This window comes from Notamacropus eugenii, chromosome 2, assembly GCF_028372415.1.
Source record: "Notamacropus eugenii isolate mMacEug1 chromosome 2, mMacEug1.pri_v2, whole genome shotgun sequence".
Lineage (NCBI taxonomy): Eukaryota > Metazoa > Chordata > Mammalia > Diprotodontia > Macropodidae > Notamacropus > Notamacropus eugenii.
The window spans coordinates 311,716,166-311,860,344 of NC_092873.1; the positions used below are offsets into that span (position 1 = coordinate 311,716,166).

At 37.9% G+C, this 144,179-nt stretch overlaps 3 protein-coding genes and 1 pseudogene across 4 annotated transcripts; 2 read left to right on the plus strand and 2 right to left on the minus strand.

Moving 5' to 3' along the window:
* Positions 1 to 1,141: 1,141 nt before the first annotated feature.
* LOC140527795 (microtubule-associated protein 1 light chain 3 beta pseudogene) lies at positions 1,142 to 1,888 on the plus strand (annotated as a pseudogene).
* A 4,551-nt stretch (positions 1,889 to 6,439) lies between these two features.
* Positions 6,440 to 33,575, minus strand: ATAD5 (ATPase family AAA domain containing 5). Of its 2 annotated transcripts, none has more exons than XM_072644991.1 (23): positions 33,152 to 33,575; positions 29,758 to 31,673; positions 28,962 to 29,043; positions 25,722 to 25,886; positions 25,202 to 25,286; positions 24,787 to 24,868; positions 23,451 to 23,632; positions 22,797 to 22,954; positions 22,173 to 22,332; positions 20,258 to 20,599; positions 19,823 to 19,919; positions 19,539 to 19,618; positions 18,924 to 19,066; positions 18,683 to 18,833; positions 16,665 to 16,829; positions 16,278 to 16,408; positions 14,618 to 14,711; positions 13,178 to 13,242; positions 11,494 to 11,674; positions 9,009 to 9,187; positions 7,620 to 8,482; positions 6,715 to 6,876; positions 6,440 to 6,623 (listed from the first exon to the last, which is right to left on the minus strand). In XM_072644991.1, the coding sequence occupies exons 1-23, from the start codon at positions 33,218 to 33,220 to the stop codon at positions 6,545 to 6,547; spliced, it is 5,631 nt and encodes a 1,876-aa protein (XP_072501092.1). In that variant the 5' UTR covers positions 33,221 to 33,575; the 3' UTR covers positions 6,440 to 6,544. The 2 variants fall into 2 exon arrangements, with proteins under 2 accessions (XP_072501092.1, XP_072501091.1); XM_072644990.1 differs by having other exon boundaries at positions 25,202 to 25,325.
* An 8,059-nt stretch (positions 33,576 to 41,634) lies between these two features.
* On the plus strand, positions 41,635 to 77,759 carry CRLF3 (cytokine receptor like factor 3). The gene is made up of 8 exons (XM_072644993.1): positions 41,635 to 41,876; positions 52,651 to 52,858; positions 57,502 to 57,589; positions 58,358 to 58,535; positions 59,664 to 59,886; positions 60,483 to 60,615; positions 75,861 to 75,973; positions 76,927 to 77,759. Exons 1-8 carry the CDS (start codon positions 41,742 to 41,744, stop codon positions 77,181 to 77,183), a joined length of 1,335 nt encoding a protein of 444 aa, XP_072501094.1. The 5' UTR covers positions 41,635 to 41,741; the 3' UTR covers positions 77,184 to 77,759.
* Positions 77,760 to 83,543: 5,784 nt separating this feature from the next.
* Positions 83,544 to 124,461, minus strand: SUZ12 (SUZ12 polycomb repressive complex 2 subunit). The gene is made up of 16 exons (XM_072644992.1): positions 124,002 to 124,461; positions 121,550 to 121,596; positions 121,400 to 121,464; positions 116,041 to 116,109; positions 109,864 to 109,913; positions 103,746 to 103,831; positions 95,737 to 95,971; positions 95,102 to 95,204; positions 92,869 to 92,974; positions 91,276 to 91,453; positions 90,729 to 90,820; positions 90,384 to 90,527; positions 89,495 to 89,652; positions 88,296 to 88,494; positions 87,516 to 87,595; positions 83,544 to 85,874 (listed from the first exon to the last, which is right to left on the minus strand). The coding sequence occupies exons 1-16, from the start codon at positions 124,348 to 124,350 to the stop codon at positions 85,529 to 85,531; spliced, it is 2,307 nt and encodes a 768-aa protein (XP_072501093.1). The 5' UTR covers positions 124,351 to 124,461; the 3' UTR covers positions 83,544 to 85,528.
* Between the last annotated feature and the right edge of the window lie 19,718 nt (positions 124,462 to 144,179).

A 144,179-nucleotide genomic window follows, 5' to 3' on the forward strand; every position in this document is an offset into this window, starting at 1 on the left:
CTCCTCAGTCATCACAGTACTGAAGACCCAGAAAAGAATTCTCACCATCAAAGTCCTTGGCACTGCAAGGTGAAGTTTCAGCAATCCAAGTATTTTAAACTGCTTTCACAACATGACTAATGTGGAAATATTTAATATGATTGTACGTGTATAACATATCAGATTGCATCCTATCTTGGAGAGGGGGACAACATCAGAACTCAAAATCTTATAAAAGTGAATGTCGAAAACTAAAATTAAATAATTTAATAATATTTAAAAAAAAAAAAAAGCACTGGCCGGCGTTATTTCCCATTTATACATTCACCCAACTGGATTGCTTTCCAGTTCAGTGATTAGGCCCTACTCTGGCAGGCTCATCACCTTGTTGCTCATCTTCAGAACCACTGGTTTTTTAAAGCATTGAAATAAAAGCTTCCTATATGTTTTACTTCTCCCCATTGGACTATAAGAACCTTGAGAGCAGGAACCCACTCTCTTTTCTATCTGTATACCAAGCACTTAACACAGTGCTTCGAAGGGTGAGCCTTAATGTTTTTATTCATTCTTTCACTGCCAGGTGAAAGTATAGAGGAAGCATAGAGCATAGAGGAAGCAAAAACTTTTTAAAAAGTATCAAATAAAGACTCTGATAAATCTGGTGACTAATCATGATTTTGGAAGACAATGGTAAAGTATACCCCAACATCTCAGCACAGGTGTTGGTCAAGAGCTATGAAATGAGGTTTGACTATGCTTATTTGAGCTTCCATGTGGTGAGGGAGGAAGTAGGAATCATTGGGAAGTGACTAATAAAACATTTTTTAAAGATATCTAATAACATAAAAAGGTACAGTTTTTCTGAACCACAAAGAATGAAATAGCACCTTCACTGACAAACTTGCGATTCATGTAAGTATTGGTCATTGAAAATGTGACTCCAGAGTTACATAATCCCAAACACCTCGGCATTAACTGTATCTTCTATCACTGGCGGACCTTTTAGTGAAATAGTACGAATAGTACAATAATACAGGTTATGTTCAAGAAATCCACATAATAGGATGTATACTCTATTTCTTACTGATGTACTTGATCACAAAAGCGGAGACCACACAACTTGGAAGTCAAATCGATGTTCCTAGTCAGTTTGTTTCTTTGAACTTGTAACATAAAAGCCAAGATATAGAATGAGATACGTTTTGGGACACGGTCAGTTGCTTAACTATGTATTTATTACAAGTTTCTATTTTGTTTTTCTATGGGTGGGGAAGAGAAAATAAATGGTTAACTAAAAAGGGTTTTTTTGAGAAGGAAAGTAGTTGCGGCCAGAGGCGTACTTCAGAAGCCTCAGTCTCCGCCGTCGCCTCCTCGGTATCCGCCGCCCCCGGGGTCCGTGGGACGCGTCAAAGCCCGCTCTCCCTTCCCGTCCCTCCCCTGCCCCGCACGATGCCTTCGGAGAAGACCTTCAGGCATCGCTGGACCTTCGAACAAAGAGTAGATGTCGGACTTGTTCGAGAGCAGCATCCTACCAAAATACCGGTGATAATAGAAAGATACAAGGGCGAGAAACAACGTCCTATACTGGATAAAACCAAATTCCTTGTACCAGATCATGTCAACATGAGTGAGCTAATCAAAATAATTAGAAGGCGCCTACAGCTGAATGCTAATCAAGCTTTCTTCCTGTTGGTGAATGGACACAGCATCGTGAGCGGTTCAACACTTGTTTCCGAAGTATGTGAAAGCAAGAAGGATCAAGATGGATTCTTGTATATGGTATATGCCTCTCAGGAGACATTTGGAAAGAAATCTTCAGTGTAAGACCTAGTTACCAGCTTCTATACTAGAATTTTTTAAGCCCTCACCCAGGAAAAAAGGGATGTTACCAACTAAGATTGATCAGTTCGTCTAATCACAGTTCACCAAAATAGATGTATTACCACCTTAGGGGTTTTTAGTAAGTTGTCTCTTGTATTACACACATATGTAATAATGCATGTTCAATTACCAAAGTATATACAATACAAGCTTTGGGGAACTCCTATTTCACCTATTTAGGATATCTTGTTTCTAAGTTTCAGGTTTAGAAACATACCTTACATTCTAAGATGCCAATAAAATGGACATTTGAATTGCTGTAGTGACTTTTTTTAAAAACAGGAATTTCAATTCCAGTGGTAATCTTTAAGCATTTAGTGAAACAAGTCTTTGTTCATGGAAACTGCTAATTTTTATAGGAAGGTTTTTCTTTAACTGTATCTTTAAGTAGGCTTGTCAAATGTCATATCTATTTTTTTAAAGTTCATTTACCATCAATGGTTGCAGCAAAACAGGGTAAATGGGGGGCAAAAAAGTCTAGCTTATTCTGGAATCGATGCATAGATTCCAACTTAATAAACCACCAACCTTCCTGTTGTTACTTGTTTTCTATAGTCATACAGAGAAACACCATGGATTCTGTGGGCAAATCAAATGCTTTTTTTTAAATTCTTGGCTTCCAAAAAGTTCCTGAGAACAGAGGGGTGGCATTTCTTTAATTACAGATTTGCTTTGATTTAGACTCTCAAATCAATGACTATTTCATTAAACACTTGCACCAGAATAAGTCTTTGCCGATGCAGTTAGAAACTACATCCTGGAACTTTGGAGCATTAATTCATTTTGCACTCCCTTGCACCTTTTGGGTTAAGTCTGTAGTCTGATTTGTTATGTTTTACGTGAAAAAGTAACTGCTTTACTAAAATACTTTATTGAAATTTTAACTGTCAGCATACTTCAGCTATCACTGTTAATCATAAAAACCCCTCCAACCTATAGACAGAGGGCAAGAGTGAGTTGAATAGGAAGGGATGATATCTAAAAAAAATAAAATTAAGGGGTGAGAAACACATTGGGAGGAGAAAGAGAATAATAGAATGGGACAAACTCTCTCATAAAAAGGGCAAGAAAAAGCTTTTCAATGGAGGGGAAAAGGGTGAGAGGGAAAAAGTGAAGCTTACTCTCATCACATTTGGCTTAAGGAGGGAATAACATGCACACTCAATTTGATATGAAAATCTATCTTACACTACAGGAAAGTAGGGGAGAAGGGGAGAAGTGGAGTGGGGGGATGATAGAAGGGAGGGCAAATGGGAGGAAGGAGTAATTAGAAGTACACACTTTTGGGGAGGGACAAGGTCAAAAGAGAGAATAGAATTAATGGGGGGCAGGATAGGATGGAGGGTAATACAGTTAGTCTTACACAACATGACTATTATGGAAGTCTTTTGCAAAGCTATACATATGTAGCCTATACTGAATTGTTTGCCTTCTCAGTGGGGATGGGTGGGAAGGGAGGAAGGGAGAAAAGCTGAAACTCAAGGTTTTAGGAAGTAATGTTGAGAACTGTTGTGTACAACTGGGAAATAAGAAATACAGGTAATGGGGTACAGAAATCTATCTTGCCCTAGAAGAAAAGAGACAAGATGGGGATAAGGAAGGGAGGGGTGTGATAGAAGGGAGGGCGTATTGAGGGAACGGGTAATCAGAATGCATGGTGTTTTGGGGTGGGGGGAGAGATGGGGAGAAAATTTGGAACTCAAAATTTTGTGGAAATATTGAAAACTAAAAATAAATAAATAAACATTAAAAAAAACCTCCAACGAGTTTACGTGCATGTCATTTTGTAAAGGAGAATGTAGCAAAGGGGTAAAAGCTGCTTTCAACAATGTCAGTTTATTTAATATCTTGAACCAAGGACTATAAGTACTTCCTGCTACTTGCATGGGGTTGACAACTTATTGTCACAAAACGTTCACTGTTACGTCACTTGGACTAAAGTATGTATGTAGCAGATCAGCTAAAATTACCCTTGCACATTTAGATGCGTGTGAAAAATATCTACAACTGTCAGTGGAAGTTATTTACTATAATGGAGAAAAGCAATATTACTGCACCTTGGCATTATAGTTAATAAATGTATACAATTTAAAAAAAATTTTAAGAAGCCATGAATCACAGTTGATGCTTTTGGCATACTTTATGGGTCAAAGTTCACAAAGCCATACTGCTTTTCTCAAGCATATTAAAATCATCTAAGCCAGTTTAAATGTATCCTTTTTCCCTACTTGCTTTGTTATTTCATTGATATGACTATTCTCTCCATCAATGCAGCATGTACCTCCTCCGGATCTTAATAATCTTCCTGAGCTGCTATCCCCATTCCCCTACCCCACCCCCCAAAATTCTATCAACTTATTGGCTAAACTTGTGGATACGCTTCTTAGACATTGCTGTATAATGTGCTGCTAAAGCCATACTTTACGCTAACATTTTTTAATCGAACTGCCAGACCTTGTGCTCTCCTGGTGTGTTAGAACCGAAGCCCATTTCCACATCACAGTGAGGTATGTGACTATGGCTTGAATGGAGTGTTGGGAGCCAAGCTGTACATGTCTAAAACTGAGTCAATCACAGGATTCCTTTACAAGATGCAAAGGATACTTTCTTCCAGATGATATAAAATAACCAAAGATGTAATGGAACCTAAGAAGATTGTGTTAAAAAAAATTCTCCTATTAAATTCTATTATTTTCTCAGATCATTTTAATACCTTCTTTATCTAATTATTTTACTGGAATGAGTCATCATTTGTCTTCCTACATCCTTTTATTGTCTTGAGAAATATTAGGGGGAAAATACTGTTAACTACCAGTTAGAAGCAGAGTGGCAAAGTAGACACTGTCCCCAGAGCCAGGAAGTCCCATATCTGACCCATGCTCACTGTATGATCCTACCTACGTCCCATGACCCCCCACTGAGCTCTAAGCAACCTTCTACTGTAAGTTTTGAGGAAGGTGCTGACTTGCATTGTGGAGAAGTAGTGCCGTACACCAATAAAATCATAGTCAAGAGAAAGCTCATTTCTAGTCTCACAAGAAGCTATTTCAGCAAATGTCACTCACTGGTCCTAGTTTACTGTTTCAAAGTCAAAAGTGACTCATGCCTCCCAAAATTATTATATACCTGTAGTTCTTTTTCAAAATACCAACAAAGCTTTCCTTTGGTCATTTTTTAATTAAACCAATACACTAACTTGATACTTAACAAAAGGTTGAAAAATGTGTACAATGATCAAAGATTTCCAATACTACATTAAAATCTCTTATTCTTTTAATATCCAGATACCAAAAACTATAGCCATACAAACATTCAATTTGTTTCATTATCTGTTTTCCAGGATTACCAATGATTTTCCAATTACACAGAGACTGGCTTCTTTTTAGTAATTTTTTCAATTACAATACTGCAACCATGTATAATTTCTTTGGGTTCCATTTGTTGATAAAACTTTCCTAAGCATCTCTGAATTTCTCATATTTGTCATAACATAATAATATTCCATTTTATCAATCTAACACAGTGTCCCTGAATATTAATTTTGTAAATGTATAACCTTAAAGTTACCTGAGATGCCTAAGTCTGGGCTTTCACATAGTAAGTGATTAATAAAGGCTTTTTTATTTAAAGGGAAAAATTGGGAAGATATTTCTAATTTATCCATTTCAAAGTAGAGTTGCATAAACCATTTGCAAAGTTATTTAAAGTAAAACTTGGTCACGTTTGAAATCATTTAATTACATTTTCCTTATTTAATCAGCAAAATCTTAAAAGGAAATACCTTACCAGCCTATTTGGAAAAATACAGGAATTCAGTCACCTCAAGACTGATCAACAGTAATTCCATCCAAATATGACCAAATCCAATTAATCTTGAAACAGGTATATAAAATGTTCAGTCATATGAAACTTTGTTAAAATCTTTATGAAATAGAACACATCAAAGTAGAAAAAGGTAGAAAAATGTACAAAGCAATTGGTAGGTTAACAAAATAAAGTAACACATGAGATGATAGCAGAAAAATATTTATAAAACACCACTGTCTAGATAATCCAATACTACTAAATACCAAGACAATAGGGAAAACTTCCATTTTAAAATCAAAGTCAATTTCTTTCACTCTTGAAATTAAGTTTTCTTCAAAGTATGTCTATGGTACATGGTTCTAAAAGTCTCAAATTAGCAACACATGCATTTTCAACCACAAAGACAAATGACCTGGGGATGAATTCTGTAAAATCTATTTTGGAAGAAATTCTCCCACTACAGAAATTCTTAATTAAATTAAAAAGAAGCCCTGGTCCTGTCAGTGAAGCAGGGTGGCAGTGAAGGAGAAAATTTTTGAGAATATCTTGGAACACAAACATTTCTAGACATATCTGGGTTAATTCTACACTTGAGGAGAAATAACTCACTCATCCACAGAGAAACAAAGTTAAAAAAAAAGGTCAAATCACAAGAGAGGAGTACAAAAACACAAGTCTAAAAAAGAGCTATCACAACCAACTATACAGTTTGTAACCCAGGCTTTTTGTTATTTTAAATACTTGCACACAAATATAAAATATACAAAGTCTATTTTTACTGTACATCAAGAAGAAATTTAATGACACAGGAAAATCAATGAAATATCAAAATGTAGTAAGTATCTTTTACTGTACATGGCACCATTAGCACAGAAAACTAAGGGAAGTCAATTGCCAAACTGCTCACAGTGTCTTTGGGTATGTCAAGATGAATTCCTTCAAAATAGTGCAGAAATCTGTCAAAAGAGAAAGAACAAGGAATAGTTTGTTAACATTTCTTTTCATCTAATGAAAACAGACCACAGAAATGCGAGCCAGAGCTTTCACCTTCGCTTATTCTTTTCTTGTTCTTTTAGCTTCTCCATCCTACAGATGCTGCGCAGTATTGGTAAGTATTCAGTGAGGCCGGCCTGCCTGCCGCTCCCCATATTTAGAAGGGATTTACCAGAAAATACAGCTTTTGCAACTGCCAACCTCTTTTGTGCTTTGCTGCAAGTTCAAAAAGAAATAATTAACCTTTTTTACACATTCAAAAAACAGAACTGAATACTCACACAAACTGATTTCTCATTCATCTCACATGGCTACAAAAATCAACTTCTTCCAAGTAGTGCTGTCATCACATTATTCCTCTGTTCAAAAACCTTCAATGGCTCTAAATGCCTATTGCATTAACTGGGCACACGTTTGCCTGGCACTTGAGGCTCCTCTCTAAACTGTCCTTGGTCCTACCTGTCCAAGCCAGACTCTCATCATCTGCCTCAGCTCCAGGCAGCAAAAACATCAGCCTAAAGAAGAGCTATCACAACCAAATATACAGTTTATAATTCAGGGTTTTTGTTATTTTGAATACTTGTACACAAATATATAACATACCAATAGTCTATTTTTACTGTACATCAAGAAGAAATTTAATGACAGAAGAAAATCAATGAAATATCAAAATGTAATTCGTATCTTTTACTTTACATGGCACCATCAGCATGGAAAACTTTATCTTCTTCTGGGCAGTAATGAATTCACAGTATATGTCACAAGCATCTACAGTGTTAGAAAATTCACCGCAAGGGACCATTTTCTCCACGTACTTCTATCACACTCAAAAAGAAACTGGCTTCTTGTTATGGCTTTCCAGGTAGGACAGCAGGGAGTAATATACTGGGAAACACAGGCGATTTAAGGACAAACCATACTGACAAAAATTCATCTTAAAAAAAGGAACTCAGACTTACTCTACATCTGCGGCAGACTGACTAAAGTACACATTATTTCTTCGTTCCGAAACGTACAAAGCGAGGTTTCTGGTTGGATCTTTTCCTAACTTCTTGCAAGGGTTCAAAGAGGTTTCCAAAATCTTTGAAATGGTATTAGAGCACTTGGTAAAACTGAGAGCTTCCACAACCGCCTTTAGCTCTTCTGAGCCTCGGCAAGTCCGGCCATCACTAGGTTCTTGACTAAACTCATCACAAAGGCCATTTTTGACCTTGCCTTTTGTCCAGGTAAAGTCTTCATTTTTACCAAATTCTTTCTGTTCCCTTTGATTAGGTAGAAGGGAATCTAAGAAAGACATATTATCCATAAATTCAGTCAGTGAATTTAAACAATGAGAAGCAAGAGCAAGGCATTTTTGTTGTTCAAGAGTTTCAGGAGGAAGAGAAACAAACATGTTGGATTCCAAGTGTTTCTTCTTCTTCCCTTTTGTACTCGGTATGAGGGTAGAGCTACTCTCTTCAGAGTTCAATGGTAGACTGGCTGACGGCAAACTAATACCTTCATCAGAATAATTCAAACCAGTGTCAAACAAGTCACTATCATCCAATGTGATCATCTTCTTCTGACGTCTCGTCTTCTTGGCCTTTACCAGAGAACTGCCTTCTTCAGAGTGCTTGGCATTCAAGGGATTCTCATTCTTCCTTGATGGAGGGGCACATGAAGTTACAGACAAAACACAAAGGTCTTTTGATTCTGGGATGATGCGAACTGGCAATGGCAGAATGAATTCAAGATTACTGTACAAAAAATCAACATTCTGCTTTTGGAATTCGGTGAGGAGCTGAATGAGTTTATTCCATTCTTCCTGTGTTGTGATTTTATCCTGAAAAACAAGCATGTGTTAACAAATGTTTTCATAATAATGACATTAAAATTTTCAAATTTCTTACTAATATTAATAGCAGGTATGATACTAATGTGCCTTCATGATGCTTGACTGCTTCTTTCTACCATATATTCTTCTGCACACCAACAAAGAACTGTGCCTTGGCCTTTATTTTTGCCTGGTTCTTATCTAAATGGAGAATGAGCATTGCTCTACAGACTCCACAATTACAAGCTAATCTATGTTAAAGTGAGGTTTGTTTTCCTTGAAATAATTTTTCATCAGAAACATCACTGCAATTTTATCCTAAACACTCTAGCTCTGAGGTGCAACCTTGGAAGAAGAGTTGACTTGAGGAGAAGCTTTTAATATCATGGCAGTTGTAAAAGTCAGGTAAACTGTTACCAAGAGAAATGAAGACCCTAAAAATTCAGGACCATTTAAACTGTGAATACTAGGGGTAACTGGGGGGTAGGGGAGGGAAGAGAGTAAATTCAAGTTAACATAATGATTTTGAAAGTACCTTTATAAAGGAAAACAAATCTTCAGAGGGGAGGACTATGTTCTTCATGCCAAGCAGACTCTCCGCACAGCCAATGTCACACTTGGGAAGGTTGGTGGGATCCTTGTGGGTGTGGGGATGGTTTTTAGGATGAGCAGCATCTTGAGACCAAATGAGCTCAGCATTGCCATCCCTCTTTCCTATAAGGCCATAGTTTAGGAGAATCTGTTAGTGTTGTTTCCCCTGAAGAACCGTATGAGAGCAAAGCATCACTAACCAAGAGTGAGGCCACATTTGGTCACTCTACTAACCCACCCTTCTACACACACACACACACACACACACACACACACACACACACACACACACACACACACACACACACACACACACACACACACACACACACACACTTTAATTTTATAAGAAAATTTTATAATTTTAAAAGTTAAAAAACTAAGACAATAATTCAAGGTTAGTTGTAATTGAAAAGCTCTAACGTTATTGCAACTATCCTGGAAAAATGAAGCGGGGAAGAAGAGGTCCATTAAAGTGATCTGGTGCATGGGTATAAATTGTTCACCAAATCCCAAAAGGCAACCACGTGTAAAGGAGAGGCTCTTACCCTGAGGTTAAGATCGCTGCTTTTCAATATAATTAGTTTCCTTTGTGATCCTATGCATTTTATTTTGTGCATTTAATGTTATTCTGAGATAGTGTCCATAGGTTTCCCCCAACACTGGCAGCAGGGTCCAGAATACAACAAAAGTTCAGAATTCCCAGGTGAGGGAGGAGCACTAGATTTTGAATCAGGAGACCTGGGTTTCAACCCTGACTTGATACTTAATGTGATTTAAGGTCTATAAGCCTTGGTTTCTTCATCTGTAAAATGGGGATCATAAAATGCACACTATATACCTCACAAAATTGGGTGGAAAAGTGCTTCAGAAATCTTGATGCCTTATGATAATGAGTTACTATGGGGATTCTAAGACTATTTCTTGAAGCCTGATAAAAGCAGTTTTAAAGCCAAATAAAATCAAATACTATCTTACACAGGGGTGAACTTATGGAACTTATTACCAAAAGAAACTGAACAATCTGAAAATATAAACAGACTCAGTAAGTCTTTTAAAACCATTTCTGGACATCTGATAAGTAATTGTAATTCTAGTGTTGGTTTTACAATTATGTTTTTTCTATAGAATGTCCTCTGATGCACCATAATAACGAACTGGATAAATTGTTGGTTTGATGCAGTATGGATTACATTCCTACCCATAGTTTTTATCATCCATCTTGCTCTACTTTAACATAATATAAAATATAAACCACATCATGATCTCTTCTTGGGTAAGCCACTTCCATCATTTGTTGGAAACCTGTTCAAGACTGCACTTCCTAGTGAGAAGCCTTTCTTATTGCACCCTACCTCTGTCCAAGGTTTCTGCACACGGACTATATGGAATCACTTCTGTTTTAAAGTTTATTCCATCAGTCTCACATATAAAAAGCCTGACTTCCCAATGCAGCTGTTAGAAGTCTTCAAGGGAAGGGACCAGTTCTTACTTATTTTATAATTCCAATCATGCCTACGAGGCAGGCAATATTTGATTATTAACTAATTAATTTTACTGTGAGCTTTCCCCATAAGTTCTATCCTGTTTACCTATGAAGTGAATACTTAATAAGCTCAACGTAATCTAAAACATACATGTCTTAAGGAAGGCCTTTTAAGAAAAAAGTCTGAATTTATTAAAGATGAATTAAGAGGTGATGTTAACATTTCAAGACTTTCACTTTAATGACGAAGAGTAGGCCAAAAGAAGAGATATGAGAAGGTACATCACTCATTCTGCTTCTTTACAAAGGTAGAGCGGCTAGGTGTGGTACAATGCATACATTAGACATTTTTGATAACTTGGTCAGTTTTTACTGAACTGTCTTTTTTTTTGTCTTTCTAAAATTCTTCGTTATAAGACATGACTTTCTGGGTGGGGGAAGAAGTACAATGAGAAATATAAGTGATATATATATATCTAAAGGATATCATTTAAAAAACTTTTTAAATACTTCAAATGGGATACCTTAAAACAGCATATTTTAAGTATATTTATATGTTATACAGGGGATTCATTTATTTAAAGAGAGGCTGGAAACTTTAAATTTAAAGCTGAGTATTATCAATCAATGTCATCCACATATCAGTGAGAAATGCAAATAGCATCATTGTAACAATATTAACAGTAGCAAGTGAGAGGAAGGAGAAACAAAAAACATTTCTAAAAATCAACCTAAATGTAACTTTTCAGTAACATATCTGTTATATCAGTGGATACGTCTAGCCTGGTACTTTGCACATAGGAGGTACTTAATAAATGATTCCTGATTCAATTTGTCTCGGATGATAAAAGCTGATAAATGATGGCTGAAGTGGATTATATTATCAATTGCTTATAATGTCCATACTTACAGTTGGACACATCTTTTAAACAGATCAACCCACCATGAAGTGATAATGGTTTTTCTTTTAAGAATCCACCTCCACTTCTAACCCAGAATTGTAAGTAGAGAATGCTTCTTCTGATATCACAATTATTAACAGTCAGCAAGGTGACAAAGTCTTTTATGTCCGTTCTTAAATTTTCAGCCAAACAGAGTGTCTGTAGATAGCTGGCAACATTGAGCTATAAAATGTAAAAGAAATATATAGAAAAGTATTTTTAACTAAATTGTTTCTTTAAAAAGAATTGCAGCAACATTACAAATGCTGGCTATCTCACAAGAGCAAAATGAAATTTATGGGTTTTCCTAAAACTCAAAATATCCCCAAAGTTCTTTCAAGTAAAGAAACTGCTTTAGAAGTAAATATTCAAGAATGTATTTTTATAATTAAAAGCACGTGACACCCAAAGAAGAGACAGATATGAGAAGGCAGCTCCCTGAGAAGAGAAGCAAGGCCAAAAGGAATCACACACAAGCACAACAGCCTTGAAACTTACAAGCTGGATTTGTTATATACTTAGAAAGGAAAGCCAGCTCTACATAAAAGAGATTCCCAGTTTCAAGTACAATGTTCTCGTGTTCCACACAGCATATGGAAATGCTCATTTTATCGGGTGTTTATAGGAAATTTGAAGAAGCATGCCCTTTCCTCCCCACACCCCTTTACAGAGGTGAAAAATCAAGGGTATGGAACAATGCAAATATTGTTAGACTTTTTTGATATCTTGGTTAGTTTTACTAAGCTGTTTTTTCCACCACATTTTAGTATTTTGTTATAAAATATATAAATATATTAATATTTTGTTAGAGATGACTCTATGGGAAGGAAAGGGTAGTAGATATTAAGAAATACAGATAATATAAGACAAAGCAAATATGGTTATATATTGTTGAAGCAAGGAAATTTTCATCCTCTTTTGTAGGAGACTGTCAACACGAATCTGACCCCCACTCACAAATCTAAAAAAAAACCTCCTAAATGTATACATTGTTTCAATTTATATATATTTAAAACTATGCAAAACTACTTAAGAGAATCCTTTTAACCCTGATTAAAGCTTCACAGTAAAATAAATGAATTTGCATTTCACAAATTTTAAAAGACTTGGTTAATACATCTTATTTACTAAGAGTTCTAAGCAAGATAATTATGGTCAATCTCTTCTAAAAACTTGAATTTTGATGAATTGAATGTTTTTGTTTGTGGACAGGAAGTTCAGAATTTTTTAAAAATCTAATTTCTATCTCTGGCCATAGATCATTTTGTACAACATATGGATCATTCTTTTGAATCTATTTTAAAAACATTACCATATTAAAAGAACAGTTTATAAGTCGAGTATCTGGATGGGATAAGAGTTTCTCCCTCCCCCTGTGTCACCTAAAGCTTTCAGGTCAATACTCGGATCAAGTAGAAAGCCTCTACACAAATAATAAACAAAATTTCCTTTAACCCATGAGCAGACAGAAGGCAAAACTACTACTGGAAAGAAATATCCTGAATTTTATGGAAATGCTGGTGTCTTTTTAAATTCATGCAACTAAAAAGATCTTTTGCTTTTTGTTGGACCAGACAATTGCCAGCATCACTTCCAGTTATGACATTTTCTGATATCATATTATACATAATACGCCATGTTTACACTATCATGTAATCCTTATGATTTAAAAAATACAACACATACCAAAGAGGGAGTTTTAAAGTTGATTTCCTCAAAGCATCCATCAAATGTTAAACTAAATGTTGGATCTGCAAAAAGAAAGTTCTTAAATTAAGAGTTATCAATAAATTGGATATAGGTATAGATAAGTGAGCTTATCAAATATGTAGAGAATATAGAGCTGGGTGACATGGCAATAAGCTGGAATCCAAACCAAAAGAAAGGACTGTCAGGCTAGAATATTAGGCTGAAACTGTTAAGTTTGCATTTATCCTTACTAAGTTTCAGGTCTTATATCTGGGTTCAAAAATTCAACTTCACAAGTACAATATGGGGAGACATGAATAGATAGTTCATCTAAAAAAGACCTGGAAATTTTGTCAATTAAAAATGTGCTTAGGCAACCCAAAGTAAAGATTCCTGAAGAGTCTCATGTCCAAGACGAGAGAGCAGACAGTCTCACAGCCTTGCTTGCTAGTACTCCAGACCCTCTCTGGAATGCAGAGTTCACTTCTGGGTGCTCCATTTTTAGGAAGGCAGCTGATAAGCTAGAAGTGACCAGTGTGGTAAATAAAAGGACCTGAGGTCTTGCCATGTGAAAGTCAGCTGAAGGAAGGGGACAGCTTTACCCGAGAGCAAGGGCTTTACCCAAGGGTCAGGGTGAGAGGTGAAGCACAAGAGGGATTAGCTTTGTTCTGCTTGGCCTCCGAGGGCAGAACAAGGGCAAAGGGTGGAAACTGCTTAGTGAGCAATCTTTGTCCACATGTAGGTTGGATGAAGGACATTCCAATTCTGAGACTCTTTTGAGTTCTAAAACAGTAGCACATGCACTGGTCCTTTTAGGATGTCCTTTCATCATTAAAATACAATCTTTTCAGGAACTGAAATAGTCTTTACTACTTCACTAGTTAAATCACTGGCAACTAATAATTAACAACACTGGTTGCCTATATATTACTTTAAAGTTTACAAAAAGCTTCCCATACATTATCTCACTGGATCCTCTCAACAGGTAAGTCAGGCAGGGCTAGGGATATGTATGTATGTATGTGTGTGTGTGTGTGTGTGTGTGTGTGTGTGTATAGTGTGTATATATACACACACACACACATACATACGTACATGTATATATATGTATGTGTATATATGTATATGCATATATAGATATGAAAAATGATTTACTCAAACATCCTCCTAATAACAAGCAGACCAAGGTCTCATTGGTCCCAATCATAGGATCTTTCCAATTTTACCCCAATGACTGCACTACTCCCTGTATGACATTTCACCACTAGGAATGTAGTAGGAAGACCACTAGATACAGATCTATAAATATATTAAAAGGGAAAAAAAAATCCCACTATGCAATTAACTTCCAGATAGATTTCCTAACTGAAAAGAAGTGCGTTGCCAGAATATTTTAAAACAATATAAACAAGTTTTGCGCAAGTCAGTTTTACCTACCACTTGTAGTAAGAATCACAGGTCTCTTGGCTGTTGCCATGAATGTCTTGATTGCATTTAGAAATCCAGCATCTTCATCAAATATCACATCAACCTAGGAAACATGCGCTGCTGTGTGAATGCCAAGTCCAGGGACAAGGGGATGACAGTTATTTTGTAAACAGTCATGTACCTGACTTGAACTAGATAATGTCTACCAGCCTATACTGTAAAAGGCCTTCTAAGTTATACAATAAAAGTATAAACAAATTGTTCTATATTAAACTAAGAAAATGCAAAGCCTTCTAAATAAAAAGTTTAGACTTATTCAAAATAATTTCTAGCATTAGGGGCCACTAGGTGGCATGGTGGATAGGACTCCATCCAGGCCTGGATTCAGGAGACCCGAGTTCAAATTCAGTCTTACACATTTACTAGCTATGTGGCTTCAGGCAAGTCACCTAATCCCAACTGCCTCCAAAAGAAAAAAAAAAAAGAAAGAAAAAAAGAATACTTTCGAACATTACTGAACTAGAGTACAGATGGATATTACAATTCCACAAACATTCATTAAGTGCCAGACACTATGTTTGGTGCTGGGAAAACAAAAGTAAAAATGACAACAGTCCTCACCCTCAAGTAAACAATGTGTAACCAGATAAAGATACAGGAGTATTAAGAGCTGGGTTCTGCAAAGGCAAAGGGCAAAAAATGGCAAGCTGTGCAGAAGCAACAGCAAATGGGGAGACTTAGCTGGAACAAGGCTATGAAGGGCTTTAGATGACAGAGGCATTTGTATTTTATCAGAGAGGCAATAGGGAGCCAGAGGCTTACTAATTTTTACAGGAGGGTGATAGGGTCAAACCTGAGTGTGAGGACTAGTAAGGTGGCAGCTGTGTGGGAGGTGGAACGGAGCAAGGGCTCATCAGAGGCAAGAAGACCAATGAACAAAAGGAACAGCCCAAAAAACGCAAAGAAGGGACTGTATCAGAGGAACAGTGGAGGCAGAGCCAACAAGACGTGGCCCCTGATTGGATGTGGGAGGCCACTGGATAAGGCTAAGAGGGAGAGGCACAGAAGGGCTTTGAGGTCATTAACCTTAGCCAGTGCTCAGACAGACAGATGACAGCTAAGAGGAAAATGAGAGGAGAAGAGGGTCTCTAAAATCCAAAGGTGAGGGATCACAGGAAAACAGGGTCAAATGGTGCAGAGGTGGTGAAGGAGGTGGAAGAGGAGGAAGATGGAGAAAAGGCCACCGGAATTAGCGACTTAACAATTAAGATGGATGGTAACTTTAGAGAGAGCAGTTTCAGGTGAGTGGTGGTCCCAGAAGCCAGAGAGTAAGGAACTGAGAAATGGAAAAAGTGAGTACAGATAGTGGGTTGTTTGTTTTTTTTTTCCAGGAGTTTGGCTGTGAAAGGCAGGAGATACTTTCATTTTAGTGTCCTACTTCTTTAAAATAATTAATTTCCTTAGGATTTAATATTTCCATTTGCTTTAAAAAACACCATTTCTGTTTGTGTTTGATATATTAGAAATATGTATCATTTTTTATATTTAGATACAATTTGTAATGTAAAATGTAATCTTTAAATTTGTTATGTTTAAGTATTCAGCCATAAAACAAAAGCATCAATATTTCTTTTTGTAGTATTCGTAATTTGTAAATCTACACCCTTACCTCCTCAAAAAGAATGAGAGATGTTGCATTTTTCCGGTTGGATTCCTCTGCTCCTAATTCCTTGACATTTGAGCTGGAAATGTTTGTCGATTTTGCTTGCGTGTCTTGTTTCTCTTCAGAAGAAATAATTTCTACATAGATATGATATAAACATATCAAGTAAATTCACTAAGATTAACAGGGAACTGTTTTAATAGAACTAATTTGTTCTCACTGAATAAATTAATAAAAATAGAAATAAGTTAGCAAAATGCCTAGAAATAAATCTACAGAATATCTAGAGTTTAATAACTAACTCCTAGGAACTCAAAGAATGTTTCATAATCTCTTTCTAATGTGTTAATGATACATCCTTTTAACTTGTATTTTGCTGTTATGAACTCTTACCTTTATTATTCTTCTGGGCTTTCATCACTTCATTAGTACTTTGTTTGGAAGACACCTTAAAATAATTTGCCAGAGTTTTTGGGGGGAGTCCTCGCTTTGTGACTCTTGGTGAAGGTGGAGGTTTCCTTGGCGAATTAAGAACTTTCTTAGGCGAGCTTAATTTTTCTACCAAAAACAAATATTATTTTAATCTTATTTAAAATTAATACTTTATGAGTTAAACTGTAGGTTAGAGTTCTCTACATCCTATTCCAACCTCATATCAGATGAAATTATTACAATCTCAGTCTATCTTAACTATCACTTAAAGTAAAAAGTGGAGGTATGGAGGGTGGGGGGGGGTGTCACAGCAGAACAAAGAATATCATTTAAGCACAGTTTATGAATGCACTTTATTTTCAAGGTCAAAGAAAACCATATAGGCCACAGGCAGTTCTTCTGTGTTAAGATCATGCAAGATGTTACAGTGGAGGCTCAAAGGTAAACAGCAACACCCACAGCAGGGGTGGGGAACCACATGTGATCCTCGAAGTCCTCAAGTTTGGCCACATGTGAGCTCAAAGCTGAAGGTTCCCCACCCCTGGCCTAAATGATGCCCTTTTCAAACCTCACCTAGAAAAAGCCAATGATTTGTCCAGCCTCTCTTCAAAATGTTGAATTCTCTTTTGTTTTTACATACTCACTTTTCCTATACTATTGTGCTGTATTTATTGTCTATGTATGAGAAGAACTCAGTCATTTTAAAAATATATTCTTTTACAAAGGTTAGTTTTGTCCTTTGAAACAAAAAACAACAGCCTGAACCTGCTGCTTTACCTGAATCCTTCCAAAACCATTGCAGAATCACACTGTCTAGCTGCCTCCTGGCCCCGCTCTATGTTCATCTCTCATGAACTTCTAGCATATATAAGGCCATAGAAATTCTACAGGCAGCTTCCTACTGTCTCTTCTCAAGCTTCACCTTCTGCACATCCTTTGATTTCACATGACCATTAGAAAAATCTAGTGAGAGGTCCTTCTCACGTCCCCCTCTTCACTTGAACCTGTCGCTGTCCATCATCCATCCTCTCCTTCCTCTCCAGGAAGACACTCCTCAGAAGCCTGGTCTGGAAAGCTAACTCACCCACCTGTGCTCTGAATCCTCAAGTCTGTCTTCCCTTTCCTTTACCCCTTCATTGTCACAATTACTCCTTCCCTTTCTAACAACTTCCACCTTCCCCTCTCTACAGGCTCATTTCCTTTAACCTTCCAAAGTGCTTAGATCTTCTCTACCTTAAAAGAAATCCTTTCTATTGGCTACGACCTCAGGAGACTGGTCAATATGGCTTCCTGGAAGAAAAAAAGTTGGCCCATTACAAGCCCATAGAACCTACGCTCCTGGAGGGTAGGAATTAATTTTTGAATCTGCAATGTCTATCACATTGCTTTAAAGGGGTCAGTGCCTGCTGCCAAACTTCTCAATCTATGGTTTTCCACTGCTCCTTTCTATCCAGCCTCTCCCTTAGGCTCAGCAATCAGACTTTTATGAGATCCACTCTCACAGAAATTCTTCTCCAACCCAATAACTCCACCTGAGGCTTCTCCCACCCAGAGTTCTAAAACATTCTCCTCTCCAGTAGTTTCTGGCATCCAAGAATTCCCTGGCTCTCCCCCACCTTGAATATCTTCTCCTTCTCCTTTGTTGGCTCTTCCTCCTCTGCCTCTACTTTTAATTCTCTGACTTCTCTCTTTATATTCACTCCCAAGCTGAGCTCGTCCATTCTCACTGTTTCAGCCTCACATCTGTGCTAAGGATTTTCAAACCTACATTTCCAATATGGACTTTAAAAAAAAAATCGATTTTATTTATGTTTCCAAATTCTCTCCCTCCTTCCCTTCCTTCTCCCACAAAGGCAAGAAAAGCAAAATCTGTTACAAATATGTACAGTTGTGCAAAGCAACTTTCCACACTGACCATATCCATGGGCATGATTTTTAAAAGGCTACATATAGTGCTTGAAAATAGGCCATTTACTTACTTGGTGATCTGCCTACACTGTAGTTGTTAAAGAAACAAGGTTTATGTGAATTTACACCTTGCTTGTCGACTTGATGAGACTGAGTAGCTTCTTTAAGTTGAGAGAGAATTTGTCTACCACTGCGTTGGGAAGAAGCATTAACTTCAAATATCTGTAAAAAACATGAAATTTTAAAAAGGAATTGAGAATTTGAAATCTAAGATAACTCTTAAACTGAGATTTTCCAATATCTGAAATGAACCTTAAAGCCAAGTTCTTGAGCACAAGCATATACTGCAGCAGTCTTCCCCACTCCTGGTGGCCCCGTGATAAGAACAGTATTACAAAGAGAATTCTCTTCCTCATCATCGGAAATGTCCTTAAAATCCATGCTGAATGAGAGATCTGGAAATATGAACAAATGACTATAGATAATATTATGGGTAAATGATCGATCTTCACTAGACAGGACAGTCAAATTTATATTTATTATATGTAGGCAGGGACTTTCAACTAACAAAAAATTAAAATACCCTGAAATGCTAATTACAAATCTAAATAAATTAACTGCTAAACTAAAGGGCTGCTAATTGGATAGAGTGCAAAGCCTGAAGTCAGCAAGACACCTATTCCTAAGTTCAAATCTGGCCCCAGACACTTACTAGCTGTGTGACTCTGGACAAGCCTCTTAATCCTGTTTGCCTCAGCTTTCCTAATATGTAAAATGAGCTTAAGAATAAAATGACAAACCACATCAGTTTCCTCGCCCCCAAAAGGAGTCATGAATTTGGACATGACTGAAAATGACTAAACACAAGAGTAAAACTCACAGCTTCATGAAAGTAGAATAAAGCAACTGTAGGAAAAACATTCATACCCTGCTCTTTATCATCACTTCTGACTTTCCAATTTCCTTTTTCTTCCAATTCAGCTCTTCTCTTCCAATCTTTCAACCAACTACAATAAAAAAATATGAATTATTTAAAATAATGCACAGGCTTAAATATCAGAATATAATATGAAAGGTGGATTATTTTAAGTCTTCAGGAACACTCAAAATGTTTGTGAAAATCATGGCAAAACATTTTAAAATCACTACTATCAATAACTTTCAATATTACAATCTGTATCAAATGATCTCTTAAAGAAAATTTAACCAACCTGTGTAACTTCTGAATTGCTATTTCATTGTCTATGAGTTCACTGGAGTCCTGAGGTTGATATTTTTCTGTCCAGAGCATGTCCTCAGTTCCAGAATCTAAAAGCAAAACATTTTGCATTTACTGGGTAAAACATTTCTGTTTGCAAATGAGAGGCAAACTGAAAACTTCAAATACTGACATTACTATGAATACATTTTAAAATCAAGCAACAACAAATACACCTGCAAAAAACAACAAAAACCCTAATTCCTTAAAGCTGAAAAAGTTATAGCTTAATGACATCCTAAAACTTGAGGGAAAGTTTAGGTACAAACCATAAGGTAGAAGCAAATGGCTCAAAGAACTTTTAAATAGAAGCAGGGAAAAGTATATGAGTGAGGGGATACTATTGAGAAGAAAGATCAAAACGTTCCAAATCATTAGGGAAAATTACCAGAGTTGGATGTTCCCTCTGATGGAAATTTCTCATCTTCATCTATTATCACAACATCAGAATCCTGGGCTGTGTTCTTTTCTTCCTTACATGTCACATCTCCCAAAGCCACCTGCTTTGTCTTGGAGGCCCTGGCACACTGTCCTTGGCCAGATTCCCTCTTGCCCTCAGATGAGCCAGTGCCCTGCCTTCTGCTGGGAGAGGGCCCCTCAGGTAAGTCCTTCCACATTAGCTCCTGATCCCATTCATGTGGTTTTCTTCTCTTTGATTTGTGGTTTTCATTCTCTCCTCTTTTCCTCTTGGTTTCCCCTTGACTGTCAACGGACTTTATTTGTGGATGTCCTACATGAAAAATAACTTGCATCTTAAATGAGTGACAGAAACAAAACTTTTTACTATCTTAAAAACATTCGATAAAAAAACCTATTCTAACGGCAAGCACAGGTGAGCCTTTAGATGTCACGCCCTTCAATCTGCCTACACAACTTCATTCTTTTTTGGTACAAATGACCAGTGAGATCCTACCAGATGAGTATGCCTGACAGGTGCTCAGTAGCACCCCCAAGGCCCTTTCTATGTGCTTGTTGGCCCACTGACTGGTGGCCTCAAGTACAATCTCTGCTTCTGACAGATTAGATTTTGTTCAAAGATAATTCTTTTTAAATTATGGTTCCCAGGACAGCCCTTTGAAAAAATGCAATTTCATGCAAAACATAATTTTGATTACACTGAACTGAAAAGTTTCTTCACAAACAAAGCAAATGCAACCAAGATTAGGAGGGAAGCAGAAAACTGGGAAAGAATTTTTATAAGTATTTTCTGTGATAAAGGCCTCATTTCTAAACTATATAGAGAACTGAATCAAATTTATAAGAATACAAGTCACTCCCCAATTGATAAATGGTCAAAGGATATGAACAGGAAATTTTCAGAAGAAATTAAAGCTATCTACAGTCATATGAAAAAATGTTCTAAAGTACTACTGATTAGAGAGATGCAAATCAAAACAACTGTGAGGTACCACATCACACCTATCAGATTGGCTAACATGACAAAACAGGAAAATGATAAATGTTGGAGAAGATGTGGAAGAGTTGAAACACTGATTCATTGATGGTGGAGCTGTGAGCTGATCCAACCATTCTGGATAGCAATTTGGAACTATGCCCACAGAGCTATAAAAATGTGCATGCCCTTTGGCCCAGCAATATTACTTTTAGGTCTCCATCCCAAAGAGATCATAAAAATGGGAAAGGGACCCACACGTACAAAAATATTTATAGTAGCTCTTTTTGTGGTGGCCAAGAACTGGAAGTTGAGGGAATGCCCATCAACTGGGGAAGAGCTGAACAAGATGTGGTACATGAATGTAATGGACTACTACTGTGCTATAAGAAATGACAAACAGGTAGACTTCAGAAAAATCTGGAAAGACTTATATGAACTGATGCTGAAAGAAGTGAGCAGAACCAGAAGAACATTATATACAATAACAGTTAGCGTGCAAGGACTGTTTTTGGTAGACTTAGCCCTTCACACAATGCAAGGACCTAAAACATTTCCAAAGGTCCCATGATGCGAAATGCCATCCACATCCAGAGAAAGAACTATGAAGTTGGAATGCAGAATGACAGAGACTATTTTTTTTTTGTTATGTATGTTTTTGTTTAGTTTTTCTCATGCTTTCTCCCTCTGAAGTTTTAATTCTTCTATGCAACATGATTAATGTGAAAATGTGTTTAATAGGAATGTATGTGTAGAGTCTATATGAGATTGCATGCTGTGTTGGGGAGGGAGGAGAAAATTTAAAACTTATGGAAATGATTGTTGAAAATTGAAAACAAATAAATTTGAAAAAAAATACAAAAAAATGCCATTTCAATATAAATCATAAAAATTATTAGAAGTCACTAACCTTGCTTATTTTGACATCCAAAAAGTGCCTGGTGCTCAATTCGCTTTTTTAAAAATTGTGTAAAAAATCTTTTTAAAGGAAATTGAGGATTAGACCACCTAATTTCCTCCAGCAAAATTTTCCTTACTTCTTCTGTAAAATCTTTTCTTGCTCCCAACAACTGCAATATAATGTAAAATATTTAATGAAAACTCCATTTTAATAATTTTTATTATACATTAATATTAACATAGCCCTAGAAACCAAATCCTCCCCTTGAGAGAAGCTGATAATGATGTATGACCTTTTCTGGTGAATTTGTATCAAGCTTTAGTTGAGCTTTTATGTTCATATTATTGCTGTTTTGCCTTCTAATCTGATGGCAATTTCCCAAGAGATTACTGAAGGTATATAAATTCCAGTAAAAGTACTACATTTGAAAAGAAATTCAAATCATTAAGTATTCACTACTCAACTACTGGCAGACATGTGGCAGGCACTGGAAATCTAAAAATAAAACTAGTTCCTTCCTTCAAGAAGCTTATAATCTACTAGAAAGTAGAAGCAAAAGAAAAATAATCATCTACTTAACCCTTTGACAATGGAAACCATTTCCTAATAGTAGCAATGTCCTATAACACTAACCGCAACTGTAGGTTTATTGGTGCTTGGTCTGGAATTCAGAGCTGAAAATTCACCAAGGGCAAGCATGTGTTTGGTGATACTAGTGATGCTGGGATTCGGATCTTTAAGATCAGTTAAGAGAGCACAGGAAGGGGGTGTCAAGTTCCACAAACGGTTCCCTAAAGGAAAAGCAGAAACAAGAGGCTTTTACTTTCACTTAGTACTAGCCAAATAAATGTGTTAAGTAATTATTGTAGGCACATGAAAAGATTTGAGAACAATTATACAGTACCATGCAAATGCCAATGGGGGTTGAATGAGTCGGCTAAAAGAGCCACTCAGTAGTTGTGTCAAAAGAATGCATGACTTTCTAACTAATATTCTATTCTCCTACCATGCTGCCTGCATTTATTAATGTATTCAAAACTTCCTGTGAAATTGCTACAGGTAGTTATAATGAAACCATAGCTCATCTTCTGATTTGTAAAGCAAATAAAAGAGGTAAATAAATGAATAAAATAAACTTTTAAAATGATATAATATTATAATATATAAACATATTATAATACATAATAAAAATAAAATAAAAAATAAGAAGACATGCAAATCCATACTGCTTAAAATTACATACTTATGCAGATTAGCAAGATTCACCCCAACAACAGACAGACTTACAGTTGTCTCGCTGCTGTATATGAACGACTGCCTGGAAACAGGAACTTATCACAGAGTAGGCTTCTAAGGCAGCTGCTTTCTTTGCAATGTGGCGTTTCAATGAATCTGGCAAGCCACTCATGAGAAATTCACGCTTTGCTTTAAATTGCTCATCATCCTGAGAGTTTTCAGATACATCTTGACTTTGAACAAAATAAAGATAAATAAGTAATAACTAAAACTTTATGACAAAGTAAATAAATAATGAAAAATAAAAATAAAGAAAAAATACTCCTCGGAGAATGGTTATCTAAAAGTAAAACAAGATGTACCAAAGGCCCTATTTTTCTTGTTAATTTCAACCAAATGCAAAAGAGATCCTTTGAAAAGTCAGACACCACCAAGCACTTTTCTATTTCTAAGATTAAACCGCCACCTTTAAAAATGAACAGAACACTGTTAAGGACCGTGCACCCAAATAGGTCAGTCAGTAGGCTTTCTCTCCCTAGTTGCTGGAATTTGTGCAGCTGTGACAGTGTATGTTCCCTCTGTTTGCCTGCTTAGCTATAAAATCCCTTATTCCTGGGTAGACAAGATATGAGAAGAGAGACTGAAAGAATGACCAGCTTCTGCTTTCCTCCCTCGTTCAGCAGAAGTTCAAGTCTTCTGTAGAAGAAACATTTAAAGTGAAGAGGAAGACAGAGAGCAACTGCCTAAGACTGCTGATTTTCCAATGGGATGCAGATCATGTCACATATAGGCAACTATGGGTTAAAAAAAGTTTCACAATAAATAAGGAAATGCTTAGGAATTTAAATTAAAATTAAGGTAATTCTGAGAAAGATGTACTGACATTTCAGAATTTTCTATGTATTCTTTAAAGCACTATGTGAAAAAAAAAAACTGCTGGATTGACCAATTTACTAACCTCCCCGCCAAAACAGGAAACCGTAAGCAAGAAGGAACATAAGGATATAAAACCACAGAACTTTATTGTGCCATAGCCCTGGACTGCTGACAATTAAGAGGTTACAAGAAAATGGCCACCATATATAAAGAATGTTGTCACTCTTTTCTTTTTCAGACCCTTGGATCTCTTTTGAGTCAGGGAAAACAGCAGAATCAAAAATTAATGGCAAATTCTTTAAATAGCAGCTGTTGCTGCAAACCTGAAAACAACCTATATGTGCACCATGGAAAGACCTGCTAAAAGAGAATAAAAAAATTTCACACTTTACCATTAGTTAAAGCATACATAGAACACTACATACTGCATATGCTTGAATCCCAAACACCATAAATATTTTAAAATACTTTGCACAAATTTTTCTAAATTTTCAACCTGCGTGACACTAACCTGTTGTCCTCAAAAATCACAATAGGTTCAGTTGTTTTCTGAGGTTTTTTGGGCAGGAACAGAGGAGCCACTTTTATTTTTCCTTGAAAGAAAAAATGCACAGATTAGCATTCATGCTTTCTAGCCTTACTTATTCCCAAATGCTTTCAAAATTAGCCACTTGCTCTCTTTCCTTTACTAGGAATAAACTGTTGTAACACACTAAGTGATATCAGGTGGAAGATATGTGAATATCTGGTAAATTAGAATGCTTCTACTTTTAAAGGTCAGCAATAAACAACTTATCTTAAAATTATAATAAGTATGATTTAAATGTTAAGCTCCCCAAGGGAGGAAAAAGTGTCCATTTATAAAAGGCATTACCAACAAAAAACCAAAAACTTTTAACATAAATGTTCTCATGAAAGCAATATACCAGGTAAATCCTTAGTAGTCTTGTTAACTTTTCTCCCCAGCACATCATTCAAACATTGAACTTCCTTCTGCTTGTTCTCTGCACTCTGTGAAGAAAGACTTGAATCTATGATTAACACTGAACCCTAAAATAAAATAAAGAGATTAAAGATTTTTTAACCTATTACATGTAATGATTTGCATCAAATTTACATGTAGAATTTAAAAGTTGAATGAAATAATTAAAAAAAAAATCCCTCAATCAGACAAATTCTTTTCTCTCCCCCTCCCTCACAGAATAGGCCTGAATGGAAAGGAGGTATTTGAACAGACTTGTGACTGGGAGAACAGATGCCTGCTCTGGAGGATCAAAGCACAATCATAGCTTAGATCGTCAGATGCAGCGCTGCTGTGTTTGGGCATGTGAAAAGATGTTACTTCCCACCATCGCAATGATGTGAATGAATGCCACATGCACCCCAGAAAGAGCCTTCTCCTCCCAAAGTATCCCATTTCTATCAGGAAGTCTCTGGAGCACTTACATCTGTCTCTGATAACTTTCTGCTTTCGGTAAGAGCTTGTTGTCTGGAGGAACGCCGCAGAGGGGTGGACACCCCATCATTCATCCTTGACTTGCTCTGTTGTGTGGCTTTGGCTTTTTCAATCAACTGCTTTGCCTTTGAGATGTTTTTAGAAACATTGCTTGCCTAGTAATAAAAATTCATAACAAGATTCTGAGGGAGGGCTGTGCAAGGTCACTGGCCTCACTTTCTTCTCCTAAGCCATCTGGATCCAGTGACCAGATATTCATCAGGATGATTGAAGATGGCCCAGGATGCACTGGGAGACCTTGGCCCCTTTAGGCCAAGGCCTATTCAGGTACTCACTTAGGGTGAGGTAACACCCATTCAGTGAACAGGCCTGTTTAAGAAGTAGTCAGGGGATGGCCCCTTTAATGAGGGGGTAATAACTAAATCAAGTTGAGAGGAAAACACCAACAGTTACTATTGATAATCATGCTTAAGCCAGGAGGGTCCAGAAAACAACCGTTAAGTGGAGCTTGGGCAGGGGCCTAGTATTGTAAAATCCATGGGCTTCAGAGTGCAGTAGGTTTAAGATTTTGGAAAGAGAAGGATGGGGAGGGAAGGCAAGGAGAGGGATGGGGAGTGAAGGGGAGGAAGAAATCTAGCCAGCAAACCCCAAGTTAACTGGGCATCCTCTGGCCAATCAAATTTACCTTCCTTTGGATAGGAGAAGGAAGGGAGGGGGAGAAAGACAGGAGAGGAGGAGCTGAGTTAACCAGCTAGCCAGGCAGAGTTCAGAAAAACCTGGAAAGACTTATATGAACTAAAGCTGAATGAAGTGAGCAGAACCAGAAGAACATTATACACAGTAGCAGCCATAGCGTGCAAGAACTGTTTTTGATAGACTTAGCCCTTCACAGCAATGCAAGGACCTAAAACATTTCCAAAGGACTCATGTTGCAAAATGCCATCCACATCCAGAGAAAGAACTATAGAGTTGGAATGCAGAATGAAGCAGACTATTTTTTTTTGTTATATTTGGTTTTGTTTTTGTCATGGTTTCTCCCATTCGTTTTAATTCTTTTATGCAACATGACTAATGTGAAAATGTGTTTAATAAGAATGTATGCGTATAGCCCACATATGATTGCACGCTGTCTCGGGGAGAGGGGCAATGGAGGAGGAGAAAATTTAAAACTTACAGTAGTGATTGTTGAAAACTGGAAACAAATTAATAAATTTGGGGAAATAAGTAAATAAGAGGACATTTCTCATTATCTTAAAGTTATCTATTCTCTGATTTGGGCCACCAAAACCAGGAAAAGTACTAGTTACAAATATTAAATACAATTAATCACCAAGCATTTATTAAGTGCCTACCTGTGTTCCACATACTGGGGATATAAAGATACAAGTGGAACAGACCCTGACCTCAAGGAGCTTACATTCACTTTGGGGAAACAACTTGTACTATGGGAGTATATATACAGAATACAGGGTAGTTTGGGAAGGAAGAAGTGTAGTAGCTGGGGAGAGCAGGAAAGGCTGAGTCTTGAAGGATGTAAGCACTCTTATGAGGCAGAGAGGAAGTATAAGAAAAGGAAAAGGAAAAATACCTGACCATCTGAATACTAAGAAAAAACCATTTACACATAAAAACACAAGAGGAGGTAATGAATTATAAGTGCTAATTGATGCAAACAGTGTTGTAGTTTAGAACTGTGAAGGAGAAAAAGAAAGAGAGAAAGAAAGAGAGACTGGAAAAAAGAGATCTCTTCTTTAATTTAGGTAAGTTTAGATTAGATGGAGATAGAATCTCAGCTAAGTCTAATGTAATGGATGGAATTTAGATAGATGGAGATAAGGGGGAACATTTTAGAACATAATGGCACAAAACAGGAAAGCTCAAAGGCTAACTAAAATGCATTGAGAAAAGAGATTTGTATATAGAAGGCCTGGACCATTAGATCAGAGGCCTTAACTGCCTGGCTGGGCTTTAACCACTAATTCAGGAGAGATCAACTCAAAGTTTTAAAGCAGGAAGGGAGATGACCATGAAAGGGATACTTAGGGCTACTTGTGAAAGCTTCAGCATCACGAAGGACAAACTAGAAAGAGGAGAGGGCAGAATCAGGGAGACCCATAAGGACACTCTGAACTCATTTCTGACTGTGGTAGCAATAAAAATGGGAAGGGAAAAGATTCCTAGGTCAGCCCAAATTCCAAGCTCTCCTGGCTTTCATCACACTAGGTCAATCACAGGTGGGTGGAGGGGTGCCTGCTCTAAATAAGCAGCTCAAAGAAGGCCTCAGGGAATGAGATCTGTGGGAACCAAGAACACTTGCTCCCTTCTTAGCCTTAGGGGACAATTTTAAAGTGGGAAAGAGAACTGACAGATGATTATCAAGGTTGACTCCCAGAGGCTTCCCCCAATAATAACCAGCAGATATAATTAATCTTGTTCAGAATGAAAATGTTTCTGGGCTAAAAGATTCTAAATGCAAAGGGATGTTTCTAGGTTATATAAAGACGACCAAATTGCCTGAGTATAAGGATAAGGTCCCCAAATTTGTATACTTATAGAGGCCACATTGTAGAGTAGAGAGTTAGCCTTAAAGTGAGGAAGGCCTGGATACAATTACCACCTAGGACCCAAAAGACTGTGATGCTGAACTTACCCTATCTGTGCTCTAGGCCAATGTTGTCAAGCTCAAATAGAAATGGGGACCACTGATCCTTACATTAGGATCCCTGTGGGCAGTATATTGACTTAGTTTTAAAATATAATTTTTTATCTATGTTTTCTTGTATTTTGATTTTGTTAGATATTTCCCAATTACATTTAAATCTGGTTGAGGCATGTTAGACACCTCTTCCAGAGGCAACTAAGACTGTAAACTGCATTCTATCTTGGTAGAAACATTGAAATTAGAGGTTCAGTCTCTATCCCTATTCAAATGAGCCTTATTTTTCCTGAGATAATAATAAATTTCTGAGTCTAGGATGACTAGACAGTTAAGTTGGAGAAAATCTTTGACCATTTCAGGCCTATTATTTTTAAGGGGTTTTACTGTAACAATAAGGTACCTAGACAAAATTAAAGGAGAAATATAAATACTATGAAAAATGTTTCAGGATAGTGATATGTGTCTATAAAATACATATTAAATTTTCTTACAACTTATTTTCTGCCAGTGACAGTTTTTAAAAAGAATGAACAGAAGATAAAACTTACTGAATTCTCTCATATTTAATTACCTTTCTACTTCTGGGAGTAAAATCTTCATCTGTTTCAGTGTTCTTGGATATGGGCGGGGAACTAATTCTGGTAAATTTCATTCTGAAAAAGGGAAGATGTCAAGAAACATTTCATTCATCACCATGTGAAAACCTCAACATCTAATATAAACAACTAGAGATTCAATTGGATTATAAAACAGTAAAACAAAAGTTGACTCTAATCATTTTCAAGCTACCTACTCAGAGGAAGAATTAAATTCAAGTAAGTCAAGACAAATTAAGCTTTTGTTTGAAAAGATTTCAAAATCAGGACTTTAAAAAACACTAAGTGATGTTGAAAACTATATATGTAATTGGGGGGAAAAATACTATTAAGAAAAAAACATCCCTAAATGAGCTTTAAAGCAAATTTGACCTTAAGGTCCCTTTCTCCTATTTACCAGGAGGCATGCTTTTTCCTATCATGACATAGCTCACCTATCCCACAAATAAGTTTCTACATTTTATTTCTAATCCAAGACTTGACTGTATAAAACTCATTATTTAAAGGATAGTAATTCTGAAACATTATAGCTTAGATACTTTGAAAAATAAGAATTTCATCTAAAACACATCTAGATCTCTTAGGTAACAACACATAAGTCATATGTAAAATTTGTGCAATAGACGGTATTTTAAAGAGCTCTTTTCATTCTGTAGATTAGCAAGTTAGGTTCTAGATGGGGAAGGAAACCAAAAATAATTTATTATTAATAGGAGCTATTTTCTAGCACACAAAATACCCTAAAGCATTCTGGTAAAGATAAGTTTTTACCTAATAGGGCTCTTTGAGTCAAAGGGCCCTGTTATTAATTCAGCCGTATACAAGTCATGCTGTTCCAAAGATGTGCTGGCAGCTGCTTTAGTAGAAACCTTTCCAGGACTGTCAACCCGTGTATCTTCAGAATCAGTGTCTCCAATCATCACCATACTTTTCCGGGAAGATTTTCGAGTTGATTTTGGAGTGAAATCATTTACCAGGCCATCCTCTAAGACCTCTTTAGAATATGTAACTCCAACACTTTTTACTGGTGTAGTGATTTTTCTCAATGATTTATAGCTGGCTTTGGGAGTGGAAACATGTAAAGGACAGTAATGTGGGATGTCTTCAGAAATGGTGCTTGTAATGCTAAGGGAGAGAATGCTTTTGGAAGCTTCAATTTTCTGTTGTCTCAAACTTCTTCTGATGCTATCTGGACTTTGCTTAATATTTACATCACATGAGCTATCTTCTTCCTGAGCATCCTCAGTTGCCAATATTCTCTTACACTTCTTCCGAAGCTTTTTACTTTTTCCTTTGGCTGGGCTTCCTTTAGGATCACAAGGCTGTGAATCATCATTATTTGAATCTTTCTGCATTTTAGGACATTCTGTTACTTTAACTGAATCATCATCTTCACTCCCTTCCTCTTTCAAGGATTTTTCCTGCACATCTTTCTGTCTTTCCAAGGATTTTTTGACTCCACTTTTAACAGCATCAAATGTGGGTTGCCTAAAAGCACTCATGAACTGCTGTCTTTCTTCCATAGTACATTTTGGCTTTGTGAGTTCAGGGCCTCCAGCATCTAACACAGCCAATTCTAATTCTTCCTCTGCTATAACTACATTGGATTTTCTTTTCTGAACTGTCTGTTCATTTTCAGGCTCAGGAAGTTTATTCCCAATTTCATTTTCCTTTTGTTTCAAGAAAATTGATGGTATTTTGAGAGTCCTTTTCCCTTTAATCCTTGAAATAGGCTTGGGTGGCACAGCATGAATTTGTGCAAGAACAGTCACTTTTTTAAGGGGCAGCTGCTGGGAACTTTCACTGCCTTCAGGCTCACTAGTGTTCCCACTTTTACCAACATCATCAGGAGTATCGGACATTTTTGGTCCTTGTATGTGCTCCAATGGGTTTACTTCCTGACTTCTTAAAAATTCTTCATAGGATACAGTTACCGTATTATCATTTACCTGGGCTGTGTCAGACACATGAACTCCAGGGCTGGAATCACTTGCAAAATCCACAATTTCACCAGTTTTGAGTTCTGTTTTTTGCTTATTGTCCTTGGGTTCCTTTTTGGATTGTTGGCTGGATTCTTTTTCTAATGATAAATTTCTAGTTAGGTCTTTATCATCTTTGTGCTTCCTTTTCCTTAATTTTTTGCAGTCATTTTTTGTGATGCTTTGTTCAGCGTTTACTTTCTTTCTGTCTTTTTGGGAGGACGTTGTGCTTGATTGCTTATTGTTACTCTGACTACTTTCTGAGAAGGGCTCTACATTTTTCCGAGTAAGTAAACCAGAAGTATCACTGTCACTACCCACAAAAACATTATTTAAGCTTGTTTCTTCTCTGCTGTCATCACTACTAATAATTATGGGTTCATTTTCCAATTTTTTAATATCATTAAGTTGTTGAGATAAATTAATTCTCTTTCCCCTTGACTTAGGCTCTAAATTGGAGGAATTGTTCAAAAGTGTTTTCCCTTCTTTGCTATCATCAAAATGCAATGGTTTAGATGACTGTATCTTGCATTTCTTAGCTATAGAAGACTTTTCATTTATGGGTGAAGTCCTTTTAAAATAATCCAAGATGTTATTAGATTTTGGTGGGGAGAAAACTTTGTCTCCAGTTTTCCTTATAGGTGACATATATTCAGTAATGGTTTTACAGGAAGCTCCATCATCTTCTTTCCTTTGCTTCTTGCATGGCTTTAAATTTAAAAAAGAAAAAAAACCATGTAACTAGGGGAAAATAAAATGTAAAAAAAAGAATATAAGTTCTACTTATAATAACAGTAAGAAGAAATTAATATTTTTATCTAAATAAACAAATGAATGAGTAAAAATATTTTTAGAATAGAAATTACTAATTTATGTATATCAAATAAGGAAACTACATCTGAAAAATAAGAAAACATTAGAAATACCTAGAACACAGCAACTTATATGACTTATGGACTGTTTTAGGGGAAGTCATTTGCCCCAATTTGTCTTGAAAGTTGTTGTCTTTTGAACTAGTAGCCAACCTTCTTCCAACACAGTAGTGTTAAAGGAGGTTTCTGAAGTAACGTGTATCCTTTTTGTGCCTAGTATACATTAGTAATCTGCTTATATTTAACAGAAATCAGACACCACAGTATTGGTGCCTCACTTTCTGTTTTATGTTTCATGGAGAATCTTTACAGTTCTGTTTCAAGTATTTACCTAAAGAGTTTTTAATAAGAAGCAAAACTCTAAACCAAAATTGCTTTTCACCAGTCTCATCTCTTCCAAGGTGTAAATACTAGCTGGGAGTCCAAAAGACGGGGAGTTGGGGAGAACCACTGAGCTTGATTCTAATTATCTCTAAGTAAAGTTGATGTCTGGAAACTCACATATGTTGACCAGAAGGAAAACCATTACTTGCCAAGTATTTTACATGTAACTAAACGTACAGGTGTGACAGATCAAACGGAAAGACTGCTCCAGTCACAGAAGGAAAGAAATGCTTCTCTCTCAGTTGCCGTCAGAATTCAAAACTCCCTAGAGATGTTTCACTAAGAACAAAATTCGGCCACTGCTTTCCGTCACGACCTGGCTGGGTGACCCCCTGGTCGCCGGGCCGACGTTCTCCTGGCAAAGCTGTCATTTGTGGAAGAAGGGGAAACTGGCAAAGGCAGCTTCGGTCATTTTCCCGATCACCGCCCTGCGCAGCCTTCCCTGGGGGGCCGAAGCCCCTCTTCTCGGCTAAGAGGGAAGGGTCTAGGGGTGAACGTGGGGTGGGGGGAGGCAGACCACGTGATTAAAGGCCCCCCAGAGAGACGGGCTGGGGGCTACCGGGGATGGGTGGGGATCCAGACTCCAGACCGAGTGAAGGGTCCCAGCTGCGGGGTGGAAGGGAGCTCTCATTGTATGGGCGAGGAAACTGAGGCACAGAAAGCACGAGCCACGCGTGGTGGACATCACCATCGAGATCGGCTCCGGACCCGGGGCCTCGGGGTTCCCTCCTCAGACGGGCCTTTGAGACCCCAGAGAGCATCTGTTAAGTACCTGCTGTAAGTGCAATGGGGGAAGGAAGGGTACAGCCCCCTCCCCCAGACTCGACTGTACTCCGCGCCCGCCCCACCCCCAGGGCAGTCCAAGAGCTCCGGGGCTAGCTGCCCCGGGAGGGGGGGAGCTCCCCGCCTGGGGCAGGGGGCAAGGCTCACCTGGATGTCCAAGTCCTTTCCGGGCGCTCGGGCCGGAGCCGCCGCAGCCATGGCCAGCACCCCGACCATGGTCCCCGGCTCGGCTCCCGGGCTGCCAGGCCCTCAGGAGCGGACGGCGCCGGATCCGGAGCCGGCGCGCGCGGGTACCATGACGTTCGGGACCCGGCTCTGGGGAGCGCGGGACGCGGGAAGAGACCCCAGCAGAAAGCGCGCGGACGCGGGACCCCCAAGCCAGAAGCCGTGCGCAGGCGTCTCCCCCTCCCCCCGCCAGCGGGCGACCCTCGAGGGTCTGGGCGCCTGGGCTGCACTGGGGTCCGAACTGTGGGAGGGCGGGGGGAGGGTGCAGGCGGCTGGGGAGGCCCGAGCTCCGCGGACAGAGATTCTTGTCAATTGGGTTTTCGCGCCGTCCGGGAGCGCCGGAAGCGGGGGCGGGGCAATTACGCAACGTCCGGGACGGGGAGTGGATGGCGGCCCGCGAGGGCCAGAAACCGGCGCCGTGAACGGAGGCGACCCTCGCAGTCACTCCGCCTCGCTCTGGGGTCCGAAGGTCGGGCACCCGCTGAAGGGCTGAGAGAGCGAAGGGAGTCCGGAGCCATCCGGTCAGATCCCCTCGTTTACGGAGGAGGAAACTGAGCCCCGAGGAGTGAAGGGACCTTGCCCGGGACCCTCCGGAAGGAAGCCCGCCGGCTGGCCACGGGCTCTCTGCGGGGCGTCCGCCCGGAGACCCAGACGGGTCAACCCTCTACCCGCCGCGCCCCCCAGCCCGGCAGGACGGAAGCCGCCGCCCGGAGCCCTGCAGGGCAGCTCTCCTCAGGAGCTCCTGCGTCTCCCCATCCCCCCGGGTCAATGGCAGAGCCCTCTGCGCGGCATTTAAAGCCCTTCCCAAGCTGTTTGGGGTGCTCTCTTTAATTAGCACAGATGTGCAGGGACAGCGCAGGCCGCTGCGGGGAGGCTCCCCAAGCCCCTCCCGGCATTCCCCCGCTGGACTTGCAAAGGCATAAGGCCTTAAGGTCTCGAAATCCCGGAGAGGAGTCGGTGGCCCGCAGCCCGATACCCAGCCCTCCTCCCATGCCCTCAGGTGGTTAGGAAGGTCCGAGAGAGGCAGAAGTTTTGTTCATTGTCTTTGTTACGTGCCCTCCTAGTGGATTGTCTGCGGGCCATCTACGAGAAGCGATCGGTCGGAAGGAAGGAAAAGCAGATTTCTATCGTGTTAATATTTCAGAGAGAGATTTCATTCTCTTTTTCGACACCCTGAGATCAGTATTGAGTTGGGCGCAGGGCCCCCCCATCAAGAGCTGTGTGAGCTCGGACTGAAAGAATTGGGAGCCTGATGGAAGAGCTTGATCTCTGAGGCATTTGGGAAAGTCATCTCGTGCCCACTGAAAACCCTCCAATGAAACTAGGTGGCCGATAGTAGTCAAATTATTATTTTTTAAAAAATTTAATTCTGAATGTAAATAAGAAAAAAGGGCATTTCCATATATGCAGCAGTAGACCAATAAAAAAGAAAAGGATTCTCCATGGAACTGCAACTCTCCATTTCCTAAGCTTGCTTTTCTTTAGATATATGATCAATTCCACAAGTTATTTTCAAAACTACCCTGCTTGTACTTCCATCTGAAGTACACTTCTTTATATTTTCATCTCCTCATTTTAAAAAAAGATCTTATTTTGGTTATAATAGCACTAACCCTGCCTTCATTTCCCATGATGAAAACAGAAAGAAAAAGGAACCACATCAGGACGTACAATGAGCTGCCTAACATAGTTCCTCCACAAAAATCTAGGAAATACACGAGAACAAATCTAAACACAGGCCAGGAACTTGCCAAGCTCAGACTAGGCGACAGTGATCAGACTTTGCCCTGATTTTGGCACCACTCAAAGTGTTCAGGTCCCCAGCCTGAGCAGCTCCCTGAGATCCTACAATTACTCAATAGTCAACACTCCAAGAAAGCAGTAGCAGGACCCAAGAGACTAAACCCAGACATTCTTTCCAGAATTATGAGAGCTTTGCCCTAACAAAGTCTGAAGTAAAGAAGTAGGCTGAAAGGCTGATGAAACAAACAAAAAAAAGAATCTTCCCATAAAAAGATGTCATGGTGACCAGGATGCTTAGGACACAAACCCAAAAGAAGATAATGACTCCAGAACATCTACGAGAAAACAAAAGAAAAACATAGCTTAGGCACAAGTTCAACTATAATTCATGGGGAATATGAAGCAAATAGTTTTTTTTAAAACATGTTTTTAAAATATTTTTAAAGATGTTTTCATGAATAAAATGAGAATGTGGGGGGATGGAAAAAAAGAACAAGAAAGAATTAGAAGGGGAATGAACAGCTACACGCAAGCTTACTCAAGCAACAAACTCCCCCAAAATTAGAATGAACCAAGTAGAAGTTAACAACTCCCTGAACCAACAAGAAATATCAAAACAAAGTCAAAAGATTAAAAAAATATGAGAAAATGTAAGACATTTCATAGCCAGAACAACTTACCTGGAAAACAGATTGATGAGATAATTTGAGAATCATTGAAACCTGAAAGCCATGACCCAAAAAAGAGTCTAGAGATCAAATTTCAAGAAATCATAAAAGACAACTGCCCAGATTTCTTAGATCAAGAGAACAAAGTGAAAATGGAACCCTCTGGTCCCCTTATGTAAAGGAAACACCAAAAATGAAAATTCCCAGGAACACCATATCCAAAGTCTAGAATTTTCAGGTTAAAATAAAAAAATACTGCAAGCAACAAGAAAGAAAGAATTCAGGTATTGAGGATCTATAGTCAGGGTTGTAGATAATTTAATAGCTACCACTATAGGAGAGTGGAGAGCTTGGAATTTGATGTTCCAAAAAGGGAAAGATATAGGCTTACAAACAGAATAATTTACCCACTGAAACATAATGCTAGAGGGATAAAAATAGATCTTTAATGAAATAGGGGAGTTCTAAGCATTCTTGAGGGAAAAAAAATCAAGTTGTATAGGAAAAATACAAATACAGAAGTCAAGAGAAATATGAGTAAACAATCATAATGGACTAAACAAAGATGAACTGTTTACATTTTAATATAAGGGGATGATATATGTGTCCCATCAGAACTCATCAAGAGCCATGGAGTCTAAGAAGCCAGATGGCCTGGAAGAGGTTTTGTCATGTTTTGATAGTCTTAGAAGAAGAAAGGACAGGGAAAAGGAATATACTGGGGAGGGAGAGGAATGGGGAGAAAGAGAGAGAAAGGAGAAGGAAAATTATGTATTCAGGATGCTGGAATAGAAAACTATACAAATAAGGAGGAAGAGGTTGGAGGAAGTAGGTAACACTTGACCCATACTCTTATCTGAACTGGTTAAAAGAGGGAAGAACATGCAAACACGATTGGGCACAGAAATACATTTCACTCAACAGGGTAACAGGAAGGAAAGGGAAAAGAGAGAAAGGATAATAAAGAGTATTTAAGGGAGGGATTAACCCTAACCAAACCAAACACTAAGATAGGTAGAACAGATTATGAAGTTGAAAAGAAAAAAAAAGAAAGAGAACCTGTGAGAGGGCTCTGTGTGAAGGAAAGAGAAGAGGGGCAGGAGAGCAGAAGCAGACTATACCAAACCTAGGCCACTGGTGCTGAGCACATTCCTCCTCTCTCACTACCTCCTTATTAGGGGTGTGGTGTGTATGTGTGTGGGGGAAACATGGAAAGATATAAAAGGATAGGATGAAAGGAAATATGCAATTAATGATCCCAACTGTCAATGGAAATGGGATGAAATCACTCATAAAACAGAAGAGAATAGCAAAATGGATTAGAAAGCAGAATCCAACAATATGTTGTTTACAAGAGAAACATATTTGAAACAGGTTCACACGGAGTTAAAATAAGAGGTGTGAGCAAATCATGCTTGAACTGAAGTAAAGACTTAAGAACTCTGATCAATCCAATGATCAACCACAGTTTCATAGGTTTGATGATGAAGCATGTACCCAACTCCTGACAGAGGGGTGATAGATTCATGGTACAGAATGAGACATACATTTTGGATATGACCAATGTGTTTTTGCTTTACTATGCATATGTATTACAAGAGTTTTGTTTTTCTTTTTCATCAGCAAGGAGGAAAATGGGCAGAAGAGAAAATTAATGTTTGCTAGCTGACAAAAGATAAACTAAAATAAAAATTACATAAAATAAACTAAACCAGTCAGTGATAACTACTGTTCTTGACTAAGAGACTTAGACTCATTAAAACTAAGTGTGAACTTTGCAGAACCACTGTTTATAGACATTTTATATTTCACCTTGGTTCTGCATTGTTTCCTTCAAAGTCAGTTTCTTTAGGTAAGCTGGTGCTGGGACTGGGGTTTTTCTTGTCAATGACTGACTTTTCTGAAACTTTTCAGAAACCTTTCTTGTTGCTGAGTGGAGTCAACTCCACTTATTGGACCCAAGACCTCTGGGTGTCTTAAACTTATAAGGTCTTCTCCAAACCTTGAAAATTATGTATTACACAGGAAAGTAAACACAAAATAGAAAAGGCAATCAGGAAGACACTCAGTAACAGTCTGACCCTGGGAAAGTCACTTAACCCCACTACTTCCAAAAAAGAAAAAAGAAAAGGCATCTAGGGCCCAGATAGAAGCTGGCCTAGCTGAGACCATGTTCTACATGAAAATGGTCAGGAGGTGGGGTAACAGAGGACAGCCTATCGCTCCAACCTGCTTTGGGGATATATAGCACTATATTTGTTGCATGGCATAATTAAAGCAGAGGACTGCGCTAGAAGCTTTATCTTCTTTTAACTCATGAAGCACTGTCTATCTCACTTCTACTGTAATAGGCAGAGGGAAAACTAAGAAATCCTTCTGGGTTTGCCATGTCAAACCAAAATTCCAAGTCCTTTCATCACTTCGTCACCAGGGAGTTCATCAACTTTAACACACCCAAATGCTGAGTCATACATGGGCTAGCCAGGAGGCAAAACATATTTGTGCATGCTCTGTACAACCTACATTATACCAACAATTATCCAAACATGTAATGGAATGTCTCAGTAGGGTACCTATCCCCCTACCCAGTACTCAACTATCACATACAGATTCCTTGAAACTTTTTGAATTTACTAGCTATTTAATCACTCCTCTAGATCCTCAAATTTTTCATCATCTCCCCCAACCAGCCAGAATTAATTATTAATTATATATTATATTAATGATATATTAATTATGTAGCAAAAGTACATATACTCAAAATAGACTGCAAGATACTTAAGAGATAAGTATCAAGGATGGAACTCTCATCACTCCCTTCCCAAAGTTTTATTGGTTTTTATGACTCTGCTTCCTGAGTCAGCTTATTAGTGTGGCCTTGCAAGCAGAACAAGAAAAAGAAGTTTGAGAATCTGCTTGATCACTCTTGTCCATGCTACTATATCAGGTTGACTATATCAGTCACTTAGAGGAGGGTTGAAGGACATGACAAACTTGCCAGGTGATCAAATCCAGGAGCCTCAGGGCTTGAATGATAACACATTGCAGTGCCAGATGTGTGAAGCATTGAAATCTTACAAATGCAGTTTTTCAGGCCTGGAATTTCAAATAAAATTGCAGGGACAGGGAGAAGGGGGAAATGTGTGCAGCTATTGCTTCTTAGTACAGAAGAAGGAAAACCTTCTTGTAGGGGTAGGAATTAAATGTAGCTTCAGGGCAGCTACCTGGCTTCATATCCATTTTCTCCTCCTACTCAAATCTTCTCACCTTCCATTTCTCATAAGAGACAATAGATGTGGCAAGCATCAAAAAACATTACAAAAAAACAAATTTACAGATGACCAGTTACAATGTGGGAATTATTTCTGAATTGTTAGTGCAAAGATAAAAAAGCAATGTCAAATTAGAATAAAGAATAAAAATCAGAAGATGCAAATGTATAAATCAACCAATCAATAAATATTTATTAAGTACATGCTACATGCCAGACACATGCTATAAACACTGGGATTCAAAAAGAGAAAAGACAATCCTCACCCTTAAGGAGCTTACAATCCAATACAGAAGACAACTTGCAAATATACACAAAGGAAGCTATATGCACAGGATAAATAGGAAATAATTAACAGAGGAAAGGCATTAGAATTAAGAGGAAGGGGTTCTAGAAAAGATGGGATTTTAGTTGGGACTTAAAGGAAACCAAAGAAGTCAGCAGTCAATAAAGAAGGAAAAGCATTCCAGGCATGGCAAACAGCCAGAGAAAATGCCTGGAACCAAGAGTGGAGTGTCTTCTTTGTGGAACCCTCAGGAGGCCAGTGTCACTGAATCTAAGTATACAATGTTGAGGAGTAGAGTGTCAGAAGACTGGAATGGTAGAGGATTTGATCCCACAGGCAATAGGGAGCCAATAGAATTTATTGAGTCAGAGAAGTGACATGATTTGACCCTTGATTTAGGAAAATCATTTGAGTGGCTGAAAGGAGGATGGATTGGAGTGGGGAGAAAGTAGAGGCAGGCAAATGTATGTAAGAGATATTGCAAAGGTGAAATCAACAGGCCTTGGAACTAGATTGAAATGGGTGGGGGTGTGTGAGAGAGAGTGAAGAGTTGACAATGACTTCTAGACTGTGAGCTTGAAGGACTGGGAAGATGGTGTTGCTGTCTACGGTAATAGAGAAGATGGTGGCAAAAAAGGGTTTTAGGGGGAAAGATAATGTGTTCCCTTTTGGACATGTTGAGTTTAACATGCCCACATCAGAAAGGATGCTGTGCTCTATGAGCAAAGCAGAATTGAAATAGCACAAAATAAATGCAGGACGCGCAAATTTGGAGTATTCACCCCAAATATTCACATGGACTATCTGTGCCCAATCTGTGGTAGAGCATTCTGAGCTCGTATTGGTCTATCAGCCACAGTTGGACGCACCGAAATTTCACTTTATCATGGTGATGTTGTTTTGGTCCTCTTTGACAACAAAGGACAACAACCAACCAACCAGCTACAAAAGAGAGAAGGGGTTCAATCGGACATAGTTAAGTAAATCTAATCTGATCCTTTTAAACAAGGTGTTGATATGAATAAAAGGAAAACAGATAAAATAACAGACATCAATACAAACTGACAGTATTTCCTATGAAAGTTTAACCAATGTAAATCAATCACCACAATGGAGAAACCAAGAGAATAGAAACTGCCTAGGCAGCTAAACATTTGATCTCCTTGCCAAGTGGAGAGAAATGGAAGCTAATAATAATACCAATTAAAGAATATAAACTTGCTTGTAAGAAATTATGTAGAAAGATGGTAGAAGATGATAAATAATATTATCTCAAAAGATAGTGAGAGGCAGTGCAGAAAAAAATTGAAAGACTGGCAAGAAATTCAACTAAATAAAAATATTTTGAGGGCATTTTAATATATTTAATATTTAATTTTTTTCCCTAGTATATGTAAAAACATTAAAAATTTGTTTTTTAAATTTTCTCCTAAATTCTTTATTTCCCTTCTTTCTACCCTTATTGAGAAGGCAAGTAATTTGATATAAAATATATATGCAATCATGCAGAACATATTTCCATATTAAGCATATTGTGAAAGAAAACACACACCAAAAAAAAACACCTCAAGGAAAATAAAGAAAACAAAAAGTAAATCTGATCTGCATTTTTATCCCATCTGTTCTTTCTCTGCAGGTGGAGAGCGTTTTTCCTCACAGTCCTTTGGAATTGGTTTGGTTCACTGTACTGCCGAAAGAGAAGCCATTCACAGTTGATATTGTCCGATATTCCTGTTACTGTGCACAAGGCTGTCCTGGTTCTGCTAACTTCACTTTGCATCAGTTCATGTAATTCTTTCCAGGTTTTTCTGAAATCATCTCTTAGAGCGAGACAGTATTCCATCACAATCATACACCACAACTTGTTCAGCCATTCCCCTACTGATGGATATGGGTTGTCCAATATTAACTGAACACGCCTTAAAAAAAAACACAAACCAATTACTTACTGAATTCATTATATACTTAATGTAATGGGGATTCATAGTGTCATGCACAATCCTCCTCTGCTCCCTGCTGCACATGGGAACTTTGTTAAGTTCAGAATAAAAAAAAACTTGAAAAGTCTCCTTCCCAACCCACTGGCAATTTAAGTTCTATGCTTGTTTGTGTTTTAATTCTCCCCTGAATTTCATTGTAATGACCCTTCACTACAGACCCCCTCCCCCGACAGAGGGCGCTCACCCACCTGGCTCAAGTCATCCTCAACTCGCCTTTGGCCGCTCTAGGGGGCGCTTTACTCTCTTTTCCCCGATAAGTAAGTTCCTAAACGTGGCTCTTCCCCGTCTTCAGTTTCCCCCTCGCTGGTAAGAGCACTGGTCCCTCCCCTTTGGAGGCGGGGCTGCGCGGGTGCTTCCCAGGTACTCGTGGATTGGTCAGCGGGGTGTGGGGCGTGGCCTTCTCGAGAGACTGCGCTGTGTGTCCAACCAGGGCTGTCAATAAAGTTTGTTCGAAAGGCCAGAGGGGGAGGAGGTCTGACGCTTCCGCCTCCGAAGAGGCTGGGCTAGTGCCGGGGCCGGGGCCGGGGGCCGGGGCGGCGGCTGGATGAGAGGGAGGATGGAGCCCGAGCCGGATCTGGAGCTGCTGCTTCAGGAGGCCCGGGAGAGCATTGAGGCGGCGCAAAGCTACCGGCGCGAGCTGGGCCAGCGGCTGCAGGGGCTGCAGGCAGCGCGTAGGCAGGTCGGAGCCCGAGACGGGTCGGGGGGTGGGGGAGGCGGTGCGTGAGGGGGAGTGAGGGGCGGGGTCTGAGAGGGGCGTGTGGTAAAGGGCGGGCCGAGGGGCGGGCCTATTGGAGGTGTGTGAGTGTGCTCGGGTGGAGAGGTAGCCGGGGTCCGAGCCGGCCTAGCGAGAACAGGGGGTCCGTGGGTGGGGGATGGGTCTTGGTGCCAAATTGAGGAGGGGCGTGCGTGATCTGGAGCCTGGGGGAGGCTGTGGCCCGGTGGCTACTGGGAGCAACGCGAGTCTGGAAGGGGAGAAGAAATGGTGGAGGGGGCTGGGGGAAGCGAGGCGGGGGGAGGGGTTGCTTTGCAGAGAGACTGAAATCGCTGTGAGTGTAAGGACGATGGTGGGGGCGGGTGGGGGTCCTGGGTGACTCGCTTCCTGCTTTAGCTCTCTGCTCTGGACTGTAAATTGAAGGGTGGCCGGCCCCTGAGGCCCCTTCTGGGGCTGAGCCTCTTAGGATCGTGGTCCCTGGATCAGTTCAAGGATACGTGAACTCTGCACAATTCATCATCGGGTCGGAAATATCAAGGAAAACATCACAAATCAATTATATTCTTCATAATGAAATGATTTTTTTGAGTGAATGAATACTTATTAACATCGATGCAGTTGGTGACCCACTGTAGCTATTTGTATTTTTACATAAATGATTACCTTTTATTTTTGTAAAACTGCTTTCTCGTGCTGAGGAGAAATGTAAATTCTGTACCGGTATTGTTTTCATAACTGCCTCGGATTAATAATGTAACATCTCTGAGGTATAGAATGTCTCCTATATCATGTTTTTCTGAACTTCACCAGTTTTGTAGAGCAGGCATAGGCCATGTTTTATTTTTATTTTAGAAAAGGTGGTCAACAGAGGGGTTTGCTACTCAAAATAGCACAGTAAAGCAGCCAAGCTGAAAAGGGAATTCTGGTATCTCTCCATCAGTATTCTAGCCATAAGATACTTAAGATCTTAAGATACTTAAAATATAATGTTTAAAGTCCTCCTTTTGCTTTCATAGGAAATTTTAAGTCCTTTTTTTAAAAAGCTTAATTTTTTTGCCATTTGACCAATATAATATTATAGTTTTGTTTTATCTGGGTACGAATCTTTATTCCCAATTAAAAGGTAAGAGTTATATATGAAAATGCTTATTTCTTGTAATCACTATATGTGGTGGAAGTGACTGCATTTCAAAGTAACTTAATAGAGTTCTTTGCTAAATGTATTAATGTGTTATTTTCATACACATTCTTTTTCATCGTGCTTCCAAATTTAAACACTGTGATCTCCTTATAACTCAGTCTTGTATGGTTGTAGTTTAGAAAGACTTCATGAAGATCTAATATCCTGCCTGCTTGGGGTACAGTTAGAGCATACATTCCAGCTAGATTTGTGATGACTTTGCCTTTTGTGTACTGACTAATGCTGTACTTTCCCTTTTATGAAGGGACTCTGTTGTACTATAAAAACAGTTTCTGTCCCCAAAGTAAATTAGAATGGATTTCAAATGTCGACAATGATGCAGAGACTTGCACTACAAAGAATCAGTCCTCTGTCATTTTCATTTCAACAAGAGTTTGTATTATGAAAATATTGTCAAAGGAAGTATTTCCTTTTGTTCAGTGGCTCGGTGATTTTTAAGGTCTAGTCATTTTTATGACAATGATCTCAAATGGAAATTTATGGCGTTATGGTCATGGATTTCACTTGAGGTAGAAATGAAGGGGAACTCTTCCACAAATTTGCTTAGATTTTTATTCTTTCAATAAATAATATTATTTTTTTCTTGGTAAAATTTTTCCTTTGTCTTTTAAAAGCATCTTAGTAATCTCATGAAATTTCTTACATATGAAATAGTGATTTTTTTTTGAGAGCTTATGTAAATGAAAGTTTAGAAAGAATGCAACATTTTGAGTGTTTCTGTCAAAAAGAAACAAACAGAACTGTCTGACGTGTAGCAGCTTCTTTACTTGTGGTTAGGTTGGTGCCCTGCCCAGAGAAAAGGAAGTACTATGTAATGAGTAGAAGTATCAGTAAAGGCCAGAAATAAGTTTGTTTTTTAGAAAGTAAATCATGTTCACAAATTTGCACATTTTCTTTACCTAAGTGAGATTGAAATTGTTAAGAGAAATTCTTAGCTTACTGAAGTCCATGGTGTTGCGATGAAAATACAAAATAAATGAACTCTCATTCTCTTTGGAGATCGCTTAGGTTGGCACTCAAAGGAAGAATTAACTAGATGTACGCTGACATGAAATGTTCACTTCCTTAGAGTTTTTGAGAGCTATTTATATTCCTATGGTGTTGGTTTTTACCCTTGTGTGTGTGATTCAAAACACTGTGACTTGATCTTCTGACTAAAACCGTATATTTCAATTGCAATACATATTTTCTCTATAAAATGTCATGGTGCATTTTATTCTCATTAACTAAGGGTCCAGTGGTTTGAATTAGAAAGCAACAATATGTATGTTGAAATTAGATAATTGTCCATAAAAATAGATCAGTATATAAAAGGAACTGGAGTATGTCATACTTTGTATGTCACAACATATCTACACTATAATCATTTGACTTGTGAGGCTTCTGTGGAAATTTGTTCCTTAAAAAAATGAATTTTTTTTCCTCGGTATCTTTAATTTCCCTCAATTTTTAGCAAATATTTTTCACAGTGATGTTGTGAAATTTCTCTCTTGCTATTTTAGACAGGTTTTCTTTAGATATTCATTCCCAAATGACAGAAGAACACATTTCTTAATAGCAAGACTGAGTCAGACAGAGGACGGGCTTCTCTGCAGAATTTTAAACCTAATTATGTTAGAAAAAACAGGGCAGAAAGTCTTCATTCCTCACCAAGGAAAAGAATGCTACAATTGCCACTTAAACCTCCTACTTGCCCTTCTTTCTGTTGCTCCACTTTTGAAGAGTTTGCAACATCCAGTGTAGTATGCAATGATGTTTATTTTGCGTGTGCACTAGCATTCTAGAACAAGGGGATTCCATGGCTATTAGGGAGCCCATTTTGATACTCAGGGGCATGCAGGTTTAGCTGTGTGCATGCAATATGTGCTTTTGAAGGATGCATACCACTGGTTCAGTGGTCATATTGGTAGCAAGCTCATTTTGTATTAAATTAGTATTGTGCCTTTCAGTTCACCATATTTCCATAAATAATGAGAAGTAACGTAGTAAATATGGTCTTCTTTAAATATCAGTCACAATAGTAATTCACATTTATTTATTTCTTTAAGGTTTATAAGGCAGTTTCCTAACAACAATTCTGGGGTTGATAAGGAGCACAAATATTTTTATCCTTGTTAATAAACCTTTGAAAAGTAGATTTCCATAATTGATTTTTTTTCAAATGAAAGGACTTCCTGCAGATTGGGTATGGAGTCAGGAGAATGCCAGGGGAGGTATACCTCCTTTTGACTCCATTAAAATATTCTATTTCACTCCTGACTGTCTTTTTTTTTAAGCATTTATGTAAAATAAGAGCTAGTGTTTATATAACACTTTAAAGATGCCATCTCATTTGATCCTTATAACATCCTTTGGAGATAGATGCTATTACTCCCATTTTACAGAAGAGGAAACTGAGGCTGAGAGAGGTTTGGTCTGATTTGCCCAAGTTCACATAACTAAGGAAGTGTCTGAGGACTGATTTGAACTCAGATCTTCTTAATTCCAAGTTTATGCACTGTACTACTTAGCTGTTATTTAAAAAAATGTAATATTAGGTATTTGGTTGGGAATTGATTTTGTGTGTATGTAATTTAGAGTTATTAAGGATCTTGGCTTGAGTTTTATAGTCTAAATATCTTTACCTTTACCTTCAAAGAATGTTAAATAAAGCTAGGATGATGATTACCAAGCAGTGTGTAGGAGTAAGGCCATAACCCTACCCTCTGAAGAAAATATACATGGAGTCTCCGTTTCACTATTTCACAGTCTGGTGTATTTATTAATTGAAGGTAGAAGAGGACAAGCAGTCTTACATATATAAATAAATAGAATTTGAAGATGTAGATGAAATATTTAAGCTAGAAACCTATAACAAGGTCTTCCCAATACAAGTAGATAGAAGAATGCTAAAGTAGCCATTCAAGGTTAGCACAGTTAAAGTGTACACTATAATTAGAAGCAGGCATTTTGAGTCTTACAAAGACATCATGCTTAACCAAAACTTTTTGTAAGGAAGACTGGGCTCCAGTGGAAAGAACATTGGATTTGGCATTTGAAACACAGCTTTGCTGCTTACTATTTGGGTGGTTTGGGTCTGACCCTTCTGTTCTTCTTTATGATGATGGAATGGGGGTAGAGGAATGGAGATGAGATGGGATTGAAATTCTCAAATCAACAGTTCTCTCCTTTGTCCCTATGCATCTCCTGTCTCTCTCTGCCCATTGACTACTCTTTTGCCTATAAACATTTTTGGGTTTCCCCAGTCCTAAAAGTAAGACAAAAAATACCCACCTCCTTCTTCTTTTATACTACATACTTCTTGACAAAGGAGTCTTCACTCACCTACTCTGCTTCCTTCTTGTTTATTCTTTTAAGCCCTAGAAATCTGAATCCCACACTGTGTACCCCTTCCTTCATCACGATATTGAAATTGTTTTCTCCAGGATTATAAAATGATCAAATTTTATAATGTAATTGTGGCCTCTTCTTACTTCTTGACCTTATTCTTAATATTCATTTTTCCTCTGGCTTCTATGGCCTCATTTTGGGGGACTTTTCTTATTATTCCTTCCTTGTTTTACTTGATTCTTATTCTTTCTCCTTTCCCCTAAAGGTACATCTTCCCACCAGGCTGTCATTGATTCACATTTTTTAATTCACACTCTCCTTGGCAAGCTTCTACATTCCTGTGGTTTTAGATGTCATTGCTAAGTAACTCCCAACCTTACATCTCCTTCACAAAGTAAGGTCTCTACCCTTGGTGTCATATATTTCTCCTGTGGTGATTTTATCTACTTTCATAGCTTTATCTACTATTACTACAAAGATAGCTCTAAATTCTGCATATCTGCAGTCCTGGCCTCTCTCTTAAGCTCTAGAGAAGCATTTGTGGCTGTTTGTTAGACATCTTCACCTATGATAACTTCAAACTGAATATGTGTCAGAGGGAGTCTCCTAAAGCCTAGATGATTGGGTCAGTTCCCTCATCAATAAATACCTGCTGATTTGGCCAGTATCTAAAAGCCAACTCATCTTCTCTGATAAATATCTCTTCCTATTTCCTTTTTCTGTCCATGGTATTGCTGTGCTCTGTTACCCAGGCTGGAAACCTTGGTCATTGATTCTTTCCTCCCCTCTACTTCCTCCCATTGTAGTCAGCTTCCAAGACTTGTTCATCCTCTCCTTTGCTTTGTCTAGCCTTTCTCCTTTACCTCTGAAATGTCTGCTATGGCTGTCCCCATATATCTGTATTGTTACCACTTTATTCTCGTCCTCATTTCCACTTGCCTGGACTGATGGCCTGGTTCCCCTTATTGTTATCTGCCTTCCAGTCTGTCTTTGTATCTTGGCCTTATATATTAATCATCCTAAACCAAAGCTCTGATCACATCGTTCCTCTATTCCAAATTTTTCAATGACTCCCCATGGTCTACTGTATAAAGTCTAGTCTTTATTACTTCTTCACCTTTCTTACTCTCATAGTACCTAACAGTGCTTTGCAGGTAGTAGGTGCTTCACATGTACTTGAATGCATTGAGTTGATGCTAATACTTTTGGCATTAAAAAACAACAACTGTTGATATTTCTAAAGGGCAGTTTTGTGAATTTTTAGTAGCAAAGTTCACGGGGACTCTTAGTCATAGGTATCTTGGCAGGAGTATTGCATTATGTTCATGTCCAACAGTCAGCAAGCATTTGCTATATCTCAGACATTGTTAGCCCTGGGTAATACATATTGAAAAAAAAATCAAACAATCCCTACTTTCAAGGCATTTGTATTCTAACTAGAAAGAGAAGTTCACATAGAAGTATATACAAAATAAATATAAATACAGAGCTGTTAGTTTGGAAGAGCTGGCTCTAGCAATTGCGGGGAATAGATAAGGGTTCTTGTAGAACTGGGTCTGGCCTTTCCCACATTTTAGTGTTGAGCTACAGATTTGATGACCTCAGGGTTTTCTGAGCTCATCATGTTTTAAGCTTTTTAAAAAAAAACCTAACCTCAGTGATTTCAATTGGATTAGATCCAGTATATTAGAAACTTTGTAAACTTGAATTAATGTTCTACATTACTGGAGAGGTTTTAGTGGAAAACTGGAACAAACCATAGTGGTAATAAGCATTAACAATCTTTATCACAATTTTTTTTGGTGGTACACTGAGTACTCTCTGCCTTTGGCAGGTCTCAGTTTCTCATTTTTTCCATTTTCATTGTTATTGCTGCCAAAAAACAGATGCCAGTTTATTATAATAGCTCATATTTGTGTAGTGCTTGAAAGTTGACAGAGTTGAAAAAAACTTTAATTTTTTTCCAATTAACAAGCATTTATTTTCTTTTCCTTCTTCTCCCCACATTGAAAAATATGAAAGAAAATCATATCCTTAAAACAAATATACGTTGTCAAGCAAAACACATTCTAACATTGGCCATGTCCAAAAATGTGTCTCATTTTGTGTCTTGGGTCAAGTGGATAGGATTCTTTGTTATTTATCCTCTAGAATCGTGGATGGTCATGCATTGCTCAGAGCTCTTGATTCTCTCAGAGATTTGTTTTTTTAAGAGTTGTTGGTCTTTACAATATAAATTATTTTTCTGATTCAGCTAATTTTTCTGCATTATTCATACTTCAAGTTCCTATATCAAGTCTCTCGTGTTTCCCTGAAACCACCTTCCATTTCTTATGGCATAATGGTATTACACTTATATATTATCATTTGTTCTGCCATTTCCCATTTGGTGATCACTCCCTTAGTTTCTAGTTCTTTGCCACTATAAAAAGAGGTGCTTTAAATATTTTTGTCTACATAGGTCCTTTTCTTCTCTGTTCTTTTTGGGGTAGTAGAGATGTTGCTGGATCAAAGGGCATGTACAGTTTAATGACTTTTGGGGCATACTTCCAAATTAGTGCAAGTGTTATTTTCCCAGTTTGACAGATGAGGGAACTGAGACTCAGAGAGGGTAAATGATTTGCTCACACAGCCTCCAACAGCAGTCTTATGATCCAAAGACCAATGTTATTTCTGTGGTATCATACTCCCTCCCTGAATTGGTCAGAAATTCTATAGCAGAAGCTCCCAAAACAATTTACTTTCCAATTTTTTGACATTTCCTAATCAGTTCTCTCATATATCTTATATCATAGGATTGTAAATTTTTAAGGAACAGCCCTTTGAGATTATCTACTCCAATCTCTTTATTTTATAGAGGAGGACTGAGGCCCAGAGGACTCAGGAGATTTGCCTAAGATCATGTAGACCAGTAAATAGCAGAGCTGAACTTCAAACCAGATCCCCTGGCTCCAGATCCTGCGGTCTCCTATGCCACAGGGCTCTGATCTGTCATTTACAGACATCCTTTTACTTTGGTTTTGAGTCAAGTTTCAATTAAAGTCCATCTTTTAGTAGCCTTGAAATAAAATCTCAGGTGAAATATGTGTAATGAGCATTTCTAGAATACATTTTATGGCAGAGGTTCTTAGCATTTTTTGTATTACAGATCCCTTTGGCAGTCTAGTAGAGTGTATAGACCCCTTTTAGAACAGTCCTTTTAAATGAAGAAAACAAAAGAGAGTATTACAAAAGATTAAGAACCCCTGCTTATAGAGTCATTCCCTATTTTTATTTCAGGCTAATAAGTACTGTAAAAAAAAGTCTTATTGGAACTGGTCAGCACTTTTTAATGAGCTTCACAAAAACAAAGTAAAAAATTGGTTGGATGAGTGATTGAGTTCAATATAATTGAGCTGCTGTACACCAGAGATGGCAAACATGACTGGTACAGATAAAAATTGGCAAATGTTTAACAAAATAAGTAAAAATACAATAGAACACAGATGATAGTAATGTTATTTTCTAAGTCATCATGTGACACCAGGGATCCTTATGTATGATTTATTGACCTCCATTCCTACTTGAGTTGACACCACTGCTTTACACCATAATATTGGAGGATGTTTGTTCCAACACAGTGTCTTAATTCTCTAGTAGTAAATGAAAGGCTTTGAGTAACATGGAGAAAGCCTGAAGTAGGGTTTCAGGAAATGAGGGAGCTTGGTATATTCCCTCATTCCTAGCTTTTTTGCTGCTCTGTATCCACGTACTTCCTTTTTTTGTAGGTGCTAAAAGAAAAACAAGATGTGTATAGATTCTAGAGTAGTTGGGGAGCTTTTGAATTTTTTCTGAAAAGGAAACTGCCTTTACTTAAAACTGAGGTGTACTTCCTATGTGTACTGTATCCGTTGCTTATAAAGCTCTAAATGCAACTCTAAAAGCTCTTTTGTGGCTGCCTACTGCATAATTTCCTGCAGTGTGATAGAAGCAAAAATGATAAAGGTAATTCAAACCGTAGTGGGTTATTTTTATTGTTACTTTTCTCCATGCTTTCTTTTCTCTGATTAAAAAATCTTTAAAACTACATGATAAACCAAATTAAGTACATTAAATCTTTTGCCTTATCTTGGTTTATTTGACATTTGGATTTACTTCATAGCTGTCTTTTGATAAAATGACAAACTAAAATTCTGTTTTTTTCAATCTGTATTTCTGTTTTCTGTGTGCCACATTTTAATATGTTCTTCCTTACATGTCTTTTCTTGATCATTAAAACTAGGCATAGTGAACCTGAAATGAAACACAAATATGGGTTATGATAGTGGAATTTCACTTTTAACATGACAAAACTTGCAAAACCTGGTATGTGGTTGTTTTAATTTGTATAATTCTATTTTGTCTCTACTTTGAGGGAAAGTCCCATATTGAATGAGATGGTGTGAATTGCTTGTTAAGTGAATTTTTTCTTTAACATTTTGGGAATACTCAAGTTAAATTTGTTTTAAATAGATGTATAGGCTGGAAACATTTTTCTGACAGGTTTTCTTTGGGAGATTGGCATTTAATTTACTTTGCCAATTTTTTAATTAGAAAAGAATTCCTAATCTATGCAGTTTTCTCTTTTAATATAAATTTTATTAATGTTTTATTTTTATATCACCTAAACTTCTCTCTGTATTCTCTCCCACAAAATTATTCTATATAATAAAGAATTTTTTTAAAGAATAAAATGGAAGTCAACTCTGAAGCTGGAAAGATGGGAGGGGACTTTATTTTTGAAATGAAGTTGTTTTTACCCCATGTTATCATCTGATGTTTCACTGTGTCAATTTTAAAGTGGAATTTTTGTTTATTTTGGCAAGTATTTTGAAGTATTTTAAACAGGTGTTTTGGAAGCAAAAAGAAAAAATGAAGAAGAGGAAGAAAAGGAGGAAAAATCAACAAACCACTTAATTCATTGAAAAAACATCTGACCTATTTAGTGTTTTATACTTCTTCCCCAAACCCCACTTTGCAAAAGAGTAGGGAGAAAGTAGCTTCTCATGTCTCTTCTGTGGGACCACGCTTGTTCTTTGTAATTTTGCAATATACATTTTAAATTGTTTTATAGTTATAGTCATTGTGTGTATTATATTCTTGTCTTTGCCTCATTTTGCATGAGTTCATGTAAGTTTTTCCTCTCTTACTGTATTTATCATATTTGTCATTCCTTATAACACAGAAATATTCCATTATACAACAAAATTTATTTAGACACCTAAGGAAATGTAAAACTATTCCCCACATCTGGAATCGCATTGTGCCTGGTTGTGCTTATCGGGGAATATCAGTAGAAGTAATTATAATACTAATGACCAATGATATCTAATCAGTCAATAAGTAACCTAGTTTCTTTAGACAAATTAGAGTTAGTTTGTAAGGTAGGGAATAAAGTATAATAAAGTAGCAAAGGCAGTCTGGAGCCAAATTGTGAAGGACCTTAAATGTTAAACAAAGGAGTTTATGTTTGATCCTAGATCTAATAGGGAGTCATTGAAGTTTATTGAGTAGAGGAATAATGATGTCATGCCTACAATTTAGGAATATCGCTTTGGCAGCTGCATGAAGGATAGATCAAAGAGCAGAGATACATGAAGCAGGGAGACAGGACCTTTATTGATAGTTCAGTTGACCAGTGGTGACTACCTGAACCAGGGCCATGGCTATATGAATAGGGAATAGTAAACTTGCCAAGACTTGCCAGCAGATCCGACCTGTGGGGTGAAGGAGAGTGAAGAGCCAAAGATGATCCTCAGTTTGTAAAATTGGGTGATGAGCTATGTGGTGGTGCCTTTGACTATAACAAGAAAGTTCAGAAGAGGAGAGAGGTTTTGGACATGTATGTAATTGAGCATTGATGTGCTTCAAAGTCACTTCACATATTAGCACTTTGATCCTCATAGTAATAACCCTGTGGTACTACATATGTTATTATACCCATTTTATGGATGAGCAAATGGAGGATTAGAAAGATTTTTATTTCTTTTCCCAAAGTCATAACCAATAAGTTTTAGAGCTAGGACTTGAATGCAGGCTTAAGTGGTTGTGTCCAGATGATAACTATGCAGTCCCCTAGAATTCCCATTGTGATTGTGATCTCTCAGGACCCATCTAGTTCTATATTTGTGGTCATGTGTTATCCTGGTCTTTTTCAGAGGTTCTGATTTCCCAATGTTTATGTCTTTTCAGATCAAAGAGAGTGCATCCCAGACCAGGGATGTCCTCAGGCAACATTTTAATGATCTAAAGGGAACCCTCAGAAAGCTCTTGGATGAACGATTAGTGTCTCTGTTGCAAGAAGTGGATGCCATCGAGCAGGAAACCATCAAGCCGTTAGAGGACTGCCAGAAACTCATAGAGCACGGAGTCAGCACCGCTGACGATTTAGTCCGAGAAGGTAGGAGGCCAGGCCCTTCTCGAGTTTTACCATCTGAAGAGCGGGGCATGTGCTCATGTGTTTGTAAGAACTATGGCATCATGGCAGTTTGTGCAAGTTCAACAGATTCTTCCCAATTTTGGCAATTTTGTAAGATATTCATGGTCTTTTGGTTTGTTATATGATTTTTCCCATTCATTTTAATTTTCCTGCACAGCATGACTATAGTGAAAATGTATTTAATAGGAATGTATGTGTAGAACCTATATAAAATTGTATGCTGTCTTGGGGAGAGAGGGGGGAGGGAGGGGAAGAAAATCCAAGTTACATGGTAGTGATTGTAGAACACTGAAAATAAATAAAATTAGTAAAAAAAAATTTACAAAGAGAAAATGATACACACACATAAAAGAACTCACAAAATATATACAAAGTCAATAAAAGTAATTTCATCAAAGGAAAAAAAAAGATATTCATGGTCATCTTTTTTAAAAGTTCCATGTGTAATTCAGAATGGCAGATGTGTAACATGCTCCCCACTGTAGAGTAGATTCAGAGTGCTTTGTAAAGCAAGAAGCACATGTGGTTTCAGACTTGATCACCTTATTCAGCCCCACTAACCATCTTTACATTCTCTAGGGTTGTTGGAAGGTCCTCTAGAGCTCATCTAGCCCTTTCACCTCACTTCTCAGGTGAGACTTCTGAGGCCCAGAGAGGGTTAGGAACTTGTTCAAGGTCACACAGCAGGCAAGTGTCAAAGATCCTTGGGCTCTCAAGCTCAGTATCAAAATGATGTCTCACCAATCATGTAAATAATAGTAGCTTGTGAATTAATTCTTCATAGTTTACAAACTATTTTTCTATCAAAGACCTATAAATTAGGTAGAAGAAGTAGTAGGCATAAGGGGTAGACCTGTGATTTCATTTCTATAGAGAATTCCCAGGTGAAGAAATGTCTTTATCCATTTAGTCTGACACTTTTTCTACAACTTAGAGCCTTCTGAAATTGCCTAGAGCTGGGAGAGGCTAAGAGACGTTCCTAGGATGACATGATAGTATTTGTCAGAGGCAGTCCCTGAGTTCAGGTGTTTCAGTTCCTTGTGAAGGACCTCCAAGGCTGCTCTCCAGCCACATTGCCTTTCTACACTGCAAGTAGTGGGATTCCTGTTTTGTGTGCTAGGGAAATGAAACCCGGGGACTTACCCATGACCTCCTTCACAACTAGTAAAGATTACAGCCAGAACTTGAGTCCAGGTCTTCTGATCCTAGTTCTCAATGGTCTTTTTATCATACCTGCTTTTGGCCTAGAGATCATTTGTAGAGGGGTATTTTCAGCAGTCATGCTGAAATTCAAAAAATTGGATTTCAGAATTTTCCTCTACCCTTTGAATGATGTCAGTTCCTTTTTACTTTTTTTTTTTTTAATATTTTTTTCCTTTTTGGTAGTTCTTGTGCCTTACCATTTCCTTTATTTGTAGAAAATAGTGAATGATGATGCTTTGGCTGGGGCAAACTGCATTTAGGGCTCAAACAAGTTCTTTTGTTGTGAATCATTTATTTGATAGAGTTTGGTCTGGCAGTTTGGACCCTAGAAGCCTTAGTGCTGCTAATGAGTGGGTTTGGTAGACTAATATTCTGGAGGTTAGTGTCTGGCTTCTTCGACATTCCTGGTAAGCAGGGTTGGTGGACTTAAATATTAAGGAACTTGAATGTTTGGTAGTAAATTTGAGACTAGTGACTTTGCTGGTAGTCTTGAGGCAAGAGTACATGGTAATGTCAGTGCTGGGGAAATGGTGCTAAGGGCCTTAGTAGCATTGCTGGCCCATGTCATCTTCAGTCCCTCCTTGTTATGCTCCTTAGCAAAACACATATTTCTTTGGAACTTAGGGTCAATCAGTTTCAGAAATTCATATTTCAGTGATCTGGGGGTTTTGATGCCACTTCTTTCCCACTTTCAGAATTGGATATGAGTGGTGTGCTTCTTAGATCTGACCATATTTACACCATTGCCTGTGTACTGGGACTTAGTAATCACTTTTCAAAAAATTGTGATACTCTTCTTTGAATTGCTTTGAGCAGAGTGCCATGGAGACAGAACATGACTTTAGTTATAAGGCTAAAGACCCAGGCTTGATCTTGTTGTCTGGATTCTAGTTAGCTTTACTCTCTTCTGAGACTTTTGTAACTACAGAATACACCCATCTGGGATGTCCAGTCAGTGGGAAGACCTGCTGCCACCTAGAGGCATCCTGCTCATTGCTTTACCCCTTCCCTTTGTCTGCTGATTACATACTGAGTTTTAAGAAGATTGGAGTCACCAGCTATCTGTCCTCCAGTGAGATAGAGGAACACCATGTCTGACAATCTGCCCTGTCTCTACCTCCTACAGTCTCCCTGGCACTGTCATATGACCTACCAGTGTAACCTAAGGATCCCTGAGCCTTGCTATTCCCCTTCCTGTTTCCCTACCTACCCACACCAACCACCTTTAGGAATTAGGGGCTTTGCCATCTACCTTACAATTGAACTAGCTTTTCTTTGTTGTCTCTGCCAGTTGCAGTGTGAGTTCTGTCTATTTTCTGTTTCTATCCTCAACACTTACCACATAGGAAGTGCTTAATTAATGCTTTTTCAAGGATCTGTATGTACAAAAATATTTATTGCAGGTCTTTTTGTGGTGAAAAGAATTGGAAACTAAGGAGGGAATGACTGAACAAGTTATGATATATGAATGTGATGGAATATTATTGTGATGTAAGAAACGATGAAGGTGACGGTTTTAGAGAAACCTGGAAAAATTTACATGAACTGATACAGAGGGAGGGGAGCAGAATCAGGAGAACAATGTATACTGTAATAACAACATCATAAAGACATTAAAGTCTTAGTAGCCAACCACTCAAGAGGGCTCAGTATGAAACATGCTACTGCCCACTTTCAGTTAGAGAATTCATAGAGCTAGAATACAAACTGAAGCTTTTTTTTTAATGGCAAATACAGGAATATGGTTTGCTTGACTATACATATTTGAAATGGATTTTGTTTTTCTTTCTCATTTTTTACTGTTTTACCTAAATGTATGTCCTATTCTAAAAATGTGATTGTTTGAGTCATTCACAATGTAAGTATTCTTATCTCTACTTGCCTTCAATCTGAAGCTGTATGTACATCAGTCTCTCCATTTTTTGACCTCTCAGTTATAGTTTCCTAAGTGAGCTTGAAGAAACAGACTCCTTAAATCTGGGCATTGAATTGTCTCCCATGCTCTCAGCTGCTCTGTCTCTTGGTTTACAGACCCTGTTTTAACTTTCTCAATAGGTGGGGTGGCAGAGGAGAGAGGAAAAGAGAGAATTCAGGACTAAAATAAAATAAATTGAATTCAGAGAATTTTTTTATTTATTCACTCATACTCCTTATCCTTGCAAGCAACTCCTTGGATTATATGTTAGTCACAAGAGGCATGCTAGGACAGATATGTGCATGAATGTAGGTCGTGGGTCATAACTACTGGAAAATAACTCTACTCCACCCCATTATTATTAATACATCATTTGTATCATCTTCACATACAAAAGACATTATATCTTTGTATTATTCAGTATGAATTGACAAGACACTAAGACAAACTGCCTTTTTAAAAGTTTGTTTCATAAACTGCACATGATTATCCCCCTGGAGGCTTTAAGTTTGAAAACAGACTAAAAGGCAATTCCTACAGGTCAGGAATGTGCACCCACTTCCCCAAGGAATAGGATACAATTTTTTAATTTTAGAAAACAAGTTCTTAGATACACATACCATAAATATTTGTTACAGTATTTGGTGCTTAAGTATTTTAATTCTCAGACCCTGTTTTTAGCTTACAAAATGAAAGCTTGTTTATAGAATATCAAAGATTATGTTGAACTGACTTTCTTCTATTTTCTTTTTGTTAAAGATCCTGTGATCCTAAGAACTTTAGGACCGTAACAACAGTGTTAAAGTCTGATAGTGAAATAGTACCAACACAAATTATTGCTTTCAACAAATGCGTGTAGTTAGCTGTGCAGGATAGGATATCCTTGTTAATCCTGTTTTGCTTCCATCAGTTTTTCTGTCGTTGTTACGCTTAGTCTAGTCTTCAACTAATACTGCATGGAATTCTTTTTAGAAAATATAACTGTTACTTGACTTTGTAAGACATTGTGTGTTAGTGTTCTTGCAAAGGTAATAAAATGCATTATTTCCCATATTTGCTAATGATTCTGTGATGGGGAAAGTTAGAAGTTACTGGCCTGTCTGTTTCACTAACACTCAGTCCTTTCTGGGAGAACCGTGATATCGAACCAGATATTACTTATACAAAACAGAGCCTTTCTTTGATTACTTGTCATTGTCCTATGTTCCTCTCCATAACCCTCCCAGAGAGCCATCACTCTTATACTCTCAAACCTTATACTCTATACACTCAATACCTCTTATTAATAGTTGTCTGTACTTTTCCTCCTTCATATGTAAACTAGGAAATATGCAAGGTTTTGGTGTTTTTGTTTTTCCAGGCTTTGCATTTAGCCATTAAACCAGCTTGATAAGAGTTCTACCACTTACCACTTGGTAGCCAAAACATAGTGTTTTTTTCTTTAACACATTCCTTAATAGTACTGTTTTTTCTTCTCTTGCCCCAGGTGAGATTGCCATACTTGGTGGTATTGGAGAAAAGAATGAAAAACTATGGAACTTTACCAAAAAGGCCTCACACATTCAACTGGACAGGTAAAGGAATTATTGTTATCTTTAGTTTGTTTTTTGAGAAGTGAAACTAGTGTATACTGTTTCTCTTTATTGCAGATAGTTAGTTGATTTTGAGGGAGATGGAAAATATTCTTTCCAAGGTTACCCTTATTTTTTATTTTTCTTACCAATATTACAAATATAGTGGCTCCCTACCTTTTTTTTAACGGAAAAGGATTATGGACATGAAACATCACATATACTATTAGACTTGGTTGATGTTTTGGTTAGTTTTGTTGAGCCACTTTTTTTTTTTCTTTTTATTCTTAGTTACAAGGATATGGCTCACTGAGTAAAGGGGATGTATTCAGAAATGAAAGTAATATGGAAAGAAAATAATACAAATTTTTAAAAAATTATAATGAAATAGTGGTGACTGTCATCTTTTTTAATTTTGTAAATGTTCATGTAAAATGGAAAGATCATATGGTTTTAATTTCCAAGCATGTTGTTGAAACAGAAACATTCCTTATATATGAAGGCTAATCTTTATAAATTTGACAGTTGAGAGCCTACCAATTTTCTACAAACTTTGTGGTTATATTTCCTTGTGGTTGTAAAATGGGAACATGTTAGTAACATCTTACATAACTCCTGCTTCTAGAAACGTTACTGGGCTTCAGTGTCCTTATGAGTTTCAGCAGCATGTATGCAATATAGAATTGGAGCAGTTGCTTATTCCCTCAATTTATCTTGTTCTCTACTCTCAATATTTTTAAATATCAATAAGCAATAATGTTGTTTCTCCAGCTTACCAGAAGTGCCTCTATTGGTTGATGTGCCCTGTTTATCTGCTCAGTTGGATGACTCGATTCTCACCATAGTCAAGGATCAGATTTTCAATCATGGCACAGTGGCATCTCGGCCACCAGTACAGATAGAAGAACTCATAGAAAAGCCTGGAGGTATTATAGTACGATGGTGTAAGGTGAGTTATTCAATGTGAGAAGCTTGTTTTTAAATGTTTATATAAGTTGATGCCTTGTTTTTATTTCATGTTTAGGGCTTCAGCAGATTTTCTTATTTTCTTAAAATAAAAATCCCTTTATGATCAAACTATAGTAAAAAGAAACTTGAACTGAGATAGCTATTCTAGTATGAAGGGGACAGTTGTTTAGAAAGGTGCCTTACTTCCTCCACACCTTCCTGTACATCATTTCCCATCACCAATTTTCAGCTCAACTTTGTAGTGGGTTGGGGACCTGTTGAAAATGTGTTCAGTAAAAAAGCCAGAAGATGTTTCTGAAAGTTACCTGACCTGCCCCCATATCTGTTCACTATTGTTCTTTTAGAACACTTCTAAAATAAGATTCATAAAGAATGTTTCCTACTTCAGTATTTCATTCTTTGAAAATTTTCACATTAAATTTGCACGATGTATATGTAAGAGTTAAACTCTTGTCGTGATGTGTCAGCTTTTGACAGATACATTATTTATAGGTCACTACCCAGTTTGTGAAAATGTTATTCCTGAGTGTGATAAATCTTAGTTCTCTTAAAAAGCTGTGGTATGGAAGACAGCAGGAGTATTAGTAATGCTCAAATAAAGTAGCTGTTAGTAATCTCTACTCATTGCAGTCAGGCCCCTTGTTCCATATTTGTGCAGGGGCAACTATAGAGAAGGGACAATTGATGTGTGAATCGTTTTTTCCTAACACTATATTTTGTCTTCGGTAATCTCTTATGGAGTCATTTCCAGAGTTATATTTACATACCATATTTCCAAAGAAGCAGAATTGTTTATCTTCCCTAGAAGCTTTAAATTACTCAATTCAACAGACATTTATTAATCACTTATTATGTGCCAGCTGGAGAAAATGACATACTGTAGTCCTTGATCCTCAAGGAGTTTATAGTGTAGTTGTTCACTGTGGTATATTTCATGTAGCCTTCTTGAGTACTGCTGCTAACATTTAATCTGAATTTGCTGTTAGTTGTCATGAGGAAAAGAAAGAGGACACTAGTTTCTAGGTGCTTCTCTTCAGAGTTCTGAATGGTGATATTAAAGGAAATTTATCTTTTGATCATTTGGCTCATGGTAAGCCTTTCTCTTCAGGTTGATGATGACTTTACAGCACAAGATTACAGACTCCAATTTCGTAAGAGTACGTCAAATCACTTTGAAGATGTATACGTTGGTTCTGAAACAGAGTTCATAGTGTTACATATAGATCCCAATGTTGACTATCAGTTCAGAGTATGCGCTAGAGGGGATGGTCGGCAGGAGTGGAGTCCCTGGAGTGTTCCACAGATGGGCCATTCTACACTGGTTCCTCATGGTATGCCCCTGTTTATGCCTTGTTTATAATAATAACAACAGTAATCATAGCTAGCTTTTATACTTTAAAGTTTTCAAAATACTTCACATATGTTATCTCCTGTGGTTTTATTACCAGAGAGCCAATCTAGATGGGTAGCACTAGGCAGGACTATGGGAGGATCTAAATGTGAAGATTTCAGAGTTGTTTATGAATTTGAATAAGGACTCTAACAAGTCTGTGGACAGAGTTTTTCTTGAAAGGTTTGAAACTGAACCTATTATTTTAGCAAAAATGAGACCCAGTTGTATTTTACGTTCTAAATTTGACTTGAATAAAATTTACCCATCTAAACTACATTGATATAAACTGGAATAAACTTGATCTTATTTGTATTGGGGAGAAGATAGAAAGTAGCATCCTGACTTTATTTTTAACATAGACACCTTACAACTAGGTAGGAACAAACTTGTAGGGATAACTGGCAAATTATATCATATATATTGATCATGTATGATCTGCTAGAATAATGATTCTTGTCCATTCTTAACTTTATCTCAGATGTGTACAGTATAGGTATGATTCTACTAATTTTTCATATTTTCGTTTCCAAAAAGAGTGGACAGCTGGCTTTGAGGGATACAGCCTGAGCAGTCGAAGAAATATAGCACTCAGGAATGATTCCCAGGCGACAGGTGTTCTCTACTCCAGTGCTCCAACCTATTTCTGTGGGCAGACATTAACATTCAGGCAAGTAGATGCTGGAATATATGTGTGGGGCACTTAGTAAATATATATTGTTTGAATATATTTAGTCTTTACTTCTGAAGTGGGACACCAAACATTTAGATAAAGCTTGCTGGTTCTGCGTTTCTTGGGAATTTTCTTTAGGATGCCAAATGGAAAATTAGCAGATTGGTAGTAAAATCAATGCTAGTGCCAACTGTTATTCATCAGCATTAAAAAGTAAACACAGTAATAGCATTACAGATGAGGAAGTCAAAGAATGTTTTCTTCCAAGTTTTGTGGGTATGAAAAAGACTAGTAGTGTAAACTTACTGTCTCTAGCTGTACTCTTCCCTCAGAATCAAATTATTAGATCTCTCCATCAGCTATCCATTTTATATTCTGACTCCCTTTTGCTTACATGTATTTTAGTGTGTTCATTTTCATGTCATCTCATTTGTGAATCCCAAAGTCACATTTCCAAATTAGTCCTTTTAAAAATCAAAAGTTTATTTGGAGAAGGAAGGGTTTACCTGATTTTTATTTATACATTTTCATTTTTTGGGTTTGTTTTATCTTGTTATGCTATATTTCAGTCCAGCAAGGCAAATCCTTTGGTAAATTTCAGATCCTAAGAGGGTAAAGTTTCATTTTCAAATATGACCCCATATTAGCTATATCATGTACCCTCTATCTTCCATGAACACAACTCTCTGTTCCTTGTGATACAAAATAGGGTGGTGGCATTTGAAGATTTTTTTAAACCACCAACTTCTTTTCTAGCCAATTTTTAAAAATATTAACAAGTCTCAAAATGTCCTGTTTTGTTGATTCCCCTCCCCCAATCCTGTAATGGTGTTTATAATTAACAGTAAAAGGCCCCCAGCAGCAAGTTATAGAAACATGGAGCTTGGACTGGAGTACAGTGATCACTGAATAGTCAAGAGTTTTTTGAAAGTGTCAATATACTCACTTATTCTTCTTACATTTCTTAAAGAATCTGTGACTTTGGCTTTTGCCAGTGGTGTCCAGAGTGCAGGCTTGCTGCTGCAGGGACCTGCTTTTCCTGTCTTCACTCTGATTCCAGCTGTGATACTTATGATTCTGCAGCTGCTCACAAGTTATTTCTGGCCCATGTTTAAAGTAAGAGTAGCTGGAATGGAGAACTATCTGGAGACCTACTCCAGGAAGTGACAGTAGCCCTAAAACTTAACAACCCTTAACAAAGAAAATGCTAATCTAGAAAAAAATATTACCAACAATGGAAAAAAGTGGTGGTGTTTCTTTGCAGTCCTCCTTAATAAATCCTTAATAAAAGGATTTGTTCTGTAAAACCTGGACTCAGTCAAAAGGCCGCACCCAAGGACCTAGAGGGTCACATGTGACCCTGAGGCCGAGGGTTCCTCACCCCTGGTCTGGACCAATTCAACCAGAAATAGTGGTGTATTTTATCCTGAGGATTGGCATGAAACTATAAAAGTGTCACTAAATGAGCAGGACCGTAAAATCAGTTGTGTGTCCCTGAGCTGGACCTTTTGCCCTGAGATAAATAGTAAGAAGAAGCTTCTGGTTGCATAGAAGTTGAAACCAGATACTAATTTGGCCCAGATTCTGGGCCTTGGCCCTCATTGTCCAGACTAAAGCTATTGATCTCAAAAGGCACCACAAATTCAGAACTAAAGTTCTATGACAAATAAGCCTTCAACTCCTCCTAAAGTGAAGCCTCAGCCAATACATAGTGTTATTGAGGCTGTAAAGATGTTAACTGTTTCCACTCAGTCTGACAATACTGTTTCTTTACAGAATAAATTATCTTACAACTTCCTATAAAAAAGCATTTTGATTCTATCCTGAATAAGGGGAAAGAAACCACCAGTGTTACTATATGAAGGGAGCCTTTTAAAAGAGGGGTTATCATTCTCAAAGCCAGTTCTTTCAGATGTCAAAATAAATCCCCCCTGTGGTATAAAAGAAAGTTAAGCACCATTCAAAAGTATGTCATCAGGGGCAGCAGCTGACTATATTTCTAAAGCCATGCTTGCTTCAACTTTGAATACAAATTCAGAGAGAAAACCAAAGGTTTTGAGAAGAGAAGATATATTCTTTAAAAAGCATCTATCAATAGTAGATCTATACTAACTAAATATCCTATGGAGGAGAAAAGCTCTTTTATTACTCACCCAGTTAATAGATAATTTTAAAAAGTCATTCCTGCTTTGTCTGCTCACTCTAAGCTGGAATTACCAAAAGGAAAACTGGTTGTGCCTTACAAGGAAGTATAAGTATTGCAGAAGATGAACAAAGATTGTTCACTGATTAAGGTGTTAAAAAAAATTATTTTCTGAATCTCTGAATTTATTTTAAAGCGGATTCCAGAGAAAGGGGTGCTTAAAACCTTGAAAAACGAATTAAAAATATTCCAGATGCCCAAAAAATGGTTAATTGTTGTGTATTTCTTTCATACCTTGAACCAGTTACAAGCCTTATAGAAAATATCATTCCAGTATACAAGAAGCTCAGCTGGGGGCTGGACAAGTGATGCTCCTCAAGGCTGGCTGTCCTGGAAAGAGAAGAGCTTATGTTGCTGGCACCTTCTAATACCTGGTACCTGTTGCTCATGGGTTCAGGGCTGGCATCCAGTCTTCTCATTTTATAAATGAGGATGTGGAGACCACAGTGGTGCAGTGATTTTTTTCTCAAATAGCCAAGTTGGTTGAACTTAAGGCCCCTTATTCTGAATCTGTCACTCTTCCCCTTTCCATACTGCCCATTGCAGGTCCTCTGCCTCCAAACCTCTCCCTGCCCTAACGCAGCTAGGCCCCTTTACCTCCTTGACAATAACCTGGCTCTTGCCTTTTGTTCCTCTGCCTTGGTATTTATATGTGAACAGTTTGGTGTTCACCAGCACATTTGGTCTTATTTTAGTTAATAATTTGATTATTTTAAGGGATACAGAAGCCCCTTCCCACTTTGTGTTCTGGAATGCATCCCTTTACTTCCTACATCATTTCTGCTTCTAGTTCTGTTTTTGACAAAGTGTTTGATCAAACAAATCCTCTTAGTTGATAGAGATTTTCCTGGAGAACCTATACTGTTCTTGAATGTCTGGTCTAAGAGCTGATGCTTATATTTTCTTTTAAGAGGTCCCCAAATAGACCTTCTTAGGATGGGATATGTTTGGAAGAAGATGAGTTTGGTGTAGTGTTTTCAGTTACTCTGGGAGAAAGTGGGTTATGTAAGATGGCAGTATTCATTCCTTTGATAAGAAAGGAAGAGCTGGGGAAATAAGTCAAAGTTGAATAGATAGAACATGTGGTAGAGGAGGGAAGTGCTTTAGTCCCTTCCTCTCATTTTACATGGAAGGGGAAAGGAAAGGGAAGGGAGGGATACTAGCCAGTAAACCCCAAGTTAACTGGGCATCCTCTGGCTATCCAAATTTCCTTTTCTTTGGAGAGGAGAAGGAAGGGGAGAGGAAGACAGACAGGAGAGGGGGAGCTGAGTTACAGGAAGCTGTGTCTCCTCACAGATGGTTGTGTTCATCCTTTGTTGCCAAAGAAGACCGTGCCATCAGAGAAATGATGGCTTAACTTGCACATGACTGTGTTTTGAGTGAGGGAGAGCTATGCAAGGTCACCAGCCTCACTTTCTCCTCCTGAGCCATGTAGTACTTGCTTAAAGTGAGGAAATGCTCCTTTCCTTTCCTTCGCTTCCCCTTCCCTTCCCTTCCCTTCCCTTCCCTGCCCTGCCCTGCCCTGCCCTTCCCTGCCCTTCCCTTCCCTTCCCTGCCCTTCCCTTCCCTTCCCTTCCCCTGCCCTGCCCCTGCCCTGCCCTTCCTTTCCTGCCCTTTCCCTTCCCAAAACCTTAAACCTACTGCACTCTGAAGCCCATACATTGGACAACACTGGGCCCCTGCCCAAGCTCCACTTAAGGGCTGTTTTCTGGACCCTCCTGCCTTAAGAGTGATTATCAATAGTAGCTGTTGCTGTTTCCCTCCCAGCCTGATGTAGTTATTTTTCTGTGCCTCATTAAAGGGGCCATCTCCTGACTACTTCTTAAACAGGCCTATTCACTGAATGGGCACTACCTCACCCTAAGTGAGTACCTGAATAGACCTTGGCCTAAAGGGGCCAAGCTAAGGGCTAAAGGGGCTGCTAGCTGGAACAACTTGTCTTTGTCAGTCACAGTTAAACTGATCATGGTCGGTGGGTGAGCAGGTGAAGGTTCTAGTACTCAAAACTGACTCACCTCTGCAAGGCCCTAATTCAGTAAGAAGGCCTACCAGAGAGCACTTTAAAGTTGGCAAAAAATTATACATGTATTACCTTACCTGGTCCTCACAACAACCTCTCAGTCAAGTGCTGTGATGATGCCTATTTTATATCCATTTACCAAGTACCTTTTAGAAGTAAATGCTGTTTTACTTTTCCCTCAGGATGTTTCCAATTTAATAAGGCAAGGATTGCTGAACACTGCAGTGATGCAGGTAGAAGGAAATAAAGGCTTGGGAATGGTCACACAGAGAGGAGTGAAAGATTGGGGAATGAGACGGTCTAATTTGGAAAAACCAGCTGAGGTTTTGTGGAGGATATGACCTCTGAGTTGGGTCTCGAAAGACGAAGGAGTTTTATGTGCAGAATTGTAAAGAAAGTACATTCTAACCACGAGGGTCAGCCTTTGCAAATACATAGAGGTGGTTAGGAAAGGACAAATAGCCTAGTTGGACTGAAATGTAGAATGTATTCAAAGGAGTCGTGTAACATCGTAATGTAAAGGAATGGTGCCCCTATGGTGGTGGGCCTTGAATGCTGGAACAACGGCTTTGTATTTGTCCTCTGGGGGATACGCAGTCATTGAAGGTTTCTGAGCAGATGAGATGCTTAAATAATCAGCTATGTAATTAGCCAGAACTTGGTGGCAGTGTGTGAATGGTAAATTGGAACCCAGAGAGACCACAGTGAGACCAGCTAGGAGCCTGGCACAGGAGTCTAGAGAAGACATAATGAAGGTGAGAGTAGAGTGGTGGGACTGGGAAGAAAGATGAATGCAAGGGATAGGACAGAAGTGGGAGAAGAAAGAACTTGTCAGACGCAATCAAAAGCTGGTCACAGGGTTTGAAGTTTATTGGCCAGGAGAACGGTGGGGCCAGGAGAATGGTGGGGCCAGCAACAGAGGTCAGGAAACTGTGCCAGGGAGAGGGGGCAGGTGAATGAGATTCTATCATATTCAGCTTGAAGTGTGAGCACAGTTTCTAGGGGGTCTGACGGGTATTTCTGGAAGAGAAGAGAGATAAGGGAAAGGGACAGCAGGGCTGGGGTCTCAGCCTTAGAGAGGGAAAGGTCATGTCATTCCTCTTCCCCTCTCCTTCTGGAATCGCTTCCATAGCCCTTCTACTCTTTGAAGACATTCTTTAAGAGGAGAATCAACTGTGTCCCAAGGCAAAACCATTTTACTTAAGATTAATCAGTCAGTTTTGTCTTAACAGTGGAGACTTCAAAATCTTGGCATTGCTTCCATATTTTGAGACCGAATTCACTCTTTTGGGTGGATGCAACTTAGCTGGGGTTTTGTATTTTGAACATGAATTCCTTCATGGAGATGCAGTGTAGTTCAGGTTTTTTCTTATTTATGGTTACAAAAGAGAGAAGGGTCAAAGAGGTTTTTTTTAATCCATTATCTATTTATTTTAAAGCATTCTTTTCTTTTTAAATTTTGAGTTCCAGATTCTCTCCTTCCCTCCCCTAAACAATATGATGTCAGCTCTCCATGTGAATTCATGCAAAACACCTTCTTATTAGCTGTATTGCAAAAGAAAGAAAGCAAGAGAAAGAGAGAAAATTATACTTCCTTCTGAATATACTTCCTGGGTCACTGTACTGCTCAGAATAGCAGAGTCTTTTACTGTTCATCACATTGTTGTTACTGAGTATGATGATCTGCTAGTTCTCACCTCACTTTATGTCAGTTCATAAAGGTCTTACTTTGTTTTTTTCTGAAATCACCCCCCTCACTGTTTCTTGTATCACAATAATACTACATCATAGTCACATGCCACAACTTGTCAACCATTCTCCATTAGATGAGCAGCCTCTCAGTTTCCAATTCTTTGCCATCATGAAAAGAGTTGCTATAAATATCCTTGTACGCATAGGTCCCTTTCCTATTTCTCTGATCTCTTTGGGATATAGACACAGTAGTGGTATTGCTGGATCAGGGAGTATGCATGGTTACACACTGTTCTTGGAGTGGTTGGGCGTTATTAATAATGAATTAATAAACAGTTTATTAATATGCCTATTTTCTTTCATCTCTTTCAGCTTTTGTCATTTCTGGTACCTCAGAATTGTTTTAATTTGCATTTCTCTAATCAGTAGTGATTTAGGGCATTTTTTCTTATGACTATAGATAGCTCAAACTGCATGTTCATATGTATAGATAGCTGAAACTGTATGTTCATATCCTTTGACCATTGATCAATTGCGGAATGACTCATTTTTATAAATTTGACTCAGTTCTTTATATATTTGAGAAATGAGGCCTTTATCAGAGAAACTTGCTGTAAAATTTTTTGATATTATTTCATTGTCTATGATACCTTTTAGCAAAATGCAGTTTCCCTGATTGTTTCTTTCAGATAGGCTTAATTTTGCTTCTGCATTGTCTGGGATTGTGATTACTGCCTCCTACATGCTTTACTTCAGGTGAAGCATAAAACTTTCATTTCAGCTATATGTGTCTTTCTGTTCCAAATGTGTCTCTTGAACAGAACTGTTGTTGGATTCTGGTTTCCAGTTCATTCTGTCTGCTTCTGTTCTATGAGTTAGCTCACCCCTTTCATGTTTACAGTTACGATTACTAACTGCACTTCCCTCTATCCCATTTTCTTCTGTTTATCCTTTTCTCTCTTTTTATCCTGGCCCTCCCCAAAATATGTTTTGTTTCTGACCACTATCTCCCTTAATCCATCCTCCCCTTTACTAGTCCTTCCCCTAATAGCCATCCCCCACCATATCTATTATCTCTATACCCTCCTGTCTCCCTATTGGGTAAGATAGATTTCTATACTCCACTGAGTGTTTATATATATTCTTCCCTCTTTGAACCAATTCCATTGAGGGTGAGGTCAAAGCATTGCTTACCTCTTACCCTTCCTGTTTTTACTTCTAATATGAAAACTTCCTTGCATACCTCCTTTATGTGAGAAGATTTGCCCCATTTTACCTCTCCCTTCCCTTTTCATCCCTCTTTCTCACCCCTACGTTCTTTTTTTTGGAGATCATCCCAACATAACCAGCTTATACCCATGCCATCTATCTTTACAGACTCCTAGCTACCCCTAATAGTGATAAGATTCTTAGGAGTTATGCATATCATCTTCCTATGTAGGAATGTGAACAGTTTAACTACATTGAGTTCCTTATGAATAGTTTTTCTTTCTTTTTAAAAAAATTATTTTCAGTTTTCAACATTCACTTACACATAATTTTGAATTTCAAATTGTCTTCCCATCTCCCTCCTCCCCCCACCCCAAGACAGTGTGTATTTTGATTATCCTTTCCTCTAATCTTCTTTCCCTCTCACCAGCCCCCATCCCCTTCCTTTCTATTTTCTTGTAGGGCAAGATAGATTTCTATATTCCATTGCCTATATATCTTATTTCCTATATACATGTAAAAACAATTTTTAACTCTTTGAGTTCCACATTCTCTCCCTTCCCCCTTCCCCTCATTGAGAAGGAAAGCAATTCAATATAAGTTATACATGTGTAGTCATGCAAAACATTTCCATAACAGTCATGTTGTGAAAGACTATATTTCCCTTTGTCCTGTCCCACTCTTTATTTATTCTGTTCTCTCCTTTGACCTCTCCCTCTACCAAAGTGTTTGCTTCTGATTACACCTTCCCCCAATCTGCCATCCCTTCTATTATCCCCCCTCTCTTATCCTCTTCCCCCTGCTTTTGTGTAGGGTAAGATAAACTTCCATAATCAATTAAGTGTGTATGTTATTCCCCCTGAAGCCAAATCCAATGAAAGGAAGGTTCACTTATTCCTTCTCACCTTCCCCTTCTTCCCCCCCTTGTAAAAACTCTTTCTTGCCTCTTTCACGTGAGATGATTTACTACAGTCTACCACTCCCTTTCTCTTTCTCTTTCTCCTAGTACATTCTTCTCAACATTAATTTTCTTTTTTAGATATCATCCCTTCATATTCAGCTCACCCTGTGCCTTCTGTCTCTGTCTCTCTGTCTGCACACACACACACACACACACACACACACATATACAGACAGACATACATACATACATATATATTCCCTCCAACTATTCTAATACTGAGAAAGGTCTCATAAGTTACAAATACCATTTTTCCATGTAGGAATGTAACCTGTTCAACTTTAATAAGTCCTTTATAGTTTCTCTTTCCTGTTTACCTTTTCATGCTTCTCTTGATTCTTGTATTTGGAAGTCATATTTTCTATTCAGCTCTGGTCTTTTCAACAAGAATGCATGTAAGTCCTCTATTTCATTGAAGTTCCATTTTTTTCCCCTGAAGTATTATACTCAGTTTTGCTGGATAGGTGATTCTTGGTTTTAATCTTATCTCCTTTGACTTCTAGAATATCATATTCCAAGTCCTTCGATCACTTAGTGTGGAAGCTGCTAAATCTTGTATTATACTGATTGTGTTTCTACAAACTTGAATTGTTTTTTTCTGGCTGTGTGCAATACTTTCTCCTTGACCTGGGAACTCTGGAATTTGGCTACAATATTCCTAGGAGTTTTCCTTTTGGGATCTCTTTCAGGAGGTGATCGGTGAATTCTTTCCATTTCTATTTACCCTCTTGTTCTAGAATATCAAGGCAGTTTTTCTTGATAATTTCTTGAAAGATGATGTCTAGGCTGTTTTTTTTATCATGGTTTTCAGGTAGTTCAGTAATTTTAAAATTATCTCTCCTGGATCCATTTTTCCAGGTCAGTTGTTTTTCCAGTGAGATATTTCACATTGTCTTCTATTTTTTCATTCTTTTGGTTTTATTTTGTAATTTCTTGATTTTTCATAAAGTCATTAGCTTCCATTTACTTCATTCTAATTATTAAGGAATTATTTTCTTTAATGAGTTTTTGGACTTCTTTTTCCATTTGGCACATTCTACTTTTTAAGGCATTCATCTCATTGACTTTTTGGACCTCTTTTGCCATTTGGATTAGTCTAGTTTTAAAGCGATTATTTTTGGGGGGGGTTGCCTTTAGCAAGCTGTGATTCATTTTTCATGATTTTCTTGCATCACTTTCATTTCTCTTCCCAATTTTTCCTCTACTTCTCTGACTTGATTTTCAAAATCTTTTTTTGAGGTCTTCCATAGCCTGAGACCAATTCATATTTTTCTTGGAGGCTTTGGATGCAGAAGCTTTGGCTTTGTTGTCTTCTTCTGGTTGTATGTTTTGCTCTTTCTCATCACCAGTGAAATAAGAAAATACCCTTGTCACTGAGAAAATATGAATCTATAGTCTGTTTCTTTTTCCCCTGTTTGCTCATTTTCTCAGCCAATTACTTTTGAGCTCTTTGTTAAGTGAGGGACTCCAGAAGCAGTGGCTCCCAGCTTCAGCAGTGGCTGGAGCCAGGGCTTGGCTGGGCTGGGGCTAAGGCAGGGGCTGAGGCAGGGGCTGGACTATGTTCCTCTTTCAGCCAGGTGAGAGACCCTTCCCACTGACCTTCGAGGTCAGTCTGATGTTTGTGGATTGAGAAATCTGGAAACTGCAACCACCACCAATGATTGAGTCCCCTAAGTCCTGTTTCTGCTCCAGCTCCCACTGGCACAGCCCATGCCAAACTGCACTCTGCTCCCAGCCTGGTGCTATAGACCCTTGCTATCAACTTTCCAGATTATCTTGGGCTGAAAATTTTTTTCAGTCTGTCATTTTGTGGTTTCTGCTATTTTAGATTTTGTTTAGAGTCATTTTTTACAGGTTTTTTTGAGGGGTTTGGGTAGCAGGTCCCTGCTTCTACTTTACCATCTTGGCTCCACATCCAATGAATTTTCATGTTTATCTTTTTTATACTTCTCTTGATTCTTCTATTTAAGTGTCAGATTTTCTATTAAGCTCTGGTCTTTTCATCAGGATTGCTTGGACATCCTCAGTTTCATTAAATGTTCATTTTTTCCCCATGAAAGATTACATTCAGTTTTGCTGGGTAGGTTCAGACAAAGAGTTTTTTTTAACCCAGTGAAAACAAAACCCAATTGACATAAGCCAATTTCCTTACACAATGGACTCATTTTAAGATTCTCTACTACTTTTATTTGTTTAGTTTCAATAAAGGGGAGAGAACAGTGGGTATGTGCTATAAAAATTCTTGTTTGATTATGTGGTCAGCTCATCCCTCCAAATGCTCCTCAGTCTTCTGATTTCTTTTCTCCTTTATGATAGGGCAGCAAGATATAACAGAGACAGAATTAGGAGTGATGGGAAAAACCTTAAGAGTTGGAGGCAGGGGACCCAACTTAACACTGCAGTTTTTCATCTTACCATGTGACCATGAGCAAGGTCTGTCAGCATGCATCTGTTAAGTGCCTGTGATAAGCAGTGAGGTATAAAAACAAAAATGAAATAGTTCCTGTCCTCATTCTCTTCAGGAACACAACATGTACAATACAAAATAAAGGAGGTAGTTTAGAGAGGAAAGTTCCTAGCAGTTGGGGGAGAGGTGGGCCAGATCATGCTTTAAATCTTGAAGTCAAAGGTTATATGATATAGAGGAGAGGAGAGAGTGAGTTCCAGGCATCAGGACTGCCATTGCAAAGACGTGGAGATATTCAGATAAATAACTAGGAATAGTATAGGTAATCAATCAGCTCAGGGTATTCCTTGAAAATCCATGACCATCACCTGCTTTTCAGCTTGCAACTGTTTGTATGCCTTATAATCTGAGTAAACTAACAGAATTTATTAAGTATTAGTAAGGCTGCCTAATAACAAAAGTAGAAAATAGCTAGGACATGTCCAATTTTCAAGAAACAATCCTGTTGCTAGAAATTTATCACTTCTTTGTGAAAAGGTGTGGTAGGAGAGGGGCCTAGCTTCAAGTCCCAGCTGTACTATTTATTCTTTACTTTTGGGTAAATTATTTTACCTTATGGAGTCTCAGTTGTCTTCCTCTTTAAAATGAGGGAGTTGAAATAGGTGGTCTATAAATTGAAATAGGTGATCTCTTCCAATCCTAAATTCTGTAGGTCAGAATTCATTTTAACTAATCGCTTAGTGACTTGATAGTCCCAAAAAAATCTTAAGACATTTTTAATTAAGCCCCTTGGTACATCTGGATATTCATTCTCTGTAACTATTTACTTGTAAATGCATTCATAAAACATGAAGCAGTAAATCCAGTCAGAATATAATATATGGTGGATGGTGTGGTTAAAGCTCACAGAGGCTTACTTGTCGAATAATTTTCATGGTGAAAAGATTATAGATTTAGACCTTGAAGTCCACAGGTGTTTTTTTCTTTACAATTTACCTTAAACTCCTGCCTTTGTTATCAGTGGGTTCACCAAAGGATTAAAAAGCATAACAACATATTAAATACAGTGTGGTTCCACTCTTGAGTCTTGATGTATATCTAGATAGGACTAATTTAACCCTAAAATGTTTTCCCTAAAGCATCCCCAAATGGTTTAAATATTAATGAATTTGTTTAGAAAGGTTTTCATTGATAATTTGGGGAGGAGTTTGGATGGGGATCTTCTGACTGAGAAAACAGAAATAAGACTGGTTGAACAGCCCTCCCATATGTTTTATACCACCATGTTTTATCATTGTTGCACCTCATGTGATGGCACTGTTTCTTTTATCCTTTGTTCCCCATATTTACTTCAAGGGCCTACAATTTTGACTGTAAATACTTTTTACTGATTTTGTAAATATTAATATAGATTAAAAAGCTGCAATTCAGCAGGTATTTATTTAAGCATCTATGGGGTACAAAGCTCTGTTAGTTGCTGAGAATACAGTGACCAAAACAAAAATGTCCTTGCCTTCTAGGAGCAAAGACTCCTCCTGGAGGGCAACAACACATGCACATAAGCATCAGTACAAAATAACCGTGTAATTTGGGTGAGAAGTGAGGAAGAAAAATACTTAGCAATTGCAGGAATCAGAAAAGACCTTTTATGGGAGACCCTGGAGCTGAGCCAGGTATGCAGGGAGCGTTTCCAAGAGACAGAAGAGGTTTTTCAGGCATAATACAGCTCCCTGGAGAAAGAGACGATGGTGAGATGGAATCTACAACAAGTAGAACTAACAAAACAATATACACAATCATTACAACTGGGAACATGAAAAGACTATTCAAAGGAAGGCCATCCATCTTTGGAGTGATTGAAAAACCTGATTTCTAGACTATTCAGTAGCCTCCTTGCTCATCTTTTTGCCTCTAGTCTTTTCCTCTTCCACTCTATCCTTCATACACTCAGTAAACTGATATTCCTAACACCTTCCTTTGGCAAGCCATTCACTGGACACCAAGTCTTTCTGGTTTCCTACCCAGCTGGCCTTGGAAAGTAAAACAACTGGCACACTCCTAGGTGATTAGCACTTGAGAAACCTAGGTGCACAGCTCCACATCTTTTCATCAACCCAGCAATGAGAGGAACAGAATTTCGTCCAACCTTTTCCGTGTCCTGTGTAACTTCCTTAAAAGAAGGAACTTGCTTTCAGAAAATCAGAAAACCTGTTAATGTGTCATTGTAGTTTGAGAGGTCTGCCGTTCTGTTTATGTGAAATAGAGGCTAGCTGAAAAGCAATGGAAACAAAAATAGATTTTTCCTTGTCTCTGACTGCTATTCAAGTGACCCCATCCAGGGTTTTCTTGGCAAAGATACTAGAGTGATTTGCCATTTCTTTGTTCAACTCATGTTACAGATGAGGAAACTGAGGCAAACAGGGTTAAGTGACTTGCCCAGGCTCACAAAGCTAGTAAACGAATGAGGCCGGATTTGAACTAAGGAAGATGACTTTTCCTGACTCCAGGCTTAGCTCTCTACTGCGCCACCTAGCTGATCATGAAAGGTCATATACTGCACAAAAATTATGAGAATGGGAGTTTTCACTGTTATGGATAGGACAGAATGTATGACCAGAAAAGAAATAGATGAGATCATTATTGAGAAGACAATCAACCTCAATTATATGAAATTTGAAAGTTTTTTTGTCAAATCAGCTAGAATTGGAAGTATTCAATTAAAAAGTTTTCCCCAGTTACTTTCTCTAATAATAAAATATATAAAATCCAAAATTTATAGGTAATTAACACAAATATATATATATATACACATTATATATGTATATACAATTAGAAGTATTAGACAAAGAGCCAAAGGACATGAATAGTTTTAAAATAAATATTCCTTGAAAAATGTTCAAAATCCTAATCAGAGCAATACAAATTAAAGTAACTGAGGTATTACCTCACAACCATCAAGTTAGAAAAGATGGGAAACTTCATTATTGGAGAAGCAGTGGGAAGACAATTCACTGTCAGTGACTATGAATTTGTTCATCCTTTCAAGCAAACAATTTAGATTATGCAAGAAAAATCACTGAATTGTTACATCTTTTTGACTCAGAGATCTCATTTCTAAAGTAATATCCAAAGGAGATTGTTGATGGCAAGAAAAGACTCCTGAGAATAAAAATCTGGACTGCAGCATTATTTCTAACAAAAAGCTGGAAACAAAGTCATGTGCCCAAAAGTTGGGGGAATGTCATTGATGAAGGGCTTTAGAGTTGGGAAAATGCTTTACATGCATTATTTCATTTGATACTGAGAAGATTTACAACTCATAGAATGTTGTTGTATTGAAAAGGACAAATGTGAATAATTATTTAGAGAAACATGGGAGATGTTGTATAGAATGATACAAGTAAAGAAGCAAGCCCAGAGAGAATAACCTACCAAAGGGATACCCAATGTAATTAATACCAAATGGAGAGGCAATAAGACCGGTCATATATGATGAATGCATTAATACCATATTGTCAGACATTTCTTAGAGAATGTAATAATAAAAATAAGCATAACTGGCATCTATGTAGACTAGGGGTGGGAAACCTGGGGCCTCAATGCCACAATCAAAGGGCTGTACTTGAGGACCTCGAGGTCACAGGTTCCCCAGCCTTGATCTAGAGCATAGTTTTCCAAGTTCTTACCTGTCATAATGATCTTTGTAAAGTATCTTTTGGAACTTTTGTATCTGTTGTCAAAACAGACTATTGATTTATTTTCAGAAGCTCTGCATTTTAGAAACATTAGCTTTTTACTTTTAAAAAATCAGATTTTTTGGAAACCCACACAAATTAAAATAGAGCAAAACTGAGTAGAATGCTACTATCTCCAAACTAAAACATTTAAAGGAAAGTAGGATACTTTGGTTTCAGATTGTCTTGTAGACGTGTTTCTGTTCAGAGAGAGACAATTCTCAAATAAGCATACTAGGTATTGATGATTTCATATGTGCTTGTTGCTAAAGAACTTTCTTCCCTAAGGGTTTATATCACTTTGAGAATTTCTTTTGCAGATTTTGTTGCATTCTGTTATTAATTTGAGGTTTTATAATTCTGCTTGGAAATATTAGATTCCTTCCAATATCCTCCAACATCTAAAATAGAAACACTATTTCCCAAAATATCTTAATTAAACTGACTTGGGTGAAGAAAACCATCTCCGAAACTTGATTTGATTATTAGATTACACTCCTCTCCGTCTCTCATTATCTGTTACTTTAGGAAGAACCTTGGATGGTAAAGTGCCATCCTGTTAATGAAACCCTCCTCAGGATAACCTACAACTTCATGTGAATCTTTAAACTCCCAAGTAAAGATATACTTTCCTGAAATGTGAGGGAATGATTTTGGGGACTGAAATGTTACTTCCTTCTTAAGCCAGCTGTCAGTTATAAGGTCAAGTGATAAGACAGTGTGGGAGCCCATCTGGTGCTAACTTACAGAGAGAAGCTGATGTGCTCCTTTGCGGGAGGTAAGCTGTCATGTTTCTGACTCAAGTCCTTCATGGCACCTGATAAGAAAAGTTTGGGTATGGTGATAACACAACTTGCATTACTATACTAAGTTTGGTACTGAGTATGAAATAGAAGTTTGTGACATTTGGAAAGAAAAAGTCCCAGCTGGATTACTTTGCAGATTTTAGAATAAGAGCCCATTGGGTTACCAGATTGTGGGTTTTTTTTAAATTAACTTTTACCCTTCTCATGCAGAGTTGAAACTGTGGGCCAGCCAGATAGGCGAGACAGTATAGGAGTTTGTGTAGAAAAACAGAATGGCTATGACTCTTTGCAACGAGATCAAGCAGTGTGTATTGGTACAAATGGTAAGAAATAACTTTGTTTTTAAGTGTCTGCATAAAACATTCAATAAGATATTCTTGTGCAAGGCATGTCTAGTAACAGATAAGGCATATCTTTAAGAAAAAGGATAAAAAAAGAGGTAATTAAGGTCCTTCTGATCTCCATCTGTACATACACATACTTGTGTGTATATTACTGAGAAGAGACATTACAGTTTCTCTCATCTCCAACTTTACATACATGATCTTGTAATTGTAATTTTACAGATGAGGGGAATGGGACATTTTGGCTGATCCAAGACTAACCCAGGTCAAGGAATCAGTATGATAAAACAAAAATTTGAGGCTGAAAATCTGGGTTCAGACTTTCACTCTGCCACTTAACCTAGTTCTGTGAGGTTGGGGCCTCCCTTAGTTTCAATCTGTAAAATAAGGGGATTGGACCTATATCAAGGGTTCTTAATGAAGGTCTGTGAACATGTTTGGATTTTTTAAAAAATATTTCAGTATGATTCCTTTCTTTTGTAATCCTACATCTTTTATGCATTTGAAAATATTCTGAGAAGGGGGTGGGGTCCATATGCCTCACCAGAATGCCAAGATCCACGACATAAAAAAGGTTAAGAATTCTTGACTTAGACAGTGTCTCTAAGGGTCCTCCAGTCCGTGGTTCAGTTACATCACAATGATGCCATCGGATAAATCACTTTTCAAATAGTTGATGTTTTTGTGGCTTCAGCTGTGTCTTTCATTGTACTGACAACGAATCATTTAGTCATGATCTAGGAAAGATTGACATCCTAAATTGTTTAAGCAACAGAATTTCTTAATATAAATTATATTCTTAACTTAGCCAGAATAAAAACTGGGTTGGTTATAGAACCATGATTTGAGTGGTTTCTAGGGAATTTCCAGGCTGTTCCCTTTGTTCAGTTTCATTGTATACACTCAAGTGACATTTTCTTTTACTGTTTCAGGTGCCGTTTTTGTGAATGGAAAGGAGATGACAAATCAGTTGCCAGCAGTTACTTCTGGGTCCACTGTCACGTTTGACATGGAAGCAGTGACCCTAGTTACCACTAATAATAATGATGGTGGGAACTTTAAGCTGAGAGTAACTATTAGCTCTAATAATAGGGAAGTGGTTTTTGACTGGTTACTTGATCAATCATATGTTTCTCTTTATTTTGGATGTTCGTTTTTTTATCCTGGCTGGAAAGTATTAGTGTTTTGATTAATTAGTATTAGGTTGAAGGTTTGTAGCAGAGGTATCCTCAGCCAAGTTTAAGTAAGTGACAAAGCCAGACTCATCTCTCACGTAGGCAGTTTAGAAATTAAATGTGTCTTACAGGATTCATTTGAAAGTATATGTATTTTTTGGACAAAAACATAATGCAGTCAAGTTTATTTCCAAGTATGTGGTAAGCAAATACCACATTATGATAAAATTGAAATGGATTTCTCAGAATAAAATGTGGAGGCGGGAGTGGGTGGGAAGGGAGTTTTTTACACAGCCTGTCCTGAAACCTTTCACTGCTTATTAACTTTGGTTATTATAATGGAAAACTACATTTGCATGCCCTTACAATTAAATCTGCATTTAAGACCAAAGTTTTATAAAAAGCTTTCAGGCATGATGCAGTTGTAGCATATTAACAGCAATAGATGGAATGTAAGTTCTACATTGTCTGTTATGGTTATGAATTGCAAATGTGGAACATTCAAATTTTCTTTTTTTTTTTTTTACAATGTCTGCCTTCTCTTTCTATCTAGATTTTAATTTATAACCAAAAAAAAAAAAAAAAAAGATCCAGGTAGAAATCAAGGTCCTGTTTGCTATCTTTCAATATAGATTAGTCCTTCTTCACCAGCGTGCCTTGTATGTTCAGGGATTTTAAGAACAGTATTGAATTTTTGCATTCAATAATAATAATACTTAACGTCTTCAAAGCATTTGACTTTCTGTATTTTTTGTGCCTGAAGCAAAAAAGCCTGTACTAATCTAACCAAAGTATTTTCTTTTGCTCAAACTTAGTAATGAAGTTTGATCTATTCTAGAGCAGGGCTGGGGAACCTGCAGCATTGAGGCCACTGGACTCAATCAGAGGTCCACACTTGAGGACCTAGAGGGCCACATATGACCTTGAGGCTGCAGGTTCCCCAGCCTTGTTCTAGAGGATGTTCACAGGGTAAAACTACTTACAGAAGTAGTCCATACAGTGTTAGCCACATTACATACATTGGTGTACATGTGTGCATGTGTATATATGGCACATGATCTCTAGGACAGTTTATCAGCTTGTTTGTCCTTTAAGGACCGACCAAACATAAGATAATACTTGATTTTTTGAGATAACTTTACCTTTGTGTAAAATATTTATTTTAAGGCCCGACTATGTTAAAATAATGGTCTTTAACTAGCTGTACCAACTTACAAAAAATTTTAATGTGAATTTTTTTACCGGTAGGAACATGTTTGAGAAAACAACTTTGATATTTTTGTAAAATAATTTATTTTGGGATTCAGTTCCCTGTTTGACAATCATGACATTGACCCTTTCATTTTTTATATATTAGCAGTCTTTCATTTTGGTTTGTGATATAGTTAAAAGTATGTGACAGGTGAAATATGGCAAATGTAAATGCCTTATGTATTAGTGCTGAACTGAATAAAATAAAGTACAAAATACATGGTTATTATCTCTCTTTTTTTTGCAGGACACTTAATAAACCTAGTTTTTATACCACTTAAGCAAAAGTATAAGACCCATTCTTTAAATGAAATTTATGCTTTTTTTTTTCTGGAAGAAAAATGCCAAAGTTCATTTTCAGCAAGATTCATTTGCATTATTTCAGTCATTTAACAAATATAGACTTATTCTTATACTTCAGTAAACTTTCTGTAGTACAGCCTTAATCCAAACTGTCTGAACCCTAAAAAGCATCCAAATACTAATTTTTACTCAAATTATGAACCAACATTACTTAAAATAATACTGCTAATGAATCATTTTGAAATGGTAACTGAACAAGAAGTCTAGTATAAACAGATCTGCCAGAGAAGACTGTGGTTTACACATTTTGCAAGGCCTTATTAATGAACTAATTGTGACTCTGGCATCACAGTTCAGTCCTGAGCTTACTTTAAGCTCTGTTAAGGTAAAATTCAGAGATAAATCCAATGTTGAGTTTCTCAGATCCCTCACCAACAAGGAAAAGAAAATAAAAAACCTTAGCGTAAACCAAGGGAAAACAAACTAATATTTTTAAATGGGCAAAGTAAAGTGTCAATACAAAGATCCTAATTGCAATAATCTCAGCACTGGTTGGTTGTTGTCCTTCGTTCTAGAAGAGAACCAAAATGACATCATCATGATAAAGTCAAGTTTTAGTGTGTCCGACGGCTGTAGTGGATCAGACCACTGCAAGCCTGAGACGCTCTACCATAGATTGGGCGCAGATAGCCTGCTTGAATATTTGGGGTGGATACTCTAAATTTGTGCATCCTACAGTTTCGCCATGCTGAGTGGTCCTGTGCCAGTGTCTCCCATGTTGTACAACCAAAGTTCTTGAGAGAGACTTGAGAGTGTCCTTGCATCGCTTCTTCTGACCACTATGTAATCGTCTGCCCAATGTGAGTTCTCCATAAAATAGTCTTTTTGGCAAGCGTACATTTTGCATTCAAACAATGTAGCCAGCAAGCATAGTTTGAATGCTTGACAATCTCAGCATTAATGATATCCTGAAGACATTAATAAAGAAACCGGACACCATACTGAAGGAGATAGTTGTTGAGTTTTTAAAGTTCCAGAATTGGCAAAACTGGTGGAATAGAAAGACTCCTCAGGACCTAAACAAGGAAAGAATCCAAGATCCATGCTGTAATCTCCCAGATGAATGCTGAAGTATGAACTAGGTTCACTACATATTTGTCTCTGGTGTGTTCTCTCTACTGTTCTCACTGCTGCCCAGCAATCTTTTTTTCTTCCTTGATTGACTATTCCACTTCCTACAGCAGTTGTTCCAAATTAACTTTTCTTAGGCTTCTTCCTTTTTGTCAGCAAAGAACTTCACCTCCTTCCTTACGGAGAAAATAAGAGGCCTCTAGAGTTCCCCCTTTTTCCGTTCCTTTTATTTGCTCCTTTCGGTGCTAAGGATGTCTTCACCTTGCCCCATCTATAATCCACCCCTGTAGAACTCTTCCATTGCCTTATGAACCTTCCTAGAATTCTACCATCCTTTAAATTTCTATGGAGGCTCTTTTACCTCCTCAATCTCTATTATCCTGTGATGCTTTTTGTAGCCAAATTCCTAGCAAAAGCTGTCCATGCTCACTGCTTCTATTTCTCAACCCCCAGTACTTAATTTATAATCTGGCTCCAATCTCACTACTGCTCTCTTGGGTTACCAATAGATTCTCAGTCCTCCTTGACCAGCTTTTGACAGTTCTGAGCACACCCTTCTGCATGTGTGCACTCTCTGTGAAAATGTCCTGGTTCTTATCACTTAACCTTCCCTGGATTCTTATCCTCCTTGTTTGGGCCCTGAGGGTTCTATCTTGGACCTTTCCCTTTTCTGTAATTTTCCTGATCTTACCCATATTCTTGTCTATTCTGTTATCTAATTCTCAAATTTATATATCCCTCTCTTATCTCTCCTTGGAGGGCCAGTCTGTTCTACCCTCTAGACATATCTACTGGGATATCCTGTAAGCCTTTCAAAATCAGTAGGCCAACATGGAACTCACTGTCTTTCCCTAATCACCAATCCTCCAATCTCCTCTTTTTTGAAAACACTCTAAGCCACTCTAAACACAGAGACTCATGGTCCTAGACAATCTCAGTTCTTGACTCTCATCCCACATGCTCTGCTTCTGTCCTTCCTAAGACTCCTACCTCTCTAATGCTTATAGCAAATCTCCCTTCAGTCTCTCCTTCCCACAGACACCAAAAGTCTTACAACCGAGGGCTGTCACTACCCTGCTTCACTGGCTCTTACCACCAGGCTAAAAACTCCTGAGACTGGCATTGCAAAGCAGCCTAGCTTTCCAGGCTTATTCCATGTTACTGCCCCCTTTCACACATGCTTACATTCCAGCCACAGTGGCCTACTTGCTGGGCCCTAAATGGACATTTCTTCCACCTCCAGTGAATACCAGTTTGTCACCCATTCAGCTCTGTTTCTTATAACCTAAGTTTATTTTAAGGTTCAATTCAGGTGTTACCTGTAGAGACGACTTCTTGCTACTTCTGGGTTTTAAAACTCTCTTAATTACCTTGTACTTATGTAAATGTTCTAATACTCCTTCCCTTCAGTAGAAAGTAAATTCCTTTTTATATTTTTTATTACATCTTTGTATCACAAACCATACATATTTATAGATGCTAAATAAATGCACTTTGAATCATTGTGCTATGTTGCTAAGGAAAAAATGTGCAGTTGTTTTCAGTCATGTCTGACTTTTGGTGACAAAGATACTGGAATAGTTTGCCATTTCCTTCTTCACCTCTGAGGAAACTGAGGTTAAATGTTAAATGTCTTACCCAGGGTCACACAGCTAGTAAGTGTATAAGACCCCATTTGAACTCAGAAAGAGGAGCCTTCTGGACTTCAGGCCAGGCACTCTATTCATTGTGCCACCTAGTGGCCCAAGAAAAAATGCATGGTGCCAAATCAGTGCATAAATCATCAAATAGTGATCACATCCCTCAAAGGGAGGGAGTAGAAATTGGAACATTTACAAAATTAAGGTTCATGAGCCATGTACACCATAATTATCTGCTTAGGATCTTTTGTAGATGATAGGTTTTCAAAAACCCTACAAACTTTAAAAAGTTAACAAGTTTTATATTAAAAAAAAAAAAACCCCACCCAAAAGCAGTGTTCAAAACATAACTTAAAAATTACTATCAACGAGAGTGGTCCGAACACAGTCATTGAATTTCAGATGGTGTTTAAGATCAACAGGTGAAAAACCCAGAGGCAAAAGGAATAGGGTAGGATAATTCCAAAATGCATATTCCTCTCTTGGATGAAGGGGAAGTCTTAAAAGTCAAACCATCTTTTGTTTAGTCATATTTTTTGGATTGAAATAACCTAGGACATTTTATGTGGAGTAATTGAAAACTTAACATAAAATTTAGCGTTTAGAAAAATGTCATTCATAAACCAACATGAAAGCTTCATCAAAGTTATTGAAACTCATGTACTCCTTTAATCTATTCCCCCCCTGGAGAAATCTTTAACTTGGACTGTGAGATTTGCCAAAGTTTTTCTCACAACTATCCTGTGAAGTAGGTAGTATAAGCAGTTATTCCCATTTTTCATTTGAGGAGACTGAGGTTTTGTGTTGCTAAGCTTCACTTAGCTAATGAATGTCAGTGTACATCTTGTGTCAAGGTCAACACTTTCTCAAAATGTGTGGATTAAGAGGCCACCAAGCTCATAAAAATAAATGGTACAGAGGATATTAACCAATACCTGATTCTAGAATTTAAAATGGCTAAAGTTCAAACCAACGTGGAAACTGAGTGTCACTGATCAGTGGCAGCTTTCTTTAGCTAAGGGTCTAAATGTTTGAAGTCATGAGCTTTCTCATGTCAAAAAAAAGCAGCTCAGTACCCTAGAACTGTTTTCAGTCACCAGAAACAGATTTGCCAACAATGAAAAATAGGTTCATGGGGATCAAGTTTTTCTTCCAAAACCTTCCTCTATAGTTGCGTTTCAGGCAACTTAAGCATATAAAGGGCCTTTACTCATTTCCTGACTATCCAACTTCTTGGCAACCTGACTTCTATCCCAACTGCTTAATTGAAAATTCCCATGTTCTCTTTGATCATCTCTGCTAACAAAACTAAAAAGGTAGACAATTACTTCTTTAGAACATATGATGACTTAATAATGAATTCAGTACCCAAAGATTTTGTGCCCTCCTTTTCTATTAAGAGTATAAACCCAAAAAGGCTGCTTGCTTCATTCAAACAGTTGCCTCTTGGTCCCACAGGACAAAAAACATATATATATATATGTATGGTAGGTTTCTTATAACTCTGAAAGCAGCTTTTCTTAGGAAAACAAGTTTCAGAAAAGTCCACTAACGTACTTTTAAGGAAAGCCAAGGGGGCATGCCGCTCAGGGTGAAGTAGATAACAAAATGCCAGTCCTGGAATCAGAACTGGCCTCAGACAGCAGTAGTGTGATTCACTTAACCCCAATTGCCTCCAAAGAAGAAAAAAACCCCAGTTTTTCTTATGGTCAATAAAGTGAAAAAAGTTAATTTCTACATAAAAGTCAGTTAATCCCCCTTTTGTAGTGGTCAGTACAGAAGTGCAAATATAGAGACAAAATCCTTCCATAGTCTCCCTGGGTTCTAAACATCAAACTTTTCCTCCTCAAGATAAGTTCTATATTAAATACAAAAAAATAGCAAAAATGATCTGCTTAAGAAAACAGTAATATTAATAGTGCTGTAGAAAAGGGAATAAATTGTGATTGTGAATTTGTATCTTGATAGCCAATACGTGGCTGGATTCTGGTTATTAGAAACAGCAGTTTCTTGAGATAGTTCAACATAGAAAAAAGAAGAGAATACAACTTTTATAGTATTGAACTTTATGTACAAAATCATTTGATTTCAAATAAACATTTAATGTAAAAACAAAGGTCCATTTCAACAACTTAACTTTTTTTTCCCATTTTGTTAAACACATCTACTGTACCATTCAAATGCTTGACCAGCTTACATGATTTCTTCAAAATCTCTCATCAAGGGTACATATAGAAAAGGCATCTTTTTATAAATAGAAACAAAGGGATTTTTTCAGCTTTTATCATAAGATGACATAAAAAGTTTACTCAACAGAAGTAATTTCATTACTATTTTTTGGGGGGATCACCAACTTTTGTGCAAACAATGCTAGCCTTCTTTTAAGCATTAAGAGCATAACTGCTTAAGAAATGACATAAGCAATAATTCTAGACCTACATCTCCCCTAAAATAATCTATTTTTTTACATATGTGCACAGCTTTAGCAAATTAAAGCCAGAGAGAAATGCTTGAGATCCACTACCCGGAGGCATAATGAGTTATGAGAAATCCTCACTGGAGAGCTGACAACTCAAGGAGTCTGTAATGAAAGCTGCAGTTTCCCTCTTTCCTATTTTTACACAAAAATCAGTGACTAAGAACTTAATACTGGATGACAAATCACATCCACACCATTAGTTAAATAGTCTCACAGTTAAACACATCTTAAAGACCAATCAAATCAGTATTTACATTTTATAAATTTCTGAAGACACCATTAGAAAGCTTATATATCCCCTTCACTAAACAAAATAGGGAACTGCATCTGATGGTGGAGGAATGAAATAAAAAATTAAAAATACCTGTATTTACAGCAGCATTGTTCCTTTATAAATAAAGAATATGAAAATGCAATATCTTAAGGATAATAAAAAATTGAGGTGATGTCTCTCAACCACAGTGCTTGGAGTTGGAATAAAAACTCATTGGTGCTGACATTGTGCCAGTAGTGAAACAACTTCCCACTAGAGAAAATTCAACTGTAAATGTGTGCAACCAAAGGGTGAAACTGCTCAGGACTGTTCAGATGAGCATGTATGGAGTGAGGGGCCTGCTGGGGTAAGCACTCACATGTGGAACAGCTTCTCTGTTCAAGCTCACAGGGAGTTCCTCCCCTTTTTCAAATTAGCATCTGAAAATTCTTCACTCAGTATGCTATGATACAATGCTAATGAGAAGATGTGGTAGCCTGAATTTTCAATATGTAGTAATTTAATTAAAAAAAATATATATAGCAAAACGTTCAAGTTTAAAAGAATACACTGGGTGAGCAATGCATCAAAATTATCCACATACAAACACACTGCCAGAAACAAAACCAAACAATTCTGCTTGGTAGCTTGTGTTATCGAAGGTGAAAAGTCCACCATGTTCCCAAACAGGCACACATCAAAGAATTGCTAGCTTATCTTTTCAAAAAGTGTAACTGAATCTGTTGGATGTACAACTATGTCCAAATTTGTGACTCTTCATTCAAAATTGATAAATGATTTCAAGAAGCAAGGATCAAGGTCAGGCTGAAAACAGTAATGCGCATAATTTTGCCAAAATCTAATTGGATGTCTAAATTGCTTAAAAAGTGAATTCTATTCCAATTCCCACCCCAATGTTTCACAATTACAAAGTAGGAAAACAAGTCACAAATGCAGAAACTTATAATTTATCTATGTGTACATTTTTATATTATCAATTCAATATCATAAGACATTAATCACTCAAGTTACAAAAAAGCTTTTGGTGTAGTATTGCTTTTCATGCTCAAAGTGAAGAATATTGCAACGACATCACTACAACTGATATACATGGAGTACTTGCATAATGAAGCCAAGTGAACCTTGATACGATGTCTTGGTTGAAATCATTTACTTCACCTAACAGTGCCTGCTTGGAACTTATGATTTACAAAACAAAAGAGAAGAGAAGCTCTTCCTAAAGAGTGTATTCCCCAAAATGTTTTTCAGTGTTTGTCCATCACCCGGGATCAGCATTGCCTTTCAGAGTTTTTGTTTCTTACTCTGTTTTGAAACCCCTGAGACTGTGTCGGTGTCTGCAATTCTGTCCCTTGGGTGAAGGTCGCTGTATCCGTTGGAGGTCCCATTTTGCTCTTCCGGAGACTCCTCACTTGCAGGGAGAGCAGTTTCTCCTTTGTCTAATTTCTGTTGCATTTCCCGGAGCTTGGTGACAGCTTTGTCTATTGACATTATGCTAATGAGATTAAAGTCATGCATGCTGACCAGGTGAAGCATGAAGTTTCTACAGAGATTCTTCTTAATGATTTTCTGTCCATAATTCTCTACAAACAGCATACAGGCATGATTCATTTGATTGTCAGCAATAAACCTGTGTAACAACAGAAAAAAAACAACAAAAAACCAAACATGTCATTGACAAGGTATCAAAGAACCCAATTATCAAGGCTAGCTAGCAGTGCCCTTTGTCAATTCTTCTTCTAGAGAGCATGTTGAAACAATCAGTTGTTTAAATGACCATTTTGGTTTTTTTTACTACTTAGGTTTTGAGTTGACTGAATCTCATCAACGTTTATAGAAATATTATTACAACAGGATGCATCATGACAACATACAAAGATGGCAAACAAAAAGGATGTTTTTTGCACAATTGTTCTATTTTCCTTCAGCTTGCATAATTTCCCTAAGCTCCACACCAAAATAGATGACTCTAATTTTTCCCAGCCCTCATGATGATCATGGTGATGATTACCACATAGAGCAGTTTTTACCCCTACAGATGGTGACTGAAGCATTTGGATTGGTAGTGAAATAAGCTGCACTGAAGGAGATAAGCCTAGATCAGAGTAAATGAATGCCGAATGTGCCAGCCAGACAAAAATAGATGGGAAATAGGGGAGTCCTGTACACATCTAAAGAGCTAATTTTGGAGGGGAAGGCACTACATGGTGGGATGGTGATTTTTGAAAGTAACTAGGGATACCAAGGTACAGAGGTGAGGCATAGCCTTCTATTGGGGGGAGGGGGGGAATGACAGTTCATGCAAAGACATAAAATACAGCAAGAAGGCTAGAAGGGAGTCATGTAATAGCTGATGACTAAAGGATAGGTTACAGCCAAGTTGTAAAGCATCTGAATGCCAGACAGACTTTTTTTTTTATATTTGCCCTTAAAGATTACAGAGAGCCACTGGAATCTATCAAGAAGGAAGTGACATGATCAAAACTGTACCTTAGAAAAATCACTTTGGGAACTGTGTGGAAGAAGGATTAATTAGGGAAGGGGTAGGCCTTAAGGCATAGAGAACAATTAAGAGGCTATCTGTAATATCGGGCAAGAAAAATAAGGTTGCATGAGGCTCATGTTGGAGAACAGAGATTTGGGGAAATCCTAACTACACAGAGACTCCCTAAGAGAGTTCCTCAAGTACTGCTGTTGCTACCTAATGATGCACGTGTGACATGAATGCAAATTACATGTTGGAAGTGGAAGTGCAAATAGTTGTCATATTAAATTGAAAACCTAGAATTCAAAGTAGTCAATTTAAAGTACATTTCCATTCAGGAGAACGGGTTTCTCCTTTCTTTGTAAGGCTACAGTCATAAGATCTTAAATCCAGAACCGGAAGGGCAAGAGAATAAACACTTGTTAAGCACCTCTTGTGTACCAGGCCCTAGGCCAAGCACTTAGATATTCTGTTTTAATTCTCACAACAGTCATCGAGGTGAGTGCCACTATTATCCCCACTTGACAGTTGGGCAATAAGAGGCAGAAGGACTTGCTCAGGAATCACCCAGCTACTCAGTGTCTGAAGCAGGATCTGAGGTCAGGTCTTTCTGACTCTGGGCTCTCTGGGCTCCACAAGTCCAAACAATAACTACACATTTAAAGGAAATGAGCCAAGGTCATATGGGAAGAGACTCAGAGAAGTATCCAAAGTCCAGTATAAGTCTACACACACACCGAGGGGATTTAAGAATTCACGTATTTACATGACTTCAAAATAACCCACCCATGCTTCATGACATGTAGATTCCATAATTTCATCACTTCTTTCTCTCCTTCATTAACATCAGAAAATTCTTCAATTTGCTACAAGGAAATATGAAAAATTAAATCAAGGATAAATACCACTGAGGGAGGGAAAAGTGGACAGTACAGTGGAGACGGATATGGGTTTGTATCTCATTTTGATTACTGTAAGTCTAAGACATTTATTTTAAATTCAGACAAAATGAAATGCATTTATAAATAACATAAATATAAATAAAATAAACTGACCAAGAGAAGGCATCAAAGCAGTCACAATACACATCACACAAAGGATTGGCACAGTAAGGCATCAATGCTTTAAAAATTAGAACTAGTCATCAGATTAACAAAAATTTAGTTGATAAAATCTTTAGATTTATCAGGTAAATGAAAAGTACACTACTAAAACCCAATTATCATAAGACTACATAACAGGGTATTCCAAAGTCTCAATGCAGCATTAACTTTAAAAGATTAAACACAGAACAGCCAAACACATCTTGGAGTGAGATCCCAAGTCTAAATGGAAGCATGCAAATTTTCTAGGTTTAAAACCTCCAGTTCATCACCTAAGGTGGAAAGTGAGAAATATGGTGGCTGGGGCTCCAAAATTTGGAACAGGTCCCATCTGTCCTATTTCTGTGGAATATCACTCAATTCCATAATCACCCAATTTGCAATGTTATGTACTAGTTTTTTAGGAATGACCAAAGTAAACACAACTTTTCAACTTTTTTAGGTTATTAAAACTGAAAATTACAGTAATGGTTTTTTCTCTGAGCCATTCTGGATCCTTTTCATCTTCACTATCTACTTCCATTTCTTGGGGGCGGAGTGGTAAACAAGTGTCACTATGGAAATAGAGCCGGTTGTGTCCACTGCTGTATGTTCGTTGCTGTTCTACTTCTCCATCTTCAGATTCGAGAAATTCAGACATACTTGCTTTTGTACGTTTTGGTCTGTTGAGATAACCATAAAAAACAGATATAAATGAACAGATAGCTTTAGTATAACAGGAACATTTAAACTGAATAGAAAAAGGACCACAAATGAGCCAATTATGTGCATCTCATGCAATATAAAAAAAAATTCTTTTCCATCTGTATTCTATAGCTCTTAGATCAAAGGCATTCAAGATAATTCCACAGAGAAATGATTCAAGAAACAGAAATGACAGAGGATGGCAAAGGGAAGATGGGAAAGGTAGAAGAAAATAAAAATGATAAATTATTTGGCACCTAAAGCTACAATTAACCACAAAGAGTCTTGGGGGAAAAAAAGGTATAAAATACAGGCAGAAGAAAACGTGATTAATTTCCCTTCATTTTCAGCTCAGTATACAGACCAGTGCTAGTCAGTGCTGTGCTACTGTCCAGCTCCACAGGTTTTCAGAGCAAGGAGGGACCTTAAAGATGATCTAGTTCAATATCCACGTTTTTCAGGATGAAGTAACAAGTACATAGAATTTAAATTTCTTGGACAATGTCTTAAAAATTAGTAATCACATCGAATTCTGTTTCCTCAATCCATTAGGTCAAATACTTTGTATTCCCTTTCCACTACCCCATATTTTACCCTCTTCCTGAGACAACCAACAGAGATGTGAAGTGGACAGAGATAAGCTTCCACCAAGAGAGAAATCCAGAAAGCCAAGAACCTGTAGTTGTGGTAGGGGGATGGTCACAAAGCAGCCCCTCAATTCCTGAAACTTACCTATTATTAACACAGCAGAACATATATTTCCCCTTCCCCCACAGAACTGAAGGGGGAAAAGCAGTGATACAATTATGGATTCTACAAGTCAAATAATGCACTGAAATAAAACCATTAACATTTGCAAATCTAGATGAGAAGTTTTCCACCTAAAACAGTACTTTGTTATAGCAATCTTCTATTTCCTCCAAAATGACCCTTTAGGAATAAGAAGTCAAGTATGTGCTCTCTGACCTTTTTACATACCTACATACAAGAATGTGTGTGATAGGTGTTCTCTTTACAGGCCCATTACGACTAAAGGCAAACCCAGGCTGACGATGAATATCCTGAGGATTCCCTGCATAGGAGCCATCATAACACTCATTGATAGAAACATCTATTCTAGCACCTTTCGGATGATACTGTAACAACAAATATTAAACCCATTAGTTAAAAAACATAGGATCTCAAGAATTCTAAAATTCAATTTCATCACCAAAAGTAAATGTTTCTCCTTTTACAGGCATTTAGCATAGTGACACCTGGCAATATATTGATTCTTACAGCTCCCCCATAATCTAACCCAAAATTATCTTTTTATTCCAAAATATAAGAAACAGGAATTGGTAGTCAGAAGGCATTGAAGGGGAAAAAAAAAACTACTTATGTCCTGAAGCCTGTATAGTATGTTACCTAAGTTATTATGCAATCCACTTGACAAGATTTTCAGAAATAATACAAATAATTATATTCAGCATTTTTTACATGTAGAGACTACTTTTTGGACAAAGGATGAAACTTTTTTTAAATGTTGCAGTGTATAATTTACTCATTTCACAAGGCATATTTCATGTTGGGGCAGCTAGGTGGTGCAGTAGATAAGAGTGCTGGGCCTGGAATTAGGAAGATTCATCCTCAGAAATTCAAATCTTGCTCCAGATACTAGCTGTATGACCTTGGACAAGTCACTTAACCCACTTTGACCCAGTTCCTCATCTGTAAAATGAACTGGAGAAGGAAATGGCAAATCACTTCGGTAACTTTGACAAGAAAATCTCAAATGGAGTCATTTAGAATCCAACACCACTGAACAAAAATGAAATATTTCACGTATTTTAACTTATTGAAAACTAAAACAAGAAAGCTTACTTACAACATAATTGAAGATAAATCTGCTGTGACAGAGTTTCAGATGTTTAAGTAAACTATAAAGCTTCCGGCAATTCAATGTGCACCAAGGGCAATGCAAGTCATCTCTGGCCTCAGTCTGCTGTCTCGTATTGTTGTTATAAAGGAACTGGAAAATGAGAAAGTAGAAACTTGGCATATTTTAAAATATTTGACCATCTTACCTCCCTTCTGTAAAAACTAAACAGTCTAAATGAAGCTTTTAAAGCCCATTTAAACCATGCTGAGAATCTAAAACATTTCCCCTTCCACCTTTTCCTCCCCTTAAAAAACAAGACTTTTGAGTCTTCAAAATAACCACATTGCTTACCTGGTAAAATATTCGTAACTTTTGTCTAGGTTCATTTAAAATATCCTTTTCTTTTCTTGTTTGAAGGTCTGCAGATAATGATTCTTTCACAGCTGAAAATTGATTATTTCTAGTTAATGAAAATAAGACTCAATAAAAGAATACATCATGAAACAATCAGATGCCCAGAGTATCCTAATACAACAACCTTGTTTTTATATATTTCGTGCTCTCATATCTGATTCTGCTGGACAACATAATAATTAAGTAGGTACTTTCAGTGACTTAAGGTCCTATGATCCTATGAGAACCACAACAAAACAAAGACAAAAACAAAACTGCAAGCTGTGGATAGAATTCAATTACTAAACTTGAATTTTAAGAGCAGAAAAAAATCCAATAGTATGCAAACAATGTTGCCCATATTCCCTTGAGTTGGAAGATGCACTGATTTTGCTCAACAATTTCAAAAAAATCTGTTACAAAGTGAGTGATAGTCACGGATAGATATCTGAAATGCCATAATTGTTAGTTCTATCTCTAATATTATGAAGAAATATCTGCTCACCTATACTCTGAGGGGGTTTGACAGAACCAGGCTTATTTTCTTGAGGGAGACTCTCTGAATTTCTGGTTGCAAGAGGTTTTGCTATAGGAGCTGTAGATTTATCATTGGTGTCTCCTGTCCAACGAAGAGTGAACTGCAGTGTAGGTCCCTGAGAAAATGTTTCAAATGGAGGTAGCCTCTAAAAAAGAAAAAAACTAAGATGGATGCTAAATAATGACCGAATGTTCATACTGATATGTCTCTATGATTATCATTAGTCCTTTCCTTCAGCCTCAGTAAAATTGTTTTTCCAGCACTGAACTCTGTTCTAGTTACTACTCCTTCCTGATATGCTTCCAAATACTTGCTCCTTTCCCTTCTACATTTCAAGTACCCAACCAAAACCTTTCATTTGATCTTCTGCACTTTAAACCTACAGTCAAAATGAATGGATCATACAATTCCAATAATGTGAATGACTTCATTACTTATAGTAACATTTTGTAGTGTTCTCCTCTTAAAGGGACTGCTTCCTTATATTGACATTGCTAGTGCTTAGCACACAGCTTGGCGTGTAATTATCTTATATCCTAAGTCTCTCTATTTCTTTCAATGATTTTGCTTCCTTCCCCAACCCCAATTATGAGGGCCTCTACCCTACTCTACCCTATCCTGCTGGAGAGCTCCCCAAAAATCAAAGTCTCTAAAGTGTAAAACCAATTGTATCCACTTCCCTGACATACAAGAGCTATGTCAACAGTTGTGTCCTCCACAATTCCACATTTCAATGCTTGTTACCTCTCAAACTCATGATTTCCCCTACCTAAAGCAACATGCCTACCCTTCCCCTAAAGTTCCCTATAACTTTATGAGAATTTATCCAATGATTCAACATATTGGTGCTATCTCTGATTGTTTTTACTTCAAACTCTACACCGCAAATATAAATGTAGTAAACTTCTACATCCCTCATCATTCTCAAGTTACAAACTTAGCTAAGCTTCATTGTTTCCAAATTATTACATCAAAACTTCAAAACTAATTCCAGACTTTTCCACTTTAAAATCCAACCTACAGCTATGAGTCTTTATTTGAAAGGGCAAATGAAAGTGCTGAACATTTCGGAACAGCAATAAATAAATGTATTGTCAACAAGGCTGTTTGTTACCACTGAGTTTGATAAAAGAAATGAAAGCAATTTAAGAGGTAAATAGGGCATTCTAGACTAAGTACTATTTTTCCTTATGAGTACAATTACAACCAGGGACCATATCAAATTAGTACCATTTCTAAAAGTTATCTTAAAAGGTTACATGCATGTACTGTCCTATTTATAAATCACAAAACCCAATTCCCTGAGAATTTAAATCACAAAATTTCTATCACTAATGCACTCAAGTTCCAGTTGATACACAGCCCAAATATTGAAACAGCATTCATAAAACACCAAAAGAATCAGGATTCCACCATTTCAGATGACTTCCTAAGGAATATTTATGAAAAGATGTGGGCATAAACAACACTGGATGAGGATGAGGACACAGAAAATTTTGTATATAACACACATAATGCTTAAATCAAAATGTATCAAAAAACAGAATTGTAACTACATACTTTCCCATCAAGAATTGTTTCCCATGTTGCTCTTTTCTTACTGATTGGACATTCTTCCATTTCCTGCATGGCTACTTCATATTCTCCATCTAGAAGTTGCAATCGCCTATTAGGCAAACACACTTTGAATTAAGTTTTGTTCGTTATTTGGCATAACTAGAGTCTTTTATATCATAAAAAGCACTTTGAAAGTAAATGCTGTTATTTACAAAAAATTAAATTGGAACACACATCATTCCTTAAAGGTATACGAATAGAATCTGAGAATACACATTTGTAATGGGTCTTGTTTTTCTCACTGGGGGAGAAATGGGAAGACAATGTCCTACTGCAAATAAAATTTGAATTTAAAAATACATTATTATCTACGTGTAAATATGTGAACAGCTCAGTTTTCACAAAAAAATACTTGTTTTTAACAGCTGTTAGTCAAACTTAAATTTCTATTAAGGCTGACAAAAGTTTGCAGGAAGAAAATGGTACGTGGCTTATGAACAAGTAATTTACTTATAGACTCTAGACTGAGGTTTGTACTACCATTTCTAAGGGTCTTCTCAGCTCTAGCCTTCTGTAATACTGATTATATAATTAAAAATAAATTCTATCAATCAATTAAATCTCATCAGCTTAATAACAGGTTAACATTCATATTTATCAGCTGGAGAAAAAAACAATGGTTCCTTTTGTAGACTTCAGTTATTAATAAGAACATTCAATAACTGCCAACAAACATGCCTGATGTAAAGTAAAATACATGGAAATAAGAAAATCATTTAAATTATATTAAAATATAGCAACTTTTAAAGACTTAGAAACACCTAAAAAAAAAATGACCAACCATGACAGCATAAGCATGCTACCCACCTCTTCATAAAATAGTAGTGGATTCAAGACACAGAATCAGATTTGCATTTCTGGGCATGGCAAAAGTATGGCTTTATTTTGCTTGACTATGCTAATTTATTAGCAAAAAAGGATATCCTGATACACATGTAAAAAAATGAAATATTTTCTAACTCATGAATGAATCTGGTTAACATTTATGTATGAAGAACCTCAATTTACCATGTTAAGTGTTAGGCATTCAAAGACAAAATCAAAATAGTACCTGCCTTCAAGAATCCTACATTTTACTAGGGAACACAATATGAATCAAAATTATAAATATTAATGTAATAAGAAATAATAATTCAGAATGGAAGCCTTTTATCTCCCTTTTTATTCTATATAAAAACAACCAAAATGTTAATCAACTTAATCAAAAATAAAAAAGGACAAAGGGATAGTTTCTCCGTTACCATCATTCACTAAAGTAAGAAGACTCTGAATGTGTGAAATCATGCAAGGGTTCTAAAGGGACCAGCCAGAGCTACTTGCCATTATTAACCTGAGTAATAAGGGAGAACTATTCAACTCTCACCCTCCTCTCATTCTTTGCTCAACTGCCTCTAAACACCAAATATCTTGCTTTTCTACTATCTCCCCTGGGTTAGCAGCCAAGAATGACAACTACTATTGTGCAGCCTGAACCAGTAATTACTTTCCACTATCTCCAAACCTTCAGGTATACACCAAAGGGCTAGGGAGTGTATGGTCCTTTGAATCCAAACTTCACAGAAAAAATCCCCTTAATGAAAGAAATTCTTCTGTAAAACTTGAACGCAGTCAAAAAGTCATACCCAATGACCTACAAGGTCACATGAGGTGAAAGGTTCCCCACCCCTGCACCTAGTACAATAAGCTGGAAATATAAGTTACCTGTTTCCACCTTCTCTGGACCAAAGCTGCTTAAAGTCCCCAGAAACTGGAAACTAAATCCTAAATGCAAATTAGCACCTCACCCCCAAAAGGAATGTTCAATCAGTGCAATTATTCACATAGATTGTACTCTATATTTGCCCTTGAACAGACACAACAGATCACAGACAAGTGCAAGAATACCTAACAAAAATCCTGGAAATCTCATAATACCTCATACAGTATTATACATATCTTGCAGGTATGCTCAAGAATTTTTATGTTAATAAGACAGAAAAGTCAAAATAAACCTTGTGTTACAGTAAGTATTCAAGTTTCTGTGTGTGTATGTATGTGTGTGTATGAATGACTGCATAATCAAGCGAATGGACTTAAATCTAGTGACTCACTCGATTTAATACTGACAATTACATTTTGTCATTTTTAAGTACCCAAAGTATCCAAACTTAATATTTTCACCCCAAGTTCTTATTACCTGTTTTTATCAAATACAGTCATCTGTGCTACAAAAGTCTTTTCCCCATCTTCACGATTTGAAGAGTTTCGTTTTCTTCTAGCTGGAAGTTCTTCATTGACATCTAAATTTGAAAAGCATCTTTCTCATAATTTAGATATGTAGAGAGGTGAATAAGTTCAAAATTTAAATTTGAAAGCAAAGGTTATCTTAGCATTAAAACATGGCAAAATATTTCAAAAAACAAAAATTTATAAACATCCTAGTAATAATATTTGTTGCATAAACTTTGCTTCAACAATGAGCAAAATTATTTTCCCCGAACGCCTGACAAAGATAGTTTGAAGCATATATGTTGGGGTAACAGGACAAAAAATTATACCTATGCATAAAAGTCTGAGATTTCCCCAAATCAAAGAATTTCATAACATTTTAAAAGCTGTGTCATACTAGACTGTAATACATATATTTAAGTACATTTAGTATAATCCAAACAATTGTTTTCTCCATTATAAAAGTTAGCTAAAAAAAAAAAACCAAACTACTTATGCACAGTTTCTGATTCTTTAAAAGAACGATGAGATCAATCAACTTTCCAGAAACAAAGCATATTCTGTCTCCAGGACAAAATCTGACAAAAGTGCTATCAAAATTACCTATATTTTCATTGGTTTCTCCATTAATCATTCCATTAAACTCTCTTCTTCCTGGACGAGTCACTCTAAATAGCAATGAGTAAGACTTCACCATATGGCTATTACTAGGTTCAAATTCATTACTTGAAACAGCAAGGGATGGACAATTTGCTGCTGGTTTTGTTTGGTTGAGGTCTGGATTCAAAGGCACCTGCTTTTTACCTGTAGGAACTTGCCTTATTGGACAACTTACATCCTACAACCAAGAAAAAGAAAGAAACAGTAAAAGGAAAATTCTTTTCAAATTTGTCAAGATTGGGTTAAATTATAATAGCATTTTGAAAAAGTCTTCTATGTTCACTGCTTCCAGTTTCTCTCCTCATTCACACAACTGCTCTCAAAATCGACTGCTTAATTCCCATAGCTCATGATCTTTTCTCCATCTCATTCCTTTTTATTTGAGACTTGTTGATGAACACTCTCTCCTCCCAAATGCTTTATTCTCATGAGGATCTTTTGACACTACTGTCCTACTTGTCTGAGAACCACCCTTCTATGTCTTTGCTGCCTCATCATCCTCATATCACATGCTCTAAATCTGCATCCTCCCCAAGATTATGTCCTGGTTCAGTCTTTTCTATACTCTGAAACCTCCTTAGCTCCTACAGGTTTAACCTTCATCTCTATGCAGATGACGCAGAACCAGAGTGACATATAAAGAACTCGTCTTTTCCTTTCAAGCTTCAGTCCCAAATCACCAACTGCCTATAGGACATTTAAAAATGGATGTCCTAGGAGATATCTTAATTCAATGTGTAAAACATCTTCCCCTTTAAACATCCTTTCTTCTAAACTTAATAGAACAACCATCCTTCTGGGGCCTCTGATTTGCAATCTCAGCATCATGTTATTCTGTTCAGTCTCCATCACTTCACAAATCCAATCAGTTACCAAATCTAAACCTTTTAAACTCTAAACATTTTACCATTTTACACAGCAGCCACCTGAGTCCAGGCCTTTCCTCCCCTAGATTACCAGTCTCCTAATTGGTCTAATTCGATTCAAGGTTCTCATCAATCCAGGCATATTGCTCATCCTGTCCATAATTTATGGGTTGAAACTGTTTCTCTCTTCTTGTACCTGTATCCTTAGCCCTGAGAAGAGTACCTTGAATTTGCTGACTGAAATACTTACTGTTAATCATAACTATGATAAATACTATACATAATAAGTCTAACCACACACTCTTGAAATGTTGACTATTGTAAGTAAGATGAACTGGACACATTTTCAACTCATTCATCAAGGACATTTCCTTAATTCAAGTCAGTGGTCTATGACATTGTTTTCTGTTGTTCAGGCGCCAACAGTGTGGATGTAGTCCTGAACAAGCCCCACAAGATGATTGGGCCTAAGCCCACTGGGCCTTGTCAAGGCTACTTCAAAGAGAACAATCAGATCCATAACCAAGATAGTGAGGAGAACAAAAGTGTCCTGTTATCTATGGTTAGTCAGATCATCTACAGCTCCTTTCATGCACAGACTAGGACACAGGCTACAATGCTGTAGAGACGAACAAGAGGTGAGAACAGCAGCCAGCACTGCCAGCCTTTTTATAATTAGTGAGAATCTAGCCTCATCCAGGAGTCAGTTACCAACAGCAAGTTCAATGAGCCATGGGAATAGTTCCCAGAATGGAGGGTATGGCAGCTACAGCAACAGAGTTCCTATGGATAGTAGCCAAGGGCCTACAAATCTACCCTGGGCAGAGTAAGCAGAACAGGCATGAAAGAGTAGCAGCTACTGCACTAGCCGTAGGGAGTGTATCCCATAGACTGAGATGGTATAAAGAAGGGAGCTTAAAGGTTATAGGCATGGGCATGAATGGAAGGTAGTGTGAACAGACATGGCTGTGGTGGTTTTATTACGTTTAGGGGCCCCCAAGACTAAGAATCACACCATTGTTTTGAGTACTATCTTTGTCCTGGGTCTGGATCACTACAGATTACTTGAAGCAAACTGACCTTAAAACTAACAAGAAAGTAAGGTATCCTACAATCACAGCTTGTACAGAGACAGAAAGACAAGCACATGCAAAGTAAAGACTAAAATCTCATATGATGGCAAAGACACCCTGATATCCAAGGATATGAACTATGTTTAGCGGAAATGTGGATTAACAAAAACTGTTAAATATCTCAAATTTGATGGACCAGGAAGGGGACTAGAAGGTACATGAGAGGTAATTGTAAAGAATTCCTTAAGTGCTAATGATTACAAAGAGAATAGCAGGGCTGAGGCTGGGCCTGCTGGGGCTCCTCATGGGAGACGGTTCAGGCAAGGTGGGCAGCAAGGATGCTAAGACAGATGGGAAGGTTTATCTGCAGTGCTTGTGTCCCTTGGATCAGGTTTCTTTCAAATCCAAAGAGGAGGCCATTATGTTGTAATCTTCTTCCTCCTTCATCTCTGTCTTTGTTTCTGTATAATTGTAACCATTCTTCCCGCTCTCACTAAATGTCACTACACCATGCTGCTTCTCAATTAATATTATGAATCAATTAAGGCTACACATTATAACTTATGTTTTCATGAAATGTGAAAAACAACTTGAGATGGAAGCAATGAAGATTCTGTGACAAGTGCTGGAGACAAGAATCAAATGAGATTAACTTGATTCCTCTTAAAGATTCAAACAAGTTGAGCTTTATAATTACCATAACCAAATTCACGTAAATACTTCCAAATTAGTCACACTTGCGTTTCAATGACTTTAAATGGCCACCTCCACCCTACCACTGGTACTCTGTGATAACCAATTATCCAACACTCACACATCCACAGTTGCAGGTAAAAATACTGCCACCCCTAGCCCTACCAGATCTCAAATTGTACTATAAAGTAGCAATTATCAAAACCATTTGGTACTGGCTAAGAAACAGAGGGGTAGACCAGTGGAATAGGTTAGGTGCTCAAAACACAGTAGTCAATAAATATAACAATCTGTTTGATAAACCCACGGACCCCAGCTTCTGGGATAAGAACTCACTGTTCAACAAAAATTGCTGGGAAAACTGGATAACAGTGTGGTGGAAGCTAGGAATAGACCAATACCTGACACTGTACACAAGAATAAAGTTCAAATGGGTACATGATCGAGGTATAAAGATTGATACTATAAACAAATTAGTGGAGCAATGAATAGTATATTTATCATATTTATGGAGAATGGAGAAATTTTTGACTAAACAAGAGACAGAAAACATTATTCAGTACAAAATGGATAATTTTGATTACACTAAATTGAACAGTTTTTGCACAAACACAAAGTTAATGCAACCAAGATTAAGAGGGAAGCAGAAAACTGAGAAAGAATTTTTGCAACTAGTTGTTTGTGATAAAGGCCTCATTTCTAAAATATAAAGAGAACTGAGCCAAATGTACAAATACAAGTCATTCCCCAATTGATAAATGGTCAAAGGATATAAACAGGCAGTTTCCAGAGGAAGAAATTAAAGCTATCTATAGTCATATGAAAAAATGCTCTAAATCACTATTGATTGGAGATGCAAATCAAAATAACACTAAGGTACCACATCATATCTATCAGATTGGCTAACATGTCATATTATACAAGACATGGAAACTGGAAGATGATAAATGTTGGAGAAAATGTGGGAGAGTTCATTGTTGGTGGAGCTGTGAGCTGATCCAACCATTCTGAAGAGTCATTTGGAACTATGCCCTAACAGCTACAAAAATGTGCATACCCTTTGACCCAGCAATACAGCTTCTAGGACTGTATCCCTAAGAGATCACAAAAATAGGAAAGAGTCCCACATGTACAGAAATATTTATAGCAGCTCTTTGTGGTGGCCAAAAACTAGAAATCAAGGGGATGCCTATCAATTGGGGAATGGCTGAATAAACTGTGGTATATGAATGTAATGGAATACTATTGTGCTATGATGAACAGAAAACTTCAGACGTCTGGAAAGACTTAAATGAACTGATGCTGATGCAGGAGAACTTTGTACACAGCAACAACCACAGAGTGTGAAGGATTTTTCTGGTAGACTTAGAACTTCACTGCAATGCAAGGACTTAAATTCCCAATGGGGGGGCGGAGCCAAGATGGCGAAGTAGAAAGACGCACATACACATAGCTCCGAACCCACAAAACACAGAACGGCAGAGGGGACTAACCCAGGGCGAATTCTGCACCCAGAGACCACGGAATATTGGAGCAAGGGAGATTTCTGTTCCGGAGAGACCTGCAAACCTCTCGCGGGGGGACCGGGCGCCGGGGCCGGAACAGGAGAACAGCCCTGCTGCGGCAGCAACACCGTCGGAAAGAGATCCAGCGGCCCCGCGGGTCCCCCCACCCACAGAGGGACCTGCAAACCTCTCGCAAAAGGTCCGTTGCGCTGCAGACATGGTGCCCAGCCCGGACCTGCGGCGGAGACGGCCGCGGCTCCGAGAGACAAAGTTGTGAGAGGGATCCGGAGGCGGGATCTTCAGCAGCTGCACGGGCCCCCCACCAACAGGTGACTGACGGGGGTAGGTGAGAGAGTCTCTTTGGCGGGTTGGAGGGGAGCGTGGTGCCCCCATAGCTCGGGCCCCCCCGGGAGGTGGGGGCTGAGAGGCGGCTGCAGACGGGAGCCTGGATCCATTGTGGAAGGTCTGTGTATAAACCCCCTGAGGGAATTGAGCCAGAGAGGCGGCCCTGCCCCTGACCTCAGCACCTGAGCCTAATTTAACACTGAATAACAGCCCTGCCCCCGCCAAAAATCCTAAGGCGGAAAGCAGCATTTGAATCTCAGTCCCCAAACGCTGGCTGGGAGGACCAGGAGGCGAGGTGGATGTGAGGAGAACATTCAGAGGTCAAGCCACTAGGGGGAGACAATGCCAAGAAAAGGAAAAAGAAATAAAACTATTGAAGGGTACTTTATGGGAGAAAAATCACCTCCTCCCTTCCTTTCTGATGGGGAGGAACAAGGCTTGCCATCAGGCAAAGACACAGAAATCAAGGACTCTGTGCCCCAGCCCACCCAATGGACTCGGGCCATGGAATAGCTCAAGAGGAATTTTGAAAATCAAGTTAGAGAGGTGGAGGAAAGACTGGGAAGGGAAATGAGAGGGATAAGGGAGAAGCATGAAAAACAGATCAGCTCCCTGCTAAAGGAGAACCAAAAAAATCTTGAAGAAATTGGCACCTTGAGAACTAGCCTAACTCAGCTGGCAAGGGAGGTGCAAGGGGCCAATGAGGAGAAGAATGCTTTCAAAAGCAGAATTAACCAAATGGAAAAGGAGATTCAAAAGCTTACTGAAGAAAATAGATCTCTCAAATCTGGAATGGTATAGATGGAAGCTTTGGACTTTTCGAGAAAGACAGATATCTCAGAACATACCGCGCAGATTCGAAAAATGGAAGATAATGTGAAATATCTTATTGGAAAAGCAACTGACCTGGAAAATAGAATCAGGAGAGACAATGTAAAAATTCTGGGTCTACCTGAAAACCATGATCAAAAGAAGAGCCTAGACATCATCCTCCACGAAATTATCAAGGAAAACTGCCCTGAGATTCTAGAACCAGAAGGCAAAATAAATATTCAAGGAATCCGCAGAACACCGCATGAAAGAGATCCAAAAAGAGAAACTCCTAGGAGCATTGTGGCCAAATTCCAGAGTTCCCAGGTGAAGGAGAAGATATTGCAAGCAGCTAGAAAGAAACAATTCAAGTATTGTGGAAATACAATCAGGATAACACAAGATCTAGCACCCTCTACATTAAGGGATCGAAGGGAATGGAATAGGATATTCCGGAGGTCAAAGGAACTAGGACTGAAGCCAAGAATCACCTACCCAGCAAAACTGAGTATAATACTTCAGGAGAAAAAATGGTCTTTCAATGAAATAGAAGACTTTCAAATTTTCCTGATGAAAAGACCAGAGCTGGAAAGAAAATTTGACTTTCTAACACAAGAATGAAGAGAACCATAGGAAGGCGAACAGCGGAGAGAAATCATAAGGGACTTACTAAAGTTGAACTGTTTACATTCCTACATGGAAAGACAATATTTATAACTCTTGAAACATTTCAGTATCTGAGCACTGGGTGGGAGTACACACACACACACATGCACACACGTACACATACATAGAGACAGAGTACACAGAGTGAATTGAAGAGGATGGGATCATATACTAAAAAAAAAAATGAAATCAAGCAGTGAGAGAGAAATATTGGGAGGAGAAAGGGAGAAGTTATATGGGGCAAATTATCTCTCATAAAAGAGGCAAGCAAAAGACTTATTAGTGGTGGGATAAAGAGGGGAGGCAAGAGAAAAACATGAGATCTACTCTCATCACATTCCACTAAAGGAAAGAATATAATGCACACTCATTCTGATAGGAAAACCTATCTCATAATACAGGAGAGTGGGGGACAGGGGCACAAGCAGGAAGGGGGGGAGGATAGAGGGGAGGGCATGGGGAGGAGAATGCAATCCGAGGTCGACACTCACGGGGAGGGAAAGGACCATAAGAAAATAGAAGTAATGGGGGACAGGACAGGATGGAGGGAAATATAGTTAGTCTTATACAACATAACTAGTATGGAAATCATTTGCAAAACTAAACAGATATGGCCTATATTGAACTGCCTGTCTTCCAAGGGGAAGGGGTAGAGAGGGAGGGAGCTAAAGAAGTTGGAACTCAAAGTGTTAGGACCAAATGTAATGTTCTTACCACTGGGTAACAAGAAATACAGGGTAAGGGGTCAAGAAAGCTATCTGGCCCTACAGGACAAAAGAGAAGACGGAGACAAGGGCAGGGAAGGAGGATAGAGGAGAGAGCAGATAGGTCACAGGGGCAATTAGAAAACTTGGGTCTGGGGGGGGGGGAAGGGGAGAAAATTTGTAACCCAAAATTAAAAGTTTAATAAAAAAATAATAATAATAAAAAATAAAATAAAATAAAAAATAAAAAAATAATAATAATAAAAAAATTCCCAATGGACTCTTGAGGCAAAATCCCTTCCACAGCCAGAGAAAGAATTATGGAACTGGATCGCAGAATGAAGCAGACCATTTTCTTTTCTATTATGTTTTGTTTTATCATTTCTCCCATTCATTTTAATTCTTCTATGCAACATGACTAAGGTGAAAATATATTTAATGGGAATGTGTAGAATATATATAAAACTGTATGCTGTCTCAGGGAGGGAGTGAGGAAGGGGAAAAAATCTAAGATATATGGAAGTGATTGTAGAACACTGAAAACAAATAAAGTAATTTAATTTAAAAAAAAATATTGCCACCAATCACAAATTCTTCTCTTTCCCAGTACTGAGGTCAAGTACCTGTCTTCAAGCCTCATGGCTCAAGCAAGTTCAGCATTTCAGCTAAGTTACAGATCATATCCTCTACTTGGATCTACCCCAATTAACACTACTAGAAAGTTGAGTCTTGATTCTCAAGGTTCAAGGTTACAAGAGTAGAATACAAACCTTAATGAGTCTTACCAAGCTAGAAAGACTTGGAGCACAGACTCAATGATAGCCTATTTATCTAAGAGGACCAGTTTTCTTAACTGCAAGGAAGCTTGTGAGCATCAGATGGTAAATTTTTTAGCCAGGGAAAATTTCAGAACAAGGTGGGTGAGAGAGGCGGCAATCCACATCAACAAGACTTATTTATCCACAGGAGTAAGAGAACAGAACTTGCAATATATAATCTTAAATGTTAGATGCCACCTCCTCTATGAAGCCTATTATCAAAGTACCAGGGCATCTCTTTTGCCTTTAATTTGTAGCACTTTTTCTAGAATTGTCCTTTAACCTTACATATGCTACTTCTAGTATAGTTACATTAAGGTTTTACTGACCTGGGCACACCTCATCTCCCAAATTAAGTTTTTAAGATCTTAAAAAGTAAATGATTCATGCTGTCCTCAGGACTAACAAAAGAATGTATTCATTCACAATAACATTCCACTAAAAACAGCAATATAATAATTTTATGCATTACCTTCCTTTTTTTGTGGCAAACTTTCACAAGTAGAACTTCCAGGGTAACAGAATTTTGTTCATTCTCTGAGTTTTGTGACGGCTTATCTAAATGGAAAAAAATCAACAGTTTAAATTATTTTGAAAATAACATTATTTTCCCTATGACTTATCAAATATCTATTAAAGTTTTTGTCATTTCCAAACCTTCAAAAAATCTTTACAAATTAAATCAATTAAAATACTTTTTTACAAAGCTAAAACTCCACTACTATAATGACAGACAGCACAGTAGAACCCAGAGCTGCTACCTGAAGCATCACAAAGATTCCTCCCCTCAGACACAATGAGGCTATGACTGGACAAATTACCACCTTTGAGGCAATTTTCTTAGACAAGAAAGGAAGGTAAGATGGCAATCTGCCTTAGGGAAGTCTTTTCCTACTAGGTCGTTTCCTATACAAATGTAACCATAGTTCTGGAGTATCCTTCAAACTACATTCTTTATTTTTAAAAAATAACTGAATTGTACAGTTATTTAACACTGTCCAACTTTACAGACTTATTTAGCTCTTCTCAGCAATGCAATGACCTATGTCAGTTCCAAAAGACTTGTGATGGACAATGCTATCCATATCCAGAACAACTATGGAGTCTGAATGCATATTGAAGCATACTATTTTCTTTCTCGTGGTTTTTCCCTTTTATTCTGAACCTTCCTTCACGTGACTACTACAAAAATGTGTAATATGACTGTACATGTATAACCTATATCAGGATGAATGCCATACTGGGCAGGGGAAAGGGGAGGAAATCAAAATATGATAAAAGTGAAAGCTGAAAACTAAAAATAAATTTTAAAAAATGGTTGAATGGCACATGGATAATGGATATTATATTGCTTGCCTTCTCAATGGGTTTGGGAGGATGGGAAAGAATTTGAAACCAAAAACTAGCAATCACAAAAAAGGAATTTTGGAACTGGAAAAAAGCAGCTGAATCTGTTTTAATCTAAGTATTTATTATATAGCTCTAAGATGTGAAGTTTTAACTTTTACTTAAGTAAGGACACAAACTCAGCACTCAATGTCACTCCTTAGAAACATGCTCTGAAAGAAAAAGACTTAATCCTGTACTACCTAGAGGATCCTTTTTAAAGTTTCTTCTCAAATTCAAAGTTTTATTATTTCCTGTCATATAAGTATTGTTATAGAGAAGGCTTAACCTGTGCCAGAGATATATCTGACAGCTTTCATTTTTTTCAGGGTGGTGTTCCAGAATTATTATAAAATTTTCATTTCTCTAATTATTTGTGACTTAGAGCATTTTTATATAACTATTGATTTTTCTGAAAACTGTCCATTCATATCCTTTGACCATTTATTAGCTGACAAACAGATCCCATTCTGAAACCACTAAAGTCACCTTCCTTTATGTTTTTCATTTTGTTCTTTTACCTAGAAATGCTTATTTAACTTTTTATTTCTCCTAATTTTATCATTACTTTAGTCTAGCTTTACAAAGTAATTCTTGGGTAGTTTGGTAGTATGGAGTAAGATAAGTAAATTAATTTAGACAGTAACTACTATTACTTCAATTATTTACTTACTTTCATTTCTGTGAAATGTTTTATAGTTGTGTTTATATATATTTGCCTGGTCTTGGCAGGTAGACTCTCAAGTATGTTATAGCATTTGTACAGTTATTTTAAACAGTATTTCTCTTGCTGTGTTTTGTTGGCAATATACAGGTATGCTAGTGACCAATGTGGCATTATTTTATATCCCTCTGCTTTGTTAAACCTTTAATTGTCTGGATTGGCTATTTTTAGTTGCTTTTCTAGGATTTTTTAAGTAAACTACCCTGTTCATCTGTAAAAAGTTTAAGTTGATTCCTCACTGCCTATGTTAATTTCTTGTCCTACTGTTATAGCCAGCATGTCTATAACAATGTAGAATAGTAATAGCTTTAACAGACATTTCTGCTTCACCCTTGATCCTACTAGAAATGGCTCTAGCTTTTCACCATACAGATAATGCTTGTTCTTGGTTTTATATACTACTTATCATTTTAAGGAAAACTCCATTTATTTGTTTGCTTTTGAGTTATTTTTTAACTTTTTTAAACGTACTTATTAACCTATGTTAATAGGAGTATTATCAAAAAGCATGAAATTTTTGTTGTTTTTATTATTGATTTGGTCAATCATTTTTTCTAATACTGAACCAGCCCTTCGTTCCTGGTATAAATCTAGTTTGGGCATAGTCTATGATCTTTGTGATTAATGTTATAATCTCCCTACTGATATATGAATCAACTGTCTTTAGGGAAACTGGTCTATAGCACTACTTGTTCTCTTCTGCTTTGACTTTCTTAGATATTATCAGAATCATATTTGTGTCATGAAAGGAATTTGTTAGGACTTCTTTTTTTTTACCTATTTTTCTAATAGTTTACATAGTATTAGAATTGTTCTTTGAAAGTGGTAGAATTCACCTGTAAATCTATCAAATCCTTGAATTTTTTTCCTTATGGACAGATAACTTTCAACATAGCTTTTCAATAATATTGAAGAAAAGTGTCAATAGGAAACCCCTTGTAAACTGAAAAACACTATTAAATGGGAGATTTTAAAACACCTTCAGTACAATCTAAAATGTTTTCAACATTCAACTTAGGGAAATTTAGCCAAATAAAATTTCTTCAAGAGTTTTTTTAATGTTATTTGCAGGGGCTGTAAAAATGCTAATTCCTTCAGAAATTCAAAAACTAAACTGGGGTGTGTGGTTCACCAACAATGAGGACATGAGAACTGTGATTTCATCAGTATAGGGAATTCCTGTAAAGTAAGTCTACCAACAAAAATAGCCACTTTCTCTGCCATCTATAACCTTAGTGAGTTTCTTGGGGAACTGAGAAGTTAAATGAATTGTCAAATAACATGCAGCCATATTTCAATCATGTCTTCCAAACTCTAACAGCAGGTTTCCTCTTCCAATATTTAAAGAAAAGATATACAAAATTTATTAATATTTTCAAAGAAACATATTACTTATTACAAAAAGTTGACATGCTATGTCAAAACATGGATAATCAAAACAGACACTATAGAGATCATAATGGTTCAGTGTCCCTTCAGTTAAATTAATAACATAATTAATGGAATGGTTAACTCTAAATGCTAAGGACTGAGTTTCTAAAATAAAAAATTTTTTTGAAGTGAATCCTCTATTTTGACAGCTGTAAGCCTACTCCAGCTGGGGAAAATAAATATATTAAAAGAAAGAAAACTCAAATTTTGACATTGTTTTGTTTCCAAACCTGAAAGAAATCCTGTGGAACAATTAAGACTCAAAGTGATGTGCTTTTTAGGGTTCATTATATTTTGTGGAACATAATGTCATTCTTCCCTCTTCTCTCCTAACAGAGCCTAAGTGATCACCCCACAGCTGTCAGTTATGATGTGTTTTTTCCTTTAGTCTTTCAACTGCTCCAAATTCTTTGGAGTGGATGTTAACTTACCATATCTTCATTAAATCTCATAAAAAGTTACTAATGCAGATGAATACAAATAGTCTAAAGATACACTTCCTTATTCTGAAATGGTTTTTGGACCATCATTTTTTGCATTTACTACTAAAAAATTAATGTTTCGTTTTATCCATTAAAAAGTCATACAACTTCAGCATTTTGCATTCCATAATTCATTCTTATGTAATAAATACTTGTTTTTCCTCTCCCACTTCTCTTTTCCATTTTCATTGCACAAGCAAATCAACAGGCCTAGAATGCAGTCCCCTTCTCTCATCTCTACCTGGATTTCCTTCAAGCTTTAGTTCCAGGATTATCTTCTACACGAGGAATTTCCCACCCCTCCTTACCCCAAACCTATCATCTCCCCCTCTTTACAGAATGTAAGCTCTTTGGGGTCTAGGACTTTTCTGAGGTCTGTGTCTTTATTTGTACACCAAGGGCCTGGCTCTATATTAGGTGTTGAATAAATTTTTTAAATTAAATACTATATGCATATCACTACTTTGGCTTAAGAACTAAGGGAGGGTAAAAAGATGCTACTAGCAAAAATGAAGTGAATAAAAACCCAAGTTGCTTTAAGAATACTACTCATAAATATTATAGTCAATAACATCCTAGAGTCCTAATTTTAAAAACCTGTCAAGCAATGTCCATTAAAAAAGGATAGCAAATAAAACCACAAGCAGAGGAGGAAAAGTCAGATCACAAAAGGAGGCCTTCTCTCCCTACAATCTTTGCATGTAAAAAAAATTCTACAAAAATACTTTGATAAACTCAAGGGAGAAATATCCAGTTTTCCCCCACCAATAATAATTTTAAAGTTATTTATAAGGAGTTATTTCTTGGGAAAGGAAGCTAACAGATTTTTTTTCTTCTTTTAAAGTAATGTATTTGCTTTACAAGTTTAGATCAACTTCAAAATTTTAAAGAAAAAAGAAAAGTAACTTTAATCTATGACTTTGGAAAAATTTTGGATATCTGGCATGATTTTTAAAGAAATATGAAGAAATTTGATTAACTATTAATCTCAGAAGTATACTATGAGATTATTTGTCTAGGTCCCTAGATGTTGTGGTACTAAGTGAACTGATGGAGTTAAGATATCTTTTTAATATACAAAGACCTCAAATATTCCAAAAGTATCAGAGTAACCCAACAGAACAAACTAAATTAACAGTACAAATATTTCAAAAAGGAGAAGACCTAAGTGAATAGTAGCCACTATTTCTTAAAGTGGTCTAGAGAACAAAAGAGATTTAAAACAACAGCTTTTAGTTAATTTCTATATGGATAACTGTGCAGCCTAATAAATTTCTTAGCTACAGGTATACTGAAGATAGCTGAAGGGATCACTTATTCATTTCTGAAAGACATTTGAACAGGATCATCCATTGTTTCCGAAGTTGGTAAATAACCTTTAAAACACTCAACAAATATTCATTTAGCATGTTCCTACTATTTCCTGGTACGAGGTGCACAAATATCTGACAGTTCCTAACTTCCTCTACCTCAAGGAGCTTACATGTGCAAAGATAAGTAAATTTAAGCCAAATACAAAACAAATATATAATTATCTGGGGAAGAGAGTGGGGTGGTAACTGTATGAACTAGAAAAAGTCAAAAATGTTTATTTGATAACAGGTGTCCTAATATGGATCTATGTCCTAAAGCCTTTGATTCTGTTGGAATGAACATGGATTTTCTTGAATATGCCTGTGGACTCTAGGACAAAACTAAGTCATTAAGGTAATTCTATGCAATAATCCATTCTTTTTAACAAAGACAATCAGGCAACTCTAGGGTTATGGAATTTTATGATGATGAATGATTACCAACTTGAGAATGATTACATGGCATGTTCATGCTCAACATGCCCATAAAGACTTCTAGATTATATACCAAACACTGAGGTGTGACCTTTCATACTTTTGCACTACCCAACATGTAGCTTATACTCACTGATAAGTACCAGAATACATGATGATACTCAAGTCTGTCCTCATCTCAAGATTCTGTAGGTTTGACAGTGCTCTCTCTTGCGATATGATCACCAGAATGATGGTTATATAGATATTGTTTTATGCTACATGTTTATAAAGTTTCTCTAACAGTATTAAGGGATACTTGGAACAGCAGAAATGATAATATAGATTAAAGATGAGAGCTAAAATTTGACCATTTCAAAGATAATACAACTAATTTTGAGATGATCATAAGACAGATGAAGCAAATGGATTTACTGGACTGCGTTATTAGAACTGATGTATATAGCCTTATTGTCAGTGCCAAAATGTACCTGAAAATTAAAAAAGGTAACAAAAAGGCAATTAGTAAGGCTGAAGTCCATAATATTTAAGACTCTCTAGGTTCAGAGAAAGGCACTTTAGCCTGAATCTTCCAGAGGATCACATAAAGCAGTAAGTAATAACCAACTGGTTAATAAGTTAATCTCAGGAGAAATTAAAGATTTTTTTCTAAAATAACCACTGAATGATCATCAAAAGTAATTTTAGAATTACTAGGAAAGGAGGGGGGCATTTTACACAAGTACAAAAAGCATTTTCTGTGGGAATGCCAACATTATTAAACTTTTAAAAGGTACATACCATTTTTGTGGAAGAAACCAGTAAATGTAAGCTGTAGATGAGCTGACAAGCTAAACAAAGAAAAGGAAAAATTAGGATGTGTGCTCAAAGTTCATGATGACAAGACTGGTTATTTAAATTCCCTGTTAAGTACTCTTGGGATTCTGACGTGCAAAAATAAAAAAATTAAGTTTTTTTATTGGCCAAGGTACATTTTCTAACCCCTCACTTCTAATTTCTAAATATTTTAGTCCAAAATTCTACTTTACCTAGTTTTTTAAGAGAAAAACAAGAGGATGAATATTTTCACATTGATAATTCTTCCTCACTACCAAGAAGTTAGGAAGGAAAACAGATGATCCAAGGAGATTATTTTTCTGTGCTTTAGTTTCCCTTTCAATAAAATATGGGTATTTGTCTTCCCAGTTTCAAAGGGATGTTGTTAGAAGACAAGTGAACATATCCAAACTACTTTGTGCATTCTACAGCTATAGAAATTTAACAAATTTTTGCTAAACGTTTAATTATGTTCCTCTTTAAATTATGATTGCCACACACATGTTCAGACACTGTTTCAGATATCAACTTACTGGGAACAATTTTATTTGGTTTCAATGTATCCATCTTAATTCTAATTTAAGAAACAAGGAAAAGAGGAAAGCATTTAGATGATTGTTTTAAAGGCATAAGTGGGAAAGAAAATTACAGAGATGAAACGGATGAGAAAATGATAAACTGAGCAAAATTTTCAACCACATAAGATATTCTGTGTAACCTCACAGTTTACTCTTGGAGAACTAAGAATAAGACCACAGAATTGGCTGATTAGGTGGGCACACTAAGCATTTAGTTTCAGGAGCCATTTTGCAAGTGATTAAGGAAAGGGGTAGATGTTGAGAAAATGGAGGAAAAAGGCTATTTGTTCAAGAAGTTGGTCATGAAAGAAAGGAGAGACAAAGTTTCAAATGAAGTTTTGCGAATATTCACCTATTTTTTTTTGCAAAAAGAGGAGGCATCAGTGGAAAAGGGAATGATGATCCTAGAGTTAAGGATGTAAGGCTCTCAAGGCGTGGAGCAAAAGTACAAGGCTTGGCCTTATAGAAACCCACTTTCCTCTGAAATGAGGGAAAGACTGAGAAGTTGGGTGTAGAAGGCAGGTCTTCTGTGGTAAAGGTAGGTAGGTGAGAGAGTGAGCTCACCCTAGATGACTTCTATCTCCTTGGCAGTGAAGTAAGTGGGGTGTTTCTTGTCCAGAGCTGAGTGGGGAAGGAGTCTTAAAGAGAGCAAAAGTTTGAAATACCTACTTTTGGAAGTTTAACAAGGACTGCAATGGTGATAGATAAAAGAATTGCTGAGCAACGAGATCCTACTTAAAGTTTTATAACAAATTTTAAGTAAACCATAACAGACATGTGGTCATTAAAATTTAAATTGCCAAAAGAAACATAAGATTACACATTTTTAAGTTTTAAGGGACCATGTCAGTCATCTACTCCAACCCTGTCATTTTGCAGATGAGGAAAGTGAAGCTCAGAAATTATATAAGCTGTCATTATATAAATGTGAAAATGTCTCATTTCATACTGCTAATTCTGACGTATGGATTTAATCTAAATTGTACCCAATTATGGTAATAGTGAGAAGGGGCAAGAATTCTTACATAATCCAGGCCTAAACTAAGTCTCAGAATCTTAATCTTAATTATATCAAAGTTCAGAAGCTACCTTTTCTTAATTCCTAAGCACTAGATCATTGTCAAACTCACTACATCAAATGTTTAACATAAAAGTCCTTTGACTTATTAGTAGCAGGCATAAACATAGGTCTTCTTTAAGGTCTCTGGTTTTAGACAACATTAAGACCCTTTAACTGACCTATAATTACTAGCTTGAGGGACCAAACATTTTACCTGATCAAGAATCAGATACATTGAAAACCCCAACCCATTACATAATGTCAGCCATCTGGCAAATGAATTCTGTGGTTCAGCTCATCTTAACAGTATTAGAAAACTCAAAGCCTATCTTACAAACATTCCTCAGTTGTTTGATCTTTAAAGAAAAATTCAACAATTCATTCAACAAACATGTTATTGTATGCCCACCAATGTGAAAGGCACTAGAGGGATGGAGGTGAAAGAGGAAGGACAGGCTATTTAAAAAGTCAGAAAAATCATCTTGGTTTTTAACCAACAGAATTAAATTCCAACATAAGGATGAAGGGCAAGAGAAACTTCCAGTGAATTCTACATGACCTAGAATCACTAAAATGTCCACTAAGTATGTAACTTAGTTTACTGTTTAATTTCTAGACAGCTAAAGAAAAAATATTTGGGTTTTCTGCAACACAACACTGGAAGGGAAAAGAGCCTGTCAGCATTAAATCTGCCCTACCAACACTAGAAACAGACTCATTTTCCTAAGCGACAAAACCCTCCCAAGTGTCTCCTGCTCTAAAACAAGACCTACCAACACCTACCAACATTCACCATCTGTACCCCCAGTCCTTTCAAGTGTTTGTTCCTAGGTTCTCCCAAAGAAGGCTCCCCCTTCTCCTAAGGCTTCTCTATACTTGGTGATCCTACACTTGGTTCCAATCAAATTTAGCAGTGAGCAGTCTGTCAGACTTTTAGTAAGCATTTACTAGACTTACTAAACACAGCCAATACAGCCAGGCATTGTGTTATTGTGCTGCTAAAGCTAGATACAAGGACAGTGAAAACATGTACTCTGCTCTCAAGCATACATTCCAAGGGGGAAAAGGACAGGAACACAACTCTACACATACACTCAAGATCTATGCAGTGTAAATGGAAAGCAATCTTAGAGGGAAGGTGCTGGGAGAGGGCCATGGGGGAGGCACACCCTTGGGAGGAGGGGGGGGTGGTGCAAATGTGGCATGCTACAGAGGCTGCAAAAGCCTCTTGTAGAAAGTGGGATTTGTACTGAGTCTTAAAGGAAGCCAAGAGGCAGAACATTCCAGGCAAAGGAGGACAGTCAGTATAAGAAGCATGAAGTCAGGAAGGGCAGTGTGACTAGACATCAGAGTATACAATTAAGGTGTAAGAATACTGGAAAGGTAAGGTAGGTAAGGGCCAGAATTTGAAAGGTTGTTTTTTTTTATAATCTACCTTTTTCCATATATTTTCCCTTCAGCTGGACTGTTGGCCCTGACCACACCTCTCAGAACACCTAAGTGCAAAGACTAGTGTCATATACTAGTCATGATTGATTAACCTAGCTAGATTTGAAGTTCTTCACACTGCACTAGCTTTCTCCACTGTTAGTTTTTACAAGATGCAGTACTTACTCAGCATGAAGCTGGCACTGCCTAAATATGTGCTGAATGACCAGAGGATTGATGATGAAAACTACCCACCTCCTGGTGAGACGAGAGCAACTCAGGGGGTAGAGTGAGAAGTACTTATCTTTAGGACATGTTCAATGCAGAATTTGTTTTGGTTATGAATGTCTGGTTACAAGGGTTTTGTTACACTTTTTTCTTTTCCAATGGAGGGAAGAGGTGGGGAAAGAAAAGATTTTTGTTAATTGAAAAAAAAATTTAGACACCTGCTAATGGAACAAACAGAACGAATATACATAACATGCTCAAAGTTTTGTTTTGGTTTTTTTAAAACTGCAGTTATTTGTGAGAAATAGAAGGGAGTAGAGGAGAGAGTGGTCTAAGTTAGCAAGACCTGTATTCAAGTCCTATCATGGAAATATAGCAGCTGTGTACTCTGGGATGAAGTCACAACCTCTCAGTGGCCTCAGATGCTGATTTTTATTAGTAGAGGAAGTTTATTGATTGGGAACTCTATATAATAAGGAAATCAGAGGCTAGTCAAGAAAAAAGTCATTGATAGGTATGCCCTAGTACTCTAATAGACTGTAGCTTCTAGCAGGAAAAAAGCCTTCACTTTATAATTAATTCACTTTAGGGTTTTGGAAATAAACTGCTGAAAAAGCTGTTAGTTCTTAACTTTTTCCTTTCTCCCATTCCTTTGAAGCTTATGCTTTGAACTATTTAACTACCATGAGGCAATGTGGCAAAGTAGAGGAAGCACTGGCCTCAGAGTGAGCAAACACTGCATCCCAGACCCACCTCTGATCATCCTGAGACTGGCTGTGTGGCCTTGACAAGTCACTTCTCCATTCAGTGTAGAAGGCCCTTTCTAACTCCTGTAATTGAGTCGGAAAAGGGCTGACCTATACTGGGAGATGAAGTTTCCTCATCTCAAAATTCTTTCTATCAATGTAATCTCAGTTCCAGTACTTCCCCTTATTTTACAAATTAGTTTAAAAAAATATCCATTCTTCATTAGAAAATGGCACCTAAGTTTCAAGCCTCTCAGGCCTTCTGCTTACCAAACCAATTTTCTCACTAATTCAAGTGTTAAATACCAAGTTTCTTGATATAAATAAACATAATACATTACACAAATAGTGTCCCACTGTACTGTTTCAAAGAATACATCATTTAATCAAGCACTTAGTAAATTATTTTAGACTAGGTACATTTAGGTATCTACATATCCAAAGTGACATAATTATGAAAAGGTATTGTATTTAATACACTGAAGTTCATTACAAAATTCTAATTAATGGGTATAATTAAGACTTCAAGAACTTGAAAACTGACAATGTACAGCATCTAAAAGTAAGCCATAATTTATTCACACACAATTCTATTATAAATGAATCAATTTAAAAATATGTAGCCTATAAACTTCTATTACATACAAATGACAATCTCAGCTGAGGATCCACTCCCACACCTGAACAGTTATCAAGAAATAAAATCCTGGCATCTGGTGCTGAAACTCCAAATGAGCTTTCAAATAGAAACAATGTTATCAAGTGCAGTTGCATCTTTATTACTATTAATACTATAGTTCAGTTACAAGAGTTAGAAGTTTGTGGGCTACCTCAGGAAACTACCAACCACTGATAACATTGTTTCTATAGGAAAATGGTTTCCAAATTCCAAACTCACAAAAAACTTCTGAAATAGAACCTGCTTATAAATCAGTAATGGGCTCTATATGAAACATTCCAAGTGTAACACTTTTAAAAACCAGTTTTTACTTTAAAAATATTAAACAGTCATAAAACTATTTCATTTCAAAGATAAATTGTAAACATTCTGAACTGTTCTCATAGCAAATTACTGAAAAATGTTAACTTGTATTTAGAAACAGTAATTTTTAAAAATGTTAAAACTGGTTATGTATTCTCACTTGCTCTTTGCTTATGTAACAAAAACTCCAAAAGAGAAATGATGTACAGCTTAATATAGTCTATTCAAGGTCTTTCATTAAGCAACATGAAAACAAAAAAGAATGCTGGATTTACAAGGGAGTTTAGGATCAATCACTGGCTCTACAACTTAGTATTACTAGCATGACCTCGGGAAAGCCCTTTAATCTGTAAAATAAGGGATCTGGACTAGATTTCTAGGATTCTCTTTCCTCCTTTAATTGTATGACCAATTACTTCCTTCAAAATTTACATCTGTTACCCTACTTCTATTGTTTTATCCTACTAGGTATTCAAGTAATCAATTAAGGAAATATGGTCCAAATTCCTGATTTTTTTCCTTACTTACTCTATTTTTAAAATGTTTCCTTGATTTTTTTTAATGTGCCCCTGTGTTTTGTCATAGGCAATACTTATTCAGTTCTGAACATCATGTTCAGAAAGGCAAAGACATAATTGTGAACTATCAGCAAGCATTTAATAAATACACCTATGTGCTAGTTGCTGAGGATACAAACACAAGGAATGAAACCACCTCTACTCACAAGGAGTTTATGCTGTCAGTAAAGATGGTGCTAAGTAATGTTATGCCCAAAAAAGGAGCACTTGGGGGATACCCTAGACAATCATTGTCTTCACATACTTTAAGGATTGTCTTGAGGCTTATCTCTATCTTCTCTTCCTCTACAAGGCCTGGGATCAAATAGGAAAAAAGTACATGAAAAGAGCCCAACACAGAGCTGCCCAACAGCTGTGGCATCTCATAAGGCAATGAGCACTGAATATAGCGATGTTGTTCAAATGGGGCTGGACACTCACTGGTCAGGGATATTATAGAAGGGATCCCTGTATTAGGTTAAGTTTTTTTTATGGGCTCTCATCAGTGTTATCACCTTTTGCCTTATTTTTATCACTTATACATGCTCATAATTTACCTTACCTATGAGATTCTTGATCTCCTTTCATTTTCTCTACTTTTGATAGCATGTCATCAACTTTAAATGTTTTTCTGCAAGAAAAAGAGAAATAAATTAATTGCTTCTCAACTGAGAAAAACAAGAACTAAATATATTTTAATGGCACTACAACAAAACAAGAAGGAAATTTTTGGTTTTGACTCTTCTATTACTTTAACTAGGTTAATCAGATGGGGTTGGACAAGCATAACTAGTATTCCTTTTCTAAAGAATTTATATGATGGCTAAAGAAGCATATGGAAATAATCACTAATACTTGGTGACTATCTGAAGCCTTTCAATTTTTGCTAACCTGTTTTTATGTAGATTTTGCTAAAAGGAAAACAAAATATCTATTCCACATACTATACCAAAGTACAAAAAGTGCTAAGTTCGGATCTTTTTTTCTGATAAACAGTGGAAAACTAAATTTTAAGTCAGATTAAAAGCTTGTCAACAGTCACAAAGCTGTTTTGAAGTCAATTTAGGGTGTACATCAAAAGAAATTTTAGGAATTTACAACTGAATGGTAAATCAGCTTCAAGGCAGAGGAAAAAGTCAAACAAACTTATAAAAGGGAAACACTGTTACTTAAGCATAAAATCTTCAAGCAATTGAAGAATTAACAGGTTCTAAAGGAAAGTCTCACAAATTCTTACAGTTATACCAAATATAAAGTCTCCAAAATATAAAATAAAAATCTAAAGCCACATTGTGATTTCATTTATCATAAATGTTTATTTTGTTAATAACTATTAGACACTAAAATAATTGATTCCTGACATTTAAGGAATTACTACTAACACATCTTTTCATAGATCATCTATCAAATAATAGCATTTATCATGCTCACCGTTTCAAAAATATCAATGTTACCGTACATTCCTTGTAGGATCAAGGAAATGAAGTCAGCAGGGACTGCAAGACTGAGGACCAATTTTACTTGCAGTCATAAGACTATAAAGTTCCATTAGTAACCCAAAAAAACCTTATTACCTTTAGTACTAATTTTAATACAAATGCATTGTCAAATGCAGCATGCAATACATAATGGTTGGCAACCACCAATTCCACAAAAAGGAAAAAGGAAAGCAAGAATATTTCAAGTTTCCTGATTAGAAACCTTCCTACTGAAATATTCACATACAAATCAAAATACTACATCCTGCACTGACAAATTGATCATAGTGGAGTTAGGGCAGCCTGAACCAGACATTGCCTTTTTAAACTGTTAGTCCAGTCATTTTGTATATGGTAATATAAAACTGGAAGATGTTTACAATACATGTGAATACAGGCTCATGGTAGGAATAAAAGATTTGATTTTTACAGCTTTTTTGTTTTTATTTTTATCCACCACAGTGGCTACACAAAATCCAGCAAAGCTACTCCACTATTTAAAGAAGGTTCTATGCAACCTAAGAGGCCTGTTATGAATCTATTTTTTCACGTGACTTGAATAAAAACAGGCTTTCAATCAGATAATAGGTGCTTGCTCCCTTGGAATAGCAATTAAAGCCTTGAACCAAACTCTAAAGTGCCTTAACAGTTTCAGGTTGTGATCACTTCTCAGTTTAAATATGCAGAACCATTTTTTTGACAGCTTCCCTCTGTACAGGTGTTTTTGGGAGAAAATAGTTATATTTAATATATAGTTACTGTTTATGTGATTACTTGCCTTACAACATTACAATCTCCATGATAGCAAGACTGTTGCTTTTTCTTCTTATTATATCTACAGTGCCTTGAACAGCATAGTAAGGACCTATTAAATATTTGCTAAAATTAATAATTATTTCCAAGTGGGTTTGAAAGTTTCTATGGAAACTTAAGACTAGGGCAGATACTACCTTTCCCAAATGGTTAATATGAAAGGATAAATTAGGAAGTCAAAGATCTTCGCCTGTCCTTTCAATGCCATGGAATCACTAAACCAGTAGCATGGGAGAAAATATACAAATTTAATAGCCACATGAAAACAGAACTACTATAAAGAACACTCTAATAAAAAGCAAATATCCCTCCCCTCTCTATACTATAAGTGTTTCTAGTCATTTAAAGATCTTCAAAAAGTAGGAAATAAGTGATTTGTTTTTTAAAGCCTAACTTTCTGGAACTTAAGAGAATTCACAAGCACTTCAGAATAAACCTGGGGAAGTGATTGAAGAATGATTGGTGGACAGTTTGCTATGAAATACTATAGTTCTGTTAAAGAAATACAAGAAAAAGACTTTCAAGAAGTCAAGCAAAGCATATGTCAGAACTACAACAGCTAATTAAAAAGAGGGGAAGGGGCGCAAAGTTGGCAGAACTTCAGATTTACTTGGAAAGGGACAAAGAAAATACTCACTTTGGTATTTTGTTGATTCACTTTTAGTTTGTTTATAGTTTACTAATACTAAATTTTATCAATCTAGAAAAAAACACTGCCTATTAAAGTACTCTAGAAAAAAACACTCTGCTTTTATGATTTTACTGCAAACATACAGAGACAGGGAATGAACCTGTGATTTCATTAATACAAAGAACTCCAGGATGAGGAAATTTTCTCTACCAATGCAGGTAGGCATGATCTCGGCAACTAATATTCTCAGGGAGTTGCCTAAAGTGGCCTGTAAATGTGTAAATGAAAAACATTTAACAAAATAAATAAAAATACAAAACAACATATTAATTTGTGGTTTAAGTCAATATGCAGTCCTGTTTCTATTGGAGTTTAACAGGAACAGCCTAGAGCCCTTGCCCAGGGTTAGTTATTATATTATGTCTGAAGACTTAAACCAGGTCTTCCAGGCTCCAAAGTTAACTCTCTATGGACTATTACCTCAAAACATATCAGTCAGTATTCATGCAATCAAATAATAAATGCTTGTTGAATGAAATCAAGTTATCAATCACCTTCAAAAACTACATACATATTTGGCTCAGAAAATAGATACAAAAATGCTATTTTGAGCAATGGCAGTGGTATATGCTCAAAATATAACTACCCTGATGAAGAGGACATCACCTTCATTGAGATCTATAAATCAGGATGTTATTGAAAAGTTTGTCCATTGCCTTAACATTCCATCTCACATATGTAATAACATCCCTAGTTATTTTTTTTTTTTTGAGGCAACTGCTGTTAAATGATTTGGGTCACATAGCGATTAAGTGTCTGAAACTGAATTTGAACTCAGGTTCTCCTGACTCCAGGGGTGGTGCTCTATCCACAGCACCACCTAGCTACACCCCAATCCTTAGTAATTCATATTCATTTTTGTGAGAAAATGAAATTTTGATTTATCTTTCTCAGGTAATACAGAAGTCAAAATATTTCCAAACTTCTAAAAAGCCAATTCTTCAACTGAAGAGGCAAGGCATAGGACAAGAATTAAGTTTATTAAAAACAAATGCAATAACTCTATACTAAAGTACCAAACATTTTAAACTATTTTCATAAATTAGTAAAACAAATTAATCCTACTCTAAGATCAAGTATTACAATAAAAATGACAGGGAAAAAAGAAAAATCAATTGTAATTAGGGGATAAGTTAATTCAGAATTTTTTTGGTTTGTGAATGAATTCTTAAAGCACATCAACCTTATTCTTTAATGGTTTTATACTAAATATTTTAGATACCGTTTGTCTTCATTAATGAAAATATGGTAACAAGCTAATGAACGCACAATAGTTAAACCTTAATAATGAGTTAAGTTACAGCAGACCAAATTGTGTAGGAGTTAAGTCATTTATACTATGCCACCTAGAATGATCTTTCATTACCACTCAACTCAAAAACATATCTATCTACTATGTACCTTAAGGTAGATGCAACAATTTATATATGAAATATGATTCCTGACCTCATGGAGCTTATAATCAATACAAAAGTCGTCAATACAAAAGTAATGAGAAAACTGAATGGTAAGTATAGAATTCCCTTTGGCCTAAATTTTCTCAAATATATGTTTGCACTACATGACCTGAGGTCACTTTCATAGCTAGTTTTATTGTGGTATAAGGTCCAACCATAAGGAATTTATTGTCTAGGGATACCAAAGGCTTCCAAGGAGAGATGGAATCTCTGTGAGGCTTTAAAGACAGGCTGGAAATCAACTACCAAAGTTAAGAGAGGGTGAAGGGCACTGGGAACAGCCAGGTCACAGAGCTAGGACAAGACAAATCACAGACTAGGACTGCAAGTAACTCAGGTTGGCTAAAGCACAAAATTTGCCAAAGTAAATTGTATGAGAATATGGCTGGAAAGACAAGGTTGTGCTATATTGTCAAGTACTTTCAAGGCCAGACTAAGGAGTCTGTGTAGTCACTGAATGATTGTGAGTAGAGCAGAAACCAAGATCATAGACATATCTGCCAACTATTCCCAAGTAGGAACTTGGCTAAGATCAACTATTAAATGCAATTCTTGCTCAAGAGGTTACCAAGTAATATAAAGTACCAAAAAAATCTAAGCTCTCATTGTATATTCTCAAAGGTGATCTAGGTCTGGGGTGGGTGGGTGAGGGGGAGCCAACTCCTATGACTGCTTAAAGTTCTAGAAAATTTTTTGGAGGTCTTGGGAAGGCAAGGCAATTGGGATTAAGTGACTTGCCCAAGGTCACACAGCTAATAAGTATCAAGTGTCTGAGGCTGCCTTTGAACTCAGGTCCTCCTGAGGTCAGTACTCTATTCACTGGGCCACCTAGCTACCCCCTAAAACACTTTTCAAACTAAAGTTTGTTTTTATTTAAAGTATCAAATTTTTTTAAAAGGCCCTAATTCCAAAATTGAATACTTTCACATTAATTTTCTAGTTCAAATGTCTTATTTAATCACAACATGCCATGATTTGAAAGACAACAGCAACCTAACTGTACACTTAGGAAAACCATATTATTTTACGTTTTTAAGCCTATAAGTTAATGTAGGGCACTAAACTTACTAAGCTCCCAAGAGCTAACTTAAGTCTTTCTTTCATTGTTCAGTGGACCAAGTTATTAGTATAGGCAGCTAATAATTACTTTGTTGTGTTCACATGCCCAAGACCATTCTGTTGCGTACAGTAAATTCTCAAGTTATAAAGTCTGGATATAACTACTTGCCCAGGGCAAAAATTTATGCCAGGCCAAAATGAAATATAGCCAATTTTACTCATTTTTTTACCGGCATGCTTCGCTGGGGGAAGACAGATTTGCTACAACACTTTACAAAAAAGAAATGACAGCACATTTGAAAATACTGTGTGTCTTCTTTATCCAGTCAACCCCCTCCCACTTCAGTTTTCACATTTAAATTGTATTAAATTTAAACAATGCTTAGCTTAGATTAGTTTTAAGTAAGATTCATAAAAATGTACCTTTTGACGTTTGTTCTGGAGTTTCGGTGAGACATGTAAGTAAGAGTTCTGTGCAAAAATATTGGCTATAAAAAAGTTTAAAAAATTGTTAAAATTAAATATAGATTAACTATTAAGTAAAGATATTGATTGGTATTGTCAAACACTTACCGCTATGAGATTTCGAGTCCGAAGAAATCTATAGATTTGTGTTGGTTCTGTAATACGGAAAAAAAAATTCAAATGTTATCAAAAGCTATTTTATCATCAGTTAAAAAAAGTTCATTTCTCACAGAAATTCTATACAATATAACAAATTCCAAACCATAATTTACATTAAAATTAGATTTGCCTCCAACAATGTCTTCACTATAATTAAAACAGTGGAGAAAACAGCAACTTGCCTTTTGTAAAATAAACATTTGCTCCACCTGATTCTTAGTCTAAGTAAGAGAAGATTTTACTTTTTTTAGCACTATGGATACCACGTCAAAGTTTACTAAATAAACCTTTAGGTCCTACCTGTCAACCTTTCACAATACTATGACACTGAAATTACTCAAAGTTTCAAATATTTATTATAGAAAACCATAACAGCTCCAATTATCAATCGAAATACTGATAATCTCAGCTTTTTGATCTTTAATACTGATACTGTTCTGCTCAAGTTTTTTATATCAAGATATAGCTCACAAAAATAGCTATTAAGGATTGGTTCTTTTGGACAAATGATTAGTGTTTACTTTGCTACATGCCCCTTAAGATAATCACTCCAATATTAGATATGCACCAGTGTATGTATCACTAAATAGGAAAAAAGTTCTATCCTCCAGCCATCCTAGATTTTCTCAAAAATGATTCAAAGTTATATTCACAGCATAATTAAATTTCACATAAACCATATATGAATTGGGGTCCTTAAAATGGAAATGGTGTCCAACTCTATGACCTCAGTTGGGCTTTCTTGGCAAAGGTACTAGAGTGGTTTGCCATTTCCTTCTCCAGCTCATTTTCACTTGATGAGAAAACTGAAATTAAGTGACTTGCCCAGGGTCACCCAGCTAGTGTCTGGGGTTGCATTTGAAATTAAGTCTTCCTAACTCCAGGACCCATGTCCTATCCATTTCACCATCACCTTGGTGTAATGAGACCTTCATGTAGTAATTAACATGGGGTTACCTATCAGAGACTGACATCACAGAATTCAACAGTAAAGCGAGAAAAATAAGAAAATTACTTAATTTTAAAGTTTTCTTTACAGTAATATTTCATATTAAGTGAATGGGTGGAAAGGATAATTAGAAAAAGTTACAAATAGGTATTTACGTCTTACTACTAGCATACTTATCATCATTTTGCATTATTATCAATTACCAAAGCTCACCTGGTTTTGAAAGCAAATTAAAACTAAGATGAGCATTGTTCTTATGAAGGTTAAAGTTTCATTTCTATAATAACTGGAATTTTTCAAGTAAGCCCCAATTCAAATTTCCTGATCACATGAGGAGTGGAGAACCAATATTGAACAAGACAATTTCTCTTTTCAAGAACAGCTGACACCCTGAACTTTAGATGCTGCATAAAACTTAGAAGACATAACTGTAGCAAGGATGTGAGCTTCTCCACATGTTTCCAAATTATAAAGACATCTCAATCTACAGGATATGAAAAAATATCTAGAACCTAACACCCATTACAGAACAATTCAGATTATTCAAATTCTGATGTTAAACACCTTTTTTCCCCAGAGAAAATAAGTCCCCCTAAAAAACATTAAAAGCTGAAAATGGGGCAAGAAAACGACCTAAGAGGCTGTTACATTAGCACAATGGAAGAGTTAGGAAGATTCCTGAAATCTCTAAATTGTAGGCGATTCACTGACACCTTTTTCTGTGTCCTTCAAACGAGGAAAATGTTTTTAAAAGACTTTAAGGCTAACAAGTTAAAACGCCAAGTGATGCGCATCGGCAGCTTTGCCACCACCACCCAAGTAGCAACAATCAAGCCAGTTACTTGGTGGTGTTTCTCCTTTCTTTCAGTCTCTACGATTTAGTCATTTTTGAAATGTCTAAGTGACTCGAAGGAGCTGACGGCCTCTCCCGTCCCAGGTAACCGGGCTCCGAGTCTTCCGTCAGAGGAAATCGGCTCCCTCGTGGAGGGTGAGGAACCTGCCCCCATCCAGCACACGAGGGGGGAGATCCCAGGTGGGGGCACATGCCCCCAGGCCCTGATGCCCTGCGCAAGCTGCCTCCTTGGGGAAGCTCTCCTTACTCTGGGAGGAATAACTGGGGGATCCCCTTAGTCAGGGGGGAGGAAAAGTCCCTTGTTCTAGAGGAAAGGAGGAGTCCCTTAGTGTACGGGGGAGAAGTCACTTGGAGGAGGGAAGGAAGGGAGTCCTTTCGTGCCGGGGGGAGGGGAGTCCCCCAGTGTGGGGGCACTGGGGGACCCTTACTTGAGGAGGGAGTCGCTTAGTGGGGGGGCACGGGGGGCCCTGAGTGTGGGGGAGGGGAGTCCCTGAGTAGGGGGTGCGGGGGGCCCTTACTTGCGAGGGGTGAGTCGCTGAGTGTGGGGCCGCGGGAGGGAAGGGGTCCCAATCCCTCCCCCCCGGCCCCCGCACACTCACTCTCGAAGGCCTGCAGGAAGAGCTCGTGGTCAGCCTGGACCTGCTCCATCTTCGGCTTCTTCACGGGCAGCACCGCGGCCCCCGCAGCCGCCGCCACCGCCGCCGAGGAGGTAGCCGACGCCGAGTAGCCGCCCCCGCAGCCGCCGCCGCCGCCAGACTTGCCGCCCGAGGCCGTGGCCGCCACGGCCGCTGAAGCCCCGAAGCCGTGGCCGTGGCCCCCGCCGCCGCCGCCGCTGCCTCCGCCGGAGCCGGCCGAGCCCGCGCTGGGCCCCGAGCCGCCCCCTCCCCCACCGCCGCCGCCGCTGCCGCCGCCGCCGCCGCCGCCGCCGCCGTGCTTCTGAGGCGCCATGGCCGAGGAGGCTGCTCCCGCCGCCGCCGCCGCGGGCCCCCCGCCGCCAGCTCCCCGCCGGGAGAGCGGGCCGCGGGGACGGGGACGGGGAAGCGCCGGCCCCAGCGACCGCCCGCCCGCCTCCCGCGCACTGGGGAAAGGAGGGAGAGAGAGGGGAGGAGGAGAGGGGAAGGGAAGGGAGGAGAGGAGGAGAGGAAGGGAGGAAGGAAGGAAGGAAGGAGGGAAGGAGGGAGGACGACGGGGGGAGGGAGGGAAGGAAGAAAAAACCCAAGCGCCCGCTCGCTCCGGCGAGCCCCGCTCCGCTCCGGAGGCCCGCGCACCCGAGCCCGAGCCCGGCCTCGCACCGCCCCCCTCCGCCCGCAGCGCCGATTGGCCGCCGGGCGCGCGCGCCGCCCGCCCGCCCGCGCTCGTTGGCCCGCCGCGGCCTCGGCGCCTGTCACGCGGACGCGGGGGCCCTCGGGGGTGGGGGGAGCCGGAGGAGGAGAGGCAGGGGAGGGGTTGGTTGGCTGGTGCGCGCGGCCGCTCGCGGGCCCCACCGCCTCTTTGAACTGAATTCGCGGGAAAATGAGGGGTCAGAGCGGCCTTCCCTCCCGGCCGCGGTGCATTGTGGGAGGGGACCCCGGCGCGAGCCGCGAGTCGGGAGCCGGGGGCCGGCCTCCCTCTCGTCCCTCCCCCGCCTCCTCCCCAGCCGGCCGGTCCTGGGGCGGGTCGGCGCTTCTCGGAGCTTGCGCACTGCCGAGGGGCGGGGCGGCCGGTGCCGGGCTTTAGGTGCCCGCACCTGGAGTCTTCGCTCGCAGCCCCAAGCTTTTGACAGGAGGGGGAGGGGCGCTCCCCGGTTGGAGGAGGCGGCAGGAACCTTGGCCGGGTCCCTCGGTCCCTTCTGCCCCTTTGGGCCTCGCTAGCTTTGGGAAGGGGAGGAAGGAGCCCGTGCACCTGGGCGCCTGCCCTTGTCCTGAGTCTGGCCAGCCTGGTGACCTTGGTCAGGTTCCTCGGCCCCTCCTGCCCCTCCCTCCTTTGGGCCCCGCTGGCTTGGGGTAGAGGACCCTCACTTCCGTCCGTGCTCCCTCCCTAGCCTCGTCGCCTCGTCCGAACTTGGCCCGTCTGCACCTCGGCCACCGGCTCAGTCAGGGATGGGCGCTGGGCCAGGCCAGGGATCCGGAGCCGGGTGCATGAGCTTGTTCTTAAAAAGTTTTTGTTAGCCCCAATACAACGACTTCCCCTGTGACCCCATGTCTTTTATTCACATAAAAACATGGTTCTGGGAGGGGGTCTCTAGGCTTCACTAAACCGCCCCCCGAAGAAGGTGAAGAAGCCCTCGACTAGAGGATGGCACCAGCTGCCAACCTGCCATGTGGAGCCTGGGGGATCGGGAATCCCTGCTTGCCTAGATGGGCTCCCCTCTCCCCTCCCACCTGCCTGAGGCTCCTAGCCCTGTAATCTCCGGGAGACCCACAGAAGCAGCCCCTTCCCCCCCCCCCCCCTCCAGGGCACCCAAGGAACCTGGAACAAGTGAGGGATCCTAGGTCCCCAGGCGTTCGGCTCATCTTTGTGTCCCCAGCTCTCCCCGTGGTGTTGGGTACTACGCAAGGGCTCAGTGGATACTTGGTGCTGGACAAGGGTTTGTGTAAGTTGGAAGGAGTCCGGATGGTCTCAGTTCTGGTCTAACCCTTTCAGCCCCACAGAGGAGGAAGCCAAGGCCCACAGAAAGGAAAGGACGGCTCCGAGGGTGTCTTAGCTGGAGCATTCAGATCTTCCGACTCTGGCTGCTCTGCTGTTTTAATGACCCGCTCTCCAAATCGGGATCTGCAAGGGAACTGGTTCAGCCCCTCTTGTGTTTTCCCAGGGTCCCAGAAATGGTTAAGGACAGAACCAGCATAGGAAGCCTGGCTCTTCAGACTCAACACACTTGGTGCTCTCTGCTTCCTCATTCTTTCCCCATGCTCTTGACTTGTAGACCAAAAGTGCTGAACTTTGAGCTGTAGTCCCAGGGGTTGGGTTAGACTTTAAGAAGAGATTCTTTAGTCTAAGTATAGGTCCCTCTCTACTGAGAGGTTTGACTTCTTCATCAAAAAGAAAAGGTAGACCACCAGTCTTCCTGGTATGTTTTAAGATGCAGAAGCCAAGGTCGGGATGTCAGATTGGGCGATTTCAAAGGGGCCCTTCCAGTCCATTATTGTGTAATAATAATTTAGGTAAGAACCAATTACCTGATTCATTTCATTTTCAGAAATTCGACCCTGGAACCATTGTTTTGAGGATGTCGGCCAAGAGACAAACCTAGTAAAGCTTCCAGTGACTGCAGTGGTGGTGTGAATTACACAGCCTGACAAAAGAACTCTTAGGTGTCCTTACAAAATCATTATTTCCTCCAAAAAAGCAATTCCTGCTTCTAAATGATGTTCCCTGATATTTGCTTTTCAGGAACACCTCTATCACATGAAATAAGGTACAGCTATACTGATTTACAAGCACATTCTCAGGGTTTTGTCAAAGTGAATTCAGAATGAATGACCTAATGCTAAGCATTCCCTCCCCAAGAAAGCCTTTGATGCCCCTTGTGATCTTTTTTTAAACTTTTAAGTCCTCAAGAATATATATATATATATATATATGTGTATGCTGTAGCCACACTGCTGCTTACATATCTATTACCTTAGACTCCTCCTGCAATTGTTTCACTCCTATCAAATCAAACTGTTTCCTAATCATAAGTGCTAGGGGGACTCTGTCTTTCCATCTTGTGTCACTGACCATTGTATGTATGCTGATGAAATTAACAATCAATACAATCAGAATAAAGTCATCCAGATTGTGAATATATATATGAATATATATGTGTGTCTATATATCTACATATAGATATATAATCATAGGACTCTTGGCTAAAAGTTTGTTTTTTAAATGCAAGATGCCTTGCATCTTTATTGCATTTTAATGTTCCCAGTGCACAACAGGAAAGATTCTAAAAAACAAAAATTAGAAATGAAATAATACACCTAAATTAAATTAGCTGTTTGTAGATACTTGAAAAGTGTTATTTCTATTAAAAGAAATATTTGGAGATGTAGATATGCATTTCTTTGATATGCTGCCTGAAAAGATATCCTTTGTCCTCTTAAAAGTAATTCAAGATTTTGGAATGAAAAATTGGTAGGAATAAAGCTTCTTCTAAATGAGAAATTCCCCAGCTACCCTTCTATTTTTACTTTGACAGTAACTTGCCTTACTCTTCATTTTAAAACTAAAAGTATTGATAAAAATAAGGCAAAGAATGCTATCTTGAAAGAAACTAAGTCTTTCTTTTAGGAAATTTTAAAGTTGTATTTCAGATAAGGTCCTAAAAGATAAACAATCACTAAATTACCTTTGGCACCTAGGCTGCGTGGGGGAAAGGGTCCAAATGACAGTTAAGAGTTATTTTCATAATTTATGGGTAATTATAGAACAGATTCAGTAGTCCTGTTTGCAAGGGAGAACCAAAGATTTGTAGGCACTTAAGAAAAAAATATTCCTTTTTCTGCTAAAAGAAAGATAAAGCCAGAGGAATCATGGACTAGGCAATTTCTCATGCAATGTATATTACTGGACTTTTGTAATTTCATACAAATTAGTATGTATGTTTCTAGAATTAACTAGATATAATAATAAGGTAATGATAGTTGAAAGAGTAAGGACTCTTGGGATAGGGAGTCACTTGACACCAATTACTTGAAGACAACAGGCAGCTGAGCTAATCTAGAAATATGCAAACTTGAATTTTGATGAAACTTGCACCTGGAGTCTCATATTTATATTCAATCTATACCTGTTGGACATATTTTAAGTTGATCTTGAAATAGATGGCATTGATGGGGAAAATCAAGGCTCTGGAGAAAAGTTAGATCTCCTACTAAATTGTTGTCATATATACACACAACACAGAATTTAATGCCATCAAAAAATAGGGCTCTGGTAAAAAAAAAAAAAAGAGTGATGAAAGTTATCCAGAAAATTCTGGTCTTGTTCCTTTCCCCTTTGCTTCAATATGAATTTTGTTGTTTTTAAAAATGTGGATATTCCTCATCTGAGTCTTAGATAAATCAGTGGCTATCTTTAAACTTGCTACAAAACTAAAAAAAAAAAAAACCTTTGTTCCCTATATCCCTGTGTAAATGATCACTACTTTTTTTAAAAAAGAAAAAAAATTGCTAGAATCCCAGGAAATAAATAAATTATGTCAAAATAAACAATAGCATTACTGCCAAAACCACATGTTCTACTTCTGGAGCCAGAATTCTGATTTAAAGACTACAATACTAGATTTCAATGAAAAGTCTGCAGATGACACTGTAATTACCAACTTGCTACTATTATTAGAAGAACAACTTGAAATAAATGCCTTTTTTTAGCATTTTTGCAGCAACCACTGGAGTTGCAACTTTCATTCCCCTTAATGTGTAAATTGCTTTAATGATTCACTTAATATCCTATGGCGAATGGAATATCAGAGCTTAAACACACCTTAAAAATCAACTAGTGTGTAAACCCCCCTCACTCACATCACTTTCACCCTCCAGCATTGTACAAATAATGAAAATGAACATCAGAGAAATTTAATAACCATTTAATATCAGGCAAAGCAGTTCCCAATTCAGTGCTGTTTCCTACAGATAGATAAATAGAGAGATAGATACAGATATGTCTATACAAACACACACACACATATATATACCTACAAATATATACACGCATATCTATATTATAGAGACCCTCATATTTCATGAAAAAAGATTTATATAAATGTACATGGGTATAGAATCATCTTGTCAGCAGTTAGAGCCACTTATGTTTAATAGCTTATTATTTAGGACTGGTTCCTGGGAGCAACTTGGTATCAACTTAATTCCATTTTGAAAGTGAATCTATTTTTCATATTTGTGAGTCTCCATTTTTTTAATCTAAAATCATAGAAAGTTAAAGTTGGAAAGAAAACACCGCTACAGATAAAGATGATAAGGCCCAGAGAAGCAGCAGCATCCAATATATTGTTTTTCCACTAAATTCCTTTTCCTTTAGTTTAAACACTAACCCTTACGGTAACTTAATTACATAATTTTTAGTTGGGGGCCACAGAACTCCGGGGGACATGGAGTTATAATAAGAGGTCAACAAATTTAGATTCACACCAAGTTTTGCCCTTTTGATCTTTAGGTTTCACAAAATATGTAGCATGAAAGTATAATAAATAAGCAAATATGCTTCCTCTAGACTGAATAAATAATGAATAAGCAGATATGCCCTTTTTAGACTGCCTTAAAATGTATGTTTAACTATATGTCTAATATAGTTTTGTGGTTAAGAAAATGAGAATTAATTTGAAAGTGTTACTGAATTCGTAATAGCTTTTGTCATCATATATTTTCTTAGGCAGTGGCTAGTACAGCTTCTCTCTTGTATGGTTCATGAAATTGTTTAATGTTGAAAATGGAATCTTCATTCTTGAAAAGGTTGTTTAGAGTTGCCCACAATTAGGACTGTACCATTCTTGTCTTGCCTAGGTATATTATGACTGCAAACTATTTGTGTGATTTAATAATTGTTTGAGAAATATTGCCTTCACCTTTTCTGCAGATTTGAAGGAGAGGTACACCAGAAGACAACTATAGAACTGATAAGCATATGTTTTTGATAGAGGAATCCTAGGCATGTTTATTGCCATTAGGGTAGTTTATCCTGTACATGCCTGGAGAAAGTACCTTAAGAATATTTTTTAAAAACCACAAATAAAAGTACAGTTGTAGATCTTTGACCGTTTTCCATCATGTAGATACTGCAGATGAAAGAAAGGAGATATAGAACAATTTTCTTCATTTCAAGATAAATGAAGCATTTAACACTTAACAGACAGGATCAAATTAGTCCATAAGACCAAACTAAAATGTTTCATTGACTCTTTCTCTGGGGGCAATCTTTGTAGTTCAGGAATTCTTTTCTGTAGGAAAACAACATTCAGCCACATTTCTAACAGAACCCATTTTTCCTCAAGTTCCAAATTGCTACAAATAAAGAAAAGAGGGAGAGAGAGAGAGAGAGAGAGAGAGAGAGAGAGAGAGAGAGAGAGAGAGAGAGAGAGAGAGAGAGAGAACTAGACTGGGAATTATGAGACCTGGATTCTATTCTCAGTTCTTTAGTATCTCAGCAGTATGACTTTCATCAGATCTCTTAAACTCTCTTTGCCTTAGCTTCACTGCCTATAGAATAAACAGTCTGGATTAGACTATCTCTAAAAGCCCTGTTAGCTCTAATATTCTATGATTCTTTGAAAATGACTTATGGGGCAGAAGTCATAGTATATGCCTTCTTACATACCAAAGTCAAGGTCAAGTCAATCTATTACTGCTGTGCAATACGCTTATATAAAGATGCCTAAGTTTTTGCTCTCCTAACAAATAAATGTTGGGAAATCAGATAGTTTTCCAAACTTCCTCTCACTTTCAGTGGACCTGTCCCAATGCTAATCAATATTTATGCCATTGTTAACATTACTACTATGCTATATTATAGTAAGACCTCAGCCTTTTATTTTCTAGATTTTTTTCTAGAATCTGAACACCAAAGTGTTAAAGATGTATTGATTATCCTTATTCTTTCTCCTTTTCCTAGACTCTATTCAGAATCCTTCCCTTCTGTTATGACAATAATGCTATTATATTAGTTATTATATATTGTGTTGTAAAATTATAATGATATATTAATTTGTATTGCAATTATATTAATGATGGATAAGTTGCAACTGATTATAGCTTATTTTATGTTATCATCAGTTCAATTATCTGATATTACTTCATTGTTTTATTTTAACTAAAGTGTATTTTTTCAATCACCAAAAATCTACCTTCTCTTTTTCCTGCCTTCCTCACCCAATTCAGAGAGAAAGAAAAACAAGCCCCCTATTATAAATTTGCATAGTCAAGCAAAAAAAAAATTTCTACACTATGTCCAAAAAATGTATGTTTCATTCTATTTTCTGTATTCTATGAGCAAAGCAGAATTGAAACAGCTCAAAGGAAAAGTAGGATGCGCAAATTTGGAGTATCTACCCCAAAATGTTCACATGGACTGCCCAACATGTGGTAGAGAGCATTCCAAGCTCCTTTAGGTCTGATCATTGAAACTTGACTCTAACATAGTGATGTCATTTTGGTCCTCTTCAGAAACAAAGTACAGCGACCAACCAACCAACCAACCAACCAGAAGATGAGCAGCATGTTTCATCATGAATCCTCTAGAATCTTGACTGATCCATATACTGATTAGAGTTTCCAAGTCTTTCAAAGTTGTTTGTATTTACAGTATTGTCATTATATAAATTGTTCTCCTGGTTCTGCTCATTTCACTATGCATAAGTTCATACAAGTCATTCTAGGTTTCTCTGAAACTATCCCCTTAATAGTATTCCATCATATTTATATACCATAACTTTTTGAGTCATTCCCTGATTGATAGATACTTCCTCAGTTTCTGATTCTGTGCTACCACAAAAAGAGATAAATATTTTTTGTGCATCCTCATTTAGAGTTTGTTTTACTTAGATCTATTTCCTTAATCTACTCTCCCTCTAATTACCTCCTTTTCCTCCCATTTCTCTATTTAATGAAATGTATTTCTGTGTCCAACTCTATGTGTGTATTCTTCTCTCCTTTGATCAGTTCAACTGACTCTGAGGTGCCTGGATTCCACTTCAGGTTCATAAATGTCTACTCTGGTGCATGATGCTTTGGGTAATCACACTCTTAAAATAAAGTTATCAGAGAATGGCTTATTCCACATGACTGAGGCGGGGCTAGAATGGGGCTAAGGTGAGCAAGAGATAATGCCAGGGACCAAAGCAGCAACTTATTACAGATGGAGTTGAGTAAAAATGGAAGACAGGGCCCAAAGGTGCTAAATCAGTTCTTCCATGGAATCTCTGCTAGATCAAAGGTTTGTACTAAGGAATAATAGAGAAGCAGTCCAGATTCAAGGCAGCATTCTTCATATCAGAGACAAGCAGATTGAAATGAGATGCCAGAAGGGGCATGCAGAGGCAAGGATCAAAGTACAGACAGGTGAGATTCCTTTCCCTGGAAGAGGCAAATAGCTTGAGGTATGTAATCTAAAAGCAGGGAACTGAAGTTCTGGCAGAGAATTTTCAAAGGAAATAATCTGGAGATGATGGAGGTCAGAGAGTACCTCTCTAAATAACCCATTGGCAATTGCCATTCTCCTCTGGATAAGTGGTCAAAGGATATGACTTTCTTTTCTTTTTTTACAATGATGAAAACCTTTTATTTAATAATATTTTACTGCATAAAATATACATGTGTTTAAAAGGAAACAGATATGTTGGTTGTTGGTGTTTTTAGGTTTTGGCTAATCAATGACCATTAATCATAGCACTTAGAAATTGCAAATAATGTGTCTATTGTTTAATTTCAGGAAGTCAAGATGTGCTATGGAGAGACAATTTATCCCAGTTCACTTTTGACTCTGAACTTCCAGTCTCTGTTGCCCTGAAATGGTTGTTTCAACTTCTCTCTTCTTAATTCCCTATAACTTGAAACTAATTCCATGCCATTAGATGTCAGATAGCCCTTGCCTTCAAGTTTTCACATCGTCCTTACCCACTCTTACAACAAAAACTAACAAAATCTAACTTCACTTGGTCACTCCACAGGTTCCTCCGGCAAGCAACATTTTTCTACATTTGAATCTATCATTCCCCTATTAGCCTAACTCTATGATAGGACTAGTTTTCAAAAGAATGCAAAGCATCAGCCATTTGTGTAGTGAAGTTGGACTAGGGAACTCATTGATCAGACTCAAGAAGTTCATCTGTTAACCTGATGAGAGCATACAGTATTGGTAGTTGGACAAAGATGCCTGATGAGAAATAGAAGTCTTAAGTGATTGATTGGTTGAGGATTAGCCACACTCCATGTCACTTCTACAGACACTTCTACAGAGCCACTCACTGGCTCTCATCTTTTGAATACTTTTTGTTCACCTTTTGTGCAGTGAGAGGAAGATTTTTCTCATACAAGCACAAGGACATGACATAGGAGACATGTTTACATGTAGGCAGGGATAAGAATAAAAGGATCTTGCTTCCTGAATCCCAGTATTCTTTGTAGAAAGAAAAAGGATTCAGAATTCTGTAGACAGCAGCATCCTGATAACCTTCCAGCAAAGAAAGCAGATTTTTCTGACAATATCAGTTTGGAGAGCCACCTCACAGGTAATTCTAGGTTCAGGAGTTGCCAAGTTCAAATGAGATCTTTTAGAGAAAAAAGATTCTCTGATGTATCCTGCTCTGGACATCCCCAGGACACAACAGGCCTGCTTGCTGTAAAGCTTGTCTTCCAGACATCCCTGAGACCCAACGCTGCCAGACTTGCATGCTCTTGCCATGAGGTTGAACTTTTGGAGACACAACATCAACAGGCCAGCTCCTTGAAATGGTGGGCTTCCAAAAATGTGAGACAACACCACCAGAGGGTAGACTTCCTTTCCTGACCCCCATAATTCCTCCAGCAGCTGAGGATTGTGTTGAAATTTCAAGGACCATGCACATATTGTGAGGATGTTGTACCAAGACTTTAACAGCTGTGCTGAGACCTAGAACCTTCTAATCACATTCCTTTATATCAGCATTGTTCCTCCTCTCCCTGGATGCTCTGCCTAGTCTCATTCCCCAATGTTTAGCAAGTTTCCAGACCCTCTGACTGCCATCTCAATGGTCCCAAATCCCTGATGGCCAAAGAGCAGACCCCTTTCTCCAACATCTTCTGTCCACTACTATTCACCTGGACTCTACTTTGTTAGTATCCCAGTCGATATCCTTCTGCTAATTTATTACACCTATGGGACTCTCACTCTATACTTAAGAAATTTCTTTTCCTCTTAGACCTCTTACTCTCATGCTCCTTCCATCTTCTGGCACTCTTAGACCTGGCTCCATCTGCATCTCTGGCCATCCTGCCTAGTGCTGGCTGCTCCTCTCAGTTTCTTCTATGCCCATTTATTGGTCCCAGTAGGGAATCAGTATATTCATTACTTCTTTCCATACTCTATGGCGTCATCACTCTGCAATTTCTTCTCCTTAGATATTCATTCTAAACAAATTTGTCACTCAATCCAGACCCTGCTGTACATGATCAGCAGAATTTCCCTATCATGGCTTCCCCTTCTCTAATCTACAGTATGTCCCTATCTGCAGGCTCTTTTCCAGTAGCATATAAACCTGCCAATCTCTCCCATTCTTAGAGAACTCTCCCCAGATCCTGTCATTCCTTTCAACTGTGATCTTTTTTCTCTCCTCCTCATCTTAGCTAAATTCCTTGAAGAAGCCATCTATACTTCCTCTATTTCTACTTCCCCTGAACCCTCTTCTAAGCCCTTTGGAACCTGTTTTTCTCACCACTCAACTGAAACTGCTCTCTGCAAAGTTGCTAGGGATCTCTCAATTGCCTAATCCAATGGCCTTTCCTCCATCCTCACCCTTCTTGGTATCTCTGCCATACTGCTGACCACTTTCCCCTCCTTTTGTTTTCATGGCAGACTGCTCTGGTTTTTCTCCTGCCTGCTTGGCCATTTATTTCTTCTCAGTCTTCATTGCTGGATTCATGATCTACTTCAGACCCACTAACTTTAAGTGTTCCTCTGAGGCTCTATCCTGGGCTCTCTTCTTTTTTTCTCTTTCTGTTCTTTCACTTGGTGACTTTATCAGATCCCATGAGTTCAATGATCATTTCTATGCAAATGATTTCCACAGCTACTGCCCAACCCCAGTCTCTTTCTGACACTGAAATCCTCTTCCATATCACCAGCTGCCTATCTGACATTTGGAAGCATATGTCCTCTATTCACAAGAGAATCCATCTCCCTCTTTTCCCTAACTCACCCTTCTTCTTCACATTAGAACATGAGCTGTTTGAGTGCAGCAACTGTTCTACTTTTCTATTTGTATCCTTCCCCCTTAGCATAATGCTTAGCATATAATTAAGAGCTTAATAAGTGTTTCCTGCATTCATTTATCACGAACTTCCTGCTCATATTATCAAGGGCACCATCATGGATCCAATTACCCAGGTTCATAACCTGAGTGTCAACCTGAAAACTTTACCCTCCCTTATTCCACATATCCAATCAGTCCCCAAATCTTGTCATTTGTATCTCTGCTACATCTTTTTCTCACATAGGCACTGCCCCAATTCACACCCTTTTCAATTCTTTCCTGGACTTCTGTTGGCAGGTAGCACACTGGAAAGAGCACCACAATGGTGGCAGATGAAGAAATGTGAGAGGTATTGAAAAGGTGGATGATGGACTGGATGAATGATTAGATTGTGAGATGAAGGAAAAACAACCTGAAAGATGACTGAGCTTATGAGTAATAAGAACTGAGATTAGTAAAAACTAGTACTTGTAGAGCAGCTTTAAGTTTTGCAAAGTGCTTTACAAATATCTCATTTTATCCTCACAACGATCCTAGTAGGTAGATCCTAGAAGGGAGGGTACTGTCATCCCCATTTTACAGATGAGGAAACTGAGGCAATCAGTTAAGCCATGCCACTGAAAGAAACTGGAAAATTAGCAAGAGCAGTTGGATATAAGAGAAAGATGATGATTTGGGTTTTGAACTAGAAGTGCCAATAGAGCACCTAGATAAAAGTGCGCAAGTGATGAGTGGTGTGGAACAGGACGGAGAAGTAACACAATCACAGAATCTGAGAGTCTGAGGGAAGCATCTGGTCCAAGGCCATCCAGTCTACCCCAGGCCAGAAAGGAATCTTAATTGTAAAATACTTGCTAAGTGGCCAATTAGTTTCTGAAGGAAGTCCTCAGTGGGAAAGCCCTTTCCACTTTTGCATATTTATGGTAGTTAAGAAGTTTTCCTAGACTTTAATTGACCTTTTTGCAACCTCAGCCCCTCCATTCCTAGTTTTGTCCTCCAGGGCCTGGTACAACAAATCTAATCTCTCCTGCTTCAAAGGCCTGGCATTTTCTCTAACCCTCCCATAGGCCTGGAAACTCTCCCTTCTCCACTTCTACTGCTGACTTCCCTGGCTTCTGTAGGAACAATGACTTATTATACTATTTAGGAAAAATTGTTATGCCATTTAAATCTAAGCTCACGTGATTACAGGTTATCCACATCAAGAGGATCTGACCCAACCCCAAAAACTCTCTAGCAAAGCTGGAGATGACTACCAGGGATTCCGGGTTTGCCCAGAGCCTGGATTCACCAAAGGCATTGTTTTACTCCATCCAGTACTAAAAATGCAGCTACCCAAGTTTGTGATAATAAGGCTTCCACCAATTTTATTGAATGTTTACTATTACTTCTTATCTATGCGCCCCCTTTGTACAGGTGAGGTTTGTGAGGGAACTAAACGGAAGCCAAAGAGATCCTTGCCCCCAAGCTGCTTACAATCTAATGGGAGAGACTTCTTACAAATAAACATCTACATAGCAAACTATATACCAGGAAAATAGAAAATAATTAACAGAGAGTAGGTATTAAAATTAAGAGGGACTGGGGAAGACTTCCAGTAAAAGATGGCACTTTTGTTGGGACTTAAAATTCCTAAGAACAAAACGCAAAAATGTAAAGTAGTTTTAGAAAGAAATTCTGTTAAGTGAAAGGAAGTGTGGCTCCCTTTCTTCTAGACTCTAGAAGGTTTACATTATATAGGATTCAGAAAAGAGTTCCCCCACACAAACCACACCTGCCTTGCTTTTGTCTTTTTCTATGCAACCCAAGGTGACCTTAGCTTTTTTGGCTGCCAAGTCATTCTAACTCACTTTGTATTTGTATTTCACTGAAACTTCCACATCTTTTTTTCTCAAAAAGATGGTGTTTAGACTTACTTTTCCCCTTTCCTACTTGTGCAATTGATTTTTTTTAACCCACGTGTAAGAGCTTAAATTGATTCCTATTGAAATTCATTATCATCTTCTTCATCTGTCTGCCAATTTGATGAGTATGCCATCCTTTATACAATTCAATGCTAACATGAGACAGCACTGGACCAAGCACTCATTCCTGGGGTACTCCATTGGAGACCACCTGCCAAGTTGACTTTGAAACCATTCACCTGTTTCTGAATCCGTCTGATTCTGTTCTCTTCTAGTCAACATCTTTCTATCTTCTCTACAGGAGCAGTATAAGAAACTTTATCAAATCCTTTGCTAAAATATAGATAAACTATATTCCTATCATTCTTCTCATCTGTAAATTGAGTAACCTTGTCAAAAAAGAAAATTAAGTTAGTCTGGCAGGACTTATTCTTAAAACCATGATGGCTCTTGGTAATCACCACCACTTTCTAGATGCTTCTCAACTACCTCATTCTACATCTTTCTCTCTATACTCACATTGGTGCTGCCCAATTCATACCCTTATCACTTTTTTCCTGAACTTCTGCAGGTAGATGGCAAAATGAATAAAGCACTAGGCATAGAACAAGGAAGATCTGAGTTCAGACACTTGTTAGCTGTGCAACCCTGCGCATGTCATTTAACCCCTCTTTACCTCAACTTCTTCATGGTTGTCCCCACTCCTAGAATGCTTTTCCTGCTTTACCTCCTTTTCCTCCTTTACCTACCTCTTAGAATTCCTGGTTTTCTTCAGACTCAGCTAAAATGATACTGTTGCAGTCTAGGGGTCTTGGGAACCCCTAAATTCAAGGACAAAAGTCATGGGTCTGCCTCGAAAGAATTTGACCCTGAAGCCTTTCAATCCAACTAGCAAGTTTATTAAAACACTGGTTGGTCAGTCTGTGCTATTTGTGCCAAAACAAGTGGGTCAGATTACCTATGAAATTATATATGAACTCATTTTTATGATTTCAAATCTAGTCTCAGACACTTACTAGCTGTGTGACTCTGGGCAAGTCAATTAACCCTATTTGCCTCAGTTTCCTCATCTGTAAAATGAGCTGGAGAAGGAAATGGCAAACCACTTTTTCCCATTATCTTTTCCCAGAAAAACCTAGAGTCACATTGAGTCAGACACAGCTATGCAAATGACTGAATGTAGAATGAAATAAAGAGATATATAGACCAAAATATAAAAAAGACAAACAATGCAAATGAGATCCAGGAACTATATGAGATTTGAGGTGCTTGGGACCCTAAGATACCAACAGACTGGGTCCTGTCAATGAATTGGATTCAAGACTTCTTCCAGCCAAAGTATAACAAAGTTTATTAAAGGTTCACCATATTGGGTTGACTCTTAAGGAGCCTAAGTATTTGTAATGCTTGTATTGACAAGCAGAATAGATAGGAATCTCAGCTAGATAAGAGTGTGAACTGGATTGAATCTGAGTGCCTTCATGAAGGCAAGATGGAGTTTATATATATACAGAATAGTCCATGGGAGAGATCTAGAGGTGGTCTAGTAATCTGGGAGGAGGGTCTAGGGAGGATCTTGGTGAGACTGGGATAACTAGTTATGTAATCCAGGGTAGGAAAGAGCTGGAGGCAAGGGGGAGATATCAGACTATGCAGGGTTTAGGTGGGAAGTAATCATGGATGTACCTGGCTAGGTTAAAGGTAACAGATTTGGGTATCAAAGGCCAGATATAAGTGGAAAGTTTCAAGGCAAGTTCAAGAAGGTTCCCAGAGTCTGTACCCCATCTACTAGTAGAAAGCTCAACTCTGGGCAAATTAGAAATTGATGATTACCCTGGAGAAAAGATAATGAAGTGTGCCTTCCTACTTGATCCTGGGATCTTCATGGTAAAAAGATGGGAGGCTATAGGACAGAAAGTTGGGTTTGTCAGCATTTGTACATTGTCAGATGTAGTCATTGTATCAGATTTTTTTTTCCTAATTATTTTTCTGTTTTACAAAGGAGAGCTTTGTCTGGAGGGAAGAGAAGGTTGTTTTGGTTAGTTTTTCCCCACCACAACGAATTGTAAAGACAACAGAAATTTTAAAAATATATTTAAAAAATAAAATACAGATAAGTGACATTAAAGTGTTTTTATTTTGATGGTGTCTTATTATATTGGGAAGACACATTCATGACACTCCTGCCCTTGTCTTCTTTCTATTTACAATGTAGATGGTAGCTGCAGGACTGGTAGTCAACAAGCATTTATTAAGTGCTTACTATGTTCCCGGGACTTGGCTAAGTCATGGGTAATTCTGACATCCCTTTTCTGCCATGAATTTGCTTGGTGAGTAATTTTCCAACAGTCTCTGGGTCTCCAGATAGTCTTCCTGGTCTGTAAAATAAAGAGGTTGGACAAGATGACCTCTAAGGTTCTTCCTTCCTAGCTTTAGTTTTACAACTTCTAACATAGGCTTTGAAATAGAAGTGGGACTTTTATGGGTCAAAATGTAGATAAGAAGTCTTGAGGAGAACATTCCAGGCTCATATTGACTGAATTCAATGATCAGTCATCCATTTCATTTATTTATTTGAGCAAGGCAATTGGGCTTAAGTGATATGCCCAAGGTCATACAGCTTATAAGTGTCAAGTGTCTGAGGTCAAATTTGAACTCAAACCCTCCTGATTCCAGGGCCAGTGCTCTATCCACTCAGCCACTCTCAATTTTTAATATAAATATTCTTCCATTGATGTTGTGTGATTGGAGCCATGAGCAAATGTAATCCCTAAACAGTCAAAATTAAGTATCATTGAAAAAAGGCAATGGGGAGGCATATAGTGAGCATGACTCCTCAGTGCTTCCAGGTTCTATCAGCAGAGGTCTGGTATGTCCTAGCAACTGGAAAGTGTTTAACCAACAGCCTGAAGACAGGCTGCCCTCTGAGGACTGGTTTGAAAAAAAGATCTTCACCAAATGTTGGCCAATAGTGACAAAACGTTTGACAACAATAATTTGGTAGTGATGGAATACTACTGTATTATAAAAAATGATGAACAGCATACTCTCAGAACAACCTGGAAAGACTTGCATGGGCTGATGCAAAGCGAAATGTACTGTGTACAAAGTAACAGCAATATTGTAAGCTTAGTTTAATGACTTAGCTATTCTCAGCAATACAACCATCCAAGAAAACTCTGAAGGATTCGTGATGAAAAATCCATTCCCCAGAGAAAGAACTGATGGTGTCTGAATACAGATGGAAACATACTTTTTAAACTTTATTTTCCTTGAGGTCTTTTTGACTTTGCTTTCTTTCACAATATGAGGATTATGGATGTGTTTTGTGTGACTATGCATGTATAACCTATATTGAATTGCTTGCCTTCTTAATGGGGGTGAGGGTTGGGAAGGGAGGAAGAGAGAGAATTTGGAACTCAAAGTTTTAAAAACAAATGTCAAAAATTGTTAAAATTGTAAAATGGAACTGGGGAAAATAAAATACTAAATAAAAGCTTTAAAAAAAATAACTTTATAGAAATTAGAATGTGATAAGTATGAAAAAGAGTATAAAGTGATGCGATGGGTACATATGCTTGGACCCCAATTCTAAAATCACATTTCTCCTAAAAATCACATTTCTCTCTAACATCAAAACGCTATCTCAGGCAGTCTCCCTCCAGCTCAACGAATTTATCACTTACAATCAGCTGCATACTGACTAAACTAACTGTGCACTGGGTCATAGAGACATTTACTACTCACTGACCAATCAATCATATGCATCTTCTACTTCGATGTATATGTACTCCCTTTCTTTCATCAATGTCTTGTTAGATAATGATCTAACAAGACATTGATGAGAGAAGCCTGATTTTTCTGGTCATCCCTGACCCGTGGTTGATTTAGTGACATTTCAGGCCTAAAATAATACCTCCATATAGCCCCACCCTTGGGCTATTTCCCAATGAATTTTGGGTAAAATACCTGTGGAGTAGATACCAAAAAGGCTATGTTCCTGTAAGAACTGACCACTCCTTAACCACTCCCTAATCACAACCCAAAGCACCCAGTTAGCATATTTGGCACACATCTTACTATAGAATAATCTATATAAACTTTATCTATAATGCTTTTAAATTGCAGCTTCCCTAAGAACTCTTGCTCGCTGAAAGGCATAATAACAATAAATTTTTTTGCTTACTTGACTTAAGATTGCTTGAGTCCAGTGAATTCTTTCCAGATGAGGTTGACTGGGATCTCTGGTGGTTCCTGCACCTTTCTTGACCCTCATCATAAAGTACTTTGAAATCAAATGAGAGACAAGTCACAGTCAAGAGGACAAAGAAAAACTACATGGAAGAGATGGCACTTGACCTGGAGTTTCAACTGGATATAGGAGGAAGGGCATTCCAGGCATAAGAAACACCAAGAACAGAAGGGTACAACTGTGTGGGATGGCTCAGGTCCCTACATAAATCAATTACTCAGAGGCCTCTCAAAGTGATGACAGAAAGTTGATTTACTAGATTCTCGAGAATCGGGACAATCCTACAGCAGTTCACCTGGAGTAGGAAAGCCGAAGACAAAGAAAAGGCAGTGATTTATATAGACCCTAATGCAAGTCCCTCCCCTGCCCCTGACCATTATTCTCATTAGCTGAGAATATGATCTTACATTCTAGACACGAAATCTAACCAATCCCTTTTGAAATGAAGACATTGAAGAATTAGGTAAACTTTATCCAATCATTGAGACCCTAATGTACTACACAGTTTTATATCCTTATATGGAATTATTCTGTTCTAAAAATATAGTAACCTTGAGCCTCTCAGTTTTACCTCACCCCTGGGAGAAGAATTACAATCTGAGAAGTCTTCACTAAACCTATCCCACTCACTACTATACTCTAGAATATGATCAAGGGATAAAAATAATCCAGTGTGGCTTTAACTTTTGGCTTACATGAGGTAAAGTAATGTGACAGAAGGCTAGAAATGTACATTTGAAATCAAATGTGAAGATTGACCAGCTACGGGTTTAGTCATTATTTGGGAAGAATATAAGGAGCAGTGAAGATTTCAGACCAGAAAGGGGAGACCGTATAAGAGTTAATAGTTAATGAGCCCCTGAACCACAATGGTGGCAGATGAACAAATGTGAGAGGTATTGAACAGATGTTTGATGGATGATGGACTGGATGAATGAAAGATGACTGAGCTTATGAGCATGGAGAATTGGGACTAATAATGACTAGCATTTATAGAGCCGCTTTAAGGTTTGCAAAGTGCTTTACAAATATCTCATTTTACAGATGAGGAAACTGAGGCAACCAGGTTAAGCCATGCCACTGAAAGAAATAGGAAAATTAACAAGAGCAGTTGGATATAAGGAGAAAATGATGATTTGGGTTTTGAACTACAAGTGCCAATAGAGCATCTAGATAAAAGGGCTCCAGAGATCACTGGTCAAAGGCCATTCCAGTCCACCCAAGGCCAGAAGGGAATCTTAATTGTAAAATACTTGCTAAGTGGCCAATTAGTTTCTGAAGGAAGTCCTCAGTGGGAAAGCCCTTTCCACTTTTGCATATCTATGGTAGTTAAGAAGTTTTCCTAGACTTTAATTGACATTTTTGCAACCTCAGCCCCTCCATTCCTAGTTTTGTCCTCCAGGGCCTAGCACAACAAATCTAATCTCTCCTGTTTCAAATGCCTGGGCATTTTCTTTGACCCCTCTCACAGGCCTGGAAATTCTCCCTGCTCCACTTCTACTGCTGACTTCCCTGGCTTCTGTAGGGACAATGATTTATCATACTATTTAGGAAAAATTGTTATACCATTTAAATCTAAGCTCATGTTGTTACACGTTATGCACACTAAGAGGGTCCAACCCCACCCCCAAAACTCTCTAGCAATGCTGGAGATGACTACTAGAGATTCTGGGTTTGCCGAGGGCCTGAATCCACCCAAAGCATTGTAGTTTTTTGTGAGGAAACAAAAAAGAAGCCAAAGAGAATCCTTGCCCTCAAGCTGCTTACAATCTAATGGGAGAGACTACCTACAAACAAACATCTACAAAGCAAATAGAAAATACTTAACCGAGGCTAGGTACTAAAATTAAGAGGGACTGGGGAAGACTTCTAGTAAAAGTGGCATTTTAATTGGGACTTAAAATTCCCAAGAACAAACTCTAAAAATGTGAAGTAGTTTTAGAAAGAAATTCTGTAGAGGAAAGTGAAAGGAGGTGTGGCTCCCTTTCATCTAGGATCTAGAAGGTTTACATTATACATATATGTGTGTGTGTGTGTTTGTGTGTGTGTGTATAAAACCAATCAAGCAATCTTTTGATTGTACCACCTGCTTTCTACCCAAGTCCTCCATTTTCTGATACCTCCCAATTGCTTCCAGCTTTTTCCCAACCTTGATTACATCATTAATTACCCCAGTCTCACCAAGATCCTCCTTAGACCCTCCTCCCAGACTACTAGACTACCTCTAGATCTTTCCCACAGACCTTTCTGTATATATATATAAAGTTCCATCTCGCCTCCACGAAGGAGCTCAGATTCAATCTATCTCTGACTCTTGTCTAACTGAGATTCTGGCCTTGTATTAACAAGTGCCATAAATAGCAAGACTCCCTAAGAGTCAACCCAATACGGCGAACCTTTAATAAACTTTGTTTTACTTTGACTGGAAGAAGTCTTGAGTCAAATTCATTTGGGAGGACCCAAGATGTCAGTATTTTGGGGTCCCGAGCACCCTAAATCTCATTATGGTTCCCAAACCTCAACAATTATATTATCTTCTAGCTGACATCTATTTTCTCTACCAGAACAATATAAAATTTATGAAATGCTTTGCTAAAATGTAGATAAACTAGATTTCCATCATTCTCATTTATAAATTGAGTGACCTTGTCAAAAAAGCAAATTAAGTTAGTCTTGCATGACTCTTTTTAAAAATAAT

Excerpts from the sequence above, each read along its gene's own strand:
- ATAD5 (XM_072644990.1), bottom strand. The coding sequence starts at position 33,220 with ATGGTCGGGGTGCTGGCCATGGCTGCGGCGGCTCCGGCCCGAGCGCCC. Across the intron at positions 22,333-22,796 it reads CCAATAAACCTACAGTTGCG|TTGTTGGGAGCAAGAAAAGA; the intron begins GTTAGTGTTATA and ends ATTATATTGCAG. Across the intron at positions 13,243-14,617 it reads TGTGATTCTTACTACAAGTG|ATCCAACATTTAGTTTAACA; the intron begins GTAGGTAAAACT and ends TTCTTTTTGCAG.
- CRLF3 (XM_072644993.1), top strand. The coding sequence starts at position 41,742 with ATGAGAGGGAGGATGGAGCCCGAGCCGGATCTGGAGCTGCTGCTTCAG. Across the intron at positions 57,590-58,357 it reads TCACACATTCAACTGGACAG|CTTACCAGAAGTGCCTCTAT; the intron begins GTAAAGGAATTA and ends TTGTTTCTCCAG. Across the intron at positions 60,616-75,860 it reads GGGCAGACATTAACATTCAG|AGTTGAAACTGTGGGCCAGC; the intron begins GCAAGTAGATGC and ends CTTCTCATGCAG.
- SUZ12 (XM_072644992.1), bottom strand. The coding sequence starts at position 124,350 with ATGGCGCCTCAGAAGCACGGCGGCGGCGGCGGCGGCGGCGGCGGCAGC. Across the intron at positions 95,205-95,736 it reads AGAAACCAATGAAAATATAG|ATGTCAATGAAGAACTTCCA; the intron begins GTAATTTTGATA and ends TTTCAAATTTAG. Across the intron at positions 90,821-91,275 it reads CAAACCCCCTCAGAGTATAG|CTGTGAAAGAATCATTATCT; the intron begins GTGAGCAGATAT and ends ATCAATTTTCAG.